Below are 142118 nucleotides of genomic sequence, written 5' to 3' on the forward strand. Positions count from 1 at the left end.
TTTGCAATCTATCCATCTGGCAAAGGGTTAATATCCAGAATCTACAAATAACTTAATCAAATTTACAAGAAGAAAACAAATAACTCCATCAAGAAGTGGGCAAAGGATATGAACAGACACTTCTCAAAAGAAGACATTTATGCAGCCAACAAACATGAAAAAAAAAACTCATCATCACTGGTCATTAGAGAAACGCAAATCAAAATCACAATGAAATACCATCTCCTGCCACTTAGAATGGTGATCATTAAAAAGTCAGGAAACAACAGATGCTGGAGAGGATGTGGAGAAATAGGAAAACTTTTACACTGTTGGTGGGAGTGTAAATTAGTCCAACCATTGTGGAAGACAGTGTGGCAATTCCTCAACGATCTAGAACCAGAAATACCATTTGACCCAGAAATCCCATTACTGGCTATATACCCAAAGGCTTATAAATCACTCTACTATAAAGACACATGCACACATATGTTTATTGCAGCACTATTCACAATAGTAAAGACTTGGAACCAACCCAAATGCCCATCAATAATAGACTGGATAAAGAAAATGTGGCATATATAGACCGTGGAATTCTACGCAGCCATAAAAAAGGATGAGTTCATGTCCTTTGCAGGGACAGGGATGAAGCTGGAAACCATCATTCTCAGCAAAGTAACACAAGAACAGAAAACCAAATATCACGTGTTCTCACTCATAAGTGGGAGCTGAACAAAGAGAACACATGGACACAGGGAGGGAAAAATCATACACCGGGGCCTGTTGGGGGGTGGGGGGCTAGGGGAGGGATAGCATTAGGAGAAATACCTAATGTAGATGGCAGGGTGACGGGTGCAGCAAACCACCATGACATGTGTATACCTACATAACAAATCTGCATGTTCTGCACATGTATCCCAGCAACTTACAGTTGCTGCTTGAGTGACTGAAACACAGCTCTTCCTAGTTAAGGATTTCGTTTCGACGTGCAGCTAAAACCTAAGCACTAATAGTCCATTGTAGCTGTGTTTTCCTAAAGCCCTTTGACCTTTATTTTCCATTTCACAAAGTTTGTTATGTATGTGATATATTGCCCTCTTTCTCTTTTCCCTCTTCCCAGTGATGCGTCAAAAATTATTGCATTTTTATTGGGTGAGGCCCAGGTAATCTCTGTTTATAGCTCTGACCTTTCTGGGTGCAAACACAAAGTGAACTTTGGTTTATCTCCTGCCATAATGTAGCTGCTAATTACTGGCAAGCAGGCTGTATTCCACGGCCCATGTTACCAGTTGGGCATGATCAGAGAGAAGCGTGGGGAAGAGTGGGCTGAGGGACTCCACTAGAGGCTGACCATCTGGATTCCCTGCCTCCCGAGGAGCCCAATACAGCAAAGCAAGTAGGCACAAGGAGTATGGTTCTAACGTGATCGGGGTCATGAAGACATTGCTGTTGGACTTGGTTTTGTGGTCACTGCTCTTCCAGCCCGGGTGGCTGTCCTGGAGTTCCCAGGTGAGTCAGAACTGCCACAACGGCAGCTATGAAATCAGCGTCCTGATGATGGGCAACTCAGCCTTTGCAGAGCCCCTGGAAAACGTGGAAGATGCGGTGAATGAGGGGCTGGAAATAGTGAGAGGACGTCTGCAAAACGCTGGTAAGAAAATGTTAATAGAATCCTCCTCCACTCTGTTACTACCTCTGGGGACAAAATGTTGCTAAGCAAAGACCTTGTGTTTGTCTGATCACACAACTTTCTCTAAGGGCTGTACCTAAACCCCTTTCTATTTCATGACAGTAGATCCTTAGAGAGAAGAATTTGAACCCTATTATGCTGTGCTCACTCACACTTCATCTTGCTCTGGGACTAGCCCTGACTCAGGAAATGTAAAGTGTTCACGGCAGTGAAATGTCCCAGTTAAAACTGGGTTTAGGCCAGATGTTGTGGCTCACGTCTGTAATCCCAGCACTTTAGGAGGCCAAGGAAGGAGGGACACTGAGCCCAGGAGTTCAAGACCAGCCTGGGCAACATAGCGAGACTCCATCTCTTCAAAAAGAAAATAAATAAAAATAAATTCAGTTTATTGCCCAGTTCCAGGAAGGCATCATGTTTCCTTCTGTACACAGAGGTAAGATTTGGTCTAGACCTAAGATTTCACAGGGATACTAATCAAGAAGATGAATTCAGACAGTCAGTTTCACATAGACACCAAATCTTTCTTTGGGCCTTTTATCCAGAGAAAGACATTTGTCTCTAGACTGTTCACCTTTTTTTTTTTTTTTTTTTTTTTTGAGATGGAGTCTCACTTTGTCACCCAGGCTGGAGTGCAGTGGCATGATCTCGGCTCATTGCAAGCTCCACCTCCCGGGTTCACGCCATTCTCCTGCCTCAGCCTCCCGAGTAGCTGGGACTATAGGCGCCTGCCACCACGCCTGGCTAATTTTTGTATTTTTAGTAGAGACAGGGTGGCCTGTTCACTCTTTACATTTCCTGTGGCTGTCATTACCAGACATAGTTAATACAAAACATTTGCAATCAAATTCATTGTTGCAGTTCTTCATTGTATCTTTTAGTTATAAAAATAAATTTTATAACATTACATAAAATGTGTAAAATAAAGGGGGAAAAAAGCATCCATGATTCCCAGCCACCTGGAGGTTTCCAGTCTGTTTTCATGTGCTTCTTAGTTTCCTGTTTTTAAGAATGTGGTTGGTGATCACTATGGCATAGAAACAATTTTGAATCCTTCTGGTTCACTTCACATTATTGCACAAGTGACTTTCCTAGAGCGGCATGGCCTTTCTAGTCATCACGTGAATTGATGTGTAATATCCACTGGATATTATAATATCAAGTATGTATCATATCCACTGGATATAAATTACCTAATATGTTAATATATATAATAATTCTCTGATGTAGGATATTTCATTTGTTTTAAACTTCTCATTATTTTTATAATACTTCAACAAATATTTTCATGTAGTTTTTCTCCATTCCCTGAGATTAGATTACCAGAAATAGACTTACTGAGTCAGTGAGTATTTAATGCATGTTAATGGTTATTTGTGGTTTTAAGGATGGTATGTCTTAATTTTCTCTATTTAAAATTCTGTGGACGTAGGGCAGCTGTTCAGATATGAATAATAAGTTACTTCTGTGCACATACAACATCTCTGCAATTCTGAAACTAGATTCACACATAAGTGAATGGATCTGATCTAGAGCCATAATGGAACAAGGAGGTCATTTAGTAAAATCCCCTTATTTACCAAGGCAATGTGGTGCAATGGAAAGAACACTTGATTTGTCCTTTGAGGACCCGGATTGGGATTCCTGCCCCAAAGTTTTCTCTCTCTGTGATCCTGGGTTAGTCTCCCTGAACCTTGGTTTCTTCAGTTACTAAGTACCTGTCATGGGGTAGCTAAGTTCTAGATACTTCAATTACATCACGTCTTTAATCACCACCGCTGTGACGTTAGCATGGTTGACACTGGTTTCACGGCAGGAGTGCAACAACTTTGCTAAGGTAATGTAGGTTGTCTGTTTGAAGTGAAATTCAGACCCACATCTGTCTGATCCCAGGGAGTACATGGGTCACTCTTTGGAATCCATCGTAATATCTTTATCCAGTGTGAACTAACTTTCTAACTAAAACAAGGCAGTGGAACATTATGGTTAGAAGCAGATATTTGGAACCTGACAGATCTTGATTTATTTTCCAGCCAGAGCATTCTATGACAGGTATGACCTTAAGCAGCTAAATTTTTGGAACCTGAGTTCCTACACCTATAAATTAGAATAAGTGGTAGTTACCTCATATGGATAGCATGTGGATTCAATCAGAAAACTCATATAAAGTACCTCCTTCAGTGACGGAAACATAGTAGGAACTCAATAAATGGTAGTTTTTGTTGTCGTTGTTGTTATTGTTGAGGACGTTAATATAGTTGTTTTTATTGTTGCTGTGCTGTTGCTACTGCTAGAACACATAACCAAGCACCTAAAATAATAATATAGTATATTAGTTAGAGCCTTGGTCCCTGACTCATACAACCTGAATTTGAATTCCTACTCCATTATTTACAGCTGAGTGACATTGGGTGCGTTGTTTATCATCTCCAGGTTTCACTCATGTCATTTGTAAAATACAGTTATTAGTGGGCAGGTTGTTAAATGGATCATTTAAGTGGAGAGCTCTATGGAAATGAAGGAATGAGCTGTGATGTCGAGACTTTTACATCTGTTAATGCATTTTGTTGGATGGATATGCATGTATAGTAAACACAAAAGGTACAGGTTTTGGGGGGAAAGATAGCTCATGTTCTAAACATGTTGAGCATCATTATTTGGGAAAAAATTTAAGACAATATATCTGAGGATTACATTGAAGAAAAGTAAAAGTTCAGGCATTATAGGTGATGTTCCAAGGGGAAACGATCAGTATTTTTTCTAGGAATCAGAAAAGCTTTGAGGATCTCGAAGAACATTCAGGATCTAACGGGAAAGAACATGAAAAAAAGAGATTCCTTCGACTTCGTGACATCACCTCCCTGAGGATGTATGGTTCCAAGGCTAATCGCATGACCCATACCCTGGGTGTGCTCCCTCATGCTGAGCTGGTCCCACTCCTAGACCCTAGCACAGAGGCCTCAGCTTCATGTTGGTCCATGTTGGTCCAACCCCATCCTTAAAGCCTTAGATAGGAAGAGAGAGTTCTGAGCTCACCCCATATTGTCCAGCTTTCCTATCCTCCCAGGAATGAGATATCATTGTGGGACGGACAGTGCCGGTAGGATGAAAAGTCGCAGTGGGGGAAATAGCTTATTTTAAAAGTAAACCTTTGATTTGAAGTTATGTCATTGTCCGAAAAATGTTTAGTATTTTCTAGAGAAATCACTTGAGTTCTGGAGTGATAAAAAGGAAGATATTACCCCCACCAAATTAAAAATAAGAGAAAATAGTACACATAAAAGTAAAATATTGAGGGGCAGCATATTATACTATGCTCCATAGAAGCCGTTCTCAAATATTTTGGTATTAGGACCTATTTGTTTATTTATTTATTTTTATTTATTATTATTATTTTTTGAGACGGAGTTTCACTCTTGTTGCCCAGGCTGGAATGCAGTGATGCGATCTTGGTTCACCTCAACCTCCACCTCCCAGGTTCAAGCGATTCTCCTGCCTCAGCCTCCCGAGTAGCTGGGATTACAGGCATGCACCACCACACCCAGCTAATTTTTTGTATTTTTAGTACAGACCGGGTTTCTTCATGTTGGTCAGGCTGGTCTTGAACTCTCGACCTCAGGTGATCCGCCCGCCTCAGCCTCCCAAAGTGCTGGGATTACAGGCTTGAGCCACCGCGCCTGGCCTAGGACCTCTTTAAACTCTTTAAAATTATTGAGGGTGCTGAAGAGTTTTTATGTGGTTACATGTATCAGTATTGATTGTATTGAAAATTAAAACCGAGAAACATTTTAAACATTTGTTTATAAATTCATCAAAAATAATAAATAAATACCTGTAAACATAAATAATATTTTTGTTAAAGAAAATCTATATTTCTCAAGCCAAAAAAAAAAAAAAAACAAGCGGGTGAGAAGGCTGGTTTACACTTTTGCAAATGTCTTTAATGTCAAGCTTAATGGTAGATATCTGTATTCTCATATTGGCTTCTACATTCAATCTGTTGCAATAATATATGTCGTATAGCCTCTGGAGAACCCTATCATATGCTCATCAGAGAAAGAGAGTGGAAAAAGTAAGGAATGTCTTAGTATAATTATAAAAATAACTTTGACTTCATGGATGCCCTGAAAGGGACTAAAGGTACCTCAGTGGCTCATACTTGGAGAACTGCTATTCTACAGCATATCAAGTTCTAGAATTAGACTTCCCTAAGTTCAAATCCCTGCCCTACTACTTATTAGCTGTGTAGCCTTAAACAAGTTAATCTACCTCTCCAGACCTCCACTGTCTCATGTTTAAATAAGGATGACAAAATATTACCTCGAAGGATTCAGAGAGGATTAAGTGAAAAAATACCTGTAAAAAATCATAGCCCAAAGTTAGGCATATAGTGAAAGAGACCACCTGGCTCTATTCTGTTAATAAGTGAATGAGGAACTGGGGCTTCAGTAGGGAAGTCACTTATCTAAGGTCACACTCAACAGATGTTGGTTCCCTTTTTCCCAGGCACTGTGCCCGAGTTTCTACTTCAGTTTAGCTGTGTCAGTCATGGGCTGCCTGGAGCACTGGATTATTAAAGTGTCATTTTCACTGTCCCTCATGGTGGTAGGAGAGAACAGAGCCCTCATAGAGACAGGAGGTCAAGAGAGAGGAGCTGCAAGTGTGGCCATCTCCCTGTGACTTTGTGCTACCCTCCACGTCACTTTCTGAGTCCTCTTGCAGTGTTCCAAGACCCTCTCCAACCCTATTTTCTATAGTTCCTCACATGCCCTCTGCCATTCCTCCAGGTGCACTATAGCCTCATTCATTCTGTTCTCCTCATTTCAAATTATCTATATCCTCTCTATTGGCATGAGAATTAAATAAAATAAAGGGCATAGGGGGCTTAGTACTGAAGCTGGCTCATGGTTACACTCAATTAAGTGTGAATTGCTGTTAAACCCATCACTCCCCTCTTCTCTTCCATTAAATATCCCTGACTGGTCTAATTATATTGACGTCTCCTATTTGGCTAGTCCTACCAAACTACTGGCATCTCTCATTAAGCTGTCTTATAAATAAAGTATCAGGGTTTTCAAACTTAAAAAAGCAAGGCACGACTTGCACCCTAGTTAGTAGACATCTCTCAAGTGGCTGTAGAAGTACAAAGACTCCTCCATTCTTTGAAAGAACAAGTATCTACCTTTTAAAACATTCTTATTTGTTCAGAAGAACAACTTCTATTATAGACACGCTTTGCTCTTTTAAAGGTGATTAAAAATTATCCAATTTTACAAACTTGGTTTAAACCTCATTTTACGTGCGAGAAACTAAGTCAGAGAAATTAAAATGGCTTGTACAAGAACACATAAGAAATCACTCATAATCCCGGACTATGGACTGAGGTTTCCAGACTCCTTGTGGACTTGACAAACTTAAGAACATCCCTGCTTAGGAATCAGACATTTGTCCTGATTATTTTTTACTGGAAGGAACCAAAATGTAATAGACAGATTGAGGTCAAATGGTTCTGCTATTACCTTCTAAAACCTGGTGCCTAGCAATCCCCTGGGATATCACCAGCAAGACCTTTGCTTTCATCTAAATATGGGAGTTCTCCATTATACAAAGACCCCAAGCCAGAATGAACATAATTCACTTTGGCTTTGGGAGTAGCCCACAGAGGAAATGCCTAACACCAGGAATGGTGTTCTGGTCAGTAAGGCCAGCCATCCTTGTGATCAAACAGATATTTCAAAGAGAAACTTGTTTTCGATGTATAAGAGGAGAAATGTGTGAGTCAGAGTGAAATCCCAACAAAACTCTCATCTAATTTAAGATGCCAATGAACACATTTTTGTTTTCTTTATCCTTGATGAAAAACATTTTAAAGTAAGAGGACGTATTTTAAAGACAAAGGGGTTTTCTGAAAATTTTGTAATGTTACACAATCTCCTTCCCTGTCTACTAAGAAAGAAAACAGAATTTTGCAGCACCTTCTTTGGGAAAAATAGATGACACTTAGACTGTTAAGCACGTTCATTTCACGTGAGAAGTGTGGCCATGGCTGCAGGGAACTTCCTGAGGGCATGCGGGAAGTATTTTTCTCATCGTCTATTTACTCTGTATCTTGAATGCTTCAGGAGAGACGGGGCTAAAGATTGTAATACAGCAAGATTCGTTGAGAACAAATAATCATACCCATTGATAAATTTTGGATTTAATGCTTTGATGCATCACTAAGCTGGTAAAAGGCCATTCCCTCATGCATGAGTTTTGATTTGAGATATCAAAAATGTATAATTGGTTTAGGATGAGACAAACATGGCTTCAATTTCAGATCCCACTGTTTACTGCATATGGGACTCTGGTAAGACAAACTCAATAAAGCTTTTGTCTCAGGCTTTGATTTGTAGAAAACTGACCAAGACACCCCTTTTGAGCAAGAATGGTAAATCTGAGACACAGATGTGACAGCTTTTTATCAATAAGTATGATTGCATTAATAACTATTTCTGATGGGTATATTTCAACTGCTTAGTGTCCTCTCTATCTGGAAGTGTGACAGGCATCTCACACCTGACTTGTCCACCTCCATCACCACACACACCACATTAGCAAACCTGCTCTTCCCATGTTCTTTCTCATCTTGGTCAATAAGAGTTCCCTTCACCCACTTGCTCAGGTCAAAAATATTGGCGTTATCCTGAGTCCTCTTTTTCTCATATTTCATATTGCATTTATTAATTTCCTACCTTCAAAATACATCCTAAATGCAACCATCTTTCTCTACTTTTGCTCCAACTACTATAGTCCAATCTAACCTAGGTTATGAAGAGCATCTTCACTAGTCTCCCTGCATCTGTTTCTGTTCCCCACAATCTATTCTCTGCATCAAGATCCAGAGATGTCCTTTAAAAATAATAGTCAGAAAATATCATTTCTCTACTCAAAGTCCTCCAAAACTCTTATCCTGAATAAACTGAAAGCACTTACAAACGCCTACATGGTCATGCACGGTGTGGCCCTCACTCTGACCTCACATCTCACCCATACTACCTCTCACTTACTCTGTGAGGACCACACTGGCCTCCCTGTTCTCCCTGAAATGCCAAGAAGGGTCCCGCCTGGGATTTTTGCCCTTGCTATTCCCTCTGACCAGAGAAACCATGTATCGCATGGCTCAGTCTTCACACAGGTCCCAGTTCCCCCTAGGGCTTTGGTGACCACCCTATCAGAAATGCATTATTCTGAGTAACGCCCAAAGAAAATGTAAGCCTCTTGAAAGCAGGAACTTTTGTTCAATGCTGTATCATGAGCACAAAGAAGAGCGCCTGGCACATAGCAGGAACTTAGTAACTGTTTGTTGACTGGATGGATAAAGATCAGAGACCAAGGAAGACTGCAGCCTCCTGAAAGTTGGCAGCAACAGCACCTGGGGACCATGAAAGAACAGGTTATCATAATGTCTATGTCTTTGCTTCCCAGCACTCTCCAGTCCATACAGGAGACTTGCTGCATCTAGGGTTGTGAAAAGATGAAGAGGGCAGTGAACACAATGAAAATGTTCTAAAACTGGACCATGTGGATGGTTGCACAACTATATATATTTACTAAAAGTCATTGCATTGTAAACTCAACATGTATGATTTTTATGATGGATAAATTATACCTCAATAAAACTGTTGACAGAGAGAGAGACACAGATGCAAAGACATAGAGAGACAGAGACACAGAGAGGAAAAAAGTGACCTGGAGTAAAACAAGGGCCCAGGATGTAAATATTCCTAGGCCTGAAAATAGATATCCACTTTTTCCCAGAATCAATCTCATGGCTGGTATAAATGACTGAAAAATAACACTAGTGTTCTATTTTCCCTCATCTCTGGATGACAGGCCTAAATGTGACCGTGAATGCTTCTTTCATGTATTCGGATGGTCTGATTCATAACTCCGGTGACTGCCGGAGCAGCACCTGTGAAGGCCTCGACCTACTCAGGAAAATTTCAGTAAGTATTTGCTTTTGTGGATGCAGCTCATGGCCTACGAGCACCGGATAATCTTAGTGTGAAATGTAAGCACATAACCATGAAGCAGCTCTCCCATCATTTCTAGCCATATAGCTGAATGAGTGGCCAAGTACCAGGCAGGAGACTCTGGCTTTATCCCTACAGATTACCCAAATGACAGGGCCCTCCATGAATCCAGGAGAGTGAGGAGAGCCTTGGCTATGTACTGTGTGTACACTTTCAGTTGTAAGGAGAGGAATTCTTTTGTTTTACATTGTTTTTAAAATTTTGCTTTGTTTTGTTTTTTGGGTTGTTTGTTTGTTTATTTGTTTTCTGAGACAGGGTCTCCCTCTGTTGCCCAGGCTGGAGTGCAGTGGCATAATCATGGCTCACTGCAGGTTGAGCTCCTGGGCTCAGGTGATTGTCCCATCTCAGCCTCCCAAGATCTGGGACTACAGGCATGTGCTACCATGCTCAGCAAATTTCTTATATTATTTTAGAGACAGGGTTTCACCATGTTGCTCAGGCTGGTCTCGAACTCCTGAGATTAAGTGATCTGCCCTCCTTGGCCTCCCAAAGTGCTGGAATTACAGGCATGAGCCACTGCACCCAGCCAGTTTTTAAGTTTCTTTATTTAATAGTACAAACTGGTTTGCCTTTGTGTCCCTCAAGAAATAACTGAGAAATCATGTTTAAAAACATATTTCAAGGCCCCACACCAGAAATCTCTGTTTCAAGTCATTGCCATATGTCAGATCATAGTTAATTGCTTAAGGGTTGAATCTGACACCTAACTTAACGTAGTAACTGCAATGTCAAAAGATGGAAATGGGAAGAGGGAGATTCTTGCCTACTTCCTCCTCCGAATCACCAAACCCCAATCCCAACCAGAGCTTTATGGAGATAAAGAGTATTACAAGCTCTCTAGAGACAAACAGATGTGCAATGCACCCCCTTACTACAGAAACTAAAGAAAAGGCTGTCTGAGCAGCAGAGCACTGGGAGTAGAGCCATAGCTCTAAACTTTAATCAATAATATCACACCAACCAGGCAGGCCACACTCCCATCAGGAACAATGGCTACCACAGCAGTGATTCTCAATCTTGGGAAGGTAAGGTGTGCACAAGCATAGTTCGATAAACTCCACATCACAATTTCAGAAATTTATGCTGCTTTTCTCTGCCTCCACAGAGAGAGGTATAACCTGGTTCTCCAAAACCAGCGATGAGATGGTCCCAACCAGATTCCCCTTAAAAAATAGGAGAAAATAAGATCAATAATCACCCAATCAATTGCATAGCATTTTACTCAGTTTTATAGTTCTCTCTACAACTGAAACTTGCCCTCTCCCTTCAAAGCACCTCCAAATCTCATCTCACCACTATCTGGCCTACAGACACTACTAATGCTACAGCCTCCCAGTCCCTCTTCTGCCTCTTCCCATCCTGCACTGAGAAGGAAGCCAGGTTCACCTCCAGTCAGCTCACCTTTGTAAAATACCTTCCCTCCCTGTAGCATCTTTTCCCTCTTGAACCTCTCCATGCCTCAGTTGATCATTGTCCAGCTCAAGGCACCCTATGCTGCTCTGAGTTTGAGCATCTTGGGAGGCCCCACTTTCTAAACCTCTGGGAGCCTTCCCCTTGCTACTTCTTTCCTGTCTACTGAGTACTTTTCTTAGTTTTAGGAATTCATTGTTGTTTTCTCTCCTACAGAATGCAAGACGGATGGGCTGTGTCCTCATGGGGCCCTCATGTACATACTCCACCTTCCAGATGTAGTAAGTAATACTACTGTGAACTGAAGTCAGGACATGATATTGCAACTTAAAGAAACAACAGTCTAGTCAAGGCAACACAATCAGAGGTGTTGAGGTCTAGTATTTTGCCATCTCTCCATAACTATCATTCTCTTATGCAGGTAACTTCCCTTGCTCAGCATGGAGTGAATGTCTGTAGCCGTCCAGGTTCAGTCATTAACGTCTGACCTTGAGAGAAAACATGGTATGGGTAAAAAGTCAGAATTTTGAGCAAAGCAGGAAAGATAGTGAAATTGGATAATTTGAGGAGTTTAATAAATAAAATATTCACAAAAGTATGGGTAGAGGGCTGTGAAACACAAAAGAAAGTGCAGCACCCCAGGGTATTAGTAGAGTTCTGTTCTATCCTGTAGGTCTGTGAAAGTGGGGAAAATAACAATATATTTAGTTCATGGGGTTATTTGAGGATTATATAAATGAGATGTTAAAGTCCTCTGTACAGTGCCCTTACTATCTCAGAACAAAGCTCTCAATATATTCTAGAACGAATATATTTTTCTGGCTCTGGGAAAATTACCCTCATCTCTTTCATTCATTTACACAATGTAATTATCACCAAAATATACTGTGTTCTGCTAATTACACCTCCCTAATCAAAATCCTGCTCAAGTTCCTTTTTTGTACTTATTCAATCTGACCCTGAATCAAGAATCACCCTTCATCTGCACAGAGAAAACTTTGCAGAGGATCACTTGCAATGGATTTTGGAGGGTAAACATTAGACCTCTGAAAATTCTGTTGCGAAGTTTGCTTTTGTCACCTCACACCCACCATTACAATCAATCTCAGATGCTTAGGCTCAGTGAGCACTTTTTCAGCTTCTCTTCCATACCAAAATGCAGACAGATTCAGAATCTTACTCTTCCTTGCATTTGTTCCCAATTGTCATCTAACCTGATCACTTACTATATTGCTATAGAGTATGCTCAAAAGGAAAGGAGGATTGGAAAAACTGATTCACCATTTATGAAGACCTTCTACATGCAAAGAAGCATTTTAGCTGTTTCAGAGTAGAGAGAATTAAGTAAAACACAGCCCCTGCCCACCCAAATAGAGAAGGTGACAAGGACTCTCCTGACCAATACAAGGCAGTGAGATCAATGCCACCAGGGAAATAGAAACAGGAAATTGCAGAGGGCAGGGATCAGTGGCACCCGCCTGTAATCCCAGGGCTTTAGGAGGTCGAAGCAGGAGGATCTCTTGAGCCCAGGAGTTTGAGACTAGCCTAGGCAACAGAGCGAGACCTTGCTCTACAGAAAATTTAAAAATAAAAAAATTAGCCAGGTGTAGTCATGCATGCCCAGCAATGTGGCAGGCCAATATGGGAGGATCGCTTGAACTGAGGGGGTCAAGGCTCCAGTGATCCAGGATTACACTACTTCACGCCAGCTTGGGTGTCAGAGTGAGACCCTATAAAAGAGAAAGAGAGAAAGAGAGAGAGAAAGAGAAGGAGAGGAAGGAAGGAAGGAAGGAAGGAAGGAAGGAAGGAAGGAAGGAAGGAAGGAGGAGGGAGGGAGGGAGGGAGGGAAGGAAGGAAGGAGGGAAGGAAGGAAAAAGAGAGAGGAAGGGAGAGAGAGAAAAGGGAAAAGAAAAGAGAAGCTGTAGAGTGCACAGAAGGGAAGAGTCACCTCTGTTTGAGGGGACTAAGCTTCAATGGGGGAAAGAAACCTCATGAAGGAGATGCAATTGTTTGCATGTTGAAGAATGGGTAAAATTTTAATGGATAGAGAGATGAGGAGATGAGCTTTCTAGCCAGGCAGAGGGAGAAGTACGTTTAAAAGCAAACAAGCAGGGAAATGAAGAACTCTGTATTAACCAGAGTTCAGGAAATGTGTAGGGGAATAATAGAGATAAGACTAGCAAAATTAAGTAGGACCCTATTTGGAAGTTCATGGGAGGAAAGTCCAGGTGAAGGAAGTTGCATTTAATGAGATTCGCATCAGAAATCACTAAGGTTTTAAGCTTGGGAATGCCAAGAGAAGCAGCCCAACTTTCAGAAGAATGATTGACCACAGTATATAGGAAAGACACTGATGACAGGAAAGTCAGCAGAGAAGGAGGGCCTCGATTAGCAAGAAGGCAGTGGAGATGGAAAGGGAGAATAACTGCAAAGATATTTGAAGGTAGAATCAATCAGTAGTATGATGCTGGGGTGAGAGATGGAAAGTAGTCAAAGAAGCCTTTACAATCTCAAAACACTAAAATAAATGAAAAAATCTCAAAACACTAAAATAAATGAAAAACAGTTTGGAGGAACAGAAATGAAAGAGAATGCTGACTGGGAACATTGTAGTTTGAGATGCAAGCAGGACGCTCACTAAAACCTTTTGATGGAGCACTGAAGAAGGAAGGGGATGTTGTTTTCCTTCCTTCGTTAAATATATATTAAGCACCTACATATGAGCCTAGCTGACTGGAGACACCAAGGTGAACAAGCCAGGCATGACCCTGCTTTCAGGGAGCTTACAGTCTAGTGGAAGAAACAGATATTAAATAGATACTCACCCAAATAGTGACCTGGTCTTAGGTACCATGGAAAGTTTTCCTGATAGATAAAGAGATACGTAATCTAGGAGTTGAAGAATGAGTAAGAATCAGTCTGGCAAAGAGGCAGACGAACATCATTCCTGGCATTTGTCAAGGCCCTGATTGGGAATGAAGATTGATAAGTTTAAGTAACTATGAAATGGTCCAGGTGTTGAGCAAGGGAAGGAAAGCTCTCAAATCCCCAGCTGATGTCTCAAAGGCAGTTCATTGCAGAGCTGGGAAGAAGGCAATGCATGGCAAAGTGTAGATGGCATCTTTTTGGCTTTACAACGATGGTGGCTGTGGTGGTCCATCCTTTTTCTGAGTCCGACTTCCCTAGTATCGCAGCCCAGATATCGTGACAACTCACTTTAGAATAAATCAAAATAACCCAGTCGCATATTCACAAAATTGCCTACAGGGTGCTTAGAACACAGCATATGCTCAATAAGTGTTTTTAAACTCAGTTTTATGAGAAAGACTCCTATATACATGAGAAATCTGCTTTAATGACCTGATTTCATTCTTACCATTCATATATACATGCTGAAACAGGTTAAAGAGGGATCTTATTTGTGCTACTAAAGTTAATCCTGATAATGGTTTTTTTTTTCTCAACCTCTTGACACAGCCTTGACACGGAATTGAGCTACCCCATGATCTCAGCTGGAAGTTTTGGATTGTCATGTGACTATAAAGAAACCTTAACCAGGCTGATGTCTCCAGCTAGAAAGTTGACATACTTCTTGGTTAACTTTTGGAAAACCAATGATCTACCCTTCAAAACTTATTCCTGGAGCACTTCATATGTTTACAAGAATGGTACGGAGTCCGAGGACTGTTTCTGGTAAGCAGGATCATTAAATTTCATTAGCACTTGCCATGGAAAGAAGCCATAGGATCATGGAGGCCACCTAGTTATTATCAGATACACTTTCCACTGGTAACAGCATTGGGTATAGACACCAGTTCACTTTCTCACACGTAAATAAAAGCAAAGGGGATCAAGTAAATATAGAGTTGTAAAAATAATCAGTATAGTTTGCATCTGCAACACTCTTTACTGTTTTGAAAGTACATTCACATCAGTTTTATTGATTTCCTACAGTACGTTATCTGAAGAAAATAAAACAAGTAATAGAATCCCTATTTTACAGATAAGGAAAATGAAAGCCAGGATTAATGTTTTCACACTCCTGTGTAAGAAACAATACCAGAGAACACGCATCTTGCCTATTCCTACAATTAATTAGAAAAAGATGATCTCACACTTCTTCAGAGAAACAAGAGGTGGGGGAGAAACAGGAATAATGGGTATTGTATTAATAATAGTTTGTTTTCATACTGCTATAAAGAACTGCTCGAGACTGGGTAACTGATGAAGGAAAAAAGGTTAATTGACTCACAGTTCAGCATGGCTGGGGAGGCGTCAGGAAACTTACAGTCATGACAGAAGGTGAAGGACAAGCAAGGCACTTTCTTCAAAAGGCAGCAGGAGGGACAAGTGCTAAGTGAAGAGGGAAGAGCCCCTTATAAAACCATCAGAACTCATGAGAACTTACTCACTATCACAAGAACAGCACGGGGCAAACCACCCTCACGGTTCAATTACCTCCACCTGGTCTCTCCCTTGACAGGTGAGGATTATTGAGATGATGGGGATAACAATTCAAGATGAGATGTGGGTGGGGCCACAAAGCTTAACCATATCAGGTATCATTACTAAAATAAAATGGAAAGATTCATTCAACTCCAACAAAGGTAGTAGAGGAAATCTTCTGGCTGGGTTGCTGTCTATACTTCCAGGATTCTGCTTAATTCTGCAGTCTCTCTCCACCTAAGTACGCAAAAGACTAAGATGGGATACCACCAGGGGTGCGCATCTAGGGACCTACAGGAATCAACCCACAGTATCTAATGTGAGGTTTAAACAAGAGCAGAAATTATTCCTATCAACTTTGAATTTTTGTACAGTAGATTCAAGGGTTTCAACTTATCTATGATAATGGGACTAGTTGATAAGGCAGAGTAGAACCCTCTTCCTGCAAGCAGCTGGAAGCCATCACAAAGGACTCACCAAATGTCTACTATTTACATGTATACATGAAGATCCCTAAAAGCTCCCCCATCCTTTCACTAATTTAGAGCTTCACAATCTAAACTAGTGGTATCATGGTGTGTGCTGTCTATTGTGTTAATAGCAGAAATGAATTTTAGATGAACAAATCTCAGGATAGATCTGCAACAAAGAAGTGAAAGGCATGAAAGGCCATGAGGGAACTAAGCTGCTTTCTTAGTTTCTCTTTTTCCTATTCCAGGTACCTCAATGCTCTGGAGGCTAGTGTTTCCTATTTCTCCCTCGAACTCAGTTTTAAGTTGGTGTTAAGACAAGATAAGGAGTTTCAGGATATCTTAATGGACCACAACAGGAAAAGCAATGGTAAGAAGACATGAAGATAATTTTGTTATTTTTTTTTTTTTTTTGCTGACTTCTTCTTTATGACTACCACCTCCTTTTAAGTCATTTCAACAAATCCTCCACTGCAGAGCTATCATCATTACTCCTACATATTTTGTATATTTTGGGAGATCTATAATTGCATACAACTTCATTATATTGTTCCTTTCATTGACTAAAAACCTTATCCTCTGAGAGAAAATCCACAAGTATTACTGAGTAATTATATTAACATAATAATGATAATGCTAAAATCCAGCTTTTATAAACCTAAATGATATTATGACCCACTCTCAGCAAACTCTTTTTTAAAATTCACCTCAATCCAACATATTATTGGATTTGTGACTAATCTTCACACATTCTGAGCCCCAGTCCTCCTGGTGACCAAGAGGATGAATTTATTGATTATGTAGCTTCATGCAAAATTATAAGGTAAGCAAAGATTATCTCACTTTCCTAATATTTCTGTATCTTACCTGCCTAGTGATCTACCAGCTAGAGACCAAGTATGAAAGCCTAACTGGATAAAATTTATCCACAGATAAAAGACCACACATTGGGTACAGTGTACACTGCTTGGGAGATGGGTGCACCAAAATTTTAGAAATCATCACTAAAGAACTTATTCATGTAACCAAACACCGCCTGTTCACCCAAAAACCTATTCAAATAAAAAAAAAAAAACTCATCCTCACTAAGATATTAGGGGATTTGTTGCACTTTCCACAGAATTCTGTCTACAAACAAGAATGTATCAGGGGCAAAGGAATCAATTGTGAGAATTTTCTACAAGGGAAGATACTTGCTTGGTGGGTTCCCTGATATTCAAATTATCATTTGTTATATTAACGACCTACCAGTTGCAAAAACATTAACCAAGATATGGTGGGAAAGAAATATGTGAGTATTTATGTCTCTAAAGACTTTACAATTCAACAGGGCAGCATAATGGCACAGCATCTAAAAAGATCTAATGAAGTCTCCCCCTACTCTTCTCACTCATAGAACTGTGCATTCAGGATAGCTGGCAGAAATTAATGGTAGACTTCAGATTGGACTCTGGCATTGGAGTTACTAAGATGAAGTTTTGAGTTAAGAGGCTACAGATAAAGCCTAAGTTGCTTAGGGAGACTATAAATTCTTCTCCGTTCTCACTTTTATAACATCTTTTTCAACCACTTTTACAAATGGTGAGGTATACTTCACTTATCTATGCCAACATATTATGTAATTACTCCAGCCTGGCATAATGGAATAAGAACTGAACTTGACTGTCACAGCTATCTTTGTCATCTACTAGTTCTTTGACCCTTTGGCATCTTCGCTTCAGCCTCCTTAAATCTATAAAATTAAAAGAGTGATGGACTAGATTATTTTTTTAAAAAGATCCCATTCAGCTCTATTCTGACTCCATAATTGTAAATGAAAAAAAAAAAAAAGAAAGAAAGGAGGAATTTAAGAAACTGGAGTTTATCTTTAAAAAATTTTACATTAACATACTGGGTTCATATTCAGGCAACTGGTTCCCTCTCTGTTTGTCTGTAGACTGTCATGTATTTATCTCCCTGTCTTACCTTCTCCTCCAGTGATTGTTATGTGTGGTGGTCCAGAGTTCCTCTACAAGTTGAAGGGTGACCGAGCAGTGGCTGAAGACATTGTCATTATTCTAGTGGATCTTTTCAAGTAGGTATAATATTTTGAAAAACCCTCCTTTTTTTCAAAAAGGAAGTATTCCAAGGATTTCCAAAAGGCATATTCTCTTTTCTCTTGCTTTGCACAACCCCTTATGGGGTTAAGTATGATGATAATATTTGAACTCCGTCACACCCTCATTCTTATTTACCTAATTGTGGCTTTATTAGAGATGCATTCCTTTGACACCTTCATCCTTTGTAAACATATAAGGTTTACTATAGCCCCATTAAACCCACATATCCATTTATGACTGAGGCCTGCTCAGTCAACATAGAATCCTGGCTGGGTATGGTCACTCACACCTGTAATCCCAGCACTCTGGGAGACCCAGGCAGGAGGATCGCTTGAGTCCAGGAGTTTCAGACCAGCCTGAGCAACACAGTGAGACTCCATCTCTATTAAAAAAAAAAAAAAAAAGAAGAAGAAGAAAGAAAAAACATACGACCCTGATCTCTAGCCAGATTTTAAAGTCTTTGTCCAGGAAATAATAAATCAACTAAAGACTCAATAATATTGTTCCTGGTAATGCCAGCCCCATTTTTTTCCTTCAGTTGCTAATGGCCTTTGGTCCTAGATTACTTTTCCTTCAGCCACCTCTGATAAGCTTGAAGTTTCAGTTATCTGAGTCTGATATACACAATTATTCCTCACCCTCTGTGGTGTAATCACTAGGTGGTGCTCTTTTCCTCCACATTTCTCTGGGCCAAGGAGAAAAAATGCTGGAGAGTAGAAAGCACCTTTGATCATATCGCATCTTTTTTTTAATCGCTAATTATCTGATATGGTTGGAGACCCCACTGACAAGCTGTGCCAAGGTAATATTTGAATCAAGTTAGGCTTGAAGAAAGTGTCACTGCCATGCCCATGCCCCTTGTCTCCAGAAGCCAGATCACATGACTTCAGTTACCTGACTGGACCATTAATCATTACCTGTCTATATTCAGACAAGAGGCTGTTACTGTCTAGATCTTTCCCGTATTTGCCTGATCATTTCACCCACACTAACAATACTTCTCACAGCATGAATGGAAATGAAGTATAGGAACTGCAGGCTTGTTTGATGGCTAGACGTTCATGAAAGTAATTTAATTAACCAACTAGACTCTTAACTACAGGAATACAGGGAAGAGGGCAGAGTTACCAATATTTCACTCCAAGAACCTCATTGATTTCAATAGCTGCTTTGCCCCTGGAAGGAGCCCTTAGTGTAGCCAGGTTGGTGTAATTTTACTTTCAGAAATCCTCAATAAACCACCAAAGTGCTGGCATTCCTCTGTCACTATTCCCAAAGGACACCTGGCTATGTTTTGGAAAGCTCATGAGACTAAATTAGACATAATATGTTCACATTCTAATTCTGACACTTCTGGTTGTTTTGACTCTTGGATTTTTGTTAGCATTTTGAGATTAAATCTTCTCATTTGTAAAATGAGAATTAAAATGTCTTCTTCATGGGGTGCTTCTAGGATTAATGTGATAATAGGAGTAAAATATCCAATACAGTTCTTAACACATAGTAGATGTGTTCAAATATTAAATATGCTGGGCACAGTGGTGCATGCCTGTTGTCCCAGCTGCTTGGGAAGCTGAGGCGGCAGGATGGATAGCTTCAATCTAGGAGTTCAAGACCAGCCTAGGTAACGTAGCAAGACCTTGTCTCCTAAAAAAAAAAAGTTTTTAAATAAAAACATTAAATAATGGTCAGCCTAATTACAGCAGTTCAAACATATCAGATTCTTTTCAAACTTCAAAATAATAGGAAGTTTAGAAACTATAGCATTTGAGGCCGGGCGTGGTGGCTCACACCTGTAATCCCAGCACTTTAGGAGAGGCAGGCAGTTCACCTGAGGTCAGGAGTTTAAGACCAGCCTGACCAAAATGCTGAAAACCCGTCTCTTCTAAAAATACAAAAAAAATAGCCAGGCATGGTGGTGGGTGCCTGTAATCCCAGCTATTCGGGAGGCTGAGGCAGGAGAATCACTTTAACCTGGGAGGTGGAGGTTGCAGTGAGCCGAGATCATGCCATTATACTCCAGCCTGGGCAATGAGAGTGAAACTCCGTGTAAAAATAAAATAAAATAAAAAGTAAAAGTAAAAATAAACCATAGCATTTGCACAGCAATCTTAGACAGTACTGAGAGTCTACAATGTGCCGGGCATTGTCTAGGAGTTGAGGGTACAAGAATCAATAAGCTAATGTTCCATATATCAAAAAGCTTACCATGTTAGAGGAGAGGTTTAGTCTTTTTATGCTTATGTTTCATCATCTAAAACATAAGTTTAGTGATAAAATTTCTCTCTGTCATGTCTCAATATCTCTAAATTGTTAAAAGCACTTAAGGAAAAGAAAGTTTCTACCTATAAACCAAGCCTTAAAAGCAAGCATGAGCTCACATGTCCACAGCCCATCAAAATCTCAAAGAAATCAAGAAATATCTGTATTCTCGTTTTCTTTTCCTTTATGTATGTTAACCACAATTGCTTAAATTCTCTTATTTAACCTAGCAAGCACAGAAGAAAACAATTCTATCTGGGGAAAGTAGAAAGTTTTGCAGATTAATGAAAAAAAAAGTTTTAAACTATTTTCAAGGATGATGATATAGTTTGTGTGAACTGTAGAAGATACATCTCTATTTTTCCTAATTTTCATGAGGAACCTGTGCTTTTTATTACAGTGACCAGTACTTGAGGACAATGTCACAGCCCCTGACTATATGAAAAATGTCCTTGTTCTGACGCTGTCTCCTGGGAATTCCCTCCTAAATAGCTCTTTCTCCAGGAATCTATCCCCAGTAAGCTATTATTTTATGTTATAGTATAAATTATATATTATTATTTTCTTTGTCAAGGGTAAGATACTTTTTCTCCATTTAGGACCCAAATTCTAAAATGAGCAATTATTTTTACTTGCTCCAATTCACTCAACAAATGTTAACTGAAACCAACTACATGTACAGCATTTTGAAACAGCAGGGTCCCTATCAAAGCTCTTAACTGTAGGTCAATCTGCTAGACTATAGAACAGTCCAACAGCGGACACATGTGCAACATTGGCATGAAAGTAACAATACGGAAAGACAGGAAGAAGCCCTGCTAATGAGGGTCAATCTTACACTTATAAGAGGTAGACATTAAACAATGTAAAATAAAGCAAGGGTTACAGGAAAGTTCCCTACGTCCTAAAGCAAAATTTTCCTGTCACTGATATTAAAATCCTCCCATTAGAAATGTGTATTCCTAGGTTAAGACTTTGTCTTCCATTATAATTAAGTTGACCATTGTCCAAATTTGCCCGGGAGAGTTTTGGTGTATTCCTGTTATCCCCCTATGCCATCTGGTTTAGCATTTGTGCAGAAAAAAGAGCCTCCATTTGGACACTAAATCATGGCCACCTTATTATAATGCAGGGCTCCTGATTCTAATAGTATATTGGGCTTTGTCAGTCCCTGTACTTTCGTACGATTAAATCTATTAGATACATTCTGCCCACAGAGACAAATCTTTAAGAGCAGACTGGGATGGGAGGAGGAGGAAGGGGCAATGATGATGACATTAAAACAACTTTGGGATGGCAAGTCAAGGGCCAGGCCCAAAAAGCTGCAAAGAAAGATGGATACCTCTGGGGTGTCACAGTTTTTCCCAGCTAGAAGTCCCCCCATTTACAGCCGTGCCAAGATTAAAGACTGCATCCTCTTTTGGAGCTGGGTCTTAACTGGATTCTTTTTACCTCGTGAAATGATTTCAGCAAAAGAAACTGAAACCAATGAAAGGGTTTTATTTTTCCAGCAAATATAATTCTGAGTGTCATATCTGGATACCACTTGACCCTCTTCATGGTTCTAGCAAAAATACGATTCTTTGCAAATGGGCAGTTCAACATGCCCGAGGTAATGGAACCCATTTGGTCTCAGTTCAGCAAGGGCTTTTAATTCATCACTCAGCCCTGTGAGGGTCACCATTCTCCAGCTGCCGAGGCACAGCAGTTCTGACCCTCTCCATTATTTTTCCCAGGGCAGGCATTTGGGGCATGAAATAATACCCAATCAGAATTGTATTCAAAGCAAGTTCAGTGGTATCATCCAATCAAAACTGCTCATGTTCCATTCAGAATACTGAAATGCAGGGATTGTTTTTGGTTTCTGATTTTTGGGTTTCTCTTTTGCACTTTAATAAAAACAATCAACTACAAGCCAACATTATTTCTATATAAAATCTTAGAAGAATCATGAAAATGCTTCATATTGCCTTTCCTGGTTGCGTTTGTATGTTTTTCATCATGGGAATGAAGTATAACTGCTTATAGTTACTTCCCTCATTTTATTGATTCCAAGAGAAGACAGAATTGTGACATGGGATCATAAAGAACACTGACCCAAAGAAGAGGTTTTTTTTCTTTCTTTCTCTGTTTCTTTTGTTTTATTTTTATTTTTTTGAGATGGAGTCTCACTCTGTCACTCAGGCTGGAGTGCAGTGGGATCTCAACTCACTGCAACCTCCACCTCCCAGGTTCAAGTGATTCTCCTACCTCAGTCTCCTGAGTAGCTGGAATTACAGGCGTGTGCCACCACAGCCTGCTAATTTTTTCATACTGTTATGGAGATGGGGTTTCTGCATGTTGGCCAGGCTGGTCTCGAACTCCTGACCTCAGGTGATCCACCCACCTTGGCCTCCCAAAGTGCTGGCTTTACAGACATGATCCGCCTCACCCGGCCCCCAAGGAAGAATTTTCTAAAAGTCTCATTAAATAACATCCCTTCAATTCCCCTGATATCCCTTTAACTTTCCAGTTACCCTGCTGATCCCAACAACCTTTTGTTCTAGGCTCAAGACCAGATTCTTTTCTGAAGGACCCGTTTTAATATTTTCCTTTTTTTATTTAGACAAAACGAGACTTTGCTTTTGCCTATTTGAATGGAATCCTGCTCTTTGGACATATGCTGAAGATATTTCTCGAAAATGGAGAAAATATTACCACCCCCAAATTTGCTCATGCTTTCAGGAATCTCACTTTTGAAGGTACTGGTCTACAAAGAGCAAATAACCCCACTGTGAAGAAATATGGGCTTTCTGTGTGGATTTGGGGCAAAAAAGAGGGTTTAGCAATAGATGATTCCAAAGCTAAATCCCTTTAAACTCAACAGGATGCAAACATCATTACATAAACTTTGAGGGTGCTGTTATTGATAAGTGAACCCCAGTTTATGCTTCAGTCTTTTAGAATCTTTGGATGTCACAGAAAGGGCAGTTAGCGCAGGTTCTGTACGTATGAACCAAGCTCATCAAAAGCCATTTTGAGCAGTGATGTCCTGACTATGCTTGGAGACTAACAAAAGACTAAATATTTGCAGTTTGATTTGGGTCCTTCCATATCTCCTTTTCTATCCTTCAAGGATCTGGGACCCTGTGTTAAACCTTTAGCTATCAAAACTCCACAAAATAATACCCTCCAAAACAACATGAATCTCCTGAACTGCATGGATCAACGTTGCCCTTTCCTACAAGTCCCTAGTGAAACTCCCATCTTTCATTTCCCAGATCTCATCCTGAGACTATGAAGAAAATTTCCTCTAAATGTAATGTATACTAAATCAAAGAAAAATTATAGTGGCCTTTTCTAACTTGCCTCAGAGTCTTACTCTATGAAACCTTTATTTTACTGCAGAGTAAGTGACTTTCTCTGTAGGCTTCAGAGGGCAGCAGATGCCCAGCATTAGGACTGAGGGCTGCACCAGTGGCTATGGTGTATGACAGAGGTGGGAAGAGATCACTTCTGCTTCACTGAAGATGCAGCGAGGGAGACACAGTAATTTGTTGGTCATCCCATGTGTCCCAGGTTCTACCAGGCACTTTATATGCATTCTTAATTTCCTCACTTCCGTGACCATGGTTGAGCATTTTAATGGATTAGCATGGGCTTAACATTTGGCTTAACATTTAGGAAACAAATAAATGTTTGTTCCCACCACCTACCAGCTATATGACCCTTAATATCTCTGACTAAATAAATTATTTCTCATCAATATAACAGATAATAATAGTTTCTATATCATGATATTCCAGGAAGAATAGTATGATAATGCATATAATCACTTAGCACAGAGCCTGGTATATTGTAAACAGGAAGTAAATGTTCATTGTTACGTTGAACCATGTGAAGTTGCTAATTTGATCACTTTTTTTTTACCTAAATAGGTTTATCTTACATTGCTATTTCATAGATGACAAAACTGAAACTCAGAAAACTTAAGTAATTTTCTTCAATGTCTTCAGCAGACAAGTGATAGTGAAAAAATTTTGATCTTCCTACAATCTATGTTAAGATTATGCAGTGACCCTATACACCATGCTAGGAGTTCAGGAAATATTCTTAGCAAAAATGTATCACTAATAATTGAGGGACTTATTGACTCATTACATTTAGTATCACCCTAAATGCAATGAAAAGGTTTTTTGTTTTTTCTAAATAAATACATCTCCCATAAAAAATGCCCTCCAGAGACCTCCGGGCCAAGAAGCCAATCCAGGTGCCATCTGATTAGACTATTAATGTCAACAGTGTTTTCAGTAAATTTGAAACAGAGCTATTTGAAACCGTTTTACACTCTCTGTCATGATCCAGCTTATCTGTCAGGCAAAGATCAACAATGGCCTCTAACATACTCTGATCTTGCCCTAGGGTATGACGGTCCAGTGACCTTGGATGACTGGGGGGATGTGGACAGTACGATGGTGCTTCTGTATACGTCTGTGGACACCAAGAAAGTATGTCTCACTGCTTATCAGAAAATGCAGGGTGCTGTGACTGGGTGAGGAGGGATAACTTGGAAGAGGAGCACTAGCAAAGGAATTAGAGAAATTATGTTTAGAATCTAAAGACAGTTCATTTCAACTTCACAATTACACCTCACTTAGGGTAGTATTCCTGAAGCATTTTGACCCATAAAACTTCTTACTCAGAATATCCACTATATTTACTATTAATATATCTATACCTCTATATCTATATCCATATAGATAGGTAAAAATATCCACCCAGAATAAATTATATAATGTAACAACCAGACTCTTGGTGAGATACCAATGAGAGGATCACAAGTCTTTCCTAATAATTTTTTACTCATTTCCACAACTAAAGATTTCAATGAAATATTCCCTGTTATCTCCATTTGAACTCTCAGGAAAATCATTAAATGGGTACATCTGAGCCCCAAATAAACAGCCCTATAATGCTATGCTTTTATTCATATTATATTCATTTTTTTTTCCTCACCTACATAGTAGGTTCTTTAAAGAAAAGAAGTGGTCTGCTCACCTCTCCATCTCTTCAGTGCATAGCTTCTTATCTGGCACACCATTGATGGCTGGTCAGCATTTAATCACAAAAAACAAACAAACAAACAAAACACCTGTCTTCATATCATCCAATGTTGTATTCATCCAAACTATAAAAGCCACTGTTCCAGCTAACCAAGTGGTTGGTAAAAAGGTTTATATAGGAGGTCAGGTCCTAACACAACATAAGATGTATTCATTTTTTTTATTTTCCAATGCAAGTGTTATGATACCCTAAGTCATATACTAAATGTGTCTATCAACCCAGCTTTGTAAAAGATATCTGCAATGGAAAATGTGCAAAGCTAGAGAAAAGATGTACAGGTTGAGAAAGCTAAACCAGAAATTTGCTAGCAGCATTCCATAAATGTAATTCATAGTTCCTAGATCCTATATTGAACCTTTAATATAATGTTATGTTTAGCATACATTCCATAAGAATACCTTAACATAAGATCCCATCAATACTTCAGTTACTAATAGCGATTACAAAGGTACATGCATCCCTTTCTGAGTTATTCACATCTGGGATGGTGCCCATGACCTTCATACACAGAGGCAGGCAGAAACATGTGAGATCTAATGTCAGTCCCATAACTATACTTCTAAATGGAAAATGTTGCTCTGTGTATTTATTCTCTCTATAAGGAATTTTCAGTTGAATTGTTCAATAATGTAATACCATCGGTTGTGCTATATAACATGTATATTTGGGGAAATGGGATCTTCTCAAAATGTAAGGTTAAAAGGATGATAATCTATATCCAGGATAGGTCTCAAGAGAGATTCAATATGCCACATCCTAATATAAAGGAAAAAGAGAGAAAGAAAGAGTAAAGTTATGAAAATATAACATTGGGTTGGGTGCAGTGGCTCACCCCTGTAATCCCAGCACTTCTGGAGGCCGAGGCAAGTGGATTACTTGAGGTCAGGAGTTCGACACCAGCCTGGCCAACATGGTAAAAGCCCGTCTCTACTAAAAATACAAAAATTAGCCAGGCATGGTGGTGCATGCCTGTAATTCCAGCTATTTGGGAGGCTGAGACAGGAGAGTCACTTGAACCTGGGAGGTGGAGGTTGCAGTGAGCCAAGTTCACACTACTGCATTCCAGTCTCAGTGACAAAGCAAGACTCTGTCTCAAAAAAAAAAAAAATAGAAAAAGAAAATATAACATTGTTGTCCAGAACATTTTGAGGGTACAGTGGTAAATTTAAAAGGATGGTCATTTATATGGTTTGGCTGTGTCCCCACCAAAATCTCAACTTGAGTTGTAGCTCCCAGAATTCCAATGTGTTGTGGCAGGGACCCAGGGAGGTAATTGAATCATGGGGGCCGGTTTTTCCCATGCTATTCTCGTGATAGTGAATAAGTTCTCACGAGATCTGACAGGTTTATCAGGGGTTTCTGCTTTTGCTTCTTCCTCATTCTCTCTTGCTGCCACCATGTAAGAAGGGCCTTTCACCCTCCACCATGATTATGAGACCTCCCCAGTCATGTGGAACTGTAAGTCAAATTAAACCTCCTTTTCTTCCCCCAAAAAGAGAACAATTTTTTTTTTTCCCAGAGGTTTAATGGACTCACAGTTCCACATGGCTGGGGAGGCCCCACAATCATGGTGGAAGGCGAAAGGCACATCTTACATGGTAGCAGGCAAGAGAGAATAAGAGCCAGTGAAAGGGGAAACCTCTTATAAAACCATCAGATCTCGTGAGACTTATTCACTACCACAAGAATAGCAGGGGAAAGACCCGTCCTATAATTCAATTACCTCCCCTGGGTCCCTCCCACAACACATGGGAATTCTGGGAGATACAATTCAAGTTGAGATTTTGGTGGGGAAACAGCCAAACCATATCAAGTCATCTTTCAGATCTCCCTTACAAAATTGACTCAATATATGCAGCAGTAATTTAAGAATATATTAATATTTCCATTGGCAAATTACTTGAAAATGAAATCCTTTATTTTAGAAACTAATTAGTGTCATGTAGAAGAAAAGTATATTAGAGCCAAGGAATAGAAGAGATTAGAAAATTAAGTAACTGATAGAAGTTAAGAAGTGTAGTTATTTCAGGGCCCCTTGACATGTATCAAAATGACATAATGGATTTTAGCTCTGCTGCATTTTCTTGAGAGCTTTTTTCAAAAGCAACTTAATATTGTGGAAAACACTAGTGTTTCATTTGTCATGTGACTTGGAGCTAGCCATTTAATATTTCTTGGCCTCTAGTTTAACATTTGAAAAATGAAAGACTTGAACTAGTTCACTAAAGGCCCGCAGAATCTGTGCTGGACAGACAGGAGTTAATGGTGTAGTGTATGGGCATAAAGAAATAGGAAACTAATCGGTGCATCTGAACTTATATCTATGTTCATGCTGGGAACCAATAAACGATCCTAACCAGCTGGTTAACAGTTGCCTTTTTTCACTGAGAAGTGTTATGTAAATCAAGTGTCATTGAGTAGAATCATTAATTTCACCAGAATTTGTTCTAAAATGATTTACTGTTCATCCTTTTCCTTTTTTGTGCCCTGACACAGTACAAGGTTCTTTTGACCTATGATACCCACGTAAATCAGACCTACCCTGTGGATATGAGCCCCACATTCACTTGGAAGAACTCTAAACTTCCTAATGATATTACAGGCCGCGGTAAGATATCCCTAATGAATTTTCTTTCCCTGACACTGTTTTCCTGGTAAGAAAAGTAAACTCTATTGTTTATGTAATTAGCCTGTGCTGTTTGCTGTGTTTTGTCTGCTATCCCAGTTTGATTTGCTGGGTTTGTAAATGTGGTCTTTACTTCCCTGCACAATGAATGATACTATAGTTCTGATTCAACACTGATTTCTGGCCAGACGTGGTGGCTTATGCCTGTAATCCCAGCACTTTGGGAAGTCAAGGAGGGAAGACTGCTTAAGTCTAGAAGTTTGAGACCAGCCTGGGCAACATGGTGAAACCCTGTCTCCACCAAAAATACTAAAAGAAAAAAAAATTATCCAGGCATAGTGGTGTGCACCTGAGGTCCCAACTACTTGGGAGGCTGAGGTGGGAGGACCACTTGAGCCCAGGAAATCGAGGCTGCAATGAGCTATCTTTGTTCTACTGCACTCCAGCCTGGGCAACAGAGTGAGATCCTGTCTCAAAAAAAAAAAAAAAAAAAAAGGGAAAGAAAGAAAATATTCTTATTCTAATTTAGCTATACCTGTCTTTAAAATATGTCTTACCATTTGACATAAATTATTCCACAGAAAACCGGGTTTCACAACTGGCAAAAATGAGCACAGAGACATACATTCTTACTCCAGTTACATTTTACTGCAATAAGCTAAAAGGTTGTGTATTTCAGCAAGAACTACTTGACATATCAGCCTGAGGGGTGACCAGTGATCCTCGCCTTTATAGTCTCTCATGTTCCCTCCCTGGACACATATTTGGGTTGCAGCGATAGTTACCCACCTAATTAAGATTAGGTCCTATCATGTCATGAATAGCCCTAACATGACTTGGCCAGCTTTCACCCATGCAAGCTGCACACTGACCATCCGCAGCAGGCAGGGCCAGTCAGGATCTCCCGGGCAACGAGGTCTCAGGAAAATCTGTCCATGACTGGCTCGGCCAGGGCCTGCCATAATGAGCAGTAATTCCATGTGACTAGGAAAAAGTCTTTAGGAAGAAGTCTTAAATCTGGACAAATATTTAGTCCAAAGATTTAAAAAAAAAAAAAAGTAGAAACATCATCAATAAAATTATTTAGAGCCAAGTGTGGTAGCTCACGCCTGTGATCCCAGCACTTTGGGAGGCCAAGGTGGGAGGACTGCTTGAGGCCAGGAGTTAAAGATAGCCTGGGCAACACAGTGAGATCCCATCTCTACAAAAATTTATAAATTAAAGCTGGGAGTGGTGGCTCATGCCTGTAATCCCAGCACTTTGGGAGGCTGAAGTGGGTGGATAATGAGGTCAGGAGTTCAAGACTAGCCTGACCAACATGGTGAAACTCTGTCTCTACTAAAAATACAAAAATTAGCTGGGCATGATGGCACGTGCCTGTAATCCTAGCTACTCAGGAGACTGAGGCGGGAGAATCGCTTGAATCCAGGAGACAGTGGTTGCCGTGAGCCAAGATCACACCACTGCACTCCAGGCTGGGGAACAGAGCGAGACACCGTCTCAAAAAGGGAAAAATTATAAATTAATAGACATAGTGGTGCATACCTGTGGTCCCAGCTACTCAGGAGGCTGAGGTGGGAGGATCACTTGAGCCCAGTAAGTCGGAGCAGAAGTGAGCCATGATTGTGCCACTGAACACCAGCCTGGATGACAGAGCAAGACCCTGCCTCAAAAAAAAAAAAAAAATTATAAAATGATAATATATTCACAAATGGAGCACCAGGCAACCAATTAAAATAATTATTTACAAAAAATGTTAAATGACATGAGAAAACTTATGATGTAAAGTAATAGAAAAATACAGCTTCTTATTTAATGAGATTCTAACTTTGTAAAACAATGTATAGAAATAAGACTGGAGGCCGGGCGCGGTGGCTCAAGCCTGTAATCCCAGCACTTTGGGAGGCCGAGACGGGCGGATCACGAGGTCAGGAGATCGAGACCATCCTGGCTAACACGGTGAAACCCGTCTCTACTAAAAAATATAAAAAATTAGCCGGGCGAGGTGGCGGGCGCCTGTAGTCCCAGCTACTCCGGAGGCTGAGGCAGGAGAATGGCGTGAACCCGGGAGGCGGAGCTTGCAGTGAGCTGAGATCTGGCCACAGCACTCTAGCCTGGGCGACAGAGCGAGACTCCGTCTCAAAAAAAAAAAAAAAAAAAAAAAAAAAAAAAAAAAGACTGGAAAGAAATATGTTAAACTGTTAAGAGTGGTATCCTCTGAGTGATGGGATCCTGAAGATATTTTTTTGCTTTATTCTATTTTTCTGAATTTTCCAAAATTTCCACAATGACTCTGTATTACTTTATTATTTTCAAAAAGTATTAAAAATTATAAGCTACAAATATTTTTATACCAGCTCCGCTCTACAGCCAGAAACTCTGAAAGTTTGATCTCACATAAAGGGAATGTTTCTGGTTTGAAGGGCTTGCTTGTGTCAGAGCTATACCTACATTTCTAGTTTTCTTTCACTCTGAGTCAAATTTAGTCCAAAATGATTCCTGTACGTTTATCCAACAGGCATTAGCAGCTGATTAATGCAATGAGGGAGGGGGGAATGAAGATAGCATTCTTCTAGACAATAAGCAATACTGAGCTGATTTCAGATTTATTGCTATGATTGCTTTTTAAAGTCGAGTTTTATTTAATAAGCTTTTAAAACTATTTCTGGAACCATCTTCAAGCTTTCTTGTTTTAAACCAAACTTGACTTCTGAAATATATCTCTTTTCTCATGGGCTTCTGCAACTCTCAACTTCTTCCTTTTGTAACTTTTTGAGTTCAAATTATGTTTTCTTTCTTCTTAATTATAACCGTCAGTGACAATGTTAGGTTTGTGTTTTTAATATATTTCCTTCAAGTTTTTTGGTATTTTGGTTATTCAATAGGTCTGTGATCTGTAAAGTGCTGAACTTCTCAAAAAGTATTTTTTGAGAGAGTTCTCCTTACTTAAAACAGATCACATTAAATATTCATACTATATCCTACAGGGATGTTATATTATCCTGAGCAACTTTACTTCAGCCTCAGTTAACTAACAACCTCAGTTAACCAGAGCTTTTCAATACTTAACTGTTACTTACTACATTTAGCTCTAAACTTTACCAATGAAGCGATAATATAGGAGTTAAAAAGAAATTATTTAGGCAGGTAGCGAGGGTACTAGAGTCCTCAGTCAGTAAGTCTTTTTCTTTTCTTTTCTTTTCTTACTCTTCTTTTTTTTTGGAGACATTGTCTGGCTCTATCACCCAGGCTGGAGTACAGTGGTGCAATCTTGGCTCACTGCAACCTCTCCCTCCCGGATTCAAGCGATTCTGCTGCCTCAGCCTCCCCAGTAGCTGTAATTACAGGTGCTTGCCGCCATGCCCGGCTAATTTTTTGTATTTTTGGTAGAGATGGGGTTTCGCCATGTTGGGCAGGCTGGTCTTGAACTCCTGACCTCACGTGATCCGCCCACCTCGGCCTCCCAAAGTGCTGAGATTACAGGTGTGAGCCAAGGTGCCCAGCCAGGCTTTTTCTTTTAATTGAAAACAGCCTCGGCCGGGCGCGGTGGCTCAAGCCTGTAATCCCAGCACTTTGGGAGGCCGAGACGGGTGGATCACGAGGTCAGGAGATCGAGACCATCCTGGCTAACACGGTGAAACCCCGTCTCTACTAAAAATACAAAAAAACTAGCCGGGCGAGGTGGCGGCGCCTGTAGTCCCAGCTACTCGGGAGGCTGAGGCAGGAGAATGGCGTAAACCCGGGAGGCAGAGCTTGCAGTGAGCCGAGATCCGGCCACAGCACTCCAGCCTGGGTGATAGAGCGAGACTCTGTTTCAAAAAAAAAAGAAAACAGCCTCCAAACCATTTCTTTTCTAGCAAAAAGCAGCCTGAAAAGCTGAGCTGCAAGCATAAATAAGCAAACTGGAAGTTCGCATAGATGAATGCCCGCAGCTGTACTAAAAGCCAGGTCCACCCAGTATAGCGATTTCTCCTCCCTTTTCTTTGTAGCCATGTGTGGGGGGTGTCGTTGTGCCGGCCAAGTAAAGCCACATGTGTGGGTGTCATGGCGCCAGCCAGGCAGAGGCCACATTTGCACAATACAAGATTAGGGTGAAAGGGCCAGTTTCTTCGTGGGCTATGTTAATAGCACACTGGTCAAACTAATCCCCTGAGCCCTATATAAATCAGACACAGCCTCCTCAAGCATCTCTATATAACCTACTGCTGCTTCCCACCGCAAGCAAGGATTTTTCCCTTCAGAGCCTTCCTACCTCTCTACGGGTGAGCTGTTCTCTTCTTTCCCGCCTATTACACTTTCCGCTCCTTACCCCGCTCCATGTTTGTGTCTGTGTCCTTAACCTTCTCGTCACGAAATGACGAACCTTGGATATGTCCCCAGACAATGAAGCCGCTTCAGCAACTCAACCTTTGAAATAGTATAGAAATAAGATATGCAGGACTAGAACTTTCATCTGTGTGCACACAGCTACTAACTAAGCAACAAAACATTTCACCAGAAGATTACGCCATCCCTGTTCTTTCATTTATTTAACAAAGATGTTTACTTAATGCCAGACAATGTTCTGAGCACCTGGGAAACAGCAATAGACAATGCAGATTTGGTGCCCGTCCTCATTTCCAAGTCCTCAGCATCTGCTTCCTGTATCACAATGACGTCCAACTGACTTCCTGCATTAGTCCTGCCCACTTCCATCCAACCCATCCTGCTACCAGAAAGAAAGCACAAGTCCAGTCATGTCACTGCCCTGTTGCTAACATTTCAATTGGCAACTCTGCTTTACCTACAGAATACAGTCTAAAATACTTAATACAGCACAAAGTGCCCGTAATCTCCCTACTTCTCCAGCTTTATCTTTTACTCACCTATGCCTTCCCCATGCCCTCAACCTCCTCCCTACTTCCTTAAAGGGTCGTGCAAATTTATGCCACTGTGTCCTTATATATGCTGCTTCCTGTGAATAGAATTTATCACATCTCCATAGAGGTGGGAAACATCTACTCATCCTCAAGATTTAACTTGAATCTCATCTTTCCTTAGCTTTTTTTTTTTTTTTTTTTTTTTTTGAGACGGAGTCTTGCAGTGTTGCCCGGCCTGGAGTGCAGTGGCGCGATCTCGGCTCGCTGCAACTTCCGCCTCCCAGGTTCACGCCATTCTCCTGCCTCAGCCTTCCGAGTAGCTGGGATTGATTACAGGCACCTGCCACCATGGCTGGCTAATTTTTATATTTTCAGTAGAGACGGGATTTCACCATGTTGGCCAGACTGGCCTCGATCTTCTGACCTTGTCATGATCGACCCGCCTTGGCCTCCCAAAGTGCTGGGATTACAGGCATGAGCCACCACGCACCCTCAGGGCTTATTCTTTATTCATATCTCCTTGCCCCAACACAGAGCCTTGGAATGAATAAATGAATGAATGAATGGGATACATGAGATAACGGAGTATATTTCTACTCTGAACTCCAGTACTCATCTATACTCTGTTAATTTCAGTCAATTTATTTCTCTTTTCTAAGTGTGAGTTTCTTCCTCTATTAAATCAAGAAGTTTATCAGGTTGCTTCCAACCGTAATGTCATTTGACCTGGAGGTTATACTCTCTCATTCATTGTGAGATGAGTTAGTTAGAATGCGATAACTACAGCAGCCACCAGAAGGCAGCAGAAGCTTAACCTTGGAATTTAGATGGCGATACTGCATTTATCTAAAAGGCAAAACTAAAAAGCATGTTTAATTAAAAATAACTACATTTACATAGTATATTTAAATACTATATATAAATATTATAATTATATCTAGTACAGTGAGATGTTCATACTATAGGAGGCAGAGAATTGAGGTGGGCTGAGGAGTGGAGTCCCCTTATTCCCTCCAGTTTATACTCTAGTCTAGGGGATGTGCAAATTTCATAGAATTTGATAGACCAGTGAGTGTTGAAAATGTATTTCTTGTACTCACTTTTGTTTTCTGTCTGGGGTTTAGGGCGTGAGAATGGTGGTAGTGGCAATGGTGGTGATAGTGATGGAAGTGGTGATTGTAGTGACAAACAGAATTCACCAGTTAGATGTGCCCATAATGCAAGTTCAACTCCAAAGTATGAATTTATTTCCGCTCAGTTGAGAGTAGAAATCCAAAGTTCACATTTTCACCATTGAAGATTTCCCCTGAACACAAAACAATAGAGGCAAAGTCACATGTTTGCAAAGCATAAACCCTTCAAATTCAGCCCTCATACAAAGGAGCTGTAGTATTTACCCCAAGCTAAACCATCTACTTCAGAAGGACGTAATGTGATTAAACAAAAACAGTTTTAAAATACACGTGACATGAGACCCTAATGGCACAGGAGTCTTTCTATATGAATTTATTTATGTATTTTAATGTCCAAGCACCTTCTCCTTGCCTCTTCTCAGGCAATAAGACGACCAGGGCCAGGTTTTTCTTCTATTATTTTTTATTAGCCATTTTTATTGATACTTTACCACATACCAGGTCTTGTGCTGGGTGCCAAAGGTATAAGGATGAACAGGAATGAATAAGTAGGACATGGACTGTACCCCCAGGAGTTTAGATTACGGTGCCATGATAGAGAATAGAGCGTGAGGGTTTAGGATGCTACTTTCATAAAGAGATCCTAATACCTCCTTTTCAGGGGCACCTACATCAATTATATTTTAGCACAGAAAAATTCACATATGCCTGGGCACGGTGGCTCGCGCCTGTAATCCCAGCACTTTAGGAGACCAAGGTGGGCATATCACCTGAGGTCAGGAATTCAAGACCAGCCTGGCCAACGTGGTGAAACCCCACCTCTACTAAAAATACAGAAAATTAGCTGGACATGGTGGCGTGTGCCTGTAATCCCAGCTACTTGGGAGGCTGACGCAGGAGAATCTGAACCTGGGGGAGCGAAGGTTGCAGTGAGCCGAGATCGTGCCATTGAACTCCAGCCTGGGCAAAAAGAGCGAAACTCTGACTCAGAAAAAGAAAAATTCACACACATGATTTTAAAATCCAGTAGCAGATGTGTTTCTAATGGAAAGTGAATGTGCCTGATCCCGCCTCTGCGCATCTCCGCTCTCTCAGTCATTTCTGCTTTTAGTGTTTTGCATATCTAAATAAGATGCTTCTATTTCTTGATGTATAAGCTTTAGCAGTTATCTATTAATTTTTTGTATTGATACATGAAGATTTAGCTCATCTTCGCTAGCCCTCTTTCTCACTTCTTCCCATATAGTTATATCTCTTTTGTCAGTACAATTATTGAACACCTTTTTCATTTTAATTAATATGCATGAGCTTCTAGTGTTGTCCCATCAGTTGTATATAAAATATCTTGCCTCCCACTTTGTAAGATGAAGATGTTAGTGCCACAATTCTTTCTTCTGCCTCCTTCCCATCTCCAAAATTCTCCTATATTTTTCTTTGCCAGGGTTGATAATATTTATGTGGTAACCAAAATAAAGACCTCTGTTCCTTACCTATAACTTGATTCTATAAGTTGAAAACAAGGAAACATTTTCATTATGTATACATGATAACATCTTTCTTTTTTTTTTTTTTTTTTTGAGATGGAGTCTCATTGTGTTGCCCAGGCTGGAGTGCAGTGGCACAATCTTGGCTCACTGCAACCTCCACTTCCTGGGTTTAAGCGATTCTCCTGCTTCAGCCTCCCAAACAGCTGGGATTACAGGCACCCACCACCACATCCAGATAATTTTTTGTTTTTTTAGTAGAGACGGGGTTTTGCCATGTTGGCCAGGCTGGTCTTGAACTCCTGACCTCAGGTCATCTGCCCCTCAGCCCCCCAAAGTGCTGGGATTACAGGTATGAGCCACCATACCTGGCCAACATCTTTCTATATAGCCCCAATGTCTCCCTTTTGTACCACAAAGGAAAATTGATTTTCTCTCCTTTTTAAATACCTAATTCTCAAAGTCAGGGCACATTTTACTTTGTTTCACTTTTGGACTATGCCTTCCAGGAACATTTTTTCCTTAGAATTCCTGATTGGGTTTCTCTTTTCTTTCCTTGCTGTATAAAGAAACATGTCTTCTTCACCATATTCCTAATCACTTCCCAGCTTCTTACACATTCTGTCTATTGCTTGGAATCTATTCCATTTTTAATTCTTGAACCTACTGACTTCCTAATAGGGATTCATTGCGGTCTATATGAACCACGACTTTCCCATGCAGTCTTATTGTTGCTATCCTTCTCTGTGTAGGAGTATTCCTTTGCATACTCAGAAACTGCTTCAGTGCTTCCTTGGGTTGGATCCACATTTTCCTGGATTCCACTTACTCTTCTGACAGTCTGTCAACTTATTCCATCTATACAACTCCACCCACACACTAGTGTTCTAGTAAATAAAATCCCATTCTTCATTGACTTCCCTCACTAACCCAGGAGAGCTTAGAAAGAACCGGCATGCAACACTGTCACTTAATATTCTATACTGACTTACTTTTCTTCCAGTGTATGATCTGTATTTAAAAACAAGTTGTCTCGGTTGGGTGTGGTGGCTCACGCCTGTAATCCCAGCACTTTGGGAGACTGAGGCAGGCGGATCGCTTGAGGCCAGGAGTTCATGACCAGCAACATGGCAAAACCTCATTTCTACAAAAAATATAAAAATTAGCTTGGCATGGTGGCACAAGCCTGTAATCCCAGCTACTCTGGAGGCTGAAGCAGGAGACTCGCTTGAACCAGGGAGGCAGAGGTTGCAGTGAGCCAAGATTGCACCACTGCACTCCAGCCTGGGTGACAGTGAGACTCCGTCTCAAAAAGAAAAAAACAAAAACAAAAACGTGTCTCATCCTCTATGAACCCTTCTTAGGTATATTGGTTTCAAGGACACCAGGTAGACTTCTACCACCAACATTTTTTTGTGTGCTATGAACTATTTTATGTTTGCGTAACGTTTGGTGATTGCTGTTAGAAAGAATAGAGATGTATATGCTGTCAGAATAGCCAAAATGAAGCCACTTTCCCTGACTGTTCAGAGAGTAGAGACACGGGACTTATGTTACCAGAGAGAAATTAATGAAAGATAATTTTTTTTTTTCAAACGGAGTCTCGCTCTGTCACCCAGGCTGGAGTACAGTGGCTCAATCTCAGCTCACTGCAAGCTCCGCTTCCCGGGTTCACATCATTCTCCTGCCTCAGCCTCCCGAGTAGCTGGGACTACAGGCACCCACCACCACGCCCAGCTAATTTTTTGTATTTTTAGTAGAGACAGGGTTCACCGTGTTAGCCAGGATGGTCTCGATCTCCTGACCTCGTGATCCACCTGCCTCAGCCTCCCAAAGTGCTGGGATTACAGGTGTGAGCCACCGCGCCCGGCTAAAAGATCAATTTTTTTAAAGGGTTCTCTTTTCCCTTCCCCAAATTACATTGTACAGCTAGAATCTTGGAAATGCCTTTGCTCTCTTGACAAAAGTCCTTCCTAACGCATTTTCCTCCACAGGCCCTCAGATCCTGATGATTGCAGTCTTCACCCTCACTGGAGCTATGGTGCTGCTCCTGCTTGTTGCTCTCCTGATGCTCAGGTACAGTCATCTCTATCATGCCTGTGCTCAGTATCCAGAGAGGCAAGGAGGGAAAGCAGGAGAAGCCTGTTGTCTGCTGCTGCTGATGAATATTCACAAAGAGGCCTGTAGATAATGAAGACCTAAGATAATGAAGACATTCTGCATCAAAGACTATGTGAAGGGCAGAATATTATTGAGTGAATAGATTAGGGCTTTGGAGCCAGAATGCCTGAACTCAAATCCCAGTTCTCTGAGTTACTAGTTCTGCGGTCTTAAGCATGTTACTTAGTGACTTAAACAGGTAACTTAGCTTCAATTTCTTCATCTGAGCTGTTGTAAGGATTAGAAATGGAATGTGTATACAAACTACCATATAATAAGCATATATAGATGAAAATAGTTATTTTTATTATGTTGGTATATCATGGGAGACATCAAACTCATTACATTGCATGCTATTTAGGCTGGGGGAGGTTTTAGAAACAATTTATTCCAAATCTCCTATTTTAGCCTGAGGAGAGAGAGCCCAGAAAGTCAAATGGCTTCTCTAGAGTCTTATCACCAGGTAGTGGGTGGGGCCAGAACTGGAACTCAAGCCTTCTCACCATCAGTTCCAAGATTTTTCTGCTCAACTTGGATCTACCAAATGCCTAGCCAGAGACATTGTGTGTACTAAGAAATATTTGTTGAATACATAAATGAGTGAGTAAATACCACACTACCTCCTAATTTGCATATGTTAAATGCCAAACTTATAATACCCTATTATACTACCAGGTTCACTTGCATTTCCTAGCTAAACAAGACAACAGTTTTATCTGTGTATTATACACTTTGGTCTGTGTGTCGTTATTCTTTCTCATGTGAATGGTTGATGTTTTCTCCAGAAAAGGAAGTAGACTATTTTCTTCAATCTGACAACAGTGCTTGGCTCCTGTAACTGTGTTGCTCAGAAATATAGGTGATGGTCTACAGTGTGTGGTGACCATTACCATTAAGTGAAGAGTGGGAATAAACCAAAACTTCCCCCCAAAAGCAAGTCTAAATGAGAATCAGTTTAAGATAGGGGTAAATCACAAGATCAAAGATAATAACAGGTATTTCTCATTGTCTCTAAACACAGGAGGCAGAGATAGGGCTTCCTAATGGCCAGTGCAATGCTCTGCCCATGAGGGGGCCTGGCAGACAGGTGGTACACATGCAGTTTGCCATTACAACGGCCTATGCAAGAAAACTAGCAAACCACTTAAGAAATCCCCTAATTCAGTATGAATGACAGTTGGCTCTGCTGAGTCCCAAGAGTCTCCTGGGGTACAGAGGTGAGAGCCCAAGAGCCTTTAAGGTCTTGATAGTCATCCTACTTGCCTCCAGGTCTTAGGGTCAGTAATATGCTATTTTACATGCATTTACTCGAAGAATACTCAGACTTAGATGGAAGCATACAAAGAGAATAATCATTTCTGCTTAGGGGACATTAAGGAAGGCATGGCCTTGAGAAGGTGAGTATGAGTTTGTCAAATAACCAAAAAGCAAAGGCAAACTAGGGACAAAACAGGTCAATAGAAAAGAATATCAGTTCCAGAAACAAATACAAGCAAGAACTAATAATATGACAAAGATGACAGTATGTGTCAGCTAAGAAATGATGTTGGTGGCCGGACACAGTGGCTCACACCTGTAATCCCAGCATTTTGGAAGGCCAAGGCAGGCGAGTCATGAGGTCAGGAGTTCGAGAACAGCCTGGCCAACGTGGTAAAACCCTGTCTCTCCTAAAAATACAAAAAATTAGCTGGGCATGGTGGCAGGCACCTGTAATCCCAGCTTCTTGGGAGGCTGAGGCAGGAGGATCTTGAACACAGGAGGCAGAAGTTGCAGCGAGCCGAGATCTCACCACTGCACTCCAGCCTGGGTGACAGAGCGAGACTCCATCTCAAAAAAAAGAAAAAAGAAATGATGTTGGTAAAGTAGGCTTTCCACATGTAAAAAGCAAAATTAAAACAGGTAACTTAGCTTCAATTTCTTCATCTGAGCTGTTGTAGGGATTAGAAATGAAACATGCACACGAACTACCATATAATAAGCATTATATAAATGAAAATAGTTATTTTTATTATGTTGTATCATGTTATATTTTATTATTATTATATATCTAAAAGAATACACAAAGACATAGTTTATATGGAGTTTTAAATGTTAAAGCATAGTTTATGTGGAGTTTTAAATGTTTGATTATGTGAAAATCAAACTTCAAAACAGAATAAATCAATAAAAATGAGTTTTTAAAATTAAAATTATTTTTATTTTTTTGAGACTGAGTCTCACTCTGTCACTCAGGCTGGAGTGCAGTGGCGCCATCTTGGCTCACTGCAACCTCTGCCTCCTGGGTTCAAGCAATTCTCGTGCCTTGGCCTCAGTACTAGCTGCGGTTACAGGCATGCACCACCACACCTGGCTAACTTTTATATTTTTAGTGGAGATGGGGTTTCACCATGTTGGCCAACCTGGTCTCAACTCTTGACCTCAAGTGATCCACCCACCTTGGCCTCCCAAAGTGCTGGGATTATAGGTGTGAGCTACTGTTCCTGTCCAATAAAAATGACTTTATGATGTCAGGTTAGGAAAGTACTTCTCAGTCAAGATAAAAAAGGAGACGTCAAAGAAAAAAATACATAAATATGACCATAATAAAAATCAAAACTTTCTGGAAAACAAAGTTAAAAGAAGTAATAAACTATGAAAAGGTATTTGAAAAACAAAAAGACAAAGGATTTATTTCTCAAAATATATTAAGAACGTATGTAAGTTAAGCACAAGAAAAAGATACACACTAGGGAAAAACGAGCAAAATTATAAATACATAATTCTATATAATTCTGAGTCTATATATTCTACTAAATAGCTAGAAAATATTTGAAAGGATAATCTCACTAGTAATCAAGAAAATGCAAAGTAAAGCAATAATGAAACACTGCTTCGCTTACATCACAAAGGTTAAAAAAGTTTATCAATACCAAATGTTGACAAGAATATAGAAAATGGGAATTCTCAAGATACGAAAGTAAATTAATTGATAACCACTGCTTTGGGAAGCAATTTGGTGATATCTGTAAAGTTGAAAGTGTACATCCTCTATAGCCCAAGAATTCCGCTTCATCCATACCCAGTCCCCAGTCTTTTGGCACCAGGGACTGGTTTCGTGGAAAACCATTTTTTGGGGGTGGGGGGAGTTTCGGGATGTAACTGCTCCACCTCAGATCATCAGGCATTAGTTAGATTCTCATAAGGATAAGGAGTGCACAACCTGGATCCCTCCCATGTGCAGTTCTCAATAGGGTTCACGCTCCTAGGAGAATCTAACGCCACTGCTGATGTGACAGGAGGTGGAGCTCAGGTGGTAATGCTGACCTCTCACCTCCGGCTGTGCAGCTTGGTTCCTAACAGGCCATGGACCGGTACCAGTCCACGGCCCAAGGGTTGGGGGCCTAATCCCCAGCCTACACTCTCTGGGGACCGATACTATCTGAAGGAAACTATACATTCTTAACATTTTGTAGTTGAGATAGGTGTTGTTACATTTTCTCTGTACTTTCCATTTTCTTTAAACATATTTTTTGAAAAGGCACAGATGGGTAAGAGGAACTGGCTTATTTAGAGATCTGGTGTATTCTCTGATGATTTAAAAAATAACATTTTTGCCTGTCAGCATTACCAACTTCACATTTTTTTCCTATATTTTTTCCTAACTCCTTCTATGTCATCAGTTTAAATCCTTTACTATCGTGAACGACTGCCTTAGTGAAAAACCTGGGAAAGTGACGCGAAAAGAAAAGAAAGACTAGGAAACAGGAGTCCCCAATCCCCAGTCCATGGCCTGTTAGGAACTGACCACACAGCAGGAGGTTGAGCAGCGGGTGAGCGAGCATTACCTCCTGAGCAACCCTTCCTGTCAGATCAGTCAGGGCATTAGATTCTCATAGGAGCATTAACTCTACCGTGAACTGCGCATGCAGGGGATCTAGGCTGCATGCTCCTTATGAGAATCTAATGCCTGATCTGAGGTGGAACAGTTTCATCCTGAAACCACCCCCTGCCACCTCCATGGAAACATTGTCTTCCAGGAAACCAGTCTCTGGTGTCAAAAAGGTTGAGGGCCACTGCTATAAAAGCCCATCAGAAACCCTTGCAGGTCCACTGGCAGTAAGCACTTTTCAGTTTGGAGAACATGGTGTTCTGTCATTGGGCTACCTTCCCCCACGCACATCTACCTGAGCATACCAGGGTTCTAAACTTCTCCCAGTCTTCAGAAGCTGAATGGCATGGATACTAAGAAAAACTTATTGACCGGTTTTATTCCTTTCACAGAAAATATAAAAAAGATTATGAACTTCGTCAGAAAAAATGGTCCCACATTCCTCCTGAAAATATCTTTCCTCTGGAGACCAATGAGACCAATCACGTTAGCCTGAAGGTAAAGCCTATCTTACTTGTTGAAGAATGGGTGCAATTTGCCAGGTATTTGACAAGACTTAGCATTGCAGGATATGTGCCAAGTAGGGATAGTTGTTCTAGAAAGCAAGACTTAGATGCTTTCTAATTTCCAACTCTCTGCCTTCCCCTTGTTTCTGCATTCTCCTACATGTCAGCTAGTTAATCCAATGAGCACTCCCTGGAGGCTGAGATATGGTGTGTTCTCATTCTCAGCATCTGATCCAGAAGAGAAATACACATATAGGGAATTTGCCATGGAAGGGATGTAGGAATGGGCAGAGCATGTGAGTTCCCCTAAACTTTGGATGCTAATCTATCCATACTAAGGACCTATGACTTGTCTTACTCATTCCTGAAGAAAGAGGCCTCCTCTGCTTATATTTGCTCACATTCACCTTCAACCAGGAAATAGCAGCAGCCAATAATAACTTACTCCATTTAGCACAGTCAATGCAGGACCTATGCTGTCTCATCTACTCCTCACAGGAACGCAAAATTAAGCTTTATCATCATAATTTTGCTGATGAGGAAACTGAAGGACAAAAGATTAAGAAACAGTGCAGGGACACATGCAACTAATGAGTAAGATTACTGTAAGTAATAATAGCTAACACTTACCGAGCACTTATAATGCACCACATGCATTAACCCATTTCATCTTCTCCTGAGCACTGTGAAGTAGCAGGACGGAAATTCCAGGAACACAGCTACAATTTAAACCTAGTCTGTCTAACTGCAAAGCCTGAGATTGTACCACATTCCATATACCATATAATTATCCTAGTTTTTATACCAAAGCATATTAAGAGAGTATGGAGAGCCAAGACCTCCACAGATGGGAATTCGTGGACTCCTTCAGACTAGGGCCAAACTGATAGGGTATAGTGGGATTTGAGATGCTTCCTTGCTTAAAATCAGCAGGAATATAATTGCATTTGTCTTAAGTTTGTCTCTGGAACCTCTCTACCAGCTCTTGACTCTCCTTCCCAAGTCCTGCGTGCTGCCCTCTAATGGCTCCGATCCCCACCTATCTATCCAAGGACCAGGTCTTCCCTTTTTTCAGAAATGTGACATGCTCCAATGTGACCCTCCTCCTGCTGAACCTCCAACAGAAAAATTATATTCACAAAGACCAATCTGTCTCAGCTAAGTGTCAGGATGAAATCAATTTAACAGTAATTCACAGTCAGGTATAAACAATCTTAAGACTACTGAATTTCCAAAGAGAGAATTTGTTGACCTAAATGACAAACTGGAAGTACCTAGTGTTAAAAGAAAAACTCTGGACAGACGAAATATAATTTATTTGAGCAAAAAGTGATTCATGAATTGTGTAGCACTCAAAACCAAAAGAGGTTCAGAAAGCTCCACCCCGCAGCACAGGCAGTGAGCTTTCATAGGTTGTACAAGGAGGTAAAGTCCACAAATAACTTGATTGGTTACAGCTAGGCATTTGCTTTATTTGGGCATGATCTGTTCAGTTAGCTGCCTGTGATTGGCTGAAACCCAGCCATTTGTTACAAAAATAGACTCCCAAATCAGTTTTCAGTTTGCCTATATACTAAGTTAGGTCTGCCGTTTATAGGAACTCATAATACAAAGACAGTCTCATGCCAATGGTCTCCTGTCTATTTAATATAACACTAGGAAGAGGAGAGGAGACTTTCAGAGGGAGCGTGTGCACCTCTGTCTCTGTACAGCACCCGATGGGCTCCCACACGAGCCACCTCTGCACAAGTCCAGCCTTAGTGTCATTCCTCAAGCACCCCCCCGCACTGCCTCAAAACCCCATATTTCATATTTTCTCTTTTGGAGTAAGCCCAAAACATGTGTCTCTGTATGTTTCCTTAAAATATAAATACTCCTAGAAGTATAATTCATCCATTTCTTGTCAGTTTCTGTGCAAAATGTTTATGAGTACAGATTTTATTCGTTCATCAGAATGAATGAGTCACCTGGCTAAGGAAATAAGTCTTTGGGACAGTAAACTCAAAGGAGGGAAGAGATATGGAGTTTCTGGAATAATTAGCCTTTTCTTGTGCCAGATCGATGATGACAAAAGACGAGATACAATCCAGAGACTACGACAGTGCAAATACGACAAAAAGGTGACCTCTCCCACTTCTCTGAACTCTCCACTGGGGTATGCTCGGGGCCTTCTGACCCCTCGTTGCCCCGGCCCCTGATGTCAGTATCACAATGATGGGAGTGCCCACTCTGTTCCCAGGGGCTGTTCTTAGAGCTTCACAGGGATGGCCAGGGCCCTGCTTCTAGGGTTACAAAACTCACAGTCCTGGGGAAAATGGAAGACAAATAGAATGTTGGGGAAGGGTGGAATGTAGGAAGAAAAATGAAATATAAAAGATATTCAGAGTAGTCCAGGGCAACCGTAGTATTATATTTTGGCTCATTGCTGAGAAATACAACAATCTCATATGAGAGCTTTGTATCTTATTTCCATCCTTCCTTCTTCCCTCCCTCCCTTCTGCCTGCCTTCCTTCCATTTAGTCATTCTTAAAGAAACATTCAAGACTGAACTTACCATATCCCAGGTACTAGGCACCAGGGATACAAACATCAATCAAGGCCCGGCACAATGGCTCATGTCTGTAATCCTAGGACTTTGGGAGGCTGAGGCGGGTGGATCATTTGACGCCAGGAGTTCGAGACCAGCCTGGCCAATATGGCGAAACCCCGTTTCTCCTGAAAATACAAAAATTAGCCGGGGACATGGTGGTGCATGCCTGTAGTCCCAGCTACTGGGGAGGCTGAGGCATGAGAATTGCTTGAACCCGGGAGGCGGAGGTTGAAGTGAACCAAGATTGCACCACTGCACTCCAACCTAGGCAACAGAGCAAGGCTCTGTCTTTAAAAAAAAAAAATCAATCAAATACTGTCACTGCTCTCAAAAGTTTACAGTCTAGTGAGACACACAAACAAACTTTTATAATATGCATGTAACAAGTTATACCACAACAGTTTCTCCTAAATTTCATTGATTTTTGCAGCGAGTGATTCTCAAAGATCTCAAGCACAATGATGGTAATTTCACTGAAAAACAGAAGATAGAATTGAACAAGGTATGTAGCCCTTACTTCAAACCCTTGAGAAATAACTTCACTCCATTTCTTCTAATCACTGAGGTTGCTGGTGGAGTAAGAGGCTGACAGAGAAGCCCTCAGGCCAAGAAATGGTGACTATATTTCTTGTTGAAAATTCTACCAAGAGATATTGGAAAGTGAGGTTGATGGCGTAAAAAATTCTGGAAATCTAGTCTTTCCTAGAAAGTGGACCTGATACTATTTGAAAGTAAAGTTTGTACTCAAGGCCTCTTACTGACAAAGGAAAGGTTGTTGAACGAGATTAATATAATGTGTGATAAGCAATGGGTACTGACATTCAATTTGTTAAGAGCAACACATCTTCTCAAAGATCTGAAAGAAAACACATTTTATTGGCATATTAATTTTTACTTTGGCACCCTGTTCTGCCTAATTTGCTTTGTAAACAAACATGTTCTTCTAGTTGCTTCAGATTGACTATTACAACCTGACCAAGTTCTACGGCACCGTGAAACTTGACACCATGATCTTCGGGGTGATAGAATACTGTGAGAGAGGATCCCTCCGGGTAAGAAACCATGGTCATTTCCAATTTTCTAATCATACAAAAATATTCAGCAGGACTTTAAATAAAAATATTTATCGAGTAAAATAATATTAAAGAGTGATCATGGAAAGTTGGCGGGGTCACAAGCTTTCCAGACTTTTTCCGAGATTTTTTCAATCAGTCTTATTATGTTTTTATAAACAAGCCAAAAAAATTCAGGAAAAAGATAATAGATTTAGAGAGGGGAGTAAACAGAGAATGGAAGTGGAAAAATGAGTGATTACTTCCAAATACATTTTATTTTACACGAATACTTGCTTTTGTATTAAAAGAGAAATGGATAATCATTATGATAGCACCAAATAAGCATTAGAAGACTTGGTCATCATTCTTGGTTCTGCTGCTGTCCAAATTATTACGCCACTCTTGGCCTAAGGATCATCCAGGAGTTGCCAGATGAGGTCAGGTATTTGGACTGAGCAAGTCCAAAGCAAACAGAGAAACTAAGAAAAAAAGCAAGAATATTAGCTTTCACACTATCCAGTATAAACTCAAATCTATCCTCCAAGAAAAAATCGTAGGCCTAAATGTTACTATCTCTTTTAAAAATTCTTTCATGCTTGTTATTCTTACATCTGAGGTCTCTTTCTCTGGATTAATCCCTATGAAATGTAACAGTGGGATAAGGAAAAAGTGACACATTAAGCCATTAACTATATTTAGCACTTTGAGAATTCATTTGCTATATAGCAGAAGGGAAAGCAGGCCCATGAGGGACTAGTGTAATGGAATGTGGTAGAGACATCTTGAGCAGGCGGCTGGCCAGGAGAATTAAGATCAAAGAGGAAAATGGTGCTAAGGTAGAAGTTCTTTAGAAATAATAAACAAGGCTGGGCACCGTGGCTCACACCTGTAATCCCTGCACTTTGGGAGGCCAAGGCGGGCGGATCATGAGGTCAGGAGATCGAGACCATCTTGGCCAACATGGTGAAACCCCATCTCTACTAAAAATACAAAAATTAGCTGGGCATGGTGGTGCATGCCTGTAATTACAGCTACTTAGGAGGCTGAGGCAGAAGAATTGCCTGAACCAGGGAGTCAGAGGCTACAGTGAGCCTAGATCGTGCCACCGCACTCCAGCCTGGGAACAGAGTGAGACTCCATTAAAAAAAAATAATAATAAAATAAATAATAACAATAACAAACAATTTAAGTATCCAATGCAAAATTTAGAAGAATCACTATAACATAAGGAAAGGAGGCTATTAAATATCAATCATTATAAATCAAATAAAATAGGATAGGATTTTAAAATGCGCTTGCAACTTAAAAAACAAAATTATTAAAACACACAAGACTTTCGCTTCTAGTTATTATTTTTAAAACAAACATGCAAGTACACAAAATCGAGAATAAAAAAGCAGTGAAAAGATGTTTTAATTGTGAAAGAATACTTCACGACTATTAAATTATAATCTTTAAAAAGGGAAACTCTCAGAAGCGATATAATCATGAAATCTGTTTCAAAAAAAAAATTTTAATTAGACCAATTCTGAATCAGTTTCAGGCAATAATAAGCCATGTGAAACCCTTTGACCAGGCTCTATTAATTGGTATTCTAAAATTTCTGTCTCATTGAAATTAAATTAGAGTATGGTCTAGACCTCATGTGAAAAATATTTCTAATTTTGAAAGACCTGAAATAGTTATTGTTATTCCTAGAAATGTGTATTTATTTGATCAGTATCAATTAAAATGATCACTTTCATCATCCATTAAAACACTCATGTGGTTTTTCTCCTATGACCTTTTGATTTGGTACAATAATATTGTTCCATTCATAGAATTAACCATATCCAATTGTTTGTGCTTTGCTTTTTGTATATACAACTGGCTTAGCATTTCTTTTATTTTATTATGTTTTTTCCTCTGTATTCACAACTATAGTTAGCCTTTGGTCAGATTTTAGTTTCAATCTCATGCTAACTTTGTTCAATGTTAAATGAGTTTGGAGTATGTTCATGTTTTTGTTTAACGTGAAAATAGTTTTTATATAGATAATGAGAATTACTTTTACTGAACTTCAACATTAGAAGAATTAAGCGACTTTGATATTTTCTCTATGGGAATTATCATTTCTTCTATGGCTATTAATGTAATATTGTGATATAGTAAGAAATATATTTTGTCTTCATTCTTGGTTCCTAAAACCCCTGTTGTTACTGCGTGGTGAGGGTGAGAAAAGCTCTTCTGTTATTTATAATAACCCCCTTTCAAACATACCTGAGTTATGCTACTTAAGATAAGATAGCCATGGAAGACTTCTCTGGCAAGATGACGTTAGAGTAAGACCTGCATGAAATGAAGCTGTGAAACCATAGCTCAGGGAAGAGGATACCAGGTTTAATATTTGCAACCTGTTCTCAACAAGGAAAACAACAATTAAATGGTGATATGCCACAGAATTCCCAGACCTCATTTCAGAAATAGTCCTAGGCTCCCCCATAATAACAACTCCTGTAGAGTTAGAAATAAAACAATACTTCCTTAACATTGCAAAGACTGTCTATCATAAAATAACAACTGACTTCATCTCTATTAATGCAAAGACTCCCTAGCCGCACCCTTTACTACTATTAGTTAACTTCTGAAATTCTAACCAAAGCACTAATGCATGAAACAGAAATAAGATATACAGTTATTGGAAGGTGTCAAGATAAATAACAAACAGAGAGTGGCTCTCTAAAAGAAAGATATTTATTTGGAAAAGAACACTGTAATGGGAATACGTATGCCATCATAAATTATGTGCCTATTCACAGAGATAAAGGAAGACAAAGGATTTTAAGGGGAAAAAAAAACAAAGAGGATTACATAATTGTTGTGTTACAAAGATCAGTAGCAAGGATGATGTCAGTCAGAGGTTGGACAGGCAGTTGTTGAGCAGATGTCCTTGTATAAGTATTTTTTGTGTGTGAGGTTGCGATGGCCTTTGTGGAAGGTTGAGGTTTCTGTAGAGTCTTTTGTGATAAGTTTTTGTGATGAAGTACACAAGCATGACAACTCTGTTTTTCATGGCCTTTTCTGGCTGTATGTGTCAGGATTTTTTTAACATTTGTGACTCCATTCTGATTTTGACAACTTTCACAAAAGCAATAGATTTTTTTTTTTTTTAATTTAAAAATGAGGCCAGGTGTAGTGGCTCATGCCTGTAATCCCAGCGCTTTAGGAGTCAGGGCGGGGGTGGGACATGAGGTCAGGAGTTCGAGACTAGCCTGGCCAACACAGTAAACCCTCGTCTCCACTAAAAACACAAAAAATTAGTGGGGCATAATGGTGGCCACTTGTAATCCCAACTACTTGGAAGGTTGAGGTAGGAGAATTTCTTGAACCCAGGAGGTGGAGGTTGCAATGAGCTGAGATCCCGCCATTGCACTTCAGCCCGGGCAACAGTGCGAGTCTTCAGCTCAAATAAATAAATAAATAAATATAAAGATATGATTGTTTACCTAGAAAATGCAAAAGCCTCAAATACTAAAAATTATAAGAAATTGATATGATGACCAGAAACAAAATAAGTATATAGAAAATAATTTACATATATAATATGTATATCATGTAATTGGTCAGAATATACAACTCAAAAAATCCTCCTTAATATTTTTAACAAAAATATTTATTTGAAAATACTGAACGTGAAATGCAAAGAATCAGCTAAGAACACTGAAAGTTTTCTAAGACATTAAATAAATCTTAACAGAACTTAGTCAAGTTCTTAGATAGGAATCAATGATGTGCTGGAACTGGCTGGTACTAGCTCAGAGCTGACTGTTAAGTTATTCAAGAATTTGCCAGTCAGTGTTAAAGTTTTGGAAGCTGAAACCATTCAAGGTGGAAATATTTCACATCGTATTCAGCAAGCATATTATAAATCAGAGCTGTTGCTAACAGAGAGCCAGTTTACTGACACCCTATACCGACAAATTCACATTGAAAATGTATAAATTCTGAAAACAACGAACTTGCAATCGAAGGCAAAGACTTTTCTTAATTAACAGAGATCATCAGAAATACATATATATACACACACACATATATATGAGCAATAATAACCAAAACAGTTTTGAAAAACAGAATGAAGAGGCCACTTGCTAGAAAGTTATTATAATCAAGGCAGTGTAGTGACAGTTCATGAACAAGCAAATGATTTATGGAAGAAAAACATATGGGCCAGGAATACCATTAAGTATATGACAAATATAACTAAAGAAGAGTAATTTTAAAAATGGGTGCTGAGATAATAGGACCTTTTCATTCTCTCTTCCACAAAAAGTTCTTTTCCCTTGCTGTTCCCTCTTCCCAAAACTCTTGGCTCCCTACTTCATTTGATCTCAGCTCATTTTGTATTTTTAGTAGAGACGGGGTTTCACTACATTGGCCAGGCTGATCTCGAACTCCTGGCCTCAAGCAGTCTGCTCGCCTCAGCCTCCCAAAGTGCTAGGATTACAGGCGCAAGCCATTTCCTGAAGGAAGCCATATTTAATCTTTATAACAAACCCCAGATTTTAGGGGTCAAATTCCCAGATTTTAGGCAATTTTTCATCGCACTTATCACAGTGACAATTTTATGTTTATTGGTCTGATTGTTTTATGAATGTCAGTTTCCTTCACCAGACTGTGCACACTTTAACAGGTCCCTTATAATCCCAGCACTAATACAGTCCCTGCTCTAGAGATAACACTCAATAATTTTAAGAAACAAATATGCAGGTCATCTATTAAAATTGCTCAGAAAAAACATATAAATCTGCATATACATTATGATCCCACTTTTATAATATTTATTACATATACTTTCCATATCTACATTAAAGAAAACTAGAAGAAAATACCAAAACGAGAATAAATTAGATGGTGCAATTAGCCATAATTTTATATTCTTCCTTTTTATATTGTATAATTTTTTTCACATTTTGTATAGTAAACATGTATTCCTTTTATCATCAAAACAGAATAATATGCTTTTTATAATTTGGCAGATGAGAACAGGGTAGGATGGGTGAATGGTGAGCTAAAGGGAGAGAAAGCATAGAAAAGAGTCTGCCTGCCCATAACTCCCCTCCATCAACTTGGCCTGGTACCCACAGCCCAACCAGCCTTACCTGAAATGATTAAGGACTTCAGACCCCTCCTTGGAAATTCTTGGTATGGTGCCTGAGTTAAAATTAAAAATCAAATTGGGCTTTTTCCTAAAATAAGAAACTATTGCTATCAGTTAGAGTCCTGTTTAGAGTTCTACCGTGAAGAACAGTTACGTATTAGCTTAATTAAAATCCTGCAACTTTGTAGAACCATCATCATATTAAAATAGTGACTTGAAAATTCCAGGTACAGGTGGAGCGTGGTGGCTTGCGCCTGTAATCCCAGCACTTTGGGAGGCTGAGGCGGGCAGACTGCTTGAGGCCAGGAGTTCGAGATCAGCCTGGCCAATGTAGTGAAACCCCGTCTCTACTAAAAATACAAAAATTAGCTGGGCATAGTGGCATGCACCTGTAATCTCAGCTACTCAGGAGGCTAAGGCGGGAGAATCACTTGAACCCTGGAGGCAGAGGTTGCAATGAGCTGAGATTGTACGCCAGCCTGGGCAACAGAGCAAGATTCTGTCTCAAAAACAAACAAAAAAGAAAAAAAAGAAAAAAATCCCAGGTCATACAATTCACAAAAAAATCCAAGATCTCTCTTATTGACAGAGGACTTAGTAAACTCTAAAAAAAAAAAAAAAAAAAGCAATTAAGCCAATTTATATAACTGATTATGTGAGTAAAAACACAAGCTTAATGAAGGAATTTTCTTATAGCAATTGCCTGTTTTAAAACATGGGTCCAATTTAGATGAGGCAGAACAGGCAGGGCAGTCACTTGTTAAACAGTCTCCCGGCCTGCTGCTTATTCCTCTACACCTGTCTGATGGAAGAACTGAAATTTGGGGTGCTATGGGTACCTCCTGCTCATATCCAGGTGGCAAAAACCACCCAATGCTTCTTATGCAGAAAACAAAAATAGGTTCATGAAAACCCAGACAGTGGAATTCCAATTTGTTCCTGATCCTAAGGTCTCATAATTTGAAGTTCATTATTTGTTTCATAATAGTCTCTCCAAAATATCCTTTCTTGCAACAACTTTTCTTCTTTTTTTCCTATTCAGGAAGTTTTAAATGACACAATTTCCTACCCTGATGGCACATTCATGGATTGGGAGTTTAAGATCTCTGTCTTGTATGACATTGCTAAGGTAAGAGAAACACATACACAGAAAATATGAAAATTAAATATAAGAAAACAGATCTAACAAGTTATTCAACCTTCTGTGCATTGGTTTCTTCAACTGTAAAATGATAATAATAGCTATGTCATAGGGTTGTAGGATTTTAGGTTGTGGGGATTTTGTGAAATAATGCACGTGCTTATAACAAGACCTGGTACAAGGAAATGTTCAATATACATCAGTTATTATTATGTTATTATATTCTTTGTAGTCTGGGTGTGGGGCACGCAGTTTCATAGATTTTCCAGAAATCAAAATCATATAAAACTACAAGAAAGACAACTGGGCTGGGCGCAGTGGGTAATCCCAGCACTTTGGGAGGCTGAGGCAGGAGAATTGCTTGAACCCAGGAGATGGAGCCAAGATGGAGCCATTGCACTCCAGCCTGGGTGACGGAGTGAGACTCCATTTAAAAAATAAAAAAGACAACTGAATCCTCACTTTATAAGAGAAAATATTAAGTACAGGAAACCATCTTGCAGGAATCAATAATAAATGTGGACATGTATATTTTCAGACGTGATAGGAAAACAGAAGTGGACATGAGTAACCAGTGCCTCATTCAAGAATGAAGAAAAGTTGGTTATGAGAAGGAGCTGTTTGATACAGTCTTAACTCACCTGAAAGTTATATGGGTGCAGAATCAGTTTGAAAAATGCATTACGAAAATCGATTTGCCACACACATTTCACTCCTATGATCCAGGCTGAAAACCAGCTTCAGCTGAGACACCCTCTAACCACCAGAGAGAAGCACATCAGCCAAAAACAGGCTTCCTCTTTTTTTCTTTTTTGAGACGGAGTCTCACTCTGTCCCCCAGGCTAGAGTACAGTGGCGCGATCTCAGCTCACTGCAACCTCGGCCTCCCAAGTTCAAGCGATTATCCTGCCTCAGCCTCCCTAGTAGCTCGGCCTCCCAAAGTGCTGGGATTACAGGCCTGAGCCATTGCAAGGGGCCAGGCTTCCCCTTTTGAAGCAGAATGAATGAAACATTGTTTCAAAATAGGATGAAACCAATTCCACTTTAGGAAATAATCTAGCCTGGCACCCCTGCCCCTTTGAAAAGGCAAGGCACTATTATTTGTATGTTTATTTTAAATCCATGTAAAAAAGGACCAGAGACCTACTCAGGGTCACAGACCAAATAAGTGGTAAGCAGAAACACTTAAAAAAAAAAAAAGTCAACCCTTTGCCTCATATTATATACAACTACTTAAGCAGAGATTTTAGACAATTCCCTTTTACTCTGTCATTTAAACAGACTTTGAAACTGGATATAATGTGTAGGCAAATATTAGGGCATCAGTAACGTTAAAGTAAAAATAGTGGGACTAAAATTAAAACCTGATGGTGTGACTGTCTGCTGAAATGGTTTCCAAATGTCACTTTTTTCTTTAAAATAATGAAGCAGCTGAAGTGTGTCACATTTCTGTTTTTCTATCATCTGAAAAATTACAGGGAATGTCATATCTGCACTCCAGTAAGACAGAAGTCCATGGTCGTCTGAAATCTACCAACTGCGTAGTGGACAGTAGAATGGTGGTGAAGATCACTGATTTTGGCTGCAATTCCATTTTACCTCCAAAAAAAGGTCTGTAATGAATGAAGTGTTCACTAGTTTCCTAATTTTTTTTTTCAAACCTATGTAGCATGGTCAGGAAATTGTAATACTGATCAGAAGATAAGCACTTAAAGCCACAAGAGACAACAGCTGGCTCATTCTCCAGAACTTCCCACTTGTCAGTCAACAAGTATTTCCTGAGTTAAACAAATGTCCTCTGTGGATTTCCTTCATCCGTGTGTCCCTTGATATCACTGAGAAATCATGAATAACTTAATGGCTTGTAGGATTTGAACTAGGTGAAAAAAATACAGAAGGTTAGAGCAGGAAAAGACCTTAGACATCATCTAATTTAACCTTTTTTCTTTATGGAGGACAGCACTGAGACTCAGATTTGTCCAAGAAGGTAGAGTACAAACCAGAAGACCGACTTCCCATTTGAGACATCATTCATTTATCTGTGGCAATAAGAAATATTAAGGAAAAAACTCTAACCAGTAAAATATATTCTTACCTCTTTCAGGATTGTGGTGAGAGTCAAAAAAGATAACATAAAGAAAACAGATTTGTAAAGTATAAAGGGCTTTTCATGTTGAACATTTACTATGACTCACAGTTAAACAGACTCAGATATCTAGCACTCACGTTGCCTTGAAATACTACCTAGATCAACCGGGCATGGTGGCTCATGCCTGTAATCCCAGCACTTTGGGAGGCCGAGGCAGGTGGATCACCTGAGGTCGGGAGTTCAAGACCAGCCTGACCAACATGGAGAAACCCCGCCTCTACTAAAAATACAAAATTAGCCAGGGTGATGGCACATGCCTGTAATCCCAGCTACTCGGGAGGCTGAGGCAGGAGAATCGCTTGAGCCCTGGAGGCGGAGGTTGCGGTGAGCCGAGATCGCACCACTGCACTCCAGCCTGGGCAAAAAGAGCGAAACTCTGTCTCTAAAAAAAAAAGAAATACTACCTAGATCCAAATACTAAATTATATTTCTAATTCAACTTTGCGATCCTTTCGTTTTTCCTTAATAAAAGAAAAATTGCAATTCTGTCCCTACATCCACGTCATGTCAAGTATAATATGATATTGAACTCAATCCAGTAATTTCTTATTGAAGACCTGTGTGCCAAGCATGGTTCATGACATAGTAGTACAAATCATCATCAGATAACCCAACATGACAAAAATCAGATAAATTACAAGTCAAATCCTATCATCTTGAACAGCACTCACTTATACCTACCTACCTATGGCATCGGTTACCTGAAATTTTAGCATAAGTAGATTTACTTACCTTTTCTACAACCCCTAACCTTTACGATCAACTGTGCGTGAATCACAAGTCACAAAAATTCACAAGACATAAATTCAAAAAGGGGATGTACATTTGGACAGAGAACCAAATAAGGAAAATGCGCATCATCATAAACATGTTACTGCACCTAACAACACGAATCTATACATGTTTCATTGAAACTGGTGAAGACAAGTCTGAGAAAGTTTATAAGGAGTTAGGTGATTCTGAAAAATTTGCAAAGCATGTTGAAGAAAAATTAATTGCATGCCCCTGTTATTCCTAAATAAGGTGTGTAATAAGGATTCAAAGCTTGAGTATCTATGGGAGCTAAATACAGCATTGCACTCATGTGAAGTGAGTGAACTAGATGTAGACACTAGGGAGTGGCAGGGACAGGAGTAAACTGTGAGTAAATTACGTGCATTACTTTTTTAAGAATACTGCAGGAACCAACAAAAACGCCATGTGGGCCCTAGCTGAGATGGAGGATGCCAGTATGTTATGCCTAGAAAATATCAGTCATAGTCTCTTTGTCTTAGTGTGCTGTCTTTATCTTCTTTTGGTAAATTTATATTTAAATATGTATATATACACATTAAATAATAAATTTTAATATTTAAATAAAATATATTTAGTATACTTTTTTTTTTTTTTTTTTTGAGATGGAGTCTCGCTCTGTCACCCAGGCTGGAGTGCAGTGGCGCAATCTCAGCTCACTGCAATCTCCGCCTCCCGGGTTCACACCATTCTCCTGCCTCAGTCTCCTGAGTAGCTGGGACTACAGGCGCCCGCCACCATGCCTGGTTAATTTTTGTATTTTTAGTAGAGACGGGGTTTCACCATATTGGCCAGGCTGGTCTCAATCTCCTGACCTTGTGATCTGCCTGCCTCAGCCTCCCAGAGTGCTGGGATTACAGGCATGAGCCACCGCGCTGGGCCAAAATTTGTATTTTAAAGGATTTCATAGGTTCATTCCATATGTCCCATAAACTACTAAATTTTTCAACCTCTCATGTTCTACTGTATTCATTCAACATATATTTACTGAGCATTTACCACAATCAGACCCCATTCCAGGTAAACCTTGAGAGTTTTCGAGACTGTGATCCTAGCAGTTTTAAATAACATAATGCCATATGACCTCACCCAAATCCTAACATTTCATAGTTAGTCTAAAAGGTGTGTGTTCTCTCTTTGATCACCGGTATTTGCCAAAATTTTTCAAAAGCTTGGAATCATATCAGTTCAAGGCCACTCATAAGCCATCACCCATATTTAGAGTGGTTGGTGTAGGGAATTAGAGAGCGAAAGTAGGTTGGAGGCCTATGAGCCACTCACCCCCCTCAACTTTGTAATCTCCATGTCTGCATTTACAGACCTGTGGACAGCTCCAGAGCACCTCCGCCAAGCCAATGTCTCTCAGAAAGGAGATGTGTACAGCTATGGGATCATCGCACAGGAGATCATCCTGCGGAAAGAAACCTTCTACACTTCGAGCTGTCGAGACCGGAATGGTACACCTAAACCCCTTCACGTGCCCCCTCTGGGAGTCAGCCAACCTGCTTTCTAGGCTTACTGAGACCCTAATCTGTTTGTAACCACATCACAATTCCTTCATCTGCAAAATTAATGACTTATCATCGGCATGACACATTTTATAAGAGTATGAGGAAGATTAAATATTAGAGTGCACTGAAAAGCATAAGACAACATACACTGCCAGGTGTTATTATTGTCGGTGTTATTGTTAAGAATCTTCCTTTACAATTTTCTTCTTTCCTTTTGATTCCAATAAGAGAATGTACCTGCTCAACATCTAAACTAGATCACTCTAACAGGTTGACATACATATTTTAGTTCTCACTAAGAGTAGATCTCTAGTTTTTGGCCACGTGTCCTCTCAGGGGAAAATGCTTCCTTCCATTCATTCAGTTCTCACTTACTGAGCATTTATTATGTGCTAACTGTTAACTGTTTGGTGGGGAGTACGGTGACTAAGGGATGTAGAGAGGGTGGGGTCAAAGTATGAACAGAAGAAGCCTACTGAAGGCAGTGGTGCCCGAGCTGAGTTTTACAGGGTCAGTAGCATTTTTTTTTCTTTTTTTCTTTTCTTTCTTTCTTTCTTTTTTTTTTTTTTTTTCAGACAGTGTCTTGCTCTGTCGCCCCCAGGCTGGAGTAAGTACAGTGGCATGATCTTGGCTCACTGCAACCTCTGCCTCCCAGGCTCAAGCAATCCTCCTGGCTCAGCCTTCCAAGTAGCTGGGACGACAGGTGCCCGCCGCTCTGCCTGGCTAACTTTTGTATTTTATGTAGAGACAGGGTTTCACCATGTTGCCCAGACTGAGCTCCTGAGCTGAAGTGATCCCCCAACCTCAGCCTCCAAAGTGCTGGGATTACAGGTGTGAAGCACTGTGCCCCACCCAGTAACCTATCCTTAAGGTAAACTTCTGGTTATAAGTGGGATGAGACCCTTTCACTGGGTGCCTCATCGAATTAACACCTGTCTACTGAGTGCTGGTCTAGGCTCTGCAGCACTCTCACTGAGCTAAGAGCCATCCAGGGGAGTGAACCAACTGGATTTCTGTTGAAATTCCTTCCATTTCTTCATGCTGTATTCTTCTTTGTAATTTAAAATTTTCTCACCCAACCAGAGAAGATATTCAGAGTGGAAAATTCCAATGGAATGAAACCCTTCCGCCCAGATTTATTCTTGGAAACAGCAGAGGAAAAGGAGCTAGAAGTGAGTATATCTTCCCATACTCGTTTTCTTGGCCTGCTATAAAAATTACCATAAATGTAATGGATTAAAACAACAAAAATTTATTCACTTACAGTTCTGGAGGCTAGAAGTCCGAAATCAAGTGCTCAGCAAGGCCACACTTCCTCCAGAAGAGCTAAGGGGCTAATCCATTCTGTACTTCTTCCAGAAGCTTCTGATGGCTGTTAACATTCCTTATCTTATGGCCACACAATTCAATCTCTGCCTCTTGGTCACAGCTTCTCTTCTGTCTAATCTCCCTCTATCTCCTTTCTATGAGGACACATGTGATTGCACTTGGGTCCACTCAGAAAATATAGAATAATCACCTCATCTCAATAATTTTAACTTAATTATATCTGCAAAAGCTTTTTTTCCAAATAAAGTAGCATTCATAGGATCCAGGGATTAGGACGCAGCATGTCTTTGGGAGCCAGCCTCAGCCTACCACACTCCCCATGCCCTTCCACCACTCTCCAACTCAGGAATGATCTGGCTTCTAAAGCACACATCTCATTCTCTAATTTTTTTTTTTCTTGAGACAGAGTCTTGTTCTGTCTCCCAAGCTCAAGTGCAGTGGCAGGATCTTGGCTCACTGCAACCCCAGCCTCCCGGCTTCAAGCAATTCTTCTGCCTCAGCCTCCCAAGTAGCTGGGACTACAGGCACCTGCCATCATTCCCGGCTAATTTTTGTATTTTTAGTAGAGATGGGGTTTCACCATGTTGGCCAGACTGGTCTCAAACTCCTGACCTCAAGCGATCCCACCTGCCTTGGCCTCCCAAAGCACTGGGATTACGTAATAGGTGTGAGCCATTGCGCCTGACCTCATTCTCTATTTTTAAATTGATACATAATATTTGTACATATTTGTGGGGTACATGTGATATTTTGTCATATGCACAGAATGTGTAATGATCAAGTCATGTATTTAGGGGATCCATCACCTTAAGTAGTTATCATTTCTATGTGTTGGGAACATTTCAAGTCCTCTCTTCTAGCTGTTTTGAAATACACAATACATTGTTGTTAACTGTAGTCACCCTACTCTGCTATCAAACATTATAACTTATTCCTTCTAACTATATGTTTGTACCCATTAACCTACCTCTCTTCATTCATCTCCTCCCCTACTTACACCCTTCCCAGTCTCTGGCTATCATTATTCTCTCCATCTCCATGAGATCAACTTTCTTAGCCCCTGCATGAGTGAGAACATGTGATATTTGTCTTTCTGTGCCTTTCATTTTACATAGTGACCTCCAGTTCCATATGTGTTGCTGCAAATGACATGATTTCATTATTTTTACGGCTAAATAGTATTCTATTGTGTACACAGCCCGCATTTTCTTTTTCCATTCATCCATTGATGGACACTTAAGTTGATTCTGTATCTTTGCTATTGTGAAGAGTGTTGCAATAAATGTGAGTGTGCAGGCACCCTTTGATACACTGATTTCTCTTCCTTTGGATAAATACCCAGCAGGGGGATTGGTGGATCATATGGGTGTTCTATTTTTAGTGTTTTGAGAAATCGCTATCCTATTTTCCATAGTAGTTATACTAATTTACATTCCCATCAAATCAACAGTGTGTGAGGGTTCCCTTTTCTCTGCGTCCTTGCCAGCATCTGTTATTATTTGGCTTTTTAGTAATAACCATTCTAACTGGGGTAAGATGGTAGCTCGTTGTGGTTTTGACTTGCATTTCCCTGATGATTCGTGATGATGAGCATTTTTTCGTATTCCTGTTAGTCATTTATAAATCTTCTTTACAGAAATGTTTATTCATGAGTTTTGCCCACTTTTTAATGGAATTTTTTTTAACTGCTGAGTTGTTTGAGTTCCTTGTATATTCCGGAATATCACCCTTGTCAGATTGTTTGCAAATACTTTCTCCCATTCAACACGTTGTTTCTTCACTCTGTTGTTTCCCTTGCTGTGCAGAAGCCTTTTAGTCTAATATAGTCCCATTTGTCTATTTTTGGTTTGGCTGCCTGTGCTTTTGAGGTCTCAGCCATAAAGTCTTTGCCTAAACTAATGTCCTAAAGTCTTTTCTCTATGTTTTCTTCTAATAGTTTCATAGTTTCCTGTCCTCTGTTTAAGTCTTAAATCTATCTTGAGTTGATTTTTGTATATGGGAAGAGATGAGGTGTCCTTTCCCCGTTGTATGTTCTTGGAGCCGTTGTTGAAAATCAGTTGGCTGTAAATGTGTGGATTTATTTCTGGGTTCTCTATTCTGTTCCATTTGTTTATGTGTCTGTTCCTTTGCCAGTAATAGGTTGTTTTGGTAACTGTAACTTTATAGAACATTTTGAAATCAGGTAATGTTATGTCTCCAGCTTTGTTCTTTTTGCTTGAGATTGCTTTGGCTATTTGTGTTCTTGTTTGGTTCCATATGGATTTTAGGATTGTTTTTCCAATTTCTGTGAGAAAATGACTGTGGCATTTTGATAGGATTACATTGAAACTATAGGTTGCTTTGGGCAGTATAATCATTTTAGTGATATTAACTCTTCCAACCCATGAGCATGGGATATCTTTCCATTTATTTTTGTCCTCTTCAGTTTCATCAGTGTTTGTTGTTTTCCTTGCAGAGGTCTTTTACCTTCTTTGTTAAATTTATTCCTAGGTGGGGTTTTTTTTGTTTTTTTGTTTTTTTGTAGCTATTGTAAATGGGATTGTCTTCTTGATTTCTTTCCTGCTGAGTTTATTATTGGTGGTATATAAAAACACTACTGATTTTTGTATGTTAATTTTTTTTTTTTTGAGACAGTCTCACTCTGTTGCCTAGGCTGGAGTGCAGTGGAGTGATCTCAGCTCACTGCAACCTCTGCCTCCCAGGTTCAAGCAATTCTACTGCCTCAGCCTCCCAAGTAGCAGGGATTACAGGCACCTGCCACCAAGCCCAGCTAATTTTTTTTTTCATATGTTTAGTAGAGACGGGGTTTCACCATGTTGTCCAAGCTTGTCTTGAACTCCTGAGCTCAGGCAATCTGCCCTCCTTGGCCTCCCAAAGTGCTAAGATTACAAGCATGAACCACCACACCCGGCCTGTATGTTAATTTTATATCCTTCAACTGTACTGAATTTATCATATCTAAGAGCTTTTTGGTGAAGTCTTTAGGTTTTCTAGATGTAAGATCATGTCATCTGCAAAGAGGGACAATTTGACTCCTGTTTTCCGATTTGGATGCCTTTTCTTTTTCTTGCCTAATTGCTCTAGCTAGTACTTTCAGTACTATGTTGAATAGGAGAGGTGAAATTGGGCATCCTTGTCTAGTTCCAGTTCTTAGAGGGAAAGCTTTCAGCTTTTCCTCATTCTGTGTGATACTTACAGGCTTGTAATATATGGCTTTTTATTATTTTGTGGGTGTGTAATATATGGCTGGCCTTTATTATGTTGAGATATGTTCCTTCTATGTCTAGTTTTTTGAGAGGTTTTATTATGAAGGGATCTTGAATATTATCAATGCTTTTCCTGCATCAATCGAGAAGATCATATGGCTTTTGTTCTTCATTCTGCTGATGTAATGTATCATGTTTATTGATTTGCATATGTTAAATCATCCTTGCTTCCTAGGGATAAATCCCACTTGATCATGGCATATTATTTATCTTTTTGATGTGCTGTTAGATTCAGTTTGCTAGTATTTTTTTTTTTTTTTGAGGATTTTTGCATCTATGTTCATCAGGGATATTGACCCTTAGTTTTCCTTTTTTGTTGTATCCTTGTCTGGTTTTGGTATGAGGGTAATGCTGGCCTTGTAGAATGAGGGAGAATTCCCTATTCTTCAATTTTTTTGAATAGTTTGAAGAGAATTAGTGTTAGTTCTTCTTTGGAAGTTTGGCATAATTCAGCAGTAAAGTCATCCAGTTCTGGACTTTTCTTTGTTGAGAGGCTTTTTATTAGAGATTCAGTCTCATTACTCATTGTTGGTCTGTTCATGTATTCTATGATATTCTATTTTTTTCTAGTTCAGTCTATGTAGATTGCATTTATCCAGGAATTTCTCCACTTCCTCTATATTTTTCAGTTTGCTGGTATATAGTTGTTCATAATAGTCTCTGATAATCTTTCACATTTTTGTGCAATTAGTTTTTGTGTCTTTTTCTAATTTCTGATCTTGTGTATTTGGATCTTCTCTCATTTTTTTCTTGGTTAGTCCAGCTAATGGTTTATTGACTTTATCTTTTCGTAAAAACAACTTTTGGTTTCAATGATCCTTTGTGTATTTTTTCAGCCTCTATTTTCTCTGGTTCTACTCTGACCTTTATTAGTTCTTTCCCTCTACTAACTTTGGGTTTGGTTTGTTCTTGCTTTTCTAATTCCTTTAGGTGCCTTGTTAGATTTGAAATTTTTCTATTTTTTTGATGCAGGCATTTATTGCTATAAACTTCTCTCTTAGCAGTACTTTTGCTGTATCCCATAGGTTGTGGTATGCTGTGTTTAAATTTTCATTTAATTTTTTTAAACTTCTCCTAATTCCTTTTTTGACTCAGTGGTCATTCAGAAGCATGTTGTTTAATTTTTATGTATTTGTGTAGTTTCCAAAGTTCCTCTTGGTATTGAGTTCTACTTTTATTCCATTGTGGCCTGAGAACATATTTGATATAACTCTGGTTCTTTATAAATATGTTGAGACTTGTTTTATATCATAACATATGGTCTATCCTGGAGAATGTTCCATGTGCTGATCACAGGAATGTTTATTCTTTAGCTATTGAATGAAATGTTCTGTAAATGTTAGGTTCACTTGTTCTAATGTGCAGTTTAAATCCAATGTTTCTTTGTTAATTTTCTGTCTTTATGGTCTGTTTAATGCTGAGAGTGGAGTGTTGAAGTCCCCAATTATTATTAGATTGGAATCTACTTCTTCCTTTAGATCTAATGATATTTGCTTTAAATGTCTGTATGCTTCAATGTTGGGTGTGCATATGTTTAGAATTGCTATATCGTCTTGCTGAATTGAGTCCTTTATCATTATATAATGACCTTTATCTCTTTTTACAGTTTTTTACTTAAAATCTGTTTTATCTAATATAAGTATAGCTACTCTTGCTTACTTTTGGTTTCCATTTTCAGGGAATATCTTTCCATCCCTTTACTTTCAGTCTACATGTTTCTTTACAGACAAGATGAATTGCTTGTAGGCAGCCTATAGTTGGGTCATTTTTAAAAATCCATTCAATCAGTCTATATCTTTTAAGTGAAAATTTTGATCCATTTATATTCAAGGTTATTATTATGTAAGGACTTATTCCTTTCATTTGATTAATTGATTTCTGGTTGTTTTATACATCCTTTGTTCCCTTCTTTCGCTTGTTTATCATTATAGTTTCTGGTTTTCTGTAGTGGTAACATTTGAGCCCTTCTCTTCCCTCTTTGTGTGACTGTTTTACTAGTGGGTTTCATACTTCCATGTGTTTTCATGGTGGTAGATGTCATCCTTTCACTTCCAGGCGTAGGACGCCCGGAAGTATTTCTTGTAAGGAAGGTCTAGTGGTGATAAATTTCCCTAGCTTTCACTTGTCTGGGACAGCCTTTATTTCTTCTTCATTTATGAAGGATAAGTTTGCTGGATATAGTATCCTTGACTGGAATTTGGTTTTTCTTTCAACACTTTGACTACATCATCCCTCTTCTCCTGGCCTGTAAGGTTCCTGCTGAAAAATTCACTGTTAATCTGATGGGGGTTTCCTTATAAGAAACCAGATGCTTTTTTTCTTGCTGTTTTTATAATTTTCTCTTTAACTTTTGACAATTTGACTATAATGTGCCATGGAGAAGAACTTTTTAAATTATATCTATTTGGGGATCTCTGAGTTTCCTGTATCTGAATGGCTAAATCTCTTGCTATTATTTTGTTAAATGGGTTTTGTATTCCTTTTATTTTCTCTTCACCTTTTGGAACACAAAAAAATTTAAATATTTAGCCACTTTATGGTGTCTCATACATCATGTAGGCTTTGCTCATTCTTTTTTGTTCTTTTGTCGTTATTTTTGTCTTACCGGATTATTTCAAAAGACCTGTCTTCAAGTTCTGAAATTCTTCTGCTTGATCTAGCATATTGTTGAAGCTTTCTAATGTATTTTGTATTTTATTGAATGAATTCTTCAGTTCCAGAGTTTGTTTTATTCTTTTTTATGGTATCTATTTCTTTGGTAAATGTCTCATTCATATCCTGAGGTTTTTCTTTTTCTTTGTATTATTTTTCTTTATTCTCCTGTATCTCACTGAGCTCCTTTAATATTATTTTTAATTATTTTTTCAGAATTTTATTCATTTCCTTTTCATTGGAAATTGTTACTGCAGAACTACTGTGTTTCTTTGGAGATGTCATGTTTCCTTGCTTTTTCATACTTCTTGTGTCTTTATGTTGATATCTGTGCATCTGGTGTAAAAATTACTTCTTCCAAATTTTAACATTTGCTTTCATAGGGGAGGACTCTTTTCCTGAAGATGTATCTATAGTACTGGTCGGGTGAGGCACTTTGGCTTTGATTCTGGGTGCATGCAGTAGTGTAGTCTCCACATAATTTACTCGTCTGTGAGCAGTGTCAGTGGGTCTGTTATTTCCCTAGTGGGTTAGGATGTCATTGTTAGTGGAGGCAGTGGTGACATTTTGTTGAAGACTGGAATGCCAGGTGGACTGGTCCTCAGGGCCCCTTGGAGGCACTGGTGCCAGCATAAGCTGTCCTTGGGCCCCAGGACAGCTTATGCTGGTACCAATGTTAGTGGGTCTAGGCAGATCAATTATTTGGCCTCCAAGTAACTTCCTCAGGTGCCAGCAGTAGCAGCAGTGGCCTAGGCTGGTGGGTGGATTCCTGGGTTCCTGGGCAGCAGGCATGGCGTGAGTAATGGAAGTAGCCATGATAGGATAAGCTTCTGGTTCCCAAGCAGTCTGCACTGGTGTTGGTAGTGGCTGTGACAGGCTGGACAGGCCAGTCTGCAGGTCCACAAGTGGTATATGCTGGTGGGTACCAGCTGTGGTGGTAGCAGCAGGTTATGTGGCCCCCAGAAGGGGTACTCTGGTGCCAACAGTGGTGGACTGGGCTAGGAGATCTCTAGGGCCCCTACATGGTATGCTGAAGCACTGGGAGGGTGCAAGTGAGCCAGGTGAACCTGTCCTCAGACCTGTCTTCAGTCCCCACCCCGTGGTGTGTACAGGCACTGGCTTCAGTAGGCGGAGATCATTCTTAATTTTTATAAGCTCAATGAACAAGGTGTCCATGTGGAATACTTACTAGACTTTTAAAGACCATCTAATGATTTAAAAGGAAATATGCCAACATCTAGAAAGAATAAAGAAATGTACTTTCACTCATTTTATCCTTCCTTTGAAGGAAATGGAGCAAAAGCTCTTTACATTTGCTTGTTAAATAGTCCCTCAAAAAGGCCTTAAAGCCCTGTGAAAATTTTCTAATTATTTTTCTTTTTAGCATTTTACCTGAGCCTTAATAATCCAAGAAGATAGCGAGTAAAGTATTTTAAGATATTTATTTTTAAATAAAAACATCTTTTGTTCCTTGTGGGATAAAAATAGAAACATTTTCCTTCCATTTACAAAGACACTGCCAGATGAGTTTTATGGCCAGACTCTGCAGGGCATGAGTGGGCCATTTTTACCTCTCCCCTTCCCTTTCTTTTTCAATAGTAATAGTATGTTGAAATACAACTTTCTGAAATACAGCTGCTCCTAGCCTCATTCCTTTCCTCATTCCTTTCTTTCCTCCTGCTTTTCTGAATTCTGGGATTCCTCCACACAATCAGTATATCCTTTCTCAAGCCCTTTTTTTCTAATCTGAGCGTATCCAACTATTTAAAACCTTATTCACGAAAACAGCATCGTCTTTAATTCATTTGTGTAGTTGGACAGTTCTGGAATTAAAAATGAGGAATAAAATTTCATGTCAAGTAACTGATGCCAATAGAATACAGAGTCGAAACTAGATCACTCAGCAATGCCCCCAGAAACACCCGGTAGAGTAGCCCCTCTGTCCATAGGGAATTGGTCCCAGGAACCCCTGTGGATACCAAAATCCACAGCGGCTTAAGGATCTGATATAAAAGGGCATATTATGTGCACATAACCTACATAAATTATCCTATGTACTTTAAATTATCTCTAGATTGCTTATAATACCTAATATGATGTAAATACTATGTAAATATCTGTGGTACTGTATTGTTTAGGGCATAATGACAAGAAAAAAAAGGTCAGTACATGTTCAATACAGACACAACCATCCTGTTTTTTCCAAATATTTTCCATCCCCATTTGGTTGAATCCCGAATGCAGAATCCATGGAGAGAGAGGGCTGACAGTATTTCACTCTGTGGCACTGGATCGGCCCAGTTGTTTGTTGTGTCTGCCTATTCTGCTCTAAGGTAGTCAGCAGATGACTTACCAAGGCAGGAGCATCATCTAGTGGTGAATATTGGCAACCACAGGCTATGCCGCGACTCTAGTTCCTTCCCAGGGAATTGTTCAGGCAAAGTACAGGGACAGGGATTGCATCTAGTGTCACTTATGATCTTTAGACAGACTGAAAAACAAACTTTATTTAAAACAAATGGTTTTCACCACACATTGTGATACAAACAAAAAAAGCTGCAAACTGGTGGTAGCAGATAAGATGAGGTTTCCACAGGCTTCCTCCTGTCTCCCTACCTCTTCCTCCATACCTCCTTTTCTCCATGTCACTTCTCTACTGCAGCTGTGCATTATAATCACCTGAAGAGCTTAAAAATCTACGACTGCCCTTTGCCCATACAATATTTGGGACATACTTATACTAATGAATTATTCATCATTTGTCTGAAATCCAAATTTAACTTGATGCCCTTCACTTTTACTTGCGAAATCTGGAAACCCTAGTAAGACCACTTCAAAATATATTAAATCAGAATGACTTAGGGTGGGGCTTAGGCATAAGAAATTGTGCAAATGTTCCCCAGGTGATACTATTGTTTGCTATAAGTTAGAACCATGGGCAGTAGGGCTTTTATTCTCATTTGAAGCCATTTGCCTCATACTCACTGAGCCTTGGTTCCCCCACCAAACTGAGGGTTGGGCTGATATTTCTCATGGCCCAATAACAAGATGTAGATGAACTGAGGAGGAAGAGAGTTTTTATTTCTGTAACCAGTTACAGGGAGAAGGCCTGGAAATTATCACCAGACCAACTGAAAATTAGTTTTTTTCAGAGCTTCTATATACCTTCTCTATGTCTACATGTAAGTATGCATTCATTTAAAGACATGCGTGATTAACTTCTTTTAATCTATAACTAAGGTCTAAGTCCTGAAGACCTTCTTCTAGAGCCTCAGTAAGTTTACTTAATCTAAATCAGTCCAGGTGCTGGGATGATTACCCTTATCTTGTCTCCTGCTAAATCACAGAGGTTTAGGGAGTTCCTTCAGACCCCCAGTAAACTTCTCTGTGGAGGTCTGGGGAGTTTCTTCAGACCCCCAATAAAACTTATTTAATCCTAAACGGGTCCTGTTAAGAATTCCTTTGTTATTTTGTCATGCTTTAAGGCCCAGGAAAGGCCTACGCAAAACTCTTGGTGGACTTTTGTTACATTCCAGCCTTTGTATAAGGGCACTGGCTTTTAATATTTAAGTTCACTGTGCAGTCAGTACTGAAACAGTTGTTACGGAGGCCTGCCACACTTTCACTACGTTTTTCTCTCTCCAACGTAAACCTTGCAAGCTCTTGTAAATTCACTTAGTCTCCCCTATCAACCTGGCCTCATCTAAATTGGTATCATATTTTTCATTAATTTCACCCAAGGGAATAACTGGATAAGATAATGCAGGTGGTCATGCCTGAGACAGAAACCAGAGAGCTGGGGATCTCTTGTCCGCATTGACAGACTTGAAGATATTTTTAAACTATTCCTTGCCGTAATCACTCCCATCAGTGAGAATAAGAATTCTCTCTTGATTTAGTTTACTATCCACTGAGCTAATTTGCCCATTTTTTTTTCTTCCAGGTGTACCTACTTGTAAAAAGCTGTTGGGAAGAAGATCCAGAAAAGAGACCAGATTTCAAAAAAATTGAGACTACACTTGCCAAGATATTTGGGTATTGCTGAAATGTTTAGTTTTATTCACTAATTTCAGGATTTTAAAAAAATTGTAGTTGACATTCAGTGGCACCTAAGAATGAGAATGTCTATTCCAGTGAAAAATTCCAGGTTGCAACCAACACCGTTTCATAACATTAAAATGATATGGAGACTATCAGACCATTTTCCCAGGGAAATAATTACTTGAAAAGTTAAATACTCAAGGTCAAAACTTGTCTGATTAAAAAACAAACTTTAGCTGATTATAAATTTGTCTGTTAAAAATAGAGCTTCTGGGTCCTTCTGTGGGTAATTAGGATTTAGAAGTGTAGCATGAGTCCTGAGAATCTGTAAAGCTCCTAAACAATTCTTAACGTCGGCATGTTCTTAGGATCTTAAAATCTTAAAATCTCCAGCTTTGGCCCTAGGTGCTTAAAACACGTCATGAATCAGAGCATAATTCAAGGTGGAGGAGAAAAGTACATAATTATCTGGTGAGATTAATTTATAGATAACCCATGTTTTCAGTTAATACACTGCAGAATGAGAAAAATAACACTGAATTAAGAGTTAGGAAATCCAATTTCTAGACTAAAATCTGATAAGAGTTTGCTGTGGGGCCCTGGACAAAACACTTACCTTCACTGGGTATCACTTTTCTTGTTAGAAAATTTGGATTGAACAAGATGATTTTTATGATTTTTTCCAGGTCTTTCTGTAGTTCTCATTAGGTCAAAAGATTCAGATACATAATGAGAATAAAAGTCTAGAGCTGGAGGAGATGAGATGGAGTGAAGTTAATGAACATGTGGTCATTAATTAGTAGAACTAAGCTGTCAGTTGTGGGAATGGAGCAGGAAATAATAATTAATTCTAGCCCCCCCTTTTTTTTTCTCCTTCGTTGTCCTGTCCAGATGAGACTTTATGTGTGACTGATAAAATGTATGCTCTTGAAGACACTGGGTCCTTAATACTCAGCCTTTAATGTGTGTGGTGGTTCTCAAACTTGGCTACAGCTTAGAATCACCTGAGGAACTTTAAAAATACTGATACTGGGGTTTTACCCTAGAGAGGCTGATGTAATTGGTCTGGGGTACACACTGGTGTCAGGATTTTTAATAGCTCCCAAGTGATTAAAATATGCATTCAAAGGTGAGAAACTGTTTTAATCGAATCAATTCATCCTAGAGTAAGATTACCCAACTTCATCTCTTACACCTGCTCCCACATCCATTCTACCCAACTAGACTCTGTACTGGCAGTTGCAAGTAAAAATTCCCTGGGGAACTTGTTAAAAGATTCTGTTTCTTCATTCCAAGCCTAGCAATTTTCAGTCACATAGGTCTCGTGTAGCGCACAAAACTGTACTGGATTTTTAACAAACATCTCTCCCCATCCCAGAGGATGATGATGCAGGCCATCTTCTCCTGAGATCAGAAGTGATTGTTATTGTTGCAATAGTAAAATGACTGTGATTTATTTAGCACCTTCAATTGTGCCTTAGATGTTATAAACGTTATCTCTGATCCTCACAATGCTAGGAGAACTCAGTGTGTCTCCTCCCTGACCTCTGCACCAAGGTTTGTCATACCACCCACTGTCACACAAAGCTGGCGTCTCATCTAAGTCTCCTTGATCTGACAAAATAATCGAGAGTTAGGCCTCTGGTGTCAGGACCCTGGCTCTCTGTACTGAGGAGATAATATAAGGCTTGACTTGGCTTTTCTTAGTCCTTCTCCTACACTTTCATTTATCACTTCTAGACCAGCTTTCAAAAGATTTTCCTTTATTGCAAATTGTTTCTTTTATATTTTAGAAAATATAAATAAGCAAGCAAGAAAGTAAAACACCACCTGTTTCCCAATAGGTGACCACCAGTCTTCAAAAAATAAAATTGAGATTATAATTTTTGCTATTTTATAAACTGACTTTTTAACTTAATAATACAGAGGGAGTCTCTTTCTGTGTATTCAACAATACTAATTTGTATTTTATGATACGAATCAGAATGTTAATGTTCCATTGTCCTATCATATTTTAACTACATTTTTGTTATACATTTAGATTATTTTCAAATGTTTGCTCTTGTAAAGAATACTGTGACTTTTTTTTGTTGTTAACTCTAAACACATTCATGATTGTTTCCTTAGGATAATTCTCAGAAATAGAGTTATAAGCTGATTGGTATATGCATTGTTAAAGCTTGTGACAGACTTTTACCAAATTGTTCTTCAGGAAGGTTTTGTACTGTATGTATTTCCTCCTTCTCCTACACTGATTACCATCATTTTAACATTTGTTTTCCCTTTTTTAATCTTATTTTTGTCCTGAGGTTAAGTTGGTTTTTTTGTTTGTTTGTCTGAGACAGAGTCTCACTCTGTCACCCAGGCTGGAGTGCAGTGGCATGATCTCGACTCACTGCAACCTCCACCTCCCAGCTTCAAGCAATTCTTCTGCCTCAGCCTCTGGAGTAGTGCCACCATGCCCGGCTTATTTTTGTATTTGTAGTAGAGACAGGGTTTCACCATGTTGGTCAGGCTGGTTTCAAACTCCTGACCTCAAGTGATCCTCTCACCTCGGACTCCCAAAGTTCTGGGATTACAGGTGTGAGCCACGGTGCCTGGATGAGGTTGAGTTTTTTTTTGTTGTGCTTATTGGCTTTTATTTTTCTTTGCTTAATTATCTGTTCATCATATTTGTCCATTGTTTTATTGGATGTTCATGTTTTCTTAATAATATATAAGGGCTCTTTATCTATCACTACCTACAGACTTTTTCATGACCAAAAAAATGAAAGCTATATGGATACCTTGATCCGACGTCTACAGCTATATTCTCGAAACCTGGAACATCTGGTAGAGGAAAGGACACAGCTGTACAAGGCAGAGAGGGACAGGGCCGACAGACTTAACTTTATGTTGCTTCCAAGGTAAGGCAAGTCTTGCTGATGTGGGGGCTGAAATATTCAGCATATCCTTCTAGCATTGCTTTTCATTGTGTCTATATAGGATTTGTTTTCTTTTATATATTCTTCAGTAGCTTATTGGTTTTAAAATGCATGTATTTTGCTAAGCCTTGTTTCAGTTTGTATTCCACTAAGTAATGTCCTGAAGGTCACCCGTGAATGGCAGAGATGGGACTCTACGCAAGAGGCCCAAGCTGGAGTCCCTGATCTCCTTTAGCAACTCTGACCTCAAAATCTCAAACCTCTGAAAGTCAAATCACCTGCAAGAAAACTAGGAGGCGGATCACAGCTTGGGGGAAAGGAGTTGGAAGACACTTAGCAAGTGGTGTCTCGTAACCTTGTGATAGAAGGACAGAACCCATGAGCCCTCAGAGTCCCTGGGAACAGTAGGGAACCCTTCCTATTTGCTTCAAGGATGATAATTTCTATCAGAGCTCCATAAATGTTAGGTACATAATGCATAATTCCTTGCCTGGTCTTTAATGCTGAGTTGTGACAAAAACAATATCCTGGTTATCTGGCTGCCTTCCCAGGGTTTCACTGGTGGTGGTTTTAACCAGTAATGTCACTCAAGTGATTTGAATCAGCTGGCTCACCATTTCAGCTTTTTTCCTAGCCTTAGTTCAATATGCCACTTGGACCACTAGTTGGTAGATGTTTTTATTGGATTTCCAAAGATTATATCACACAAGCCTCTTCAGGAGCTATAATACATCATGGTTTCAGCACAACTCACTTTGGTTATTCATGTAAAAATCATATTTGCAAGATAAAACTAAAACATGCATGAGCAATAACTAGAAGAATCAAAAAGAAATATGTGTAGCAGAGGGCATATAAACTTAAGACTGCATGTAGGAACCAGATATCACCTAAACATTTATTTGAACAGTACCCCTTGGGGTAAATACATTAAAATAGAAGTTTCTTCTTTTTAAATTATTTTTATTTTAATTTAATTTAATTTTTTTTTTTTTTTTGAGGTGGAGTTTTGCTCTTGTTGCTCAGGCTGGAGTGCAATGGCATGACCTCAGCTCACTGCAACCTCTGCCTCCTGGGTTCAAATGATTCTCCTGCCTCAGCCTCCTAAGTAGCTGGGATTACAGGTGCCTGCCACCACAGCCAGCTAATTTTTGCATTTTTAGTAGAGAAAGGGTTTCACCATGTTGGCCAGACTTGTCTCAAACTCCTGACTTCAGGTAATCCACACGCCTCTGCCTCCAAAAGTGCTGGGATTACAGGCGTGAGCCACCATGCCTGGCCAGAAGTTTTTTCTTACGGGAAGACTTTCTAAGAGATCTCCTCTGTATACTAATTTTATCTATGTCAGCAACAACCTGTTATCAAAGCTCATCATGTTAAGTCCCAGCCTTTCCTTCATTTATTTACAACATGAGTTTCTCTCTCTGGACAACACACTATTTTCCAAGTGTAATAGTCTGTTCTCACCCTGCGATAAAGAGCTACCTGAGACTGGGTAATTTATGAAGAAAGCAGGTTTAATTGACTCAGTTCCACAGGGTGTACAAGAAGCGTGGCTGCGGAGGCCTCAGGAAATTTACAATCATGGTGGAAGAGTGAAAGGGAAGCAATTCTTCACATGGCAGCGAGAGAGAGTGAGCAAAGGGCGAGGTGCCACACACGTTCAAACAACTAGATCTCATGAGAACTCACTAACATAAGAACGGCAATGGGGAAATCTGCACACATGATCCCATCACCTCCCGCCGGGTCCTCCCTTAACATTGGGGATTGCAATTCAACATGAGATTTGGGTGGGGACATGGAGCCAAACCATATCACCAAACTCATATGACTTTTCAGATATAAGCAGTACAATGAATTGCAAATATGGCAGAATATCCAATTTTGTCATTGCGTCTATGTAGCCTCCAAAATACTATGCACTTTATACAGGGCATGTCAAGAACAACCACTCCAGATGTGTCCCTAGGAATCCAAGCCACAGCAAAGGAATGTTTTTCAAAGGTTCCAAGTTTTGTCATTGCACCAATTAAAAAGCTTTCTCCAGATGCTGTGGAGGTTCTCCAAATGAGTGTTAGAAATCTTTGTGGTTGATTGGTTGTTTTCTTTCTGGGACAGCCCACCTCCTTTGCTGCAGTCAGCATACCTCCAAATCTTCCCTATCTCCCTGAATATCCAAGGCCTGGGTTATGCAGGGAGTATAGTGCAAAAAAAGACTGGTGGGTGGGACCGAAGCGTTCCTGAGTTCTAATCCTGGCTCTGTCTCTAATGGGCTGTGGGACCTTATGGAAATCAATCATACTTTTTTAGAACTCAGCTTTCTCAACTGTAAAAATAAAAGATTTCTTTTCAATGACTTCTGTGGAACCTCCCAGCTTCCAGTTTCTGATTCTAGTGGTTCCATACTCAGGGCCACTACAAAGTGATGCCAAGGACAGACAGGGAACATCCCACTTCATGTCAGCCTCCACTCCCTTTTCTCAATGAAGAGGTAACTTGGCACACCAAGTATGGAGTCCCTTCTTCTGGTTCTCTTCCCTCAATCTTGAATCTGATATGTTGCTCCTCATTCAGCGAAGATATTCTAAAAGTTGCTTTCATTTGACTTCTACAATTTTAGCGTAATTTATTTACATGATTAATTTTGCTTTTTAAATGACCCAAATCTGGTTCAAAATGTATCAAATAAACTCTGGTTCTTTAAATGCATAGTAATTTTTCATAGTAATATTATTTCATAGTAATATTTCATATTAATTTCATAATTATTTCACAGTAATATTAAGCAATGCCGTGTTACATATTCCAGGAAAGTAAAACATCAATTTTGTTGGGAAATTCAAATCTGATAGCTGTGGTGATTTAAGTAATACCACACTCTCCTCAGCCTCTGCATATAGAGCCATATCTGTAAGAAGTTGATTATCAATAGAGAAGCAAAAAGTGGACAAGTGTGTATATATGAGAGTTTTGAGGCTATTGAAGTTCTCTGTTCATGTGTATTAGGGCTAATAATCAAACACTAAGTTAATGTTGAACCTCCTTATATTCATCTGTGTTCACAACATTTATTATATGTGTATGTGTGTAATATGTTCATGTATATGATGTAAACAACTTCTGTTTCCTATTCACTCAATTGACTGGAAGTCTCAAATTCTAGGATTTCTAGTAGACAATCACTACTATCTGAAAGATTTATGTGAAACAAGAAAAAAATTGCTGAAGTTGAAGGCATTTTGTTTCCTTTGTTCATCTAGGCTAGTGGTCAAGTCTCTGAAGGAGAAAGGCTTTGTAGAGCCGGAACTATATGAGGAAGTTACAATCTACTTCAGTGACATTGTAGGTTTCACTACTATCTGCAAATACAGCACCCCCATGGAAGTGGTGGACATGCTTAATGACATCTATAAGAGTTTTGACCACATCGTTGATCATCATGATGTCTACAAGGTAACCGCATCACCTAACAGGCTGAAACCATTAATTGTACAACCCGAGGTCATCAGAGCCTGAATTGGTTGTTTCTGTTACTACTCTTGTCCTCTCTAGTTTCACATTTAGTGAATTGGTGGTTGAATCTGAGCTAAAGGTAAAGAGCAGTAGAAGAGTTAGAGGAGTGAGAAGTCAAAATTACCATTTAAGAAACAGCACAAAAGGTACAACAGGAAGTTCAGCAGGAATGAATTTAAAGTACTAAATTTAGACAAAATGGCATACTCTTAAATCACCTCCAAGAAAATGGGCGGTGTTTAGGCTGACTGCAAATGAAGCAGAGAAGACACTTGGGTTATAACAAATAGAAAATCGTACTACAAGAATGTGTACAATTACACATTACAAAATGTAATATTCTGTCAAATAGTACGTTGACATTTGCTAAAGGATTACTTTTCAGGTAACTAAGGGTGTTCCTCAAATTACATAAAACCATTCAGATTATTTATTTGAACATTTCTAGAACTGTCACCACATCTGGACAATTTATATACTTATGATTTTTAAATGGCTAAATTCCTTTATAGCTATTTTATTACCCATTAACTAGACTATAAAAACTCTGAAGAAATCAGCATAGAACTGATTGAACTGGCCCCAGAAAAAGTGTAAAGGGCTATGCTCACACTGTGTTTCCAAATCACTTTTTGTGTTTAATATGTGATTAAGTACTTCTGTTTAATGTCTATGCTTTTCAAAGGGGCAGAGCCACTCATGAGAAACTGTTTCCACAGGTGGAAACCATTGGCGATGCCTACATGGTGGCTAGTGGTTTGCCTAAGAGAAATGGCAATCGACATGCAATAGACATTGCCAAGATGGCCTTGGAAATCCTCAGCTTCATGGGGACCTTTGAGCTGGAGCATCTTCCTGGCCTCCCAATCTGGATTCGCATTGGCGTTCACTCTGGTATGGAGTTGAGCATCTTAGCAAATTGGGAACCATATGTACTGCTGGGCACCAATTAAATCAGAAAGGATCAAAGGTCTTCAAGTGTGATCGACTTCACATGTTTACTCTTAATTCTTTCTGCCAAATGTGAGGTCCCACTATGCATCCTGAGATACTTAGACCCAGTTCCTAGAGAGCTCTAAGAACAAGACCTTTGAGGGCACCACTGACTGCTGAAACGATAACATGTACAAAAACAAGAAGCTTTGGACTCCTATTTAAATCGCTATACCTATGATTTCATTTGTCTCCTCCGCATTCCCTTTCTCCCCACTCCCAATTTCAATATATTTTCCCACTAAAATATTATAGTATCTTAAGTGGATTAGATTATCTACAAGGGAAAATAAAAAACAGCTGGTGAAATTTCTATACTATTTATACCCCCTCCCCTCCCTGCCACTGCAGTAGTACAGAGTACAGGAGTCGCTTTCAAAGACCATGAAAGTTACATAGCCTTGTTAAAAGAAAAGCTTTATGCATATTAAATTTAACACAGTTTGACTGAGCAAAGAACAATTTTCAAATCAGATGGCCCTTAGAACCAGAAGAGGTTCAGAGAGCTTCAATGGGCAAGGTGGGCAGGCTGTGTTTATAGACAGAAAACAGAAGTGAGGGACAGAAGCAACTTGATTGGTCACAGCTCTGTGTTTCCCTGATTTGGTCAAGGTCAGATCAGTTGACAGCCTGTGACTGGCTGAAGCTCAGCTACTGTGACTGGCTGAGATTCAGCTATCTGTAACATAAGTATACCCTAGTTAGGCTTTTAGTTTGTTTATGTGTCAAGCTAGGTTGCAGTTTGTTTTGTAGGGACCCCTAAGAGGCAGCCTCAGGCCAAACTTAGTTTAATTCAACAGACTTGAACGTCAAGATTTGAGATGAGTTACAGGTGTTATAGAAAAACATAGTAAGAGAGGAACTCAGAAGTCATCTAGATGAATCTTTGCAAAGCATTGCTTAAAACCCAGCTTTGCAGTTTCTGAGCTAATCTTTAACTTCTAAAATTGTTAACTCCTTGCACTCAGTCATTCTATGCAAATGCTTGACTGAATAACTCTTATTTCCTACCTAATACGCCACAGTGCATAGTCTAGCCTGGGCTTTTGTTCTACTTGTTAGAACCTCCTTGTGCCACAGGCTTCCCCATCCAGCTGCATTTGCCTGGTCCATGAAATGCTTAAGGAAGGTTGTGCCTTTGTCTTGTCTTCTGTCTTCCATTGTCATGGCACCAATCCCAGAAATGCCACCTTAAAATAAAAATAAAACAAACTTGAGCCATTGAAGCTTCAAGTCTACAGTGCCCTCCAGCAGTGTGAAATTCAGGATTGTGTGGTCTGGCATAGTAAGCAAGCAGTGGGGCTCATCTTCATCCTTCCTGAGAGCCTTCTATTTAAAATCACCTTTGCGATCTGGATCTCTGGATGCCTTCCTATTTGCTGCAAATATTGTTTTCTTTGTGAGAGCAAAATACTTTATGATCGCATGCACTGAATAATGATGCTTCATTGGATTCATCCATTTAAAGCAAAAGTCCCAGCTCACATTTCACATCCTCAGCCACTTCTCCATGACAGGAAGCATTCAGATTGTGACCATGCAGAGAGGCTTACCTGTCTTCACTCTACTCTGCAATTTCTATTGCCTCCACTTCCTGCTTTCTGTCCTTCGTTTCAGGTCCCTGCGCTGCTGGAGTTGTGGGAATCAAGATGCCTCGTTATTGTCTATTTGGAGATACAGTCAACACAGCCTCTAGGATGGAATCCACTGGCCTCCGTAAGAAGAGAGATTGTTTTTCTCAGAGGACAAATATTCTGTCTTCCAGCAGAGGGCAACTGTGAGATAAAAGGCACAATAAGGAGATACAAAGTGCCAGTGAGATGTAGAATAATTCTTCACATTAGCTGAACACAAACCTGTGTCAATCCAGCTTTTGCTACATTTGCTTTTGTTGTTGTTTACTGATAATTATTTTATTCTTCCACTTTTGCTCAGTTTTAGACTGCTTCTATATTTTTGGCTCATATACAATGAATCCGGGGATATTCTACTTAGAATAGTCACGGCATTTACCATAGAATCATGAAAGTTAAAATAAAAATCAGTAGGCAAGGTAAGAACTATACACCCTGGTTCACATTCTTGTTTCCCTCTTATTTTGCTTTTTTGTTTCTGTTGTTTAGAGATAGGCTCTCATTCTGTCACCCAAGCTGGAGTGCAGTGACACGATCATAGCTCACTGCAAACTTGAACTCCTGGCCTCCTCCTCCCAAGTAGCTGGGATTACGGGAACATACCAGCACATCCAGCTAATTTTTAATAGAGACTGGGTCTCACCATGTTGCCCAGGCTGGTCTCAAACTCCTGACCTCAAGCAATCCTTCCACCTTGGCCTCCCAAAACATATTCGATTTTTCTGGAAATCGATTTTTGTGTATTTGTTTGAGATGGGATCTCACTCTGTCGCCTAGGCTTTGGTGCCATGGCACAATCACAGCTCACTGCATCCTTGACCTCATCGGCTCTAGTGATCCTCCCACCTCAGCCTCCTGAGAAGCTGGGACTACAGGCATGCCACCATGCACAGCTAAATTTTTAAGTTTTTCTGTAGAGGTGTGGTCTCCCTATGTTGTCTAGGCTGGTCACAGACTCCTGGGCTCAAGGAAGTCTCCTGCCTTGGTCCCCCAAAGTGTTGGAATTACAGGCAAGAGCCATCATGCCCAACCGAGAATTGATTTTAGTAAAGAAAAATCTAAGCATTTGTTATATACAAAGGAATATATTGCATTTGTTTGGCAAGGTAGAGGCACAATGTGCTGCATGAAGTAGATGTTCAATAAATATTGATGACAGTGCTAGTAGTAGAAATACGTAGAAGAGAGAAAAAAAGCATTGGTAGACATGGCTGGAGCTTACAAAACCACAGGAGGCAGAATGGTATTTTGGTAGTGTACTGACAATCTGATACTAGTTTGTCCTGGCAAATCATGCTGTCAAGGAAAAGGATAAGGTCGGGGTCAGACACACTTGGGTTACGATTGAAATTATGTTAATCATTGTAAGTGTAAGTTGGGGAGAAAGCTACCTGATCCTTCTAGCCCTCAGAAAGATAAAGATATAAATTGAAAATGGAATATCAACCTTGCCAGGAGGGTTTCTGAAATCATTTGGGATGATGTCATGTTAAGCGTTCAGCAATCATGGTACATGGTAGGTATACAATTTGGGATTGTCATTATTCTTACTGCTGTTATTGTTCGTGGTATTGCTATTAGGCTCCTATACTGGGAAAGGTGGTACACATCATGGACTTGTGAATGGGTGTGCCCTCACCACTTCTTTTGTCAAAGGATAACAATGTTCCGGAAGAAGGAAATTTGAGAAAATCAAGACCTCACGACTCTCCCGAATCTTCACCTTGCTCACAAGTCTTTAGCTATTTACTAGAACTTTTCCACAGGCACCCAAAGCCAAACTCCAACACCCAAGCTTGGCACTACCAGTCAAATCTAAAACGAGATCCCTCAGGCTACTACTCTGAGCTGGAATGAGAATCTATGGAGCAAAACCTTGGGATCCCCATCACTGAGGGCCCTGAAAACTGATGCCAGGCCTTCTTTCTTCCTATGTGAAATTATATTTCTTGTGTGAGGCCATTCTTGCACTGCTATAAAGAAAAACCTGGGACTGAGTTATTTATAAGAAAAGAGGTTTAATTGGCTTATGGTTCTGCAGGCTGTACAGTACGAATAGTGCCTGCATCTGCTTCTGAGGAGGCCTCAGGAAGCTTTCACTCTTGGCAGAAGGCAAAGCCGGAGCAGGCACTTCATACGGTGAAAGCAACAGCAAGAGAGAGAGTGGCAGGGGGTGGGTGCCACACACTTTTAAATGACCAGATCTTGTGACAACTCACTATCGCAAAGACAGCACCAAGTCATGAGGGATCCATCCCTGTGACCCAGACACCTGGTGGGGGGGCAGAGCTCCAGCACTGGGGATTAAAATTCAACATGAGATTAGGGTGGGGACAAATATCCAAACTATACCATTTCTTATCTCTCTGATGTTATTTTTAAGTGTTCTTTCATTAAAATAGCCACAATTGTTTCTTCTTGATTTAGGATTCTTATCTCAGGTATTGTTGATATCATGAATCAATGGAAAACAAATAGGCCATGTAATGGTTGAGATTTTTATTTATCTATTTTGCATTTCCAGCTTTGAGAATTCATGTGAGTGGCTCCACCATAGCCATTCTGAAGAGAACTGAGTGCCAGTTCCTGTATGAAGTGAGAGGAGAAACGTACTTAAAGGTAAGGAGTCCACAGAGACAATACATGGAAAAAGCTCTCAGACACGCTTGGGCCACCTCCTTTGAGCCTTGGACAGGAAAGCTGAGGAGCATGCTAATCCTTTTCTGTACTTGTCACAATGAGCACCCTCCAACTTCTGCAAGAGAAATGACCACCAAAAAATGTGAACTCAGAATTTTCCTCTACTCCAAAGAGCCCTTTTGACATTCTGAACTCTGCCACCATTTCCCCTGCCATATCCAGATTTTCTCTCCAGTTCCTCCTCCAAACACAAGAGCTACATACTGTCTGGTCCAGGACTTATTTAATTTAAATCAAAACCCTTGTCCCCCCACTTACTTCCCTACTCTTACTACACAACGCTGCTATGATCTGAGGTCACCTCTCTTGCCAGTTGCTTTACTATTCCAACACTCTAGAATCACAAGGAGTGAATGACAAGGTGTGGCCCCATTCTCCTCCTCTTCCTCACCTGGAAGTTTGTTAAAATACAGATGTCTGGGCCGGGCGCGGTGGCTCAAGCCTGTAATCCCAGCACTTTGGGAGGCCGAGACGGGCAGATCACGAGGTCAGGAGTTCGAGACCATCCTGGCTAACACGGTGAAACCCTGTCTCTACTAAAAAATACAAAAAACTAGCCGGGCGAGGTGGCGGGTGCCTGTAGTCCCAGCTACTCGGGAGGCTGAGGCAGGAGAATGGCGTAAACCCGGGAGGCGGAGCTTGCAGTGAGCTGAGACCCCGCCACTGCACTCCAGCCTGGGCGACAGAGCGAGACTCCGTCTCAAAAAAAAAAAAAAAAAATACAGATGTCTGGACACTCCACCAGGCCTGCTATGCAAGATTCTCTGTGGGTGTAGATCAGGAATCTATATTTTTAACAAGATGACCACACTAATATTTGAGAATCACTACGCTAGCATCTTCATGCAGTTCCTCACATTTAAAACAGCTGCCTTCCAAAGCCATCAGATGTCTCCAGTTGCTTCTCAGGCTGCTTTTCCAAAGTTATTACAATCTTTTCACAACTGGCAAAGCAACTATTAACTGTAAGTTACCTGCCTCCAGTAGCCATAATGCTTCTGGCCTTTATATTTTGATTGCACCTTGGAAAAGTCTCCTTTTATGTAAGTGTCCTAACATCACACTTGCTTTTTGAGTCCTCCATAAATGCATTTTTTACAAAGAACATTTACCCCAAAATAGAACCGGTTTATGGATTACTATGGTCCAAACACAGCCAATGAACCACTCTCTTTTTAAATGAGTTTAATAATATATAACAATTACATATATATATATATATATATCAATCACTGGTTTTTAAATATTGATATATATTACAGATACATTATTTTTTAAATAATGATTCACTGGCTGTGTTTGGACAATATGTATTTTGTATCTCTTTTTCAAATACCAGCTTTAGCAAAAACAGTTTCCAGTATTCCAGTAAATTTCCATACATTCCATAGCCTCCAGATGGACCCCACAAATGCCACTTAATGAGTTCTTAATTGTGATGTACATGTGTTTGTAATACGATAGGGAAACTGTACCAAAGTTTTGTGACAAAACTTTATTGCACAAAAGGCTAGAAGGAAATATGGACAATGACAAGCAGTTGGATTTGTTGACGTAGCAGAATTGCAGATGAATTTTCTTCTTTTTTAAGTTAGAGTTCTTGTGATGTTGCTAGAGTGATATTTTAAAATGTCTTTTGGGAAAAAAAAGAAAACTCTACTTTGAGAAAAGGATGTCTGCTGAATGAGAAACTTATTTTTAAAAAGGCACTTGGAAATAAAAATCTGTCTAGAGATAATGCAAATTGTAACAGGAATGTGTGATGTGCTTAAATATTGGCACTGATGAGAAATACGGAAGTGAAACGTGTCACAGAAACAGATCACTGTGGGAACAGTGGTCTACAACTGAACTGACTCATTGGCCTCCGTGGTACCTAACTCTTTTGTCTTACCAGGGAAGAGGAAATGAGACTACCTACTGGCTGACCGGGATGAAGGACCAGAAATTCAACCTGCCAACCCCTCCTACTGTGTAAGCTTCTGGGTGTGCCAGGGACAGGGAGGAAATCAGAGATCTTGGCTTTGTAAGTTACACTACTTAAAGCCAATTTAAGTTGGCAAGTGCCTTACAAGTGGCATATATTGCATAAGAAGGGACCATACATGAGAAGGTTTAGAAACCTCCCTTCTTAGACTGCAAGAAGGGAATTATCCTGAAAGCCTGCATTTTCCTGAGACCTCAATGACAACAGAAAAGTATTTAGCCTTGGCTTCCCTGTCTGGAACATAGACCTTGCTTCCATGAATCAGATGTGTCATCTCAATACAAAACTACCTTTTTTTTTTTTTTTTAAGCTCTGGATCCTTTATCCCAAGAAGGAGCTTCCACCTGGAAAAGAGGAGGAATGAACAGACTATTTAGAACTTGAGGAGATTTTGTTATTTCATTTGTTTCATTTTGTTTACTGGCTCTGTATTTGTGATATTTTTAACTGTCAAAATTATGTTTTAAATGCCTTATCTCCATTAAAGTATACTTATAGTTTATGCAGAAAATATACTATATATTAGACAAGAATGAGTTAAAAGTTTCCTGAGTCTGGGTAGGAGCTTCTACCTATTCTGCCCACTTTCCTAGACTGTATCAGTCATCATTTTGTCCCTGCTGAAAAACTGACTGTATTGCCCTGCAATAAAGCATGGCAAAGCTAGCATTGTGTTCCAGGCTTGCTTGGGAGAACAGAAGACACTTTAGAGTTCACCTCATGCGTGTCTGGTTCTCACAGGAGTGGAGCATACTAGGAGCAAAGAGGCTCTCTGCATTCCACTCCTGTCTTCATCTTTCTGTTGAGTTGCCTCATGAAAACAGGACCTGCCCCAGCCCCAAGACTGTGGTTCTGGGTCTTAACATGAAGTCTGTGTTCTCCCTGAGATGAGGAAGACAAAGTTTCAGGGTTAACTGACAGGTTTCAGTTCTCCTAAAGGTGACTCAAGTTGTCATCCGGTTGCCTATCAATACATGTTACTGCAACCATATGGCCATTTCCTTGGCTTTTGCTATGGTTGAGAAACTCTGTCTTGCAGAGGCCTAGATGGCAGACCCAGAGAGATGGCAAGCTTCTAGAAAAGCCAAAACAACCCAAATCCTCCCTGGGGCATGAGAAAGCTAGCTCCTTACTTGGAGTGTTCCAGGTCCATTCTAAACTCGTGGCCCCCTCCACCATTCTAAGCCTTCCCCAAACAAGACTCACACTGTTAAGTATGTGTGGGACTAATGAGTTTTCAGGGTTGTGTGGCAGGGGCCGAGCATCCTCCCTGCTTCTTTTCCCCTTCCTGCAGTGGCATATGTAAACCTAGATCCTCCCAACCATGCCTCCCAATTCCAGCAGCATATTGTTTCACTTTGAAATTGAAGTCTAATTTCCTAGCAGCGATAATAGTTTTTTAAGCTCATCAAAGGCAGGGATCATTTTGTATTCTTTGGATTTCCTGTGTCTAGCACAGAATAGGCATTCAAAGAGTAACTGAGTAGCTGAACTGATTATTCTGGAGCTAAGGAATATTCGGTATGAATTGCTGAGAAGTTCTATTTTCTCTTCCCACCCTGTTTGCAGGGAGAATCAACAGCGTTTGCAAGCAGAATTTTCAGACATGATTGCCAACTCTTTACAGAAAAGACAGGCGGCAGGGATAAGAAGCCAAAAACCCAGACGAGTAGCCAGCTATAAAAAAGGCACTCTGGAATACTTGCAACTGAATACCACAGACAAGGAGAGCACCTATTTTTAAACCTAAATGAGGTGTAAGGACTCACACAAATTAAAATACAGCTGCACTGAGGCAGCGACCTCAAGTGTCCTGAAAGCCTGCATTTTCCTGAGACCTCAATGAAGCAGAAATGTACTTAGGCTTGGCTGCCCTGTCTGGAACATGGACTTTCTTGCATGAATCAGATGTGTGTTCTCAGTGAAATACCTACCTTCCACTCTGGAGCCTCATTCCAGCAGTTGTTCCAGGGACCTTCCACCTGGAAAAGAAAAGAAATGAATAGACTATCTAGAACTTGAGAAGATTTTATTCTTATTTCATTTATTTTTTGTTTGTTTGTTTTTATTGTTTTTGTTTACTGGCTCTTTTTCCTTCTGTATTCATAAGATTTTTTAAATTGTCATAATTATATTTTAAATACCTTATCTTCATTAAAGTATATTTAACTCATAATTTTTGCAGAAAATATGCTATATATTAGGAAAGAATAAAAGCTAAAGGTTTCCCAAGACTGTGTATGCATTTCTACCTATTTTGCCCATTTTCCTGGAATACATCAGTCACATCATCTTGCGCTTACTGAAAAACTGACTACATTCACTCACATTGAATTATGGCAAAGCTAGCATTGTTACTCAAGGGTGAGAACGTTGAAGGTTAGTATCACCTGCTACACGTGAGGGAGTTTCTGACCTTCAAACAGAGGTGTTGCTTCAGCTTGTCCAATTAACAATGTGGATGGCAGTGATCTAAGTATGGGACCAAGGCAAAAGTCAAGTTCCTGTACCGTACTTTTCTAACTATAAAGTAATCCATGTCTCCAAGCTCCTGATCGTTCATCAGTAAATTATGAATCATAATACCCACTTCATTTTAGACTGCGCCACCCCAAGCTGCTGTAACACCACTCACAGATAATTTCCTTAGACCCACAGTTTACAAAGTAAAAGGAGAAAATTGGAGATGGAAGTTTGATCTCCCCACCAGTCTGAGCATCTTCACAAGAAGCTCACTCTGGTCCTGTCTCATGAACCACTGCGAGTACCAGGTGGGCTGAAACACCAGAGGTGAACTGGGGACGAAAAGCGGAGGTGCTGATTGCTGAAACTGACATGCAGACCTTGCAGCTGCTCTGCTCCAATCAGCAGAGATGCCACATTGAGAAAACTGGATGATGCAACAGTCTTACTAGAGGCAAAACCCACAGGAAAGCCTGAATCCCTGGTTAGATTTCCCACAAAGCCCAGTGCTAATGTGGAATCTTCTTCTCACTTGGAAACAACTAAAAGGTTTTTTCCTTTTAAACAACCTTTAAATTCTAGCACTCTCTTAAGGCTTCCCCAGACCAGGAAGCAACAGCATACCAGTGACTAAGTTACAATATTAAGCACTAAAGGTCTAACACCACCAAAGAATGACTGTAAAAGCTGGAAGAGGTGACCATCTCCTTAAATGTGTGGGCATCAATGTAAAGACACAAGGATTGTGAAAACTCAGGGAAATATGATACCATCAAAAGAAATCAACAAAGCTCCAGTAATAGACCCCAAATGATTGTAACATGTCTGACAGAATTCAGAAAAATCTTCTTAAAGAGTTCAGGGAAGCACAAGAGAGTATAGATTAAAAAATTAAATGAAATTTGAGGCCGGGCGCGGTGGCTCAAGCCTGTAATCCCAGCACTTTGGGAGGCCGAGACGGGCGGATCACGAGGTCAGGAGATCGAGACCATCCTGGCTAACACGGTGAAACCCCATCTCTACTAAAAATACAAAAACTAGCCGGGCGAGGTGGTGGGTGCCTGTAGTCCCAGCTACTCGGGAGGCTGAGGCAGGAGAATGGCGTAAACCTGGGAGACAGAGCTTGCAGTGAGCTGAGATCCGGCCACTGCACTCCAGTCCGGGCGACAGAGCGAGACTCCGCCTCAAAAAAAAAAAAAAAAAAAAAATTAAATGAAATTTGAAAAACAATCCAGGAACAAAATGAGAAAATTGACAAAGGAAAAAAATGTAAAAACATACATAAAAATAGAAATCTTAGACATAAAGGATATAATAGCTAAACTGAAAAAGCTCATTATAAAGCCTCAATAGCATGTTTAATCAGTGGAAATAATCAACAGGCTTGAAGACAGGACATATGAAATTACCCATCAGAAAAGAAGAATTAAAAAGGAGTATAGGATACCATCAAGCAAACTAACCTTCATATAACAAGAATTCCTGAAGAAGATGAGAAAGGAAAGGGTCATATTTTTTAAATTATAGCTGAAAGATTTTCAAACTGAAGAAAGATGATAGAACTCAGGTACAGGAAGCTCAGAGGTCACCAGTCAAATTCAAAGAGGAATTCCCCAAATCATATCATAATAAAATTATCAAAAATCAAAGATAAAGAAGGAATATTCAAACCAGGAAGAGAAAAAAAGCACACTCAATAGAGCTCCAGTATAGCTTGCAGTAGATCTCTTAGCAGAAACTTTGCAGACTAGGAGAGAGTGAGATATATATTCAAAGTGTTGAGAAAAAGAAACTGTCAGCTAAGAATACTGTACCCAACAAAGCTATCTTTCAAACATGAGGAACAGATAAAGACATTCCCAGACCGGGAAAAAAAAAAAAGACCCTGAGGGAATTAATCAACATGAGGTTTGTCATACAAGAAATGCTAATGGGAGTCCAGCAGTCTGAAAGAGAAGGATGTTAACATGTAACAAGATGACATCTGAAGGTATAAAACTCACTGGTAAAAGTAAGAATAGAAATTCAGAATAATACTGTAATTATGGTATATAAACTGGTAATATCTTACTTATGAAGACTAAAACTTATTAAAGATGATAATAACTACAACAATTGGTTGAAAGGAAATATAAAGAGATGTAAACTAAAACATCAAAAAGTCAAAACATGGAGGGGGAATGATGTTAAAGTATAGTGTGTTTTGTTGCTTTGCTTTTCTTTCCAATCAAAGCTAAGTTCTTTTCAGTTTAAAATAACCTATTAAACTATAAAATGTTTTATGTAAGCCTCATAGTAACCACAAAGAAAGAAATCTATAATAGAGCCACTGACAATAAATAGCACAGAATTAAAACATACTACTAGAGAAAATTACTTAACCACAGAGGAAGACAGTATGAGAGGAAGAAAATTTTAAAAATTACCAGAAAAATGCAAAAAAAACACTTAATGACAACAGAAAACATGTTCCTATCAATAATAACCTTGAATGTAAATGGATTATATTCTCCAATTAAAAGACATAGAGTAGGGCAGGTACAGTGGCTCAACGCCTGTAATCCCAGTACTTTGGGAGGCTGAGGCAGTTGGATCACTTGAGGCCAGGAGTTTGAGACCAGCCTGGCCAACATGGTGAAACTCCATCTCTACTAAAAATACAAAAATTAGCCAGCATGGTGGCACACACCTGTAATCCCAGCTATTCAGGTGGCTGAGGCACAAAAATCACTTGAACCCAGAAGGTGGAGGTTACAGTGAGCCAAGATCATGCCACTGCACTCCAGCCTGGGCAACAGAGTGAGACTCTGTCTAAAAAAAAAAAAAAAAAAAAGTAGCTGAATGAATTTTTTTAAAGAAAAACGGGACCTAACTACATGCTGTCTATAAGAAACTACACCTCTGAAGATATGTGCAGACTGAAATCAAAGGAATGGGAAAAGATATTCCATGCAAATGGAAACCAAAAAGATCAGGAGTAGCTGTACTTATATCATATAAAATAGACTCAGGTCAAGAATAGTATGCAAACAATAAAGAAAGCTATTATATAAATATAAAGGTGTCAGTACAACAGGGGATGTAGTAATTGTAATATACATGAACCCAATACTAAGGTAAAATGTAAAGCAAATATGAATAGACCTGAAGGGAGAGATTGTCTATAATATAAAAGTAGTAGGGGACTTTAGCACCCCACTTTTAGCAATAGACATATCATCCAGACAGAAAATTAATAAACATGGAGGTTAAACTGTACTTTAGGCCAAATGAACCTAACAGACTTTTACAGAACATTCTACCTAACAACTACAAAATAAATATTTTTCTCAAAAGTGCATGGAGCATTTGTCCAGACAGATAATATGTGAGGGCGTAAAACAAGTCTTAATAATTTATAGTCAAAATTATATTAAGTATCTTTTTTTTTTAATTTTTTTTATTTTTTTTGAGACGGGGTCTCGCTCTGTCGCCCGGGCTGGAGTGCAGTGACCGGATCTCAGCTCACTGCAAGCTCCGCCTCCTGGGTTTACGCCATTCTCCTGCCTCAGCCTCCCGAGTAGCTGGGACTACAGGCGCCCGCCACCTCGCCCAGCTAGCTTTTTGTATTTTTTAGTAGAGACGGGGTTTCACCATGTTAGCCAGGATGGTCTCGATCTCCTGACCTTGTGATCCGCCCGTCTCGGCCTCCCAAAGTGCTGGGATTACAGGCTTGAGCCACCGCACCCGGCCAAAATTATATTTCTGACCACAATAGAATAAAACTAGAAATCCATGACAGGAGAATTTGACACAGTGGGCATGGGCATGTGAGAAAAAAGAAGAAAGAAAGAAAAAAAAAAACGGGCAAGCTGGAAACTCTACAAATACACAGAAATTAAACGACATGCTCCTGAATTACTATTAGGTCAAGGAAAAAATTAAGAAGGAAATTGACATTTTTCTTAAGACAACTGAAAATGGAAATACAACATACAAAAATCTACGGAACACAGCAAAAGCAGTTCTAAGAAGGAAGTTCATAGCAATAAATGCCCACATTGAAAAAGAAGAAAAATGTCAAGCAAGATGACTTTGATCTCAAGAACTAGAAAAACAAGAACAAACTTAACCCAAAATTAGTAGAAAAAAGGATACAATGGAATTAAATGAAATAGAGATTTTTAAAACAACACAAAAGATCAACAAAGCAAAAAAAATTTTTTTTAATATAAACAAAACAACATGCCTTTAGCTACACTTACTAAGAGAAGACTCAAATGAATAAAATCAAAGATGATAAAGGAAACATGGCAACTGATACCACAGAAATACAAAGAATCATAACAGACTAGGAACAACTAAATAACAATAGATTAGAAAATCTAGAAGAAATGTATAAATTTCTGAACACATACAACCTTTCAAAATTGAATCATAAAGAAATAGAAAACCCGAACAGAACAATAACAAGTAACAAGATTGATGTAGTAATAAAAACTCTCCCATCAAAGAAAAGTCCAGGACCGAATGGCTTTACTGCTTAATTCTACCAACATTTAAAGAAAAACTAATACCAATTCTACTCAAACTATTTCAAAAAGTTAAGCAGAAGGGAATACTTCCAAACTCATTGTCCAAGGCCAACATTATTCTGATTCCAAAACCAGACAAGGACTTCAAGCCAAACCACTGATGAATATACATGAAAAACACCCTCAACAATATACTAGCAAATAAAATTCAACAGTATATTGAAAAGATCATTCACCACCATCAAGTGGAATTCATCTCAGGGATGCAAGAATGGTTCAACATACACAAATTAATAAAGATGATACACCAAAGTAAAAAATCAAGGATAAATACCATAAAATCATTTTCATTGATGCTAAAAAAGCTTTTAATAAAATTCAGCCTGCCTTCATGACAAAAATTCTCAACAAATTGGACATAGAGGAAAGATACTTAAACACAATAAAGGCCACAATGACAAACCCACAGCTAACATCATAGTGAACAAAGAAAAGTTGAAAACTTTTTCTGTAAGATTTGAAGGAAGACAAGGATACCCACATTTACCTCATAATTTCAACATAGTATTGAAAGTTCTAGCCACAGCAGTTATGCAAGAGAAAGAAATAGATGGCATCCAAACTGGAAAGAAGGAAGTCAAATTTTCCCTGTTGGTAGACAACACAAGCATATACAGAAAACCTAAAAGACTCCTCCAAAAACTGCTAGAACTAATAAATTTAGAAAAGTTGCAGGATACAAAACCAACATAGAAAAATCAGTAACATTTTTGTATTTCAATAGCAAACTAACTGGAAAAAAATCAAGAGAGCAATTCTGCTTACAATAGGTCCAAGAAAAAAAAATACCTAGGAAAAAACTTAATAAAGGAGTTAAATGAGCTCTACAATAAAACCTATAAAACACTGATTAAAGAAACTGAAGAGGACACAAACAAATGGAAAAGATTCCATGTTCATGAATTCAAAGAATTAAAATTATGAAAATGTTTATATTACCCAAAACAATGTAAAGATTTAATGCAATTCTCATCAAAATACTAATGGCATTCTTCACAGAAATAGAAAAAAAAATCCATATGGAAATCCAAAAGACCCCAGAAAGCCAAAGCAATTTTGAACAGAAAGAACAAAGCTGGAGGCATTTCACTACCTGATTTCAAAATGTACTATAAAATTGCAGTAACCAAAACCACAGGGTACTGGTATAAAAACAGACACATAGACCAATAGAATAGAATGGAGAACACAGAAATAAATTCATGTCTTTACATTCAACTGATTTTCAACAAAAACATCATGAACATGCTTTGGAGAAAAGACAATCTCTTCAATAAATGAGGGTAGGAAAACTATACATCCACATGCCAAAGAGTGAAACTAGACCCCATGTCTCACCATAAACAAAAATCAACTCTAAGTTGGTTAAAGACTTAAACATAAAACCCCAAATTATGAAAGTACTAGAAGAAAACACAGGGAAAACACTTCAAGACATTGGCTTAGGCAAACGTTTTATGGCTAAGACCTCAAAAGCATGGTCAAAAAACCCAAAATAGACAAATGGAACTATATTTAATTAAAAATTTCTGCAAAGTAAACAACCAACAGAGTGAAGAGACAACCTGCTTGAGTGCAACAAAATATTTGCAAACTATTCATCCAACGAATGACTAATATCCAAAATATATAAGTAACCCAAACAACTCAATAGCCAACACACACACACACACATAATCCAAACTAAAATTTCAAAAATAAGCAAAATACCTGAATAGATATTTCTCAAAATAAGATATACCAAAGTTCAAGAGATATATGAAAAAATAAATGTTCAACAGGGAAATGCAAATCAAAACCATGGTAAGTTATCACTTCACCCCCACTTATACCTGTAAAGCTATTTAAATTTTTAAAAATTAAAATAAAATAAAGATATCACCTCACCCTAGTTAGAATGGCTATTATCAAAAAGACAAAAAATAACAAATGCTGGCAAGGATGTGAAGAATGGAATGCTTGTGCACTGTTGGTGGGAATGAAAATTAATACATCCATTATGAAAAACAGTATGAAGGTTTCTCAAGACATTAAAAATAATAAAAATTACACACAACTAATTTAAAAAATCAATACACTTTAACACAGGAGTAAAAAATTATGCCAACTAATCAAAGGGAAAAAGAAGTGCATGAAACAAAACAGAGCTACTAAGAGCTGTGGGAGAATATCAAATGATCTCACATGTATGTGATTGGAATCCCAGCAGACAAAATAATTCAGAAGAAATATTTGAGAAAATAATGCCTAAATAAAGTTACAGTAACCAAAACCACATTATTGGCATAAAAAGACAGACCAATAGAAGAGAATAGAGAACACAGAAATAAATTCATGCCTTTAGATCCAACTGATTTTCAACAAAAGCACTACAAACATACATTGGAGAAGAGACAGTCTCTTCAATAAATAAGGGTAAGAAAACTATAGATCCATATGCTGAAGAATGAAAGAGTTTACCAAATGTAATGACAGCCACCAAATCACAAGTTTAAGAATCTCAGAGAAATCCAGTTAGGATAAATTCCCAAACCCTCATCTGGGCATATTATATTTAAACTGCTGAAAACCAAAAATAAAGAAAAAATTGTGAAGATAGCCAAAGGGGAAACAAAGACATTGCCCACAGAAGGACAAATATTAAGAATTACTGCAGACTCATATTCTGAAACTATGCAAGCTAAAAGACAATGGAATGACATCTTTGAAATGCTGAGAGGAAAAAAAAAGAATTTTATACTCAGCAAAAAAAAAAAACAAAAAAAAACACATATTTCAAAATAAAAAGTAAAGATGTTCATGCCCCTAAAATGAATGTAAGGATTTATTGTCAGCAGACAAATTCTATAGCAAATTTTCAATAAGGTTCTTCAGGCAGAAGACATTCAATACCAGATACAGACTTGGATCCATACAAAGAAATGAATGGTACTGGAAATAGAATATATACAGGTAAAATTTTTTTATTTTTAATGTTTTAAAACTAGCCATGTATTTACCTTCTTCTTTTTGATTTCCTATTGAATTACACAGATTTAGAAAATTATAGCTTTATTTTAGTTTCCTTTATGACACTTCACCAAAGGAGACATATAAATGCAAACATATATCTACATATACATATGTTCAACATCATTTAGTCATTAGTCAAGTGTAATTAACACAACAAAAAGATAATACTACATACTTATTAAAATGGCTACAACTTGAAGTCTGACAATATGAAGTGCTGATGGGGATGCAGAGCAAGTGGAACTCTCATACATTGTTAACAGGTATTTAAAACAGTAAAGAAACTTTGGAAAATACTTTAGCCCTTTAAAATATGAATTAAATAGACACTTACAATAGGATCTAACAACACCACTCCAAAAAATTATGCAAATAAAATGAAAACTATGTTCATATGAATATGTTTCTGAATGTTTATATTAGTATTACTGATAAATTTTAAAAAACATATTTTTCAACAGATATACGAATAAAGTGACTATGGAGTACCCATACAACCATATGCCACTCAGCAGTAAAAAATAAACTATTGTTCATAAAACATCATGAGTGCAATAGGTCAATAAAAAAATTAAGAAAAAAATTTTTTTAAATTTTGAAACAAATAAAAATGGATATTCAACATACCAAAACCAATGAGATGCAGCAAAACCAGTACTAAGAGGACATTTTATAGTAATAAACACCTACATCAAAAAAGCAGAGAAAGATTTCCAATAAACAACCTAATGATGCACCTTAAAGAACTATAAAATCAGTAACAACCTAAGCCCAAAACTAGTAGAAGGACAAAAAAATAAAGACTAGAGAAGAAATAAATGAAATTAAGACTAAAAACACGATATCAACAAAATGAAAAGTTGGTTTTTTGAAAACATAAACAAAACTGACAAATGCCTAAACTAATAAGAAAAAAAATTCAAATAAAAATTTCAAAGATGAAAAAGGAGACATTACAACTGATACCACCAACAAAGGACAGTAGATACTATTATGAGCAACTATATGCCAATAAGTTGGAAAATCTAGAAGAAATGGAAAAATCCTAGACTGACACAACCTACCAAGATTGGATCATGAAGAAACAGAAAACCTGAACAGACTAATAATGAGAATGAGATAGAAATAGTAAAAGGTTTCCCATCAAAGAAAAGCCCAAGACCTGATGGCTTTACTGCTAAATTAAACCAAAAATTTAAAGAAGAATTAATATCAATTCTGCTCAAACTTTTGAAAATAATTGATGAGAAGGCATTCTCCCTAACTCATTCTGTGAGGGTAGCACTACCTTGATTCCAAAACAAAGACACCACCACCACCACCACCACAACAAAAAGCTATAGGCCAATATCACTAATAAATATAAATGCAATAAACCTCAACAAAATACTGGCAAAATACTGGATTCAACAACATATTAAAAAGATGATTCATCATGATCAAGTGGGAATCATCCCAAGGATGCAAGGATGGTTCAATATACGCACATTAATAAATGTAACACATCACGTTAACATAATCAAAGACAAAAACCATAAGATTATTTCAATAGATCCAGAAAAAGCATTTGATAAAATTCACCATGCTTTCATGATAAAAACTCTTAGCAAATTAGACATGGAAGGAGCATACCTCAACACAATAAAGGCCATATATGACAAAGTCACAGCTAGCATCATACGCAATGGGGGAAACTGGAAAGCTTTTCCTCTAAGATCTGGAACAAGACATGGATGCCTACTTTTATTTAACATTAATATTGGAAATTCTAGCTAAGCAAATAGGCAAGAGAAAGAAAAGAAAGCATCCAAATTGAAAATAAGGAAATCAAATTGTCCCTGCTTCCAAGGGACATAATCTTATATATCCAAAACCCTACAGACACCACCAAAATACTGTTAGAACTAATAAACAAATTTAGTACAGTTGCAGAAAACAAAATAAACATACCAAAATCTGTAGTGTTTCTATATGCCAATAGTAAACAACCTAAAAAAAATGAAGGAAGCAATCTACAGATTTTGTGCAATCCCTATCAAAATACCAATGATATTCTTCATAGAAATAGAAAAAAAATCTTGAAATTTGTACAGAACCACAGAAGACCCCAAATAGCCAAAGCAATTTTAAACAGAAAGGACAAAGCTGGAGGCATCACACTACCTGACTTCAAAATATGCTACAGAGCTGTAATAATCAAAACAGTATGGTATTAACATAAAAACAGACACATAGACCAATGGAACAGAATAAAGAATACAGAAAGAAATTCGTGCACTTACATCTAACTAATTTTTGGCAAAGACACCAAGAACACACATTGGGGAAAAAGATATTTTCAATAAATGGTGCTGGAACTGAATCCCTATCTCTTAATATATACAAAAACCAACTCAAAATGAATTAACTTAAATGTAAAAACAGAAACTACAAAACTTCTAGAAGAAAACATAGGAAAAATGACTCAGGACATTGGTCTGGACAAGGACTTTTTGGGAAAGATCTCAAAAGCACAAACAAACCAAAGCAAAGATGGACAAATGAGAGTACATCGAACTAAAAAGCTTCTGCATAACAAAGGAAACCAATCGATGAAGTGAAGTGATAACCCAGAGAAAGGAGAAAATATGTGCAAATTACCAATCCAACATGGGATTAAGAACCAGAATATATAAGAAATTCAAGCAATTTAATAGCAAAAAATTATTAATCTAATTTAAAAATAGGCAAAAAGACCTCAAGAGACATTTCTTAAAAAACATAAAACATCCCTCTCTCACCACTCCTATTCAACATAGTGTTGGAAGTTCTGGCTAGGGCAATCAGGCAAGAGAAAGAAATCAAGGGTATTCAGTTAGGAAAAGAAGAAGTCAAATTGTCCCTGTTTGCAGATGACATGATTGTATATTTAGAAAACCTCATCGTCTCAGCCCAAAATCTCCTTAAGCTGATAAGAAACTTCAGCAAAGTCTCAGGATACAAAATTAATGTGCAAAAATCACAAGCATTCTTATACACCAGTAACAGACAAGCAGAGAGCCAAATCAGGAATGAACTTCCATTCACAATTGCTTCAAAGAGAATAAAATACCTAGGAATCCAACTTACAAGGGATGTAAAGGACCTCTTCAAGGAGAACTACAAACCACTGCTCAGTGAAATCAAAGAGGACACAAACAAATGGAAGAACATACCATGCTCATGGATAGGAAGAATCAATATCGTGAAAATGGCCATACTGCCCAAGGTGATTTATAGATTCAATGCCATCCCCATCAAGCTACCAATGACTTTCTTCACAGAATTGGAAAAAACTGCTTTAAAGTTCATATGGAAGCAAAAAAGAGCCCGCATTGCCAAGACAATCCTAAGTCAAAAGGACAAAGCTGGAGGCGTCACGCTACCTGACTTCAAACTATACTACAAGGCTACAGTAACCAAAACAGCATGGTACTGGTACCAAAACAGAGATATAGACCAATGGAACAGAACAGAGTCCTCAGAAATAATACCACACATCTACAGCCATCTGATCTTTGACAAACCTGAGAGAAACAAGAAATGGGGAAAGGATTCCCTATTCAATAAATGGTGCTGGGAAAATTGGCTAGCCATAAGCAGAAAGCTGAAACTGGATCCTTTCCTTACTCCTTATACAAAGATTAATTCAAGATGGATTAGAGACTTAAATGTTAGACCTAATACCATAAAAACCCTAGAAGAAAATCTAGGTAGTACCATTCAGGACATAGGCATGGGCAAGGACTTCATGTCTAAAATACCAAAAGCAACGGCAGCAAAAGCCAAAATTGACAAATGGGATCTAGTTAAACTAAAGAGCTTCTGCACAGCAAAAGAAACTACCATCAGAGTGAACAGGCAACCTACAGAATGGGAGAAAATTTTTGCAACCTACTCATGTGACAAAGGGCTAATATCCAGAATCTACAAAGAACTCAAACAAATATACAAGAAAAAAACAAATAACCCCATCAAAAAGTGGGCAAAGGATATGAACAGACATTTCTCAAAAGAAGACATTCAGACAGCTAACAGACACATGAAAAAATGCTCATCATCACTCGCCATCAGAGAAATGCAAATCAAAACCACAATGAGATACCATCTCACACCAGTTAGAATGGCAATCATTAAGAAGTCAGGAAACAACAGGTGTTGGAGAGGATGTGGAGAAATAGGAACACTTTTACACTGTTGGTGGGACTGTAAACTAGTTCAACCATTATGGAAAACAGTATGGCGATTCCTCAAGGATCTAGAACTAGATGTACCATATGAACCAGCCATCCCACTACTGGGTATATATCCAAAGGATTATAAATTATTCTACTACAAAGACACATGCACACGTATGTTTACTGTGGCACTATTCACAATAGCAAAGACTTGGAATCAACCAAATGTCCATCTGTGACAGACTGGATTAAGAAAATGTGGCACATATACACCATGGAATACTATGCAGCCATAAAAAAGGATGAGTTTGCGTCCTTTGTAGGGACATGGATGCAGCTGGAAACCATCATTCTTAGCAAACTATCACAAGAACAGAAAACCAAACACCGCATGTTCTCACTCATAGGTGGGAACTGAACAATGAGATCACTTGGACTCGGGAAGGGGAACATCACACACTGGGGCCTATCATGGGGAGGGGGGAGGAGGGAGGGATTGCACTGGGGAGTTATACATGATATAAATGATGAATTGATGGGTGCTGACGAGTTGATGGGTGCAGCACACCAACATGGCATAAGTATACATATGTAACATACCTGCACCTTATGCACATGTACCCTAGAACTTAAAGTATAAAAAAAAAAAAAAAAAGCATAAAACATAGAAATGGCCCATGGGTATATAAAAAAAGTTCAATATCATTAATCATCAGATAAATGCAAAGCAAAACTACGCTGAGATATCATCTCACCCCAGTTGAAATGGCTTTTATTCAAAAGACAGGCAATAACAAATGTTAGTGAGGATGTAGAGAAAGAGGAACCCTTGTACACTGTTGGTGGGAATGCAAATTAGTACAGCCACTATAAAGAACATTATGATGGTTCCTCCCAAAACTAAAAATAGAACTACCGTATGACTCAGCAATCCCAATGCTGGGTATATAAGCAAGAGAAAGAAAATCAGGATATTGAAGAGATATCTGCATTCCCATGTCTATTGCAGCACTCTTCACAATAACCAAAATATGGAATCAACTTAAGTGATTACCAATGGATGACTAGCTAAAGAAAATGTGGTGTATATATATAATGAAATCTCATTCAACCATAAAAAAGGAAGAAATACTGTCATTTACTGTAAGATGGATGGAACTGGAGGACATTATGGGTAGGTGAAATAAGCCAGGTGCAGAAAGACAAATATTGTGTGTTCTTACTCATGTGTGGGAGTTAAAATAAAAATTGATTTCATGGTGGTAGTAAATATAATGGTGTTTACCTAAGGCTAGAAAGGGTAGTGGAAAAGGGGGTGAAGAGGGATTGGTTAATGGATAAAAATATAGTTAGATAGAAGGAATAAAATTTAGTGTTTGGCAGCACAATAGAGTGCTTATGGCTAACAATAATTTATTGTATATTTCAAAGCTAGAAGAGAAGATTTGGGATGTTCCTAACACAAAGAAATGATAAATGTTTGAGGTGATGGGTATCCCAATTACCCATATTGATTATTACACATTGTGTGCATATATCTAAATATCATATGTAATACATAAACATGTACAACTATTATGTATCCATAGAAAATAATAAATAACAAAATTAAATGTTAAAAAGCCAATATAGATGATTCCTTAAACACAATTCTCTAAGAGAAACCAGAACCCAAAGACTATATATTGCATGATTTCATTTAAATGACTTTTTGGCAAAGGAAAAATTCTAGAAATGGAAACCAGGTCAGTGATTTATAGGAATTATGAGCTGGAAGAAGTTGATTACAAAAAGACAGAACAAATCCAGGTTCCGTGGCTCACGCCTATAATCCCAGCACTTTGGGAGGATGAGGCAAGCAGATTGCTTGAGCTCAGGAGTTCAAGACCAGCCTGGGCAACATGGTGAGACCCCATCTCTACCAAAAATAGAGAAAAAAACAGCTGAGTGTGGTGGTGTGTGCCCATGTTCCCAGCTACTTGGGAGGCTGAGGTGGGAGGATCATTTGAGCCTGGAGAGCAGAGATTGCAGCAAGCTGAGATTGTGCCACTGCACCCCAGTCTGGGTGACAGAGAGAGAACCTGTCTCAAAAAAAAAAAGAAGAAGAAGAAGAAGAGAAGAAGAAGGAAGAAGAAGAAGAAGAAGAAGAAGAAGAAGGAAGAAGAAGAAGAAGAAGGAAGAAGAAGAAGAAGAAGAAGAAGAAGAGAGAAGAAGAAGAAGAAGAAGAAGAAGAAAATGATAGAACAAATGAATGTTGGAGGTAATGTAATTGTCTTGTATGGTACTGTGATGGTAGACACATGACCATGCATCTCTCAAAATTTCATAAGTGTATACCACAAAGGAAAACTTTCACTGTAGGCAATTCTTTGTAAAGCAATCAGATGTGGATGGAACCCAATATGGAATGTAGACTGAAAAATAAATCTAACTTTATTATACAGAACGGCATACCCTCATTGAAGAGGGTGGTAAAGAAAGGAGCTGACATAAGACACTTTGGAAAACAGCATTTTTAGTGCATATTGTAAGGTTAAAAAAAGCACTGTACGAAACATTGTAGTCTAATTGATAAATCTGGTTTTCAGAAGTGTGTAAGTTAGAATTGAAACTACTTTAAATGTAGACTAGGTTAATTAGATAAATGTATTTTAGATATGAGCAACAGGTTTCTCATTGTCCGAGAAAAAAGTTATAAACAAACAAAAAAGGAATGCCAGAATTAACCTTGAAGAGTTAGACTGGATCAGTAGTAACATTATGAATCTTGTTGATTTTTAGTAGATAGCTAGAGAAATAAATGTATATGTGTGTATATACTAACTCACTGAGAAGACCTAGAATTAGTGATACCCCCAATAGTAATGAACACAACTAGTGTCCAGATTGTGGTTTCTAAATACCATTTTTTTTATATAGGGTCTTGCTCTGCCATCCAGGCTGTGGAGTGCAGTATTGCAACCATGGCTCACTGCAGTCACAACTTCCCAGGTTCAAGCAATCCTCCTACCTCAGCCTCCCGAGTAGCCATGCCCAGTTTTGTTGTTATTTACTTTTTGTAGAGATGGGGCCTCACCATTTTGCCCAGGCTGGTCTCAAATTCCTGGCCTCAAGCAATCCTCCTGCCTCGGCCTTCCAAAGTGCTGGGATTACAGGCATAAGCCACAATACCCAGCCCCTAGATATCATTCTTAAAAAGAACCAGGACTCCTTAGGGAAGTGATTGATTTCAAGGCTGTGACAGGAAAAATACAAAATAAGACTGGATCATCTCACATTGCCAGAAAGTAATGAGGTGCAAAAAAAAAAAACCACCAAAAAACAAAAAACAGAGGCTTGTCAAAATGTCATGGAAGTTAATTTTAAAAAGCTCCCAGTGACCAAAGCTGAAAAAATAAAATAAAATAAAGTATTGAATTATAATCTAAAGAATAAAGTAAATATCCATGACTCCATACAGATATAAATAAATGATTAACCATAAATAACTGATAGAGAAGAGAGAACTCCACCTTACAGAAAAATTGTATTAATAAGTAGAAAAATGAAGAAAATTTAAAAATAAATATTAGAAGACTACTATAATCATTGCTACTGGCAAAGTCCACCAATTAATGCTAATATTTGTGAGTGAAAGTTTAAGAAGAAAGAGGATATTTGCATAGTTTCAAAGTACCTTCCTTCAAATATGTATTGTTACACAGAAAACATAGTAACTTAAAGTGGAGAAGCCTTCAGATACCACAGTAACCAGATAATTAAGGTTAATTTGACAAGTAATGACATATTAACATCATGTTATGCACTGGGAGAGTTCTAATACCTCTGTAATATTCTTCCTTAAAATGAATAACCTCGGGAGAAAGAAAGATGGCTGACTAGACATAGCCAGGGGGAGCAGCTGCTACTGAGAGACCAAGACAACTAGTACACTCCTAACAGACCTTCAGAAGAAAAGCACTGAGAGTGCATGGAGGGAAGACACAGAAGCTGGACTGAAGCAGGAAGAATCTGGGAATCCTGCATGGGACTATCGTGCACTGGGATTTGTTTCTGGCCCCCAATGACTCCAGGGAAATGGGTGAGTTGAACCGTCAAGGAGCAAGGGTTCTGAACCAGGCTGAGATGGCTGAAATGACAGAAATAGAATTCAGAATATGGGACAGGTGTGGTGGCTCATGCCTGTAATCCCAGCACTATGGGAGTCTGAGGTGGGTGGATCACCTGAGACCAGGAGTTTGAGACCAGCCTGGCCAACATGGTGAAAGGCCAACATGGTGAAACCCCATCTCTACTAAAAGTACAAAAAGTAGCCGGGCATGGTGGTGCACACCTGTAATCCCAGCTACTTGAGAGGCTGGGGTGGGAGGATCACTTGAACCTGGGAGGCAGAGGTTGCAGTTAGCCAAGATCATGCCACTACACTCCAGTATGGGCAACAGAGTGAGACTCTCCTTCAAAAAAAAAAAAAAAATCAGCAAATGGAGAGGAATGAAGATCATTGAGATGCAGGAGTACATTGAAACCCAATCCAAGGAAGCTAAGAATCACAATACAATGATTCAGAAACTGACAGGTAAAATAGCCAGTATAGGAAGACCATAACTGACCTCATAGAGCTGAAAAACACACTACAAGAATTTAATAATGTAATCATAAGTTTTAATAGCAGAATAGACCAAGCAGAGGAAAGAATCTCAGAGCTAGAAGACTGGCTTTCTGATATAAGACAGTAACACAAGAATAGAGAAAAAAAGAATGAAAAGGAATGAACCAAATCTCTGAGAAATATGGGATAATGTAAAGAGACCATATCTATGATTCACTGATGCTCCTGAAAGAGATTAGGACAGTGTAAGCAATTTGGGAAACACATTTTAGGATATCATCCATGAGAATTTCCCCAACCTAGCTAGAGAGGCTGACCCTCAAATTCAGGAAATGCAGAGAACTCCAATAAGAGGCTTTACAAGAAGATCATCCCCAAGAAACACAATCATCAGATTCTCCAAGGTTGAAATAAAAGAAACAATGTTAAAGGCAGCTAGAAATATCAGGTCACCTACAAAGGGAAGCCCATCAGACAAATAATGGACCTCTCAGAAGAAACTCTATAAGACAGAAGAGTTTGGGGTCCAATATTCAACATTCTTAAAGAAAAAAATTCCAACCCAGGATTTCATATCGGCTAAACTAAGCTTCAAAACCAAAGGAGAAACAAGATCCTTTTTAGACAAGCAGATGCTCAGGGAATTCATTACTACTAGACCTGACTTACAAGAGCTCCTGAAGGAAGGACTAAATATGAAAAGATTGTTACCAGCCACTATGAAAACACAATGAAGTACACAGACCAGTGACACTAGAAAGCAATCACATAAACAAGTCTGCATAATAACTGGCTAGCATCATGATGACAGGATCAAATCCACACATATCAATACTAACTTTGAATGTAAATAGACTAAATGCTCCCAATCAAAAGGCGCAGAGTGGCAATCTGGATAAAGAACCAAGACCCATTGGTATGTGGCTTTCAAGAGACCCATTTCACATGCAATGACACCCACAGGCTCAAAATAAAGGAATGTAGAAATATCTACCAAGCAAATGGAAAACAGAATAAAGCAGAGGTTACAATCCTAATTTCAGACAAAACAGACTTTAAATCAATAAAGATCAAAAAAGACAATGACAGGCATTAAAAATGGGAAAGGGTTCAATTCGACAAGAAGACCTACTTCTCCTAAATATATATGCACTCAACACAGGAGCACGCAGATTCATAAAACAAGTTCTTAGAGACCTTCAAAGAGACATAGACTCCCATATGATAATATCTGGAGACTTCAACACCCACTGAGTATTAGACAGATCACCTAGGCAGAAAATTAACAAAGACATCTAGGACCTGAACTCAGCACTGGACCTGACAGACATCTACAGAAATCTGCACCCAAAAGCAACAGAATATGCATTCTTCACATTACCACATGACACTTACTCTAAAATTGATCACATTATTGAACACAAAATACTCCTCTGCAAATGTAAAAGAATTGAAATCATAACAACCAGTCTTTCAGACCACAGCACAATCATACTAGAAATCAAGGCTAGGAAATCTGCTCAAAACCATACAATTACCTGGAAGTTGAACAATCTGCTCCTGAATGACTTTTGGGTAAATAATGAAACTGAGGCAGAAATTAAGACGTTCTTTGAAACTAATGAGAACAAAGATCCAACATACCAGAATCTCTGGAACACAGCTAAGGGAGTGTTAAGAGAGAAATTTCCAACACTACATGGCCACATCAATAAGTTAGAAAGAACTTAATTTAACAACCTAGCATCATAACTAAAAGAACTAAAGAACCAAGAGAAAACCAACCCCAAAGCTAGAAGACAAGAAATAACTAAACTCAGAGCTGAACTGAAGGAGACTGAGACATGAAAAAACACTCAAAAGATCAGCAAATCCAAGAAGTGGTTTTCTGGAAAAATTAATGAACTAGATAGATGACTAGCTAGAGTAATAAAGAAAAAAAGAGAGAAGATCCAAATAAACATAATTAGAAATAATAAAGGGGATACTGTCACTAACTCTACAGAAATACAAATAACCATCAAATAACATTATAAACACTTCTATGCACATAAGCAAGGAAATATAAAAGAAATGAACAAATTTCTGGATGCATACACCCTCCCAAGACTGAGCCAGAAGAAACTAAATCCCTGAACAGGCCAAAAATATGCTCCAAAATTGAATCAGTAATAAATAGCTTACCAAAAAGAAAAAAGAAAAAAGCCCAGGACCAGACAGATTCAAGCCAAATTCTACCAAATGTACAAAGAAGAGTTGGTACTATTTCTACTGAAACTATTCCAAAAAACTTAGGAGGAGGGACTCCTCCCTAACTCATTCTATGAGGCCAGCATCATTCTGATGCCAAAACCTGGCAAAGATACAACAACAACAAAAAAAGGAAACTTCAGGTCAATCCCTTGATGAACATTGATGCAAAAATCCTCTAACAAAACACTGGCAAACCAAATCCACCAGCACATCAAAAAGCTCATCAACCATAATCAAGTAGGCTTTATCCCTGGGATGCAAGTTTGGATCAACATACACAAATCAATAAATGTGATTCATCACATGACCAGAACTAAAGATTGATTATCTCAATAGATGCAGAAAAGGCTTTCAATAAAATCAAACATCACTTCATGTTAAAAACTCTCAATAAACTAGGTATTGAAGGAACATGCCTCAAAATAATAAGAGCCATCTATGACAAACCTACAGCCAACATCATACTGAATAGACAAAAGCTGGAAGCATTCCCTTTGAAAACTGGCACAAGACAAGGATGCCCTCTCTCATCACTCCTATTTAACATCATATTGGAAGTCCTGGCCAGAGCAATCAGGCAAGAGAAAGAAACAAATAAAGTGCATCCAAATAGGACAAGAGGAAGTCAAACTATCCCTGTTTGTAGACAATATGATCCTGTATCTTAAAAAAAATAATAATAATAATCTCAACTTTAAAGCTCCTTAAACTTATAAAAAACTTCAGCAAAGTCTCAGGATACAAAACAAATGTACAAAATTACTAGCATTCCTATACACCAAAAACAGTCAAGCTGACAGCCAAATCAGAAATGCAATCCTATTCACAATTGCCACAAAAAGAATACAATACTGTGGAATACAGCTAACCAGGGAGGTGAAAGAGCTCTGCAAGGAGTACTACAAAACACTGCTCAAAGTAACCAGAGATGGCTGGGCGTGGTGACTCACACCTGTAATCCCAGCACTTTAGGAGATCAAGGCAGGTGAACTACCGGAGGTCAGGAGTTTTGAGACCAGCCTGGTCAACATGGCAAAACCCCATCTCTACTAAAAATACAAAAATTAGCTGTGCATGGTGGCACGTGCCTGTAATCCCAGCTACTTGGGAGGCTGAGGCACAAGAATTGCTTGAACCTGGGAGGCGGAGGTTGCAGTGAGCCAAGATCACTCGACTGCACTCCAGGCTGGGTGACAGAGTGAAACTGTGTCAAAAAGAAAGAGAGAGAGAGAAAGAAGAGAGAGAGAGAAGGAAGAAAGGAAGGAAGGAAGGAAGGAAGGAAGGAAGGAAGGAAGGAAGGGAGGGAGGGAGGGAGGAAGGAAGGAAGCAGGCAGGGAGGGAGGGAGGGAAGGAAGGAAGGAAGGAAGGAAGGAAGGGAGGAAAGGAAAAGAAAAGAAAAGAGAAAAGAAAAGAAAAGAAAAAAGAAATCAGAGATGACACAAACAAATGGGAAAACATTCCATGCTCATGGACAGGAGGAATTAATATTGTATAAAGTAGCCACACATGGCCGGGCGCGGTGGCTCAAGCCTGTAATCCCAGCACTTTGGGAGGCCGAGACGGGCGGATCACGAGGTCAGGAGATCAAGACCATCCTGGCTAACACGGTGAAACCCCATCTCTACTAAAAAATACAAAAAACTAGCCGGGCGAGGTGGCGGGCACCTGTAGTCCCAGCTACTCGGGAGGCTGAGGCAGGAAAATGGCGTAAACCCGGGGAGCGGAGCTTGCAGTGAGCTGAGGTCCGGCCACTGCACTCCAGCCTGGGTGACAGAGCAAGACTCCGTCTCAAAAAAAATAATAATAATAAAGTAGCCATACTCTATACAAAGCAATGTATAGATTCAGTGCTATTCCTATTAAATTACCAATGACATTCTTCACAGAACTAGAAAAAACTATTTTAAAAATTGTATGGAACCAGAAAGGAGCCCAAATAGCCAAGGCAATCCTAAGCATAAAGAAAAAAGCTGGAAGCATCACACCACCTGACTTCAAACTACACAATAGGGCTACAGTAACCAAAACAGCATGGTACTGGTACAGAAACAATCACATGGACCAATGGAACAGAATAGAGAGCCCAGAAATAATGCCATATACCTACATACATGTCTGCAGGTGATGCCACATCGGATCTTTGACAAAGCTAACAAACACAAGCAATGGGAAAGGACTCTCTATTCAATAAATGATGCTGGATAACTGGCTAGTCATATGCAGAAGATTGAAATGGAACTCCTTCCTTATACCATATACAAAAATTAACTCAGGATGAGTTAAAGACTTAATTAATTAATTAATTATATATATATATATATATTATTTTTTTTTTTTTTTTGGACGGAGTCTCCCTCTGTCACCCAGGCTGGAGTGCAGTGGCATGAACTCGGCTTGCTGCAACCTCTGCATCCCGAGTTCAAGTAATTCTCCTGCTTCAGCCTCCCAAGTAGCTGGGATTACAGGCACACACCACCATGCCCAGCTAATTCGTCTATTTTTTTTAGTAGAGACTGGATTTCTCCATGTTGGCCACACTGGTCTCCAACTCCTGGCCTCAGATGATTGGTTCACCTCAGCCTCCCAAAGTGCTAGAATTACAGGCGTGATCCACCGCACCCAGCCTTAAAGACTTAATTTAAACGTACAACCCAAAACTATAAAAACCCTGGAAGACAACCTAGGCAATACCATTCTGGACATAGGAACAGGCATAGATTTCATGATGAAGACCCCAAAAGCAATTGCAACAAAAGCAAAAATTGACAAATAGGACCTAATTAAACTAAAGGCTTCTGCACAGCAAAAGAAACTATCAACAGAGTAAGCAGATATCCTACAGAATGGGAGAAAATATTTATAAACTATGCATCTGACAAAGATCTAATATACAGCATCTATAAGGAACTAAAACAAATGTATAGGAAAAAAACAAAAAGTAGTCAAAGAACAAGAACAGACAATTTTCAAAAGAAGACATATATGCAGTCAACAAACATATGAAAAAAAGCTTAATATCACTGATCATTAGAGAAGTGCAAATCAAAACCACAGTGAGATACCATCTCATTCAAGTCAGAATGGCAATTAAAAAGTCAAAATAGGCCCAGCACAGTGGCTCACACCTGTAATCCCAGCACTTTGGGAAGCTAAGGTGAGCAGATCACCTGAGGTCAGGAGTTTGAGACCAGCCTGGCCAACATGGCAAAATCCCGTCTCTACGAAAAATACACAGATTAGCCGGGCATAGTGGCAAGTACCTGTAATCCCAGCTACTTGGGAGGCTGAGGCAGGAGAATTGCTTGAGCCCAAGAAGTGGAGGTTGCAGTGAGCTGAGATCACGTTGCTACACTCCAGCCTGGGCAACAGAGCAAGACTCCGTCTCAGAAAAAAAAAACAGATGCTGGCAAGGTTGTAGAGAAAAGGGAATGTTTATATACTGTTGGTGGGAGTGTAAATTAGCTCAACCATTGTGGAAAACATTGTAGTGATTCCTCAAAGGACTAAGAACAAATCTATTATTCAGCTCAGCAATCCCATCACTGGGTATATACCCAAAGGAATATAAATCATTCTAACCATAAAGACACACGCGTGTGTACGTTCATTTACACGGGAACAGAAAACCAAATACCACATATTCTCACTTACAAGTGTGAGAGCTAAATAATGAGAACAAATGGACACACAGAAGGGAATAATACACAGTGGGGCCTATCAGAATGTGGAGGCTGGGAGGAGGATCAGGAACAATAACTATTGGGTAATAGGCTTAACACCTGGGTGACCAAATAATCTGTATGACAAACTCCTATGACACATGTTATCCTATATAACAAACCTGCACATGTAGTCCTGAACTTAAAATAAAAGTTAAACAAAATGAATAACCTTAATGTAATCGTGGGAAAACATCAGGCAAACTCAAATTGAAGAACATTCTATTAAATACTTAGCCAGTTCTAAAACAATAGAGGAAATAGTGAGACCCTAAGAGGAATTGCTTTTATAAGCTTCTTGGGTCAAAGGACTAAGAAATGAAATAAATGTAAAGTTAAAGAGACAACCAGTGGAGGAACTGATACCATTGATAATGGAAGAGGCTAGAGAATAAGACTGAGAGCATTGCAAGTGAGCTGACTCTTCATCTATCATAGTAGGAAATCAGTCATATAATGTCTCAGCTAGTAAAACAATTGTTTAACTGTAAAGGCATATTGTTGCAATTTATGGTAACAATCTTCAGAAGATGCAAAGGCAGAAAAAGTAAAAAGGGTCAACCCCAGAGACGTGGGACTAGCGGAAGAGAAATGTCAGCTGGGTGACTTGCTTTTTATTACATTAATGATATTTTTACTTTTTAGTCATCTGCATTTATTACTTAGATTATTTGTAAGAAACAAATATTTTGTCATAAAAATTGAGGATGATTATATTTTTTAAAGATTCAGAATTTTCTTTAAAATTTATTGTTTCGCATGTGTACAAAATGGCACTCAATTATAGAAGGAAAAATTAACCCAAACAAATTTTTTTCAGGAACCTAACCATTTGCACAAAATGTAGTATTCCTGTCTTTCTGAGAGTATATTTTGAATGATCATCTAGTCTGCTTTTATGACTAAAAAAAGAACAACAACAAAAATGATGTGGGAAATTGCTCCTTTTATGCCTGAGTCCCATGATTTTATTCAGCCAGCACATGGCAGGCCAGCTGTTGAATGATATATTCCAAAACGTTCTTGTTCTAATGGCAGTGATAAGCATTATAAAAATATAATAATATCCATTTTATAATTCCCCTGGAGAAAGGCTTTGTATTTGCAGCAACAGCACATTGTTTCATGTTTGCTAAAAATGTCATCATCAATTTTCCATGCTTTTATGGAACGTAAAACTTTATGTATGTGTATGCACATACAAAGACACCATACAGTGCAATCCCAGTTAAAATACATTGTATCTTGCACCTTTAAATAACTGCAATTTGGCACTGTGTAGATTACTCCAGTGTCAAATCATTTTATGTATTAACCTAACCCCAGGGTAGATAGAGTACATGGCAAAGAAAGCAGTGACATTGTCCTGTCTCAAATGTGTCCTAATATTTGGACAGATTTATGATGTACTATTCATGTTTGTTGTAAAAAAAAAGTTATCACTTTCAGTTCTATATTTCTTTGGAAATAAGTCCTGCCTTGTCATTTATACAAGTACAGGTGTTTTGTAAGAGTGTAAATTGCACAGGAGCCTTCTGAAGCTTCTACACAGATTGTAGCTTGCCCAGTGGCTCACTCAGCTCAAGAACAAAAGCAGTGGCCGGGCGCAGTGGCTCACACCTGTAATCCCAGCACTTTGAGAGGCCGAGGCGGGTGGATCATGAGGTCAGGAGATCGAGACCATCCCGGCTGACAGAGTGAAACCCCCATCTCTACTAAAAATACAAAACATTACCAGGCATGGTGGCATACGCCTGTAGTCCCAGTTACTCAGGAGGCTGAGGCAGGAGAATCGCTTAAACCCAGGAGGCAGAGGTTGCAGTGAGCTGAGATTGTACCACTGCATTCCAGCCTGGGTGACAGAGCGAGACTCTGTCTCAAAAAAGAAAAAAAAAAAAAAAAAAAGCAGTAGAGAGCCAGTGCTTCTCAGTCTGTGATGAAGGGGTCTTTTGCTTTTTTCCATTTCAAATCTGTCTCAGAATAATACTTTTACAAACCACAAAAATTACAGGCTTGCATGTTGTGACAATATCCAACTGCCGTAAAAGTTTCCAGATGCTTACCCTCACAAAGCCAGGATAATCCAGAAACGATACCTAGTCACAACAGAGAACTATTTCGGAAAAACACCACAGCAGCCACTGCTTGGCACCGATACCATGAGCGACTGTATGCTGGAAACTGCACCACAGCTGCCCTGGAAGAACTAGTCGCCTCTGCCACCTGCCTGCCAAAAATACCATCTCCCTGAACGTGGCGGCCTCTTCACATTACTCTAAGGTTTCCACCTCTTTGCAGCTAGGACTCTGTACGTGATCTAGCTTCTGCCTGGCAGAGTCCTAGCTGCAAAGAAGTCTGAGAAACGGTGTTAAGGTTTCAAGGAGCCAAACTAGAAAATGATTAAAATGGGAACCAATTTTCTGTGTCTGCTTCAAGTTCTCTTGTATTAGAAATCTTTAGGTGCTCAGATCCTCTGTGTAAACAACCCCTCACCTAACCCCTGCTAAAAGGTGAAACAGCCCTCTCCTGTTTGAATGAACAGCTGTAAATATGCTCCCCTGGTCACAGCTGACTGGGATAAAGTAAACCACTAACCCCTGCAGGGCCAATTCCATTTTCTAGGAAATGCGGCAGGAAGTCACAAGTCAATCAGAGTTGAATGATGAAGACGGCAGGTCATGTAGAGCTATGGCTGAAAACTAAAAAAAAGTTTGTTTTTGAGATGGAGTCTCGCTCTGTTGCCCAAACTGGAGTGCATCGGTGGAATCTCCGCTCACTGCAACCTCTACCTCCCAGGTTCAAGCAATCCTCCTGCCTCAGCCTCCCAAGTAGATGGGATTACAAGCGCCCACCACCAGGCCCAGCTAATTTTTGTATTTTTTGTAGAGACGGGGTTTCACCACATTGGTCAGGCTGGTCTCGAGCTCCTGGCCTCAGGTGATCCACCTACCTCGACCTCCCAGAGTGGAGCTGAAATATTTCTACCAAGTGCAGATGGAAGAGAAAGAAGCCAATCAGCGAGTAGTCCAAGAAGCATAAAGCAAATACCCTAAGCAAAGCAAGGAGGAGAGACTGCACCACCTCTGAGAGAGTTTATCCTCACTCCCTAAGTGCCAGAGTAGGCCTGGGCTTCCTGCTCTTGGGATTCAAGCGCAACCCTGGTGTCTTCCTTCAGCAGAACTCCTCCAACCAGAAATGAACAGGTTTTGATGGCAGTGGCTGCTGCCATCACGCTGGCTGCAGCAAGGAAGCACGGGGTTGGGGCTGCACATTACATGGAGCCAGGGGGAGCCCCGCCCCTTCTGAGTTACGTTGGGAGCTCCCCGAGTGCCGCTGCAGCTGCCCAAATGCAGCTGCAGACCCAGGCCTCCCGCTCCACGGAGCAGGCAGAAGCCCTGCTCTCCTGGGCGGGGCTGCAACCGCCCAAACTGCTGCTGTGGATCTGAGCCTCCCTGTGTTCTTGGGGGGCCCAGGAGCAGGCAGAATCTCTGCCATAGACCCACGGCTGCAGACCTGGGCCTACCAGACTCTACAGAGCAGGCAGGCAGGAGCCTGAGACAAGCAAAAGCTCCACGTCTTCCGAGTCACACCCTTCAGAGTTAGCGCAGGACCCGAGTCTTCGTAGCCTGCACCCCTGGGGTCCCTCGGTGCCCCCAGACCCTGTCCCTGCAGGCTTGGGGGTGTTTGCTCTCCCTGCCTGGCCTCTCTCCACTCCCTGTGCCCACTCTGATCTGGGAGCAGGGTTGAGGCCAAGCCCTGGAGCCAAGAATGGCAGCAGGAAGCAGATTCCTGGGTGGAAGGGGACAGGTCCCAGTGAGGCCCCACCTTCGGGCCAGGGAGGAACCCATGTAGTCCTAACAAAAGGACTTGAAGGCCTGTGGGCTGCCAGTCCTGCTGACGTGAGTGGGGACTCATGGAGCTTCTTCTGGCTGCCCATGGCTGCCCATGGACCAATCAGCCTGCACTTTCTCCCCTCTTAAGTCCATAAAAGCCCCCGGCTCAGTCAGAACAGGGCAGAGGATGGAGAGGACTCAGAGAGGGAGAACCAATGGAGTGGGACGACCCTCTCTGCAGACACAAGCAACCCTCTTCAGGGCCTCCTTTCTGCTGAGAGCAACAGACATTGGGAAGACCAGCAGCAGAGAGGAGCAACCCTCTCCAGGGCCTCAGTTCCGCTGAGAGCTGAACACTCCACAGACAACCTACCTACAGAGAGGAGCTTCCCACTGCGGCTCTCCTCTGAGCTGTTCTAACACTTACTAAAGATCCTCTTTGTCTTATTCACCCTTCACTTGTCTGTGTACCTCATTCTTACTGGATGTAGGACAAGAACTCAGGCAAAGGCACCACCCGCCACAGAGGTTTCCAGCCAGAAAACTGACACCCCAGAGATCCTGTAACAGTTTCTGTGTTTGAAGTGTTCACTGTTGTTGCTGCTTTTTTTTTTTTTTTTCTACTTTAGCAAAGACATGTTAGAATTACGATCATGGTCAGGAGGATGGCATAACTAACATACAAAAGTATTTGCTTAAGGATGGTTGAATATAGCGGCTCACACTTTTAATCCCAGCACTTTGGGAGGCTGAGGTGGAAGGATCCCTTGAGGTCAGGAGTTTGAGACCAGTATGGGCAACATAGCCAGACCTAACTTCTAGTATAAATTAAAAAAAAAAAAAAAATTTAAGTAAACAGGGCAAGATAGCTCATGCCTGTAATCCCAACCCTTTGGGAGGCCAAGACAGACGAATCGCTTGAGCTCAGGAGTTGGAGACCAGCCTAGGCAACTTGTTGAAATCCTATCTCTACAAAAAGTACAAAAATTAACCAGACATGGTGGCATGCTTGTGGTCCCAGCTACTCTGGAGGCTGAGGTGGGAAAATTGCTGGAGCCTGGGAGGTTGAGGGTGCAGTGAGTTAGGATCACACCACTGCACTCCAATCTGGGTGACAGAGTGAAGCCTTGTCTGAAAAAATAATAATTTGGTAAAAAGAAATTTGAGAAAAATAAGAAGGGACAGGTAAGAGGTATGCAGAGGCGTCAAGGATGGAAAATTATCCTGTTCCTAGGTGAATAACTGGTGAAAGAACCCTATCCTAATAGGTTGTTAACTGATGGGATGTAGTCTGCAGGTGGCCAGGGCCTGTGGAAAGAGCAGAGGACTTCTGTGACAGGGCATAATGCCAGTGCCCAGGGCAGTGCCTGGACTGCTCACACCAAGAGGTTCCCTCTGGAGGCTCCACTCCGTTGTTGGCTACTTGCCTGATTCCATGCCTAAAGAGTACAGAAGGGGTTGCTGGGAACCCGCTGCTATCATAAAGCAATTGGAGGGCTTGGTGGCACATGCTGGTAGTCCCAACTACTCAGGAGGCTGAGGCATGAGAATTGCTTGAACCAGGGAGGTGGAGGTTGCAGTGAGCCAAGATCATGCCCCTGTACTCCAGCCTGGGCGACAGAGAGATACTCTGTCTTAAAAAAAATAAAAATAAAAATAAAGCACTTGGAGAAGAACTAGAGTACCCATACTCTGGGAATGAAGCTGGGCACACTGGAACAGGCCAAGCTAGGGAGGAAGGAGGGGCACACCCCTCTTACATTTTAGTGCCTTCTCCTTTTGGCTTGAGCTTGTTCATATCTGTTCCTGTGCCTTCCTTCCTCCTAACTAAATATGATCTGTGTTTTGGACTCAGCTTGAATTCCACCTCCTCTAAGAGCCCCTTCAGACTAGAACAGATGTCTTCATCTCCTAATTTTCTGGGGCATTTATTGGTATTATTATCACTGGACACTTATCTGTGGAAGCTCTGTTTTGTTTTTGTTTTGTTTTATTTTGGTTTTTTGAGATGGAGTCTCACTCTGTCACCCAGGCTGGAGGGCAGTGGTGCAATCTTGGCTCATTGCAACCTCCGCCTCCCAGGTTCAAGCAATTCTTGGGTCTCAGTCTCTGAGTAGCTGGGATTACAGGCACACACCACCATGCCCAGCTAATTTGTGTACAATGTGTGGAGATGGGATTTCATCATGTTGCCCAGGCTGGTCTTGAATTCCTGAGCTCAAGCGATCCACCTGCCTCAGCCTCCCAAAGCGCTGGGATTACAGGTGTGAGCCACCATACCCAGCCAGTGGAAGCTTTGTTTTCATGTGTGCATGACATATGCCACCAACTACTCTGTGAGTGCTCATTTAAGAAAGAAACCATGTAGTCCTAAACAAAAATACAAAACTAACCATAAACAGAAAGTTCATCTCATAGCATTTTATATACATTCTGTATATATAAAATTATGTATATGTATATATATAAATATGTGTGTATATATGAATATGAGTATATATTCATATATATTCACATATATGAATATATAAATATAAAGATTCATGTGTGTGTATATATATTCACGAAGAATGGTTCCAGAACCCCTCATATACCAAAATTCATAAATTCTCAAGTCCCTTATATAAAATGGGGTAGTATTTGCATATAGTCTATATACATACTACACATACTCACAAATACTTTAAATCATCTCTACATTATTTGCAATACCTAATGCAATGTAAATGCTATGTAAATAGTTGTTATATTGTATTGCTTATATTATTTTTATTGTTTGTTAATATTTTCATTCATCAATTGGTTAAATCTGAGGATGCAAAACCTGCAGATATGGAGAGCCAATTATATAAACAGTCATGAACATAACATTTTGGTCAATGAAGAACCACATATGTGATTATAAGATTATAATGGAGCTGAACAATTCCTGTTGCTCAGTGACTTTGTAGGCATCATAAGGTAATGTGCAATGCGTTACTCATGGATTCATGGTGATGCTAGTGTAAAGAAACATACTGCACTGCTAGTTACACGGAAGTATAAGCACATACAATTACATACAGTTATGTATTAATACTTGATAATAATTGACTTTGTGACTGGTTTATGTATTTACTATACTTTTATTGCTGTTTTAGAGTTTGCTCCTACTTATAAAAGAAAGTACTATACAACGGTAAGCTGGGCAGGCGGTGGCTCACGCCTGTAATCTCAGCACTTTGGGAGCGGAGGTGGGTGGATCACCTGAGGTCAGGAGTTCAGGCCTACTGCCTGAGAAGGACCTTTGCCCAGGCTATTGCTGCAAAAGAGGAAGACTTGGAAAAGACATTGATACAATTCTGGAAAGACTACAGTATCTGTGACTGCATCCAGAACCCTCCTTGAGCTCTGGACGATGTCATCAAATATTGTGTGAATGGCTTCTGGAAGAAGACACTCAAGATCTTTGTCCATAACTTCAAAGGATTTCCCAAGGATAAGAACACTGAAAAATTAAGACTGTGGTTGAGATGGCAAACAACTCTTTAACATGGGTGTGGATGAGGATGACACTGAGAAGCTCTTAGAGGTGGTTCCCAAGGAATTGACTAATGAGTTGTTGAAACTAGAACAGGAAAGCATAGCTAAAGAAGAGCCAAGAGAAAAAAAAAAAGAAAGAAACTGCAGGAAAAGAAAAAGAAAAACCCTCTCCCCAAGAAAATTCACAATGAAAAGTTTAGAGGAAGCTTTTGCACACCTCATCAAACTCCTTTAAAAGTTTGAAAACAGACCTGGCCAGGCACAGTGGCTCACACCTGTAATCCCAGCACTTTGGGAGGCCGAGGTGGGTGGATCACTTGAGGTCAGGAGTTCAAGACCAGCCTGGCCAACATGGTGAAACCCTGTCTCTACTAAAAATACAAAAATTAGCCGGGCGTGGTGGCAGGCACCTGTACTCGAGGGGACCGAGGCAGGAGAATCGCTTGAACCCGGGAGGCAGAGGTTGCAGTGAGCCGAGATCGCGCCATCGCACTCCAGCTTGGGGGACAAGAGTGAGACTTTGTCTCAAAAACAAAAACAAATTTAAAAAAATGTTTGAAAATGGGCCCAAACACCAAAAGGTTTCCATGACCAGAGAAGACTGTTCATGTTGTATTATCTTTTTACAAGCTAAGCTATGATGATGGAAAAAACAAACAAACAAAAAGCAAACCATCTGGGTCATGTTTCTGAAGAGTGGCAGCATGGAGGAAGACCTCGGGCAGGTGCTTCGGTAGGCGTTCCCAAAGAAGGCATTGTTATCACAGGAGATGACAGCTCCATGCCTGCTATTGCCCCCGAATACCTTACAGTCGGACAAGATATGGAGGCGGAAAACAGTGGCACTGATAATCCTGACACTGTGTAGGCCTCAAATTTTAAAACAGGAAAAAGCTTATAGAATAAGCATATAAAAAGGAAAATATTTTTGTATGGCTGTACAATGTATTTGTGTTTAAAGCTAAGTGTTATTAAAAAAGAGTCAAAAAGTAAAAAATAAAAAGTTTATAAAAGGAAAAAAGTTATAGTAAGCTAAGGTTAATATATTCTTGAAGAAGAGAAGTTTTTATTTAGTTAGTTATTTTTATTTTTATTTTTGAGATAGAGTCTTGCTCTGTCGCCCAGGTTGGAGTGCAGTGGTGTGATCTTGGCTCACTGCAACCTCCGCCTCCTGGGTTCAAGAGATTCTCCCGCCTCAACCTCCCTAGTAGCAGGGATTACAGGTGCCCGCCACTGTGCCCAACTAATGTTTTGTATTTTTAGTAGAGACAGTGTTTCACCATGTTGGCCAGGCTGGTCTTGAATTCCTGGCCTCAAGTGATCCACCTGCCTGGGCCTCCCAAAGTGCAAGGATTACAGGATTGAGCCACCGCGCCTGGCCAAAGAAGGAATGTTTTTAAAAATGTTTAGTGTAGCCTACATGTACAGTCTTTATAAACTCCACGGTAGCATATAATAACGTCTTAGGCCTTTGCATTTACCTGCCACTCACTCACTGACTCACCCAGAGCAACTTCCAGTCCTGCTTCCTCCACTCATGGAAAGTGCCCTATACAGGTGTAACATTTTTTATCTTTTATACCATGTTTTTACTGTGCCTTTTCTAGTTTAGATATGGTTAGATACACAAATTTTTACCATTGTGTTACAATTACCTATAGGATTTAGTACAGTGACATGCTGCATAGGTTTGTAACCTAAGAGTGATAGGCTATACTATACAGTCTAGGTGCGTAGTAGGCTATACCATTCAGCTTTGTGTAAGTCATCTCTATGATGTTCACACAATGGTGAAATCACCTAATGACACATTTATTGGAACATATCTTCATTGTCAAGCCATGCATGACTGTATATAGGAGGTAATCAATAATTCAGGTTAATGATTTTGTTGCTGATGCTGACAATGACTTTGCTTATGCTGCAGAATCTCTTCCACATTCTTCTCTTATGCTTTGGGATTCATCTCAACCATCACCTCCTCTTGCAGGACTTCTGTGGCCTCTCACTTCCCATCTGTGCTGAGTGCTCATCCTCTGTGCCCCTCAAAGCACCCACAGCTACTACCACACTGTGTTGAAATGAGCTACTTTCCTTCTAGGCCTCTTCAAACCATTAATCTCTCAGAGGCAAAAGCTATAATTCATTTATCTCCATATCCACAAAGCTTAGCATAGTGCCTGGAATACAGTAGGCACTTTACACATCCTTATTGGAATAAAACTATGATTAAATTAATTTTTAACTATCTTTTGCCTTAAAGTAAATTAGACCTCAGATTTGTCAGGAGCTCAGCTGAGCTGAGAGAGAGCTGAACTGCCAGATATCAGCATAACAGGTTAAAACAACAAGCCAAAAATGAAAGAAGAAAACCTCTAGCTACTGTGATGGTATAAGGAAGACTTTAAAGCCAGGAAAAATGCCAACTCCCCTGGAAAGTTTTAAAGAGTGAAATAATTCATTTTCCTTCTTTATTTAAGGATCCTGGCTTGGCTTGGTGGCTCACGCCTGTAATTCCAGCACTATGGGAGCCCAAGGCAGGTGGATCATTTGAGGTCAGGAGTTTGAGACCAGCCTGACCAACATGGTGAAACCCGTCTCTACTAAAAACACAAAAATTAGGCCAGGCACTGTAGCTCATGCCTATAATCCCAGCGCTTTGAGAGGCCAAGGCGGGTGGATCACTTGAGGTGAGGAGTTCGAGACCACCCTGGCCAACAAGGTGAAACCCCTTTTCTACTAAAAATACCAAATTAGCCAGGTGTGGTGGTGCCTGCCTGTAATCCCAGCTACTCAGGAGGCTGAGGCAGGAGAATCGCTTCAACCCGGAAGGAAGATGTTGCAGTAAGCCAAGATCACTCCACTGTGCTCCAGCCTGGGTGACAGACAGAGGGAAACTATCTCAAAAAAAAAAAAAAAAAAAATTAGCTAGGCATGGTGGTGTTCGCCTCTAATCCCAGCTATTCGGAGGCTGAGGCACAAGAATCTCTTGAACCCGGGAGGCAGAGGTTGGTGAGCCCAGATCATGCCACTGCACTCCAGCCTGGGTGACAGAGCAAGACTCTGTCAAAAAAAAAAAGGAAGGTCGAGGTAGGTTGATCGCTTGAGGTCAGGAGTTTGAGACTAGCCTGGCCAACATGGTGAGCCCGTCTCTACTAAAAATACAAAAATTAGCTGGGCGTGCTGGCGAGTGCCTGTAATCCCAGCTACTTAGGAGGCTGAAGCAGGAGAATCGCTTGAACCCGGGAGGCAGAAGTTGCAGTGAGCCGAGATTGCACCACTGCACTCTAGCCTGGGCGACAAAGCAAGACTCCGTCTCAAAAAAAAAACCAAAAAAACAAAAAACAAACAAACAAAAAAACTTGTGGGGGATCCCCCTGACTGGTGTATATTGTGTGACTGGTGTATATTGAGTGGATTGTGAGTGGGGAAGGCAGGGTCTCACTCTGTTGCCCAGGCTGGAGTAGAGTAACAGCTCACTGCAGCCTTGAACTCCTGGGCTCAAGCGATCCTCCAGCCTCATCCTCCCACGTAGCTGGGACTGCAGGCACACACCAACATGCCCAACTTAGGATACTCTAATGATAGTCCAGATGAGACCATTTGTAGCTTAGCCTTGTATGGTAGCAGTGGGGAGTGAGAAGTGATCAGACTGGGCATGTTTTGAAGGCAATCCAACAGGACTGACAGTTTAGACATGAAAATACAAGATGTCAAGGCCAGCTCTAAAGTGTTTGGCTTGAGCAATTGGATGAAAGGAGCTACCATTTACAAACATGAGGAAGGCTGAGGGAGAAGCATTTTGAAGCTGGGAAGGAATCAAAAGAGGTGAATAGTGGTACTTGACACTGAAAAGGAAGAATGAATGGGTCAAATCATGAAAGGGATTGAGTTCCAGATTCATGGATTTGGCCTATTTCTTTTAAAGCTGTGAAAGGTCATAGAGAAGAATTATACATTGAAGCCTGTGATTTAGGAAGATCTATCTAACTAATGGAGGATGAAATAAAATGGCCCTGGAATGAAAATTTTTTTCTCATTTTAGGCATTTAGCTGACTTGTAGGAGTCTAGGCATGAGATGACATGTACCTCATATGGTAGCAGTGAATATTTGAGAATCCAAATAGAGAATTGGCAGAAGTTTAATGACTGATTAGAACTGGAGTAGAAGGAAATAGGAAAAGTCAAATAAAACTCTAAGATTTTGCAGCATATAAGTGAAAGAATGTGAGACTTTTGATGGAATATAAAAGTTACGAGGTGGGACTCTGAGCTGGTGAGTACCATGTTCTATTCACCTAGGTACCCTGGTCACATGGTAGGAAGCCAATGTGTTTATTAAATATTTTTTAATGAATAAATGAATTAGGTGATGATGAAACATATGCATGGAAATGTTTCACAGATAGAAACGAATGCAAGAGTGGGAATGATATCAAGACTCTTAATACAGATTTAGAAATAATATATACACAGGGAATAGTTGAGGTCATTAAAATAGATGAAATCTCTGAGGAAAATGGAGGACAGAATGATGAAGGTGGAAATGAGGTGTCCCATCTGCAGGAGGCAGAAAGCAATAAAAGATCAATGGAAAGGCCGGGCGCGGTGGCTCAAGCCTGTAATCCCAGCACTTTAGGAGGCCGAGACGGGCGAATCACGAGGTCAGGTGACCGAGACCATCCTGGCTAACACGGTGAAACCCCGTCTCTACTTAAAAATACAGAAAACTAGCCGGGCGAGGTGGCGGGCACCTGTAGTCCCAGCTACTCGGGAGGCTGAGGCAGGAGAATGGCGGGAACCCAGGAGGCAGAGCTTGCAGTGAGCCGAGATCGTGCCACTGCACTGCAGCCTGGGCGACAGAGCGAGACTCCGTCTCAAAAAAAAAAAAAAAAAAGATCAATGGAAATATGTGAAAGAAAACAAGAGTTGGCATAATAAATGTTAAGAAAAGAGGATGTTTGAAAATAGGGACTTTCATCTGAGCCAAGTGCTGTAGAGGCAAAAGATAACCCAGATTTAATTTTTTTAGACTATCAATGGTATAACAATTAGGAGTAGAAGTGGGAATTTTATGAAATGTCTGGAGAATTGCAGCTGGGCATGGTGGCTCACGCCTGTAATCCCAGCACCTTGAGAGGCCAAGACGGGCAGACCACTTGAGGTCGGGAGTTCAAGACCAGCCTGGTTAACATGGTAAAACCCTGTTTCTACTAAAAATACAAAAATTAGCCAAGTGTGGTGGCGTGTGCCTGTAATCCCAGCTACTGAGGAGGCTGAGGCAGGAGAATCACTTGAAGCTTGGAGGTGGAGGCTGCAGTGAGCCAAGATCACACCACTGCACTCCAGCCTGGGTGACAGAATGAGACTCTGTCTCAAAAAAAGAAGAAAAGAAGAGGAGGGAAGAGGAGGGGAGAGGAGAGGGGGAGGAGAGGGTAGGAGATGGGAGGAGGAGGGGGGAGGAGAGGGGAGGGGGAAAAGAAAAGAAAAGAAAGAAGGGAGGAAGGGAGGGAGGGAGGCAGGCAGGCAGGCAGGCAGGCAGGGAGGGAGGGTGAAATTTCTGGAGAATTGAAGGGAAAACTTCATATCAGACCAGAGGAGACTCCTGCTTGTCCTGAGTGAATCCTTAAAATCATCAATTCAATTTTAGCAAATAATTCCTCTTATAAATGCCTATGGTGAGGCCCGCCTCACCTTGGGTCTCCCGGCCCGGGGTCGTAGCTGGAGCGGCAGGGATGGAACAGTCAGGACTGCCTCGGTGGCTTTGTCGCGGACGGTGGGGAGAGGATGCGGGGGATGAGACCTCGGTACCGCGCTTTGGGTGGAGGAGGGGTCAGCCCTCGGCTCCACCTGGTAGCACGTAGTCGCCATTACGCGGGCCGCCATTTCCTGTCCGATCCGGGCTACTGCCGCAGTGGGCTGTCAGTTGTTGGTGCGCTCCGGAACGCTTCAGTTCTGCTCTGCAAGGATCTATAATAACTGATTGGTGTCCCCATTTAATAAAAGAATATGGAAACTGAACAGCCAGAAGAAACCTTCCCTAACACTAAAACCAATGGTGAATTTGGTAAACGCCCTGCAGAAGATATGGAAGAGGAACAAGCATTTAAAAGATCTAGAAACACTGATGAGATGGTTGAATTACACATTCTGCTTCAGAGCAAGAATGCTGGGGCAGTGATTGGAAAAGGAGGCAAGAATATTAAGGCTCTCCGTACAGAATACAGTGCCAATGTTTCAGTCCCAGACAGCAGTGGCCCCAAGCGCATATTGAGTATCAGTGCTGATATTGAAACAATTGGAGAAATTCTGAAGAAAATCATCCTTACCTTGGAAGAGGGCCTGCAGTTGCCATCACCCATTGCAACCAGCCAGCTCCTGCTAGAATCTGATGCTGTGGAATGCTTAAATTACCAACACTATAAAGGAAGTGACTTTCCAAGTTGAGGCTGTTGATTCATCAGAGTCTAGCAGGAGAAATTATTGGGGTCAAAGGTGCTAAAATCAAAGAACTTCGAGAAAACACTCAAACCACCATCAAGCTTTTCCAGGAATGCTGTCCTTATTCCACTGACAGAGTTGTTCTTATTGGAGGAAAATCCAATAGGGTTGTAGAGTGCATAAAGATCATCCTTGATCTTATATCTGAGTCTCCCATCAAAGGACGTGCACAGCCTTATGGTCCCAATTTTTACGATGAAACCTATGATTATGGTGATTTTACAATGATGTTTGATGACCGCTGTGGACGCCCAGTGGGATTTCCCATGCGGGGAAGAGGTGGTTTTGACAGAATGCCTCCTGGTGGGGGTGGGCGTCTGATGCCTCCATCTAGAAGAGATTATGATGATATGAGCCCTCATCGAGGACCACCTCCCCCTCCTCCTGGACTAGGCGGCCGGGGTGGTAGCAGAGCTCGGAATTTTCTTCTTCCTCCACCACCACCACCTAGAGGGGGAGACCTCATGGCCTGACAGAAGAGGGAGACCTGGAGAGCGTTAAGTCGGCATGATTGGTTTCAGTGCTGATGAAACTTGGGACTCTGCAATAGATACATGGAGCCCATCGGAATGGCAGATGGCTTATGAACCACAGGGTGGCTCTGGATATGAGTATTCCTATGCAGGCGGTCGTGGCTCATATGGTGATCTTGGTGGACCTATTATTACTACACAAGTAACTATTCCCAAAGATTTGGCTGGATTTATTATTGGCAAAGGTGGTCAGCAGATTAAACAAATCCGTCTTGAGTCCGGAGCTTCAATCAAAACTGATGAGCCTTTAGAAGGATCCAAAGATCGGATCATTACCATTACAGGAACACAGGACCAGATACAGAATTCACAGTATTTGCTGCAGAACAGTGTGAAGCAATATGCAGATGTTGAAGGATTCTAATGCAAGGTATTTTTTCTTTTTTATGGTATGAAGCAGTATTCTGGAAAGTTTTTCTAAGACTAATAAAGAACTGAAGGAGTCCTGCATCGTTTTTTTTTTTTTTTAATCTGCTTCTGTTTAAAAAGCCAACATGCCTCTGCTTCATAGGTGTTCTGCATTTGAGGTGTAGTGAAATCTTTGCTGTTCACCAGATGTAATGTTTTAGCTCCTTAGGAACAGGGTTGTGGGGGGAAGGGTGTGCAAAAACTAACATTGAAATTTTGAAACAGCAGCAGAGTGAGTGGATTTTATATTTTGTTATTGTTGGTGGTTTAAAAAAATTCCCCCCATGTAATTGTGAACACCTTGCTTTGTGGTCACTGTAACATTTTGGGGGTGGGACAGGGAAGAAAAGTAACAATAGTCCACATGTCCCCGGCATCTGTTCAGAGCAATGTGCAGAATGTAATGCTCTTTTGTAAGAAAAGTTTTGTGATTTTAAAAATAAATTTAGTGAACCTATTTTTGGTGGCCTTTTGTTTTTAAGACAGTTATTTTGAAATGGTGGCTGAATTTCCCAACTCACCCCCAAACTAAGTTCGATTTTCAGCTCCTCTGTTGGACATATAAGTGCATCTCTTGTTGGACATAGGGAAAATAACTTGGCAAACTTAGTTCTGGTGATTTCTTGATGGTTTGGAAGTCTATTGCTGGGAAGAAATCCCATCATACATATTCATGATTATAATAAGCTGGGGATTTTTTGTTGTTGCAAATGCTTGCCCCTACTTTTCAACAATTTTTTATGTTAGTAGTTGTGAAGAACTAAGGTGGGGAGCAGTACTACAAGCTGAGTAATGGTATGAGTATATCATAATATATATATACCAATCAGAATTCTGATTGGCAGCAAGTTTTATTAATCAGAATAACACTTGGTTATGGAAGTGACAATGCTGAAAAAAATTGATTATTTTTATTAGATAATTTCTCACCTATAGACTTAAACTGCCAACTTGCTCTAGTGTCTTATTAAACTTTGTAAAATATATATATAGTTGTTTTTCCATTGTATGCAAATTGAAAGAAAAAGATGTACCATTTCTCTCTTGTATGTTGGATTATGTAGGAAATGTTTGTGTACAATTAAGAAAAAAAGATGAAAAAAATAAAATAAAATAAATGCCCACAAAGAGAATTACAAAGTCATGTTGTGAGGCTAGGATTGTTGGGCACTGGCTGACCCCATCCCGCTTGATTTGTACTTTGTGCCTGAGGGAAACTCCTAATGGCCACATGTCATAGATACTTGTGTTTTCTCTTCCATAATTTAAATTATGATTTTTAAATCCACAAATGGCAGAGGTCTTCTGAATACCAAGGGAAACCACTCTGGATTCTCATAATTAAGATGTAGCACGGATTGGATAAGGGCTTTGGCCACATGCCCAACAAATCTAATTAAATTAATAATTCCTTAACTTTAATTAGATTTCCAAGCCCAGCTATAGAGATTCTGATGCAGTAGAAGCCAGGTGTCTACATATTTAATAAGGCTTTCAGGTGATTCTGATGCTAGTGGTTGTTAGAAAGAACCATTATATGTGAAACAATTAGCACTCATTGCTGGTGTCTACTATTTAAATAAAAACAATTCCTTGAGAGAATAGTGTCTAAATCTTTGTGTTCTTGCTCTAATTTAGACGTTATTCCAATGACTGTTTTTTACTGTGTCCTACAGCATCCTCTTTTATACAAGAGAACTGAAGTGTCTTCACTTAGCTCCAAATCAGAGTGAGGATTTGGAGTGAGGGACACAGGGTGACCCAGGCCAAGGAGAAACGCCCAGGCATGAGCTCAAGGACACACTATGTGAGCCCAGGGTCTGGGTCTCTCACACATGGTCACATGGCCACCTACTTCTTCATAGAGCTGAAGATGGCCTGAGGCTGAACCCAGGCATGGAGGCCCAGAAGGACCAGTGCAGGTTGCCTGTCACTATCGGGACAGTGTCTTGCAGACCTTTGTAACTTAGGTTTCTCATCTAAACCACAGAATGCCAAAAATTACTCAAGTGACTCTTTTCTTAATTTCTCTGTTAGTTATATACTAATATAACTTGTTTTATATGTTAATTATATTATGTAGTACATAACCAGTTATGTTAGTATATAACCAACTCCCTTCCAGATACATAAGAGAGAAGTTAACTCATTACGTATAAAGGATACCTTTGGGCCTGGCTCACGCCTGTGATCCCAGCACTTTGGGAGGCCAAGGTGGGCGGATCACCTGAGGTCAGGAGTTCAAGATCAGCCTGGTTAACATGGCAAAACCCTGTCTCTACTAAAAATACAAAAATTAGCCAGGCATGGTGGTGCACGCTTGTAGTCCCAGCTACTTGGGAGGCTGAGGCAGGAGAATCGCCTGAACCCAGGAGGCAGAGGTTGCAATGAGCGGAGATAGTGCTGCTGTACTCCAGTCTCAGCAACAGAGCAAGACTCCATCTCAGAAAAAAAACAAAATGAAATTAAATTTAAAAATAGAGGATACTTTTGGGCTTTAGAACTCAATTTTCTCAATAAATTCTGTTAAGAAAGTCTAGGAGGTGTCCAAGATACAACCCTACTCACTCCCCTTGAACAGATTTCTGGCTTAGTCCATTTTGTGCTGCTGTAACAGAATACTGAGACTGAGTAGTTTATAAAGAAAAAAATACATATTTCTCATAGTTCTGAAGCCCTCATGACCTAAACACCTTCCATTAGGCCTCACCTCCCTAAAGTAACAGTATGGATTATGATTCAACATGAATTTGAGGGGGAAGAAAAACATCTAGACCACGGTGTTATGGTTTGAATGTGTCACCTAAAGTTTATGTTTGAAAACTTAATCCCCAATGTGACAATGTTGAGAGGTAAGACCTTTAACAAGTGACTAGATCATAGGGGCTCTGCCTTCATGAAGAAACTAATGTCGTTATCATGGGAGTGGGATAATGATTGAGGGAGTGGCTTCTTTATAAAAGGATGAATTTGGCCTCCTTCTCTTTCTCTCTCTCTCTTCCTTTCTGCCATGAAATGACTCAGCAAGAAGGCCCTTGCCAGATACCAGCTTTTTGATCTTGGACTTCCCAGCCTCGAGTACTGTGTGAAATACATTTGTTTATTATGAATTACCTTGTCAGTGGTATTCTGCTATAGCAGCATAAAACAAACTAAGACAAAAAATTGGAGCCAAGAAGTGGGGCTGTTGCTATTACAAATACCTGAAAATGTGGAAGTGGCTTTGGAACTGCATAATGGGTAGAGGTTGGAAGAATTTGAAGGAGTAAGCTAGTAAAAGCCTAGGTTGCCACGAATGGAGCACAAAGGGTGATTTTGGTGAGGGCTCAGAAAAACAGAGGAACTGTAGGGAGACTCTGAAACTTCTTAGAACTTACTTAAGTGGTCATGGTCAAAATGGTGGTACAAATATCGACAGTAAGGGCTATTCTGATGAGTGAATCTGAGATAGAACTGAGGAACAAGATATTGGAAACTAGTCAAAACCATCTTTACTATGCAGTTGTAAATAATTGGCAAAATTGTATCCATGTGCTAGGACTTTGTGGAAGGCAGAATTTAAAAACAATGAAATAGGATATCTAGAAAAATGTCTAAGCAGCAAAGCATTCAGAGTGCTGCGTGGCTTGTTTTGGCCACTTACAGTAACATGAGACAATAAACAAATGATTTAAATAAAAAATTTATAATTAAAATGGGAGCAGAGCTGATAAATTTGTAAAATTCACAGCCTGGCCATGCAACATACAAAAAGGCATCTTTAGGAAAGCAAACCAAGCTTGTGACCAAGTGACTTATTAGCTAGAAAGCTTAGTACAAAAAGAAAGGGCCAGGTACAATTCATTGAGACAGTGGGAGAATGACTTTAAATGCATTTCAGATACCTTCAGGGCTACCACTTCCCATCACAGGCCTAGAACTCTCAGAAGACAGAATGGTTTTGGGGGACAGGCCCATGGTTCCCTCCATGGGCTCACTGACCAGGGAAGCCTTAGGCTCTATTCTATGCATTCCAGAACAGCGTTCCTTGGCCACTGCAGCCATAGTTCAAGCTGACCCAGGTGCATCTTGGGCCACCACTCTAGAAGGTATGCCATTACTGCAGGAATGGGTTCTTTATAAAAGAATGAGTTTGCCGCCCTTCGCTCTTTCTGTTGCCCTCTCTTTGCCCTTCCACATGGGATGACAGAGCAAAAAGTCCCTTGCAAGATGCTGGTCCTTCAATCTTCGACTTTCCAGCCTCCAGAACTGTGAGAAATAAATTTCTGTTTATTTGCCCAGTTGGTGGTATTCTGTTGTAGCACAAAACAAAGATGCATGGCAACTTCTTTGTTATTATTATTTCAATAGATTTTGGGTGAACAGGTGATGTTTGGTTACATGGATAAGTTCTTTAGTGGTGATTTCTGAGATTTTGGTGCACCTGTCACCCAAGCAGTATACACTGTACCCAAATTTCTAAGATTTTGATGCACTTGTCACCTAAGCAGTACTGTACACTGCAGTCTTTATTCCTCACTCCCCTTCCACCCTTCTCCCCAAGTCCACAGAGTTCATTATATCATTCTTAGGTGTTTGCATTCTCATAGCTTAGCTCCCACATAGCAATTTCTAAACTCCTTAGAAGTGAGTCCTAAAAGAAGATTCATTTACTCCACCCTTAGCCCAAATAAAAAACTATAACAGTCACATAAATCATATAACTTTTAAATGAAATCAGAATCTAACATCAGTAACTGGCCCTTACAAATGTATTCTTAATTTGAGAAAGTAATATATATTGGCTCCACTTTGTATATAAATATAAATTATATAAAAAATAAAAATGGGCCTGGCGTGGTGGCTCATGCCTGTAATCTCAGCACTTTGGGAGGCTGAGGCAGGAATTCAAGACCAGCCTGGCCAACATGGTGAAACCCTGTCTCTACTAAAAATAAAAAATAAAAAATAAATTAGCTAGGCATGGTGGTAGATGCCTGTAATCCCTGCTACTTGGGAGGCTGAGGCAGGAGAATTGCTTGAATCCAGAAGGCAGAGGTTGCAGTGACCCAAGATCGTGCCATTGCACTCCAGCCTGGGCGACAAGAGCAAAACTGCGTCTCAAAAATAAATGAATAAATGAAATAACATAAATATAAAAATTATATGGCCTAAGTAAAATGCCTGGCACACTTTGGAAGTCCTTCCCCATAACTTTCCCAAGGGAAACGCATGCATAGATAATGAATGGCTGCATCTCACAAGTTGTGAGTAGTATTTTTAGTATCATGGAGTTCTGAGTATTTTTTTAATTTGCTTTTGATCTGTTCTATCATCTATAAATTATTTAAATGTATGGGTTTATTATTTTCAAATGTTTGGGGGATAATTAGTTACTGTTTTGTTACTGATTCCGATTTAATTGCATTATGACATACGTGCTGTTGATTCTCTGTAAGTTGTGGATGCTTGCTTTATAGCCCAGAGCATGCTCAGTTTTTGTAAACTATTTTAATGTGCATTCTTTATGCAAGATAAATATTTCAGTGCTGAATATGGCAATGGGAGGGGCATGTAAAACTCATTAACTAAAAACTGGCTGGGCATGGTGGCTCATGCCGGTAATCTCAACACTTTGGGAGGCTGAGGTGGGTGGATCACCTGAGGTTAGGAGTTAGAGACCAGTCCGGCCAACATAGTGAAACCTCGCCTCTACTAAAAATACAAAAATTAGCTGAATGGTGGTGGCGTGGGCCTGTAATCCCAGCTACTCAGGAGGCTGAGGCAGGAGAATTGTTTGAGTCAGAGAGGCAGAGGTTGCAGTGAGCCGTGATCATGCCACTGCACTCCAGCCTGAGAAACAGAGTGAGGCTCCATCTCAAAGAAAAAAACAAAACAAAACAAAACAAAAACAATTCCTTTACTAAAAATAGTCCCTTCTTGCTTTTAGTTCAAACTAAAAAGAAATTCCTTTTTTGTAGCACCATCACCTTTCCAACACTTCTTTAACTAGTCCTGCCTGCTATTCCCCACAGTATTTGCCATATTAATATTTCCTTATTGCATAAGTAGCACATCTTCATTATATACAATTTTGAAATCACAGATGAAGCAAAATTAAAATAAGGAATGCTTATGTTTTCACTATATAAAGAAAACCACTCTTTATATCTTATATAAGCTTCCATGCCTTTTCTTATGTATATACATGTAACTTTTCCATAAAATAATAATATGCATAATACTCTGAATTTATGTTACTATGACCTACCTAGCTCTCAAAGGTTCAGACTTATCCCATCTTCACAGCTTGTACTGCACTAATTATTTGGCAGGTATATATATTCTCATGTTAATTTATTCCCCCAGATGTCTTAACGTGACCTTGGCTCAAAATGTTGTCTCAGCACATACGATTTGTGTCTATTCCAAAATGCATTCTTATTAGTTGCTTATTAGCCTAAGACCCACCCTTCCTTCCAGATCTCATATTTCAAATAACCACAGCAATGAAATCTATGAAATCACATGAATTGAGATTTTGAAGAATGAGAACAAGAAATTGAGCCCATGTTGCCCAGATGCTCATCTGAACCAGAGAGCTGCTCACTCCAGCTAACTCCTTTTGTTCTGATTTCAGGATCTCAAGGCACTATTTAGCATGCCTGTATGTACCAGATATACTAATCATGACAGCATGAGTATTTAAGTTTACACAAATTTTATATTTATTATAAGGGAATGCATTACATTCAGGAGATACACATATGCATCTGTTTTTAAATTGAACCAGTCTCCCAAAAGGTTCGCTATCTTTTTTAGCTGACGATCTACTTCCTGCACTATCAAAGCTGAGGACCAAAATTCTGGGTCATGATGACACCATCTAAGTAATTTAATTTTTGGTAGTACTCTTACCTAGACTCCCAGGCAGGGCATGGTGGCTCATGCCGGTAATCTCAACACTTTGGGAGGCTGAGGTGCGTGGATCACCTGAGGTTAGGAGTTAGAGACCAGTCTGGCCAACATAGTGAAACCTCGCCTCTACTAAAAATACAAAAATTAGCTGAATGGTGGTTCCTTAAAATATATTGTGTCACTCTGCCTATAGCAACTCCTGCTGTGTTCGACTCTCAATGAAGAAAGCTTTGCCCTATCTTTGTATTATCATATAATACCTTGTACTTTGCATATCATTCAAGTAGGTCAATGAGTTTTGGTTTTTGTTTTTTTTTTTTAATTAAAAAGTAAACTTTAATGTTGAAATAGCAAACTTGCGGAGGCAGAAAGATCACACACAAGGCTGTCACTTCACACTTGGAGGGTTGCACAGCGGCCCGGCCGGGCAGAGGCGCTCCTCACTTCCCAGACAATAGGGCAGCCGGGCAGAGACCTCCTCACTTCCCAGACGGGGTGGCAGTGAGTTTTAAAGACATAAGTTTTTAGTAGTATGATTTGTTTTAACGAAGTAAAGCATGGAATTCCAATGCCTTTAAGTTGAATTATGTGTACAGAGGAACTTTAAAAACTTTCCCCTGCCTGCTTCTCTCTTTTGTCTGCTAACACCTATTCTCTTCAAGAATCATCTCTAACTTTGGGAGGCCAAGAAGGGCAGATTACCTGAGGTCAAGAGTTCGAGACCAGCCTGGCCAACATCCATCTCTACTAAAAATACAAAAATTAGCCAAGTGTGGTGGCGGGCTCCTGTAATCCCAGCTACTTGGGAGGCTGAGGCATGAGAATTGCTTGAACCCATGACTTGAACCCGGGAGGTGGAGGTTGCAGTAAGCCGAGATTGTGCCACTGCACTCCAGTCTGGGTGACAGAGGGAGATGCCATCAAAAAAAAAAAAGAAAGAAAAGAAAGAAAAGAAAGAAGGAAGAAGGAAGGAAGGAAAGAAGGAAGGAAGGAAAGAAGGAAGGAAGGAAGGAAGGAAGGAAGGAAGAAAGAAGGAGGGAAGGAAGGAAGGAAGGAAGAAGGAAGGAAGGAAGGAAGGGAAAAGAAAGAAAGAATCTGCTCTAGTTTTACCTCAACCAGGAAGACTTCTTTGATGTACCCCACCCCAAGCTATGTACTTCCTTCTTCGAACTCCCAAAATATCCTGTGCTTATCAATCACAGCATTTACCATGCTGAATTATAATTGCATGCTATGCTTTGACTGTCCTAAGACTGTGAGTTCATCAAAAACAGACCTTTGTCTTATTCTTCCTTGTATCCTTAATGCCTAGTAAAGTTCCTGATACATGCTTCTTTATGAATGAATGACCAAATGAATGAATGAAGGTCACATCTAAAGCACTAGTCAGGGCTGAGTGCAGTGGCTGATTCCTGTAATTCCATCTCTTTAGGAGGCCAAAGTGGGAGGATCGCTTGAGTTCAGAGGTGTGAGACCAGCCTAAGCAAAATAGGAAAAATTTTTTAAAATTTCTATTTTGGGGACATTTCTAAAAAAAAATTTTTTTAATTAGTTGGACTGGCATGGTGGCATCTGTAGTCCCAGCTGCACAGGAGGCTAAGGCAGGAGATCATATGAGGCCAGGAGTTTGAGGCTGCAGTGAACTATGATCATGCCATTGCACTCCAGCCTTGGTGAGAGAGCAAAACCCTGTCTCAAAAAAAAAAAAGAAAGAAAAGAAAGAAAAGAAAGAAGGAAGAAGGAAGGAAGGAAAGAAGGAAGGAAGGAAAGAAGGAAGGAAGGAAGGAAGGAAGGAAGGAAGAAAGAAGGAGGGAAGGAAGGAAGGAAGGAAGAAGGAAGGAAGGAGGAAGGAAGGAAGAAAGAAGGAGGGAAGGAAGGAAGGAAGGAAGGAAGGGAAAAGAAAGAAAGAATCTGCTCTAGTTTTACCTCAACCAGGAAGACTTCTTTGATGTACCCCACCCCAAGCTATGTACTTCCTTCTTCGAACTCCCAAAATATCCTGTGCTTATCAATCACAGCATTTACCATGCTGAATTATAATTGCATGCTATGCTTTGACTGTCCTAAGACTGTGAGTTCATCAAAAACAGACCTTTGTCTTATTCTTCCTTGTATCCTTAATGCCTAGTAAAGTTCCTGATACATGCTTCTTTATGAATGAATGACCAAATGAATGAATGAAGGTCACATCTAAAGCACTAGTCAGGGCTGAGTGCAGTGGCTGATTCCTGTAATTCCATCTCTTTAGGAGGCCAAAGTGGGAGGATCGCTTGAGTTCAGAGGTGTGAGACCAGCCTAAGCAAAATAGGAAAAATTTTTTAAAATTTCTATTTTGGGGACATTTCTAAAAAAAAATTTTTTTAATTAGTTGGACTGGCATGGTGGCATCTGTAGTCCCAGCTGCACAGGAGGCTAAGGCAGGAGATCATATGAGGCCAGGAGTTTGAGGCTGCAGTGAACTATGATCATGCCATTGCACTCCAGCCTTGGTGAGAGAGCAAAACCCTGTCTCAAAAAAAAAAAAGTACTATTAGCTCATTTAATATTTAAAACAATGCTGTGATGTAACTATTATTTTAAATTTTCAAATAAAGAAACTAATTCCAGACCCAGTTATGCCCTATTGTTCATTTTGTATGTCTCAGCAAGCCACAGTCAAGCATATCTTATATATTAGCTTTGGCACCCAGCCCCTTGGATTAACCCTGACTCTAATGCCCACGTACACTGGTGGTCTGCCGCTGTCCCCATGTTTTCTTCAAGCACCCCCCCCCACCCAACTTATGCCTCTCTGTAGGTTGTTTCTATTTTGCCTCACAAAATCCTAGACGTATTACTTGAGAAATCAGGTTATAAAGGAAAGGGAAGAAATACGGTTATTGCTATAAGGTAAAATAAAGATTTTATTTTCTTTTGTTTTTAGTGATAGAGTTCAGCCAAGTTTGCAGTTTTGGAAAATAAAAGAGTAAAGAGAAAGGCCAAAGATAGAGAAGACAGAAAGGACACTTAATAGTGTAAGACTGAAGTCTGAGTAGAAAAGGGAAAGAAGAAATGAGGACCAGATAGCAGGTGAAGCGATTGATCTCAGAGGATGAGAGAAAGAACATCTCCTTCACTGTATCAGGGTGGAACAAAGAGATCATGGGTAGAAATCCAGGTATTTGTGTAAAGTGGTTAGAGGGAAGTTCGGGGAGTTTCTCTACTATGACTTCTACTTTCTGTAGTAGTGTGGGGGGCCATCTGCTCAGAACAAGAGCAATGGTAAGAGGAGTTTGAAAGGAGTAAAGAGTTTGAAGCAGCCTTTGTGGAAGTGAGAAAGCAAGTTGACCAAAGAACTGTAAGAGCATGGCTGGATGAGAACAATGGACTTCATCAAAATTAAGACCTCTGCTCTTTGAAAGACATTGTTAAAAGAATGCAAAGATGAACCACAGACTGTAAGACAATATTCTAGAAAGGATATCTAGGAAAAAGTCTTACATCTGTAATATTTAACAAACTGTCAAAGCTCAATAAGAATTAACACCTGAGTGATATCAGAAAGATGGCCGAGTAATAATCTCTGGCCCTCCTTCCTCCTATGGACACACAAATTCAACAATTCACAGACCGATTCCCCTTGTAAGAAATTCAGAGAACAATTGAGAGTCTCTTACACAATGAGTGAGTGTGAAACTAGCTGCATCAGAGCTGGAAGAGAAATTTGAGGCACCCCTCTTGCCATAATCACTCACCATAACACAACACTGCACAATCAGTAGGAAAACTCCAGCTCCCAGCTTTTCTCTGGAGGGTGGCAAGTGGGAAAGGACTGGATAATATATCCAACTTTCTGACTTCTCTGGAGGCCACTTGACGAACCAGTTTTTGTCTTGTCTGAATCTGAACACTGATGACAAAGGGCCCTAGATTGGGAGCTGCTGAGAATGAAAGTAACAGTTTGGACTAGAAGACACACATTCACCATAGAGCCTCCTTCCCAGCTCAGTGCAGAGTGAGTAGGCAGAAACCCTCATAGTCCAGCTTCTCTCTAGAGAGGAAAAGAATTGGACCATGCATCCAATGTTTCAACTTTTTAGAGGCTGCCTGGAGGATTGTCTCCTAACTTGTCTCAGAGTGCTGAAGAGATGTGGCATACTCTAGATGCTGGAGGGCTGCTGAGAACAAAGGCAGCAAGTTGGATTAACACACACTCACTCACCATAGTCCAATGTATCCAATGTTCCAACTTTTCATGGGGTTAGCTGAGGAACTAGCTTCTGGCTCAAAGTGCTGATGGAACTACCACACTGTAGACGTCTGGGTCCTGTTGAAAACAAAAAAAGAGCTCAGGGCATGCTGCTGACTCAGAAGACCCATGGTACAGAAAACAGACACCAGGGGAAGCAAGGAATTATAAACTCCCAAAATTTAAAACTGGCAAGTTCCTCTAATTGGAAATTCATATGCACAAGTTCAGAGAAAACACGTATGAGAAGATTTGAGGAGTCCCCAGAATCTCTAGTTTAGTTGATGGTAAGGACTTCTCTTGTGTGAGGCCAATCCATAAAGACAGGGAGAGGTGGCTATTCTTTCTAATGTGTAGATACCATAACAAAGAGTCAAGGAAAATAAAGAAACAAGGAAAAACAGTTCAAACAAAGGAATAAGATAAATTACCACAAACCAACCCTAATGAAACAGAGATATATGAACTATCTGACAGAGAACTAAAAATAACCATTATGAAAATGCTCAACAAGTTCAATAATACATAAACAAAATGAGAATTTCAACAGAGATTAAACACTGTAAATAGAATCAAACAGAAAAGCTAGAGATGACGCATACAAGTGAATTGAAAATTCAGACTAGAACAAGCAGAAGAATCAGCAAACTCAAGGAAAACCATTTGAAAAATTATTCAGTCAGAGGAGAAAAAAAAAAAAAGAAGCCAGGTGTGGTGGCTCATTCCTGTAATCTCAGCACTTTGGGAGGCCGAACATAGTGAAACCTTGTCTCTACTAAAAATACAAAAGTTAGCCTGGCATGATGGCACATGCCTGTGATCCCAGCTACTCAGGAGGCTGAGGCACAAGAATCGTTTGAACCCAAGAGGCAGGGGTTGCAGTGAGGCCAGATTGTGCCACTGCACTCCAGCCTGGGTGACACAGTGAGACTCCGTCTCAAAAAAAAACAAAAAAAACAAAAAAAAAAAAGAAAAAAAAAACTGCAATACAAGGACAGAGAATTTTGAAAGCAATAAGAAAAAAGCAACATGTCACATATTATAGAACCTAAAACTATACATGAATTTCTTAACAGAAGCCTTGTAAATAAAATAAAGGTATAAAATTCAGTAAAGGCAAATTTATAGACAAACAGAATACTGTATTATTGCAACAGTAGTGAGTAAATTACTTTAAAATCTAGTATAAAAGTTAAAAAACAAAAATATTTAAAATAACTATAAATAAAAAATTAGCCTGGTACAGTGGTGCACGCCTGAAATCTTAGCACTCTGGCAGGCCAGGTCGGGCGGATCGCTTGAGTCCAAGAGCTTGAGACTAGCCTAGGCAACATGGTGAAACCCTGTCTCAACCAAAAATACAAAAATTAGCTAGGCATGGTAGCACGCACTTCCAGTCCAGCTACTTGGGAGGCTAAGGTGGAAGAATCACTTGAGTCCAGAAAATCGATGCTGCAGTGAGCTGTGATGGCACCACTGCACTCCAGACTGGGTAACAGGGCGAGACCCTGTCTCAGAAAATAAATAAATAAATAAAGCTACAGTAATCTAGCAGTGTGGTATTGGTGAAAGAGACAAATAAATTAATGAAACAGAACAGAGTGTCCAGAAATAGACCCACAAAAATCCAGCTGACCCTTAAACAACACAGATTTGCACTGTGTGGGTCCACTTAGATGTAGATTTTCTTCTGTCTCTGCTACCCTCCAGACAGGAAGACCAATCTCTTCTCGTCCTCCTCTTCCTCAGCCTCCTCATCATGAAGACCATGATGATAAAGACTTTTATGATAGTCCATTTCAACTTAATAAATAGAAAATATAGTTTCTCATCCTTATGATATTCTTTGTAATATTTTCTTTTCTCTAACTTGCTTTATTGTAAAACTACAGTATGCAATACATATAACATGCAAAATATGTATTAATCAACTGTTTATGTTATTGGGTAAGGCTTTTCAGTCAACAGTAGGCTACTAATAGTTAAGTTCTGGAGGAGTCAAAAGGTACACGTGGCAAGCCAGGTGTGGATCATGCCTGTAGTCCTGGCACTTTTTGAGGCCGAGACAGTAGGAGCTCTTAAGCCGAGGAGTTTGAGACCAGCCTGGGCAACATAGCAAGACTTCATCTCGTAAATAAAATAAAATAAATAAACAATAAAAAATGTAAAAGTTACACATGGATTTTTAACATGTGGAGGGATCAATGCCCCTAACTCCTATGTTTCTCAAGCGTCAGCTGTATAATCAACTGATCTTTGACAAAGGAGCAAAGGCAATAAAATGGAGCAAAGATAGTCTTTTCAAGAAATGGTGCTGGAAAAAGCGGACATTCACATGCCAGATAATGAATCTAGACACAGACCTTACACCTTTTACAAAAATCAACTCAAAATGGATGTAGACCTAAATGTAAAATAGATGACCTCGGGTACAGCAATGACTTTTTAGGCACATAACCAAAGACATGGTTCGTGAAAGAAATTATTGATTAGCTGTACTTCATTAAAATTAAAAACTTCTGCTCTGCAGAAAACAATATCAAGAAAATGAGAAAACAAGCCACAGACTGGAAGAAAATATTTGCAAAAGACCCATCTGGGCTGGGCGTGGTGGCCCACACCTGTAATCTCAGCATTTTGTGAGGCCAAGGTGGGTGGATTGCTTGAGGCCAGGAGTTCGAGACCAGCCTGCCAATATGCCAAAGCCCTGTCTCTGGTAAAAATACAAAAATTAGCTGGGTGTAGTGGTGCATGAATGTAGTCCCAGCTACTTGGAAAGCTGAGGCATAAGAATTGCTTGAACCTGGGAGGTGGAGATTTCAGTGAGCTGATTGCGCTCCAGCCATTGCACTCCAGCCTGGGCAACAGAGTGAGACTCTGTCTCAAAAACGAAAGAAATCCATCTGATAAAGGCCTGTTATTCAAAATATATAAAGAACTCTTAAAATTCAACTGAAACTAAACCACCTGATTTTAAAATGGACCAAAGACATTAACCAAAGGAGATATACAGATGGTAAATAAGCATGTGAAAAGATTCTCCACATCATCTGTCATCAAGGAAATGTAAATTCAACCAATAAGCCACCACTACACACCTATTAGAATGTTAGAATTAAAGACTGATTGCAACAGGTCTTGGAGAGTATGTGGAGGAACTAACACACATATCCTGCTGGTGGAAATGGAAAATGGAAAACTATTCTGAAAATCAGTTTGGCAGGTTCTTAAACGGTTAAACATACACCTATCATATAACTCAGCCATTCCACTCCTAGGTGCTTTTCTAAGAAAAACGAAAGCCACTGTCCATACAAAGACTTGTATACAAATGTTCTTAGAACCTTTATTTGTAATAGCAAAAACTGGAAACAGTCCAAATATCTGTAAATCGATGAATGGGTAAACAAACTGTGGTAAATCTATATAATGAAATATAACCAGCAAGCCAGCAATAAAAAGGAACAACAATGATGGGTGAATCTCAAAGGAATTATGCTCAGTGAAAGTGGCCAGGCAAAATGAATACACAATGTATGATTTATGATTTACATAAAATTCTAGAAAATGCAAGTTATTCTACAATGACAGAAAGCAGATTCGTGACTCAAGATGAGCTAGTGGGAAGGACTGAAAGAAAGGGATTATCACTAAGGAAAACTGGGAAACTTGTGACGGTGATAGATTCTTTGTCTTGATTGTGATAATGGTTTCATGTGTATACATATGTCAAAACATATCAAATTGTATGCTATAAATATGTGCAATTGTAACTCAGGAATGCTTTAAAAAAAAACAAGGCTAGGCATGGTGGCTCATGCCTGTAATCCCAGCACTTTGGGAGGCCAAGGCAGATGGATCATGAGGTCAGGAGTTCACTAGCCTGGCAAACATGGTGAAACCCCGTGTCTACCAAAAAAAAAATACAAAAAATAGCTGGATGTGGTGGTGGATGCCTGTAATCCCAGCTACTCAGGAGGCTGAGGCAGGAGAATCATTTGAACCTGGGAGGTGAAGGTTGCAGTGAGCCAAGATTGTGCCATTGCACTCCAGCCTTGGCAACAGGGCAAGACTCTGTTTCCAAAAAAAAAATTACAAAAATGGCCCAACAGGAAACTAATCATCAAATGGCAGAATATGGGCTGGGCCCAGTGGCTCACATCTATAATCCCAGCACTTTGGGAAACGAAGATGAGTGGGTTGCTTGAGCCCAGGGGTTTGAGACCAGACTGAGCAACATGGTGAAACTACATCTCTACAAAAACTACAAAAAAAAAGCAAAAACATATAGCCAGGCATGGTGGCATGCACTTGTAGTCCCAGCTACTCAGGAGGCTAGGATGGGAGGATCGATTGAGCCTGGAAGGTCAAGGCTGCACCGAGCCATGTTTGCACCACTGCACTCCAGCCTGGGCAACAGAGTAAGACCCTATCGCAAAAAAAAGGAAACTTTACAGGACAACAATCTGATGTCATCAACAAATAAACAATAAGAGGAAAATAAGAGGAAGGGGAAGTGACAGATTAAAAATAACTTAAGACACTTACTGATAAAATGTAATATATGGACTCTGCTTGAATTCTGATCGAAAGAAGTCAAACAAAAGGAAAAAAAGAATCTATGTGATACTTGGAAAAATGTGGAAACTGACTGAGTAGTTGAAAATATTAAGAAATCGTCAAGTTTTTTTACGTATCATAATGATACTGTTATTATACTTTTAGAAAAAAAGTCCCTATCATTTAAAAGGAAGAGGATATGGGATATAGATTAATATTGACCAGATTATTGAAGCTGGTGATAGGTACATGTGGTTTGATTTCAATCTTGTTTAGAAATGTTTTTCATAATGAAAACAGTTTAAGAATTATAGCTAACTTTAGAAGTAATAAACTGTATTTTAGATATATAAACTGCATTCTCCACTGTGGTATATTTCAGTTTGTATATTGGAATATAACAAAGTCCACTAAATTAAATGTGAAAAGATGTTTTTCTAAGATTAGCTTTAATATAAAGTTTAAATAGTTTGAGCACTTAAAAAGGATTGTGTCATAAATTATGATTTACTCTCAGAAATAGTTCTGCAACACTTATGTGCACAAAATTTTACAGAAACTGGAAGCTCTTAAAAAACGTTTATTGAGTGCTTAGCACATACTAAGTTGTTACCAAACTATATAATATTAAATATGATTATAGGTTCTTTGGATAGTTGAACACAACACAATAACACTTGGGTAGATGAAAAGCAGAACCGTTTATTACTTATAGCTCCAAACCAGAGAAGGCTTCCATGCAAGCCCACACAGCAGGGTGCTTCTGGGGACAGGATAACAGCAAGCTGCAGTTGTAAGGGGAGTTTATGTATAGCAAGTGGGATGGGGTTAGCTAAGTTTTGTGGGTTCCTGCTGATTGGGTATTTTGAATAATTCCGCAGGCCCGAGGAAGAAGGAGTTATCCCTGGGTGTTAGGTATCTGGAGGCCTCTGGTAGTTGAGTATTATATATTACAACCCAAGGATGTTAGAATCAGAACCTGAACCTGATAAGAGTAGTAGTCGGAGGGCAGGAGTTTAGCAAGCTACCCAAAAAGGGGAATTGAGAGTTTTTAGTTACGTCTTTAAAACTAGGTCAAGACAGCACTTGTGAAATACTGTATTACACAATTATTGTTCAAATCACTTTGACTCTATCAACTCACGGTATTTATGAAACACCTATGAAGTATTTACTATTATTAGTATTACCATTATACGGATGTGGAAACAAAGACGTGGAGATATAAAATCACCTGTCTAGGCTGAACACAGTGGCTCACACCTGTTGTCTCAGCATTCTGGGAGGCTAAGGCACACAAATCGCTTGAGTCCAGGAGCTTGATACCAGCCTGGGCAACATGGTGAAACCCTGTCTCTATAAAAAAAAAAAAAAAAAAAATTAACTTGCCTAGTTTGTGGCAAAGTGAATATTTGAAACCATATAATTTGGTTCTAGAAACCGTATACCTTAACCATTACTTTTCACTGATCAGAAGGAGGAAGGCAAGGAGGCAAGTAAAAATAGGTGATCTCCTAGATTGTCAACAAGAGGTGTTGCATGGAAAGTATAATGGATCAAAAAGGAAAATGTCACTGTGATTCTCTTAGGGGTACCAGGATTTCCATGTGTGGAGCTAGTGATGCAGTTTGGTTGAGAGGAGAAGCTGAGACTGGTCTTGGAGATAGGAGAGTAAGCTTAAAGCTTTTACTTAGCTTTGATGATGTAGAAAGACTTAGTGGAGTCTTTTGGAGAGCGGGGCATCTAACATCAGTCTCCTGGAGGACGCATGCATCATCCACATTCCTGCTCTTGTACGAGCTGCCTAAGCTGGAATTCAGTGACATACAACCCAGGTACGCTGCTGTTATAGGCTACTCTAGGGTAAAACAAAATTCATTTAACACGTACCCTGATTTCAAGGAATTCGAAAAGACACACACCTAAAACACATATGAAATAGATAACCAAGGGCCAAAACAAGTTACTATTATTTATTATAAATAAATAATAATTCCAACAGTAATTCAACAAAGGGACAGGCCAGCATGGACTAAAGCAGCTGAGAAAGGCTTTCAGGATCGAGCTAACTCCTCCCCATTGAACCTTATAGGACTTCTACTTGTTGGATGGCACTTAATATTACTCTATTCTGTCTAGTAATTTGTACATTTCCCTAAATGCTACCACCAGATGGTGAGTGCTTCCTCCAGGACAGTGGCTACAAGCTTTGTAATTAGGAGTCATTTCAGTGTCTAGCATAGTAACATTTTTTTTCACTTGGCCCTTGAAAGTGCTTGCTGAAGCCAGACACAGCACTTTGGGAGGCCAAGGCGGGCGGATCACCTGAGGTCGGGAATTCGAGACCAGCCTGGCCAATGTGGTGAAACCCCGTCTGTACAAGAAATACAAAATTTGGCCGGTCATGGTGGTACATGCTTGTAATCCCAGCTACTCAGGAGACAGAGGCAGGAGAATCTCTTGAATCCGGGAGGCGGAGGTTGCAATGGGCTGAGATGGTGCCATTGCACTCCAGCCTGGGTGACAAGAGTGAAACTCTATCAAAAGACAGAAAGAGAAAGAGAGAGAGAGAGAGAGAAAAGGAAGAGAGAGAGAAAAGAAAGAAAGTGAAAGAAGAAAGAAAGAAAGAAAGAAAAGAAAGATGCTTGTTGAAAGAAGAAACAAAGAAAGAAAAGAAAGATGCTTGTTGAAAGAAAAAAGGAAGGAAGGAAGGAAAGAGAAAGAAAGAAGGAAAGAAAGAAAAAAGAAAGAAAGAAAGAAAAAGAAAGAAAGAGAAAAGAAAGAAAGAAGGAAAAGAAAAGAAAGAAGCTTGTTGAGCATCTCTGACTTGACCCTAGAGATGAACCTTGAACAGGTTGGTTGGGAGGGGAAAACAGGAATGTGATAAAGGGTGGAATGATCTCATCAAAAACAGAAGGAGTGAGAACAAACAGAGCCTGTGGTAGAGCAGGAGAGGGTTCACCCAGGAGACATAAAACTAGATAGAAATGTGTAGATCCTGCTGTGTAAAACTCTCTGGAAAGAAAAGAAAAGAAAGGCATAGAAGGTCATATTGTAAAGGCTAGGCTATGAAATTTTATAGCATTCTCATATATTCTGGTGGCTTTCAGCAATGCAGGCTAGAGGAAATACGAGATTTGGGGGAAGGTTTTTAAAATTCCAGCCCCGATAAGATCAGATTGAAAGAAGTGATGGCAGGGCAGTAAGCAGCCATGAGTATTTCAAAATCCTTCCTAGATGATTCATACACCCAACTGTTGCTTTTGGCCATAGAGATGCTTGAGAAAACAATGTAACAACAACTACCGAAATGGCATGAATGGCAATGTTAATCAACGTGTTTATTCAAAGGGAAAGGCTTGATCTGAAATCTATTTTGTTCTAAAGTGTACAACAGCCAATTTAAAACTCCTGATTTGGCTGGGCGTGGTGGCTCACACCTGTAATCCCAGCACTTTGGGAAGCCAATGCTGGCGGATCACCTGAGGTCAGGAGTTCGAGACCAGCCTGGCCAACATGGTGAAACTTGTTCTCTACTAAAAATAAAAATAAATTATCTGGGCATGATAGCAGACACCTGTAGTCCCAGCTACTTGGGAGGTTGAGGCAGGAGAATTGCTTGAATCCTGGAGGTGGAGGCTGCAGTGAGCAGAGATTGCACCACTGTACTCCAGACTAGGTGACTGAGTGAGACTTTGGTCAAAAAAAAAAAAAAAAGGATTTGTTCAATCAGGAAATCAGGACACCTTCAGACATTTTGCTTATGTAAGATGAAATTCCTATGGCTATTTTAAATTTAAAATTTTAAATGAGAAAACTACTATATTTTTATTATGTAATTTTGGAAAATTGGATCCAGGCACAGTTGTGCACAACTGTAGTCCCAGCTACTGGGGAGGTTGAGGTAGGAAGATTGCTTGAGCCCAGGAGTTCAAGACCAGCCTGGGCAACAAATACTGACATGTAGGGAAACAAAATCACCCAAAAATCCCAGTACAGAGACATCCATTATAATCTGCTCTCATTATTATTCCCTTTGCTCTAGTAAAACAAATGTGGTATGATACAATTGGCAATTGATTCCCATCCCCCCTCCAGCCACCATTTTCATTTCATTAAACTTGCAAAAATGTGTCTTCATATTTAACTATTTTAATTTTGAGACTCTGCTCATAGCATTATGGTGGAGTTTTGCTGTATGTACACATTTTATCTTAACGGTGTCAATGGCCTTCCCTGCAGTGTTTTTGTTTTTGTTTTTTAGAGATGAGATCTTGCTCTGTCACCCAGGCTGGAATGCAGCTGCATGGTCATAGCTCACTATAGCCTCGAACTCCTGGGTCGAGTATCTGGAACTTCAGGTGTGCACCCCCACACCCTGCACAGTTTTACTTGGTGGAAATTATGCTGACATGAAAAGTAAGCTTCTCTTTCTTGTTCTGTGGCCTGTGCTATAATTTGGCATCGGAACAATGCTCTGATGGCCCCACACCTCACTGATTCCTTCTTGAAATCTCCCTCTTTTGCCTCTTCCTGAAGTCCCTTTCTCTTTATTTATTTATTTTAATTATTAGTATTATTATTATTTGAGATGGGGTCCCGCTCTGTCACCCAGGCTGGAGTGCAGTGGCGTGATCTCGGCTCACTGCAGCCTCTGCCTCCCAGGTTCAAGCAATTCTTCCACGTCAGCCTCCCGAGTAGCTGGGATTACAGGCACCTACCACCACGCCCAGCTAACGTTTGCATTTTTAGTAGAGACAGGGTTTCACCATGTTGGCCAGGCTGGGCTCGAGCTCCTAACCACAGGTGATCTACCCACCTTGGCCTCCCAAAGTGCTGGGATTACAGGCATAAGCCACAATGCCCAGACATCCCTTTCTCTTTAAAAAGGTCAAACTGAGTTAAAAAGGCAAGCAAATTATAGGGGAGACACCATGCATTTCTTGCCATCCCTTCCTCCTTCTCTTCACCCATTCTGCCTTCCACCAAGTGCCTTCATACAAGCCTACTTCCCCAGTTTCTTTTCTCAGCACAAATCAACTCTGGCAGATGGATACATGTGGACTCATGCATTCATCAGACATATCCAGCCATGAATCCTAGTTTAGCTTAGCCAAAATCCTACAATTCTCAACCACGTGGGAGCATTCCCTGCAAGATGAACAATAAGAGGATGGGCTTCCTGGCTGTTCATATATTGCCCCTTAGTCATTTGTTTTTCACAG

The 142118-nt window shown here is 39.8% G+C and overlaps 1 protein-coding gene, 1 long non-coding RNA gene and 1 pseudogene across 5 annotated transcripts; 2 read left to right on the forward strand and 1 right to left on the reverse strand.

Annotated features, from left to right (window-relative positions):
- The first annotated feature begins 899 nt into the window (after nucleotides 1–899).
- On the forward strand, nucleotides 900–83760 carry GUCY2C (guanylate cyclase 2C). The gene is given in 28 exon segments (XM_033222792.1): nucleotides 900–1630; nucleotides 9542–9654; nucleotides 11368–11432; nucleotides 14629–14844; nucleotides 16316–16437; nucleotides 18045–18141; nucleotides 20829–20836; nucleotides 20839–20945; nucleotides 23034–23169; nucleotides 24830–24915; nucleotides 28028–28139; nucleotides 37628–37709; nucleotides 42054–42159; nucleotides 44225–44287; nucleotides 45188–45259; nucleotides 45705–45809; nucleotides 51992–52078; nucleotides 53569–53701; nucleotides 56351–56488; nucleotides 57626–57714; nucleotides 67733–67824; nucleotides 70578–70736; nucleotides 74018–74210; nucleotides 74990–75164; nucleotides 76881–76979; nucleotides 79422–79516; nucleotides 81495–81571; nucleotides 83154–83760. Coding segments are annotated over 28 exon segments (3219 nt in total). The 5' UTR covers nucleotides 900–1413; the 3' UTR covers nucleotides 83329–83760.
- LOC117090472 lies at nucleotides 79382–89042 on the reverse strand. Of its 3 annotated transcripts, none has more exons than XR_004440025.1 (5): nucleotides 88995–89030; nucleotides 84001–84056; nucleotides 83519–83566; nucleotides 81875–81928; nucleotides 79382–79652 (listed from the first exon to the last, which is right to left on the reverse strand). It is a non-coding gene; the product is annotated as an uncharacterized LOC117090472 (long non-coding RNA). The 3 variants fall into 3 exon arrangements; XR_004440023.1 differs by having other exon boundaries at nucleotides 83975–84056; nucleotides 88995–89023; XR_004440024.1 differs by lacking the exon at nucleotides 84001–84056 and having other exon boundaries at nucleotides 88995–89042.
- Nucleotides 89043–119671: 30629 nt separating this feature from the next.
- On the forward strand, nucleotides 119672–122311 carry LOC117090473 (annotated as a pseudogene). Its single transcript, XR_004440026.1, has one exon. The product of XR_004440026.1 is annotated as a heterogeneous nuclear ribonucleoprotein K-like (transcript).
- Nucleotides 122312–142118: the final 19807 nt, after the last annotated feature.

Source organism: Trachypithecus francoisi, unplaced genomic scaffold (genome assembly GCF_009764315.1).
Source record: "Trachypithecus francoisi isolate TF-2019V2 unplaced genomic scaffold, Tfra_2.0 Lachesis_group11, whole genome shotgun sequence".
Lineage (NCBI taxonomy): Eukaryota > Metazoa > Chordata > Mammalia > Primates > Cercopithecidae > Trachypithecus > Trachypithecus francoisi.